Here is a 144,179-nt window from a genome sequence, read left to right as displayed (position 1 = left end):
AAGCCATTTAGGATTGAGATGAGAAGGAATTTCTTCACCCAGAGAGTGGTGAACCTGTGGAATTCTCTACCACAGAAGGCAGTTGAGGCCAATTCATTAAATATATTCAAGAAGGAGTTGGATATATTTCTTAAGGCTAAAGGGATCAAGGGATATGGGGAGAAGGCAGGGACAGGGTACAGAATTTGGATGATCAGCCATGATCTCATTGAATGGCGGAGCAGGCTCGAGGGGCCGAATGGCCTACTCCTGCTCCTATCTTCTATGTTTCTATGTTAACCACTTCCCCATGACATTTAATGGCATCATCATCGCCGAATCCTCCACCATCAACATCCTGGGGGTTGCCATTGACCAGAAACTCAACCGGATAAGTCACATAAATGCCGTAGCTACAAGAGCAGGTCAGAGGTTGTGTATTCTGTTGCACGTGACTCACCTCCTGTCTCACCAAAGCCTCTCCACCACCTACAAGGCATCTCAGGAGTGTGATGGATTACTCTTCTTGCTTCAATTGGTGCAACTGCAACAACACTCAAGAAGCTCAACACCATCCAGGGCAAAGCAGTCCCCTTAATCGGCAGCCCATCCACCACCTCAACCATCCACTCCCTCCACCACTGACGCACCGTGGTTGCAGCGTTTACTACCAATAGGATGCACTGCAGCAGCTTGCCATGGCTTCTTCGACAGCACCTCCCAAACCCGTGACCTTCACCACTTAGAAGGACAAGTGCAGCAGGTGCATGGGAACACAATCACCTCCAGATTCCCCTCCAAGTCACACACCATCCAAACCTGGACATATGTGGCCATTCCTTCATCGTTACTGAGTCAAAATCCTGGATCTCCCTATCTAACAGCATTGTGGAAGTGCCTTCACCACATGGACTGCAGTGGTTCAAGAAGGCTCACCACCACTTTCTTGAGAGCAACTAGGGATGGGCAATAAAAGCTGGCCTTGCCACCGACGCCCATGCCCCAAGAATGAATAAAAGAAAAAAATTAACATCCATGTCTGCAGTGTCTTGACAAATTGAACAATGTTGGATTACTGAAGTACAAGTCCGTCAGTCTTCCAGGCTAGTCTCAATTGGAAAGATTATGCATACAAAGTGTTTCATTCATCATGTTTCAGTGCCATATTTTATGAAACTTCTACAGTTTCTGCACTCCCTTTCCATGTACGTATGTAGTTGAGCCTGGCTGGAACACTGAAACTGGCATTGTCAAATTTTCTTCACTTAGCCCAGTTGCTTGAGGAATTTTAGTGTTTAAAAGGAGTACAGCTTCAATTGTATACAGTCAAGGTAATGTGTGATCATTATTCCAGTAAAACCCTGTTGTATAACTTCCTGAGATCATTTGATCAATTAAACTTGGTTTGAGTTATTATCAGTTGTAATTTGGACATAGTTTTTAGTGAACTATTCAAATTCCAAGTTACATGTTATAGTTACTTTCATGGAGGAATCTTGTATTCCAATAAAAGTTAATTGAAAGGGGTCATGTTTAAAGCAAAAATGGTGTGAATTTGATGTGGAATTATTAATGTTTTTATACTTCCTGTTACAGCATTTTCATAAATCTAATTAAACTTTCTCATGCAGGAAATAGATTGCCTCATTTATTTTGACACTTAATTTGCAATGCATGAAAATGTGTGTACACCTTGGGGTGACTATGATAGAAAATACCAGGAAAAACAAAACAAACTCGAAGGAACTTCAGAAATTGTGCACATTTTGGTTGCCAAAAACCACACTGAATAAATTCCAAAATACACGTTTCCAGCGTGCCATTGATTTTCAATACCCTGTTCAAAACATTTTTTTAAAACAAAAATGTAATTTATTGACTACACATCTAATTTATAATATTACATTTTCTAGATGGCACTCCCTGTGTTTACAGGAAAGTCACATCCAACATTCCCACTCTGTCGGTCCCACGCAGCCCAGGACCGGCTTTTCAAACGTGAAATTTCACGCATGCGCGAACCTTTGAATGGGCCACGCAACCCCTTAAAGGGACCGCGCACCCAAAAAAAATTTGGGGTAACATTGGTCACATCACACTACTTCTGTCATTCTGTCACACCTGGGTGTCATGCTATTTCTCTCATGCTTGGGAGTTAATTTAAAAATGTATGGTATGTATGTTTATCCGTGTATTTGCGTTTGAGTTGTCCAAGTGCTGGGGGTGCTGCTGCTGCTTCTCCCAGCTCTATTCCTCCAGATGGTGCTGCAGCTATGTTGTATTGTATTTTATGTTTATTTTTTCCTTTCCTGCACTGCTTCCTGTAGGTAAATCTTATTTTAAATGTATTTACCTTTTAACTTATATTTGCTGTCTTCCTAACTTCTATTACCTGTCTCCCGGTCCTCATTGTCACAGAGCTCCTCCGCCGTCCCCAGTCCTGCTGCCTTCTCTTCCCACTGCCACCGGGCCTGTTAAAGGGGAAGTTGTTGAACAACGCTTCAGTTAAAGTGGAGTGACACAGCTTTTAAGGTATAATGCTGAGCAAGCAGGATAAGTACATGGGAGAACAGCCAGCCTCCCATCTTCTACCCTCCATAAACTTGGGCTCATCCAAAACTCTGCTGCCCGTATGCTCTGGAATTCCCTCCCTAAACCTCTCTGCTTCTCCATCTCTCTCCTCCTTTAAGACCCTCCTGAAAAACCTACCACTTTGACCAAGCTTTTAGTCACTTGTCCTAATATCTCCTCCTTTGACTTCTGTAGATTTTTGTCTGATTATGTTACAAGAAGTGGCGTGGGATTTTTTTTATGTTAAAGGCTCTATATAAATGCAATTGTTGTTGAGAGGAGGGAAAAATAGAAAGAATCTTAAGTAATTACTGCAAACCACTGTTGGAGACAGGGTTGGATAATTGAAGAACAAACAGCTATTCGCATTTTAAGGAAGTTCTGTGATGTGTTGGGTAAATATTATAACAAATATGTCTATGAGCCCTTTATCTTTCAGTATTTTAGGGCATGTAATAATTTGATCTTGTCCTGAGTCAAGTTTCAGTAAATTTGCTGTGTTGCATTTATCTACTGTGTGACTGTAATGCACGACCCAGACAACCTGTGAACAATGCCGAGGGAAACCTTCTAGTTTTTATTTATTTATTTTTAAAGTTTGTATTTTTCCCTTTTATCATAATTTAAAGTGATCTTGTATTGAGAATTGCTGCATTAAAGATGAGCACTAAGGTTTTAAATATACACAATGGCCCAGAAATTCGGGTCTCCACGGGTGAGTACGCACGGGGCACTCACCCGTAGGCCCGATGGAAGTGCCGGTTTCCTGCATGCACTGCGCGTGCGCGGGAAACTGGCACTTCCGTTCCTCTAAACGAAGGGGTTCAGAGGTTGAACGCGTGCGCAGGAGGGGCTGCACGTGCGCATCGAACTTCGGTCTTTTTTACAGGTTTTCCCGGGAACGTAAGCCTGCAGAATTTAGAAATGTAAAAAGCAGGCATAAGGCCTGCTTTTTACAAGGTAAGTGGTGAATTAATTAAAATTAAAACATTTTTTCCACAGGTTTATTATTTTTAAATACTTTAAAGCAAGGTAAGTTTATTTTTAGCCCCGTTAGAAAATAAAATTATTTTTTTCAAAATTTAAATTATTGTTTAAAATAGTTATTTCATGTAATTGATAGTTTATTTAAAAAATGTGAATTAAAAAAAAAATTATTTGAAGATTTAGTGCTATTTTGGGGCCATAGTATTTATAAGTCTTGGCAGCACTTCCTGTCAGACTTATGAATGGAGCATTCCCTGCTCCGATTGGCTCCACATGGCCCACGTGATCCCAGGGGACGCATCGAACTAACTGCGCCCCTGGGATACGCAAGCACTGCGCGCCGGCAGCTGGACCAGGCCCTGGATCGGAATTCCACGGGGGCCCACAGCTCAACGGCCGCGCGCAAGGTAAGTGCAGGTCGGGGGTTGCACCCGCGGGAAGCCCCCGAACCGAATTTCTGGGCCAATGTTTTGAATTTTAAACGTTAGCTTTAATTGGGAACTCATCAGTGTCAAAATTATTAAAGTACAATATCAGCTTGGGGATAGAATTCATAATCCAAAATTAATTCCCCTAAAAGCATTGAAGTTCCTGGAAATGTAGTTAGGTGCTTATCGAGATTCACCTACATTGTGTTAATTGTCAACAACCCTGTAGGTAATTCATATCGAATTCAGTTTATGTTAACACTGATTGAACTCTTCTGTAGAAATTGTATATTGTCTTAGTGTGCTTATCTGAGCTGGTTATTCCTTTTGCACAGTTATTTTCTGGCCAGCAGCAAATCAGGCATGATCAAATTAAAATGAAGAACAGGGGACTGCATGATGAGTAAGTTATAACACCTCGGTGAATTGGGTTTAAATCTAGCCCAGACAGATGGAACGAAATTCTCCCTTATGTGAGACCTGTTAAGACTCCTAAGCGAAATGAAGCCCGATAGCTTCCAGTTCTATACAGCACAAAACCCAGTGGATGAGAGTTCTCCACAGAAAAGTGCCTTCAAACTCAGCACAATCAACACCATTTTAACCCAGTGATGATGAAGGAACAGCGATACACTTCTATGCCAGGATGGTGTGTGACTTGGAGGGGAACTTGGAGGTGGTGGTGTTCCCATGCGCCTGACACCCGTGTGCTTCCAGGTGGTAGAGTTTGCGGGTTTGGGAGGTGTTGTCAAAATAGCTTTGGCGAATTGCGGCAGTGAATCTTGTAGATGGTACACATTACAGCCACGTTGTGCCGGTGGTGGAGAGACTGGATGTTTAAGGTGGATGGAGTGCCAATCAAACGGACTGCATTGTCTTGGATGGTGTCAAGCTTCTTGAAAGTTGGAGCTGCACTAATCCAGGTAAGTGGAGAGTATTCCATCACACCCCTGACTTGTGCCTTGTAGGTGATGGAAAAGTTTTGGGGAGTCAGGAGGTGAGTCATTTGCTGCAGAATACCCAGCCTCTGTCCTGCTCTTGTAGCCACAGTATTTATGTGGCTGGTCAAGCTAAGTTTCTGATCAATGGAGACCCCCAGGATGTGGATGTTGGTGGAGGATTCGGCGATGATAATCCCGATGAATATGGGATTAGATTAGACAGGGCTTGATGGCCGGCGCGGACACGATGGGCCGAAGGGCCTCTATCCGTGCTGTATTACTCTATGACTCTATGAATGTCATGGGGAGGTGGCTAGACTCTCTCTTGATGGAGAGGATTATTGCCTGGCACTTGTGTGGCGCCAATGTTACTTGCCACTTATTAGCCCAAGCCTGGATGTTATCCAGATCTTGCTGCATGTGGGCACGCACTGTTTAATTATTTGAGAAATTGCGAATACAACAAAACACTACAATCATCAGTGGACATCACTACTTCTGACCTTATGATGAAGGGAAGGTTATTGATGAAGTTGATGAAGCAGTTGAAGATGGTTGGGCATAGGGCACTGCCCTGAGGAACTCCTACAGTGATGTCCTGGGGCTGAGATAATTGGCCTCCAAAAATCACAAACATCTTCCTTTGCTATGTATGACTCCAGCCAGTGGAGAGTTTTCCACCCTGATTCCCATTGACTTCAATTTTACTAGGGCTCCTTGATGTCACACTTGGTCAAATGCTGCCTTGATGGCAAGGGTAGTCACTCTCACCTTACCTCTGGAATTCAGCTCTTTTGTCCATGTTTGGACCAAGGCTATAATGAGGCCTGGAAGCCGAGTGGTCCTGGCAGAACCCAGACTGAGCATTGGGGAGCAGGTTATTGGTGTGAGTGCTGCTTAATAGCGCTGTCAATGACATCTTCCATCACTTTGCTCATGATTGAGAGTAGACTGATTGGGTGGCAATTGGCCGGATTGGATTTGTCCTGCTTTTCATGGACAGGGCATACCTGGGCAGGGCAATTTTCCACTTTGTCAAGTAGATGCCAGTGCTGTAGCTGTACTGGATCAGCTTGGCTAGAGGCGCGGCTAGTTCTGGAGCTCAAGTCTTCAGCACTACAGCTGGGATGTTGTCGGGGCCCATAGCCTTCACTATATGCAGCGCGCTTAGCCATTTCTTGATTGGCTGAAGTCTGGCTTCTGTGATGGTGGGGACCTCAGGAGGAGGCCGAGATGAATCATCCACTCGACACTTTTGGCTGAAGATGGTTGCGGACACTTCAGCCTTGTCCTTTGCACTCATATGCTGGGCTCCACCATCGTTGAGGATAGAGATGTTCGTGGAGCCTCCTTCTGCTGTTAGTTGTTTAATTGTCCTCCACCATTCACGACTGGATGTGGCAGGACTGCTGAGCTTTTTTGATCCTTTGGTTGTGGGATCGCTTGGCTCTATCTATAGCATGCTGCTTTCGTTGTTTAGCAGCATGTAGTCCTGTGTTATAGCTTCACCAGGTGAGCACCTCATTTTTAGGTCCACCTGGTGCTGCTCTTGGCATGCCCATTGAAGCAGGGTTGGTCCCCTTGCTTGATGGTAATGGTAGAGTGAGGGCTATGCCAGGCCATGAGCTTACAGATTGTGGTGGAATATCATTCCGCTGCCGCTGATGGCCCACAGTGCCTCATGGTTGCCCAGTTTTGAATGGCTAGATCTGTTCCGAATCTATCCCATTTAGCACAGTGGTAGTGCCAAGCAATGCAATGGAAGGTCTCCCCAGTTTGAAGACGGGACTTAGTTTCCACAAGGACTGTGCAGTGGCCACTCTGACCAATACTATCATGGACAGATGCATCTGCGGCAGGTTAATTGGTGAGGATAAGGTCAAGTAGGTTTTTGCCTTCGTGTTGGTTCTCTCACCACCTGCCACAAGCCCATTCTAGCAGCTGTGTCCTTCAGGACTTGGGCAGCTCGGTCAGTAGTGGTGCTACCGGGTCACTCTTGGTGATGGACATTGAAGTCCCCCACCCAAAGTATATTCTGTGCCCTTGCTACCCTCAGTGCTTTTTCCAAGTGGTGTTCAGCATGGAGGAGTACTGATTCATCAGCTGAGGGAAGGCGGTAGATGGTAATCAGCAGGAGGACTCCCAGGGCCACTCCCTCCACACTGTATACCTCTGTGCCGCCACCTCTGGTTTTGTCTGTCTTGCCAGTGGGACAGGGCACATTCAGAGATGATGATGGAGCAGTCTGGGACGTTAGCTGATAGGTATGATTCTGTGAGTATGACTATGTCAGGGCATTGCTTGTCTAGTCTATGGGACAGCTCTCCTAATTTTGGTATAAATCGTCAGACATTAGTGAGGAGGACTTTGCAGGGTCAACTGTACCATGTCCGAATCCGATGCCGGATTGTCCATCTGGTTTTATTCTTACTGTAACTTTTTGTAGTGGTTTGATACAACTGTGTGGCTTGTTAGGCCATTTCAGAGGGCAATTAAGAGTCAGCCACATTGCTGTGGGTCTGAAGTCACATATCGATCGGACCGGGTAAGGATGGCAGGTTCCCTTTAGTGAACCAGTTGGGTTTTTACGACAATCCGATAGCTTCATGGTCACCATTATTTTTAGTCCACATTTTTCGAATTAACTGAATTAAAATTCACTGCCATGGTGAGGTTTGAACTTGCGTCTCTGGATTATTAGTGCAGGCCTCTGGATTACTCGTCCGGTAACAACTAGTAAGCTGCCGTACCTCGTTCCGGGGAAATCGACCCGTTGTGCAAATCAAACATAATGGAGCTGATTGGTTGATAGAATATATGCTGTGTATGTTATTTACAGAATATGAGATATGTACAAGATATTTATGGAAAGCTTTCCATTGGAGATTAAATCATTGAAAGATTGCTTCACTGTTTGATTAATTGCCTATCAAGGAAACATAGATTCAGGATTATCAGTGGGAAAACGAAGGGAAGTTGGAATGAATTGTTTTTACACTGTGATATTGGAACATGGAATGCTTTAGCACAAGTGACTGTTGAGGCAGAATCGATAACATCATTTAATAAGGAACTGGAGAAGTACTTGAAAGGAATTTTATAAAAGATGTATAAAATAGTATAAAACTTAGCCGTGGCGCAGTTTGTAGCACTCTCGTCTGTAAGTCAGAAGATTGTGGGTTCAAGTCTCACATCAGTGACTTCAGCACAAAATCCAGGCTGGCATTCCAGTGAAGTACTGAGGGAGTGCTGGACTGTCGGAGGTGCTGTCTTTCAGATGAGACTTTAACAATCTCCCTCCTCAGGTGGATGTAAAAGATCCCATGGCACTATTTTGACTAAGAGCAGTTCTACCCGGTGTACTGGCCAATATTTATCCCTCAACCAACATCACTAAAACAGATTATCTAGTCATCATTAAATTGCTGTTCGTGGGAGTTTGCTGTGTGCAGAATGGCTGCCGCGTTGCCTACATTACAACAGTGACTATACTTCAAAAGTACATCATTGACTGTAAAGCGCTTTGTGAGGTCATGAAAGGCGCTATATAAATATCTAACTTCTAGGGAGAAAAGGCAGGAAAATGTAATCAGATAGCTGTAGTTACAGAACTAGCTGAGGGACAGGCACAATGGTCCGAATAGCTACCTCCTATCCTGTAATTTCTGAATCTATAAGCAGTACAATAAATGATAAAGCAGATGTTATGTGCTCTTCGGAAGGAATAGGCTTGATGGCCCGAATGGTTTTTCCATGCTTTTTTGTGTTTTGTTTACTGGATGGTTTCCAGGTAAATATGCACATTCAAAATGACTTGCTTATAGTAAGGTAATGGTTCCTCTAGACACGACTATCCCAATGCTATCCTCGCCAGGCTCTGCAAAATGACTTGCCTATAGTAAGGTAATGGTTCCTCTAGACACGACTATCCCAATGCTATCCTCGCCAGTCTCCCCAAAATGACTTGCCTGTAGTAAGGTAATGGTTCCTCTAGACACGACTATCCCAATGCTATCCTCGCCAGTCTCCCCAAAATGACTTGCCTATAGTAAGGTAATGGTTCCTCTAGACACGACTATCCCAATGCTATCCTCGCCAGTCTCCCCAAAACGCTGTTCAGGCTAGTTCATTTGGAAAATCTCAAAACTGAGATTGATAGATTTTTGTTAGGCAAGCGTATGAAGGGTTACGGAATCAAGGCGAATCGATGGAGTTACGATACAGATCAGCCAGGATCTAATTGAATGGCAGAACAGGCTCAAGTGAGTGAATGGCCTTCTCCTGTTCTGGTGTTTCCACCTTGCAGCCTCTGTAAATTTGAGCTCATCCAAGACTCTACTGCCCAAGTCCTAACTCATACCGAGTCCTGTTCACCCATCACCCCTCTGTTCGCTGACCTACATTGGCTCCCGGTCCGGCAACGCCTTGATTTTAAAATTCTCATCCTTGTTTTCAAATCCCTCTATGGCCTCACCCCTCCCTATCTCTGGAATCTCCTCCAGCTGTACAACCCTCAGCTCTCTGTGCTCCTCCAATTGTGGCACCTTGCGCATCCCTGATTTTCATCACTCCACTATTGTAGGCTGTGCCTTCAGCTGCCTAGGCCGAAAGCTTTTGAATGCCTTCCCTAAACCTCTCCCCTAAACCTCTCCTCCTCTCTACCTCTCTTTCCTCCTTTAAGATGCTCCTTTAAAACCTACATCTTTGACCAAGCTTTTGGTCATCTGTCCTAATATCTTGTTATGTGGCTCGGTGTCAAATTTTGTTTGATAATGCTCCTGTGAAGTGCCTTGGGACGTTTTACTATGTTAAAGGCACTATAAAAACACAAGTTCTTTTTGTTATATAACCTCTATTCACTGGAATCCTAATGTACCTCAAATCAAGGGGTTTTGTTCCTAATTTCAAACAACATTGCTTTGTGTGTTTAATGCAACAAGATTTACAAACCTGTTATTTTCTGTGCAATATCTTTATTAAAACAAGTAATTCAAATGCTTTGAAGCATCCTTTGTGGTAAAAGCCAACTGTATTGGAGCACATTACAGGACCCTTCATGTTACCATTTTTTTTCATTAATGCAGCATCTGTATTTTTTGATCTTTAAGCTTTATTTTCTCTACTGAATTTGGTATGATTTCATGCAGAATTTGCATATTAATCACAAATGATAAATTAATCAACTTGAATACAAACACTAATACGATAGCAAAATACTGTGGACGCTGGAAATCCGAAATAACAACAGAAAATGCTGGAAAGACTCAGCAGGCCAGGCAACATCCATGGAGAGAGAAACAGAGTTAACGGCCCAGAAATTCGGGTCGGGGGCTTCCCGTGGGTGCAAGCCCCCGACCTGCACTTACCTAGCGCGCCGGCCGTTGAGGCCTGGGCCTGCGTGCATTTCCGGTCTGTGGCCCGCTCCAGCTCCCAGCACGCTGTGCTTGCGTGATCCAGCGGCCTGTTTCTGTGCTGCAGACTCCATGTAATTCTATTGTGATAGATCTAACAATGTGTTTGTATTAAAGGTGTTGCTATGGGTACCCGCATGAGTCCTAGCTATGCCTGTCTTTTCGCGGGATAGAACTTCAAGATCTTAAAACAAACAGTGCTAAGTTATATTGCCAGATACAGGTCAAGCCTGAGGCTGTCATGCTGAAACTAGAACGTGCTCTGCTAGGCCACACATTAAAATTCTGCTTTTAGTTCTAGCCACTGAGGCACAAGGGAGCCATCTGAGCTCTGGAAGGGGGGCAAAGAATGGCAATAAGGCTGATCCCTAATGTCACAGTGTTAGGAGGAATGGTTAGAAAATGTGGACTCTAGCCTTTAAAGAGGGTGTATGAGAGACAACCGTATAAAGGTATGGAAAGCACTAAGTGGAATTGAAAAGGTTAATATTGAGCACTTTCAAATTATACCACAAATCCACAACATTGGAGCCTAGCTACAAAATGGTAAAAGAGGATTGATACTAGGAAGCAATTCTCCACACGAGCACTGATTTAATAAGATGTCAGGTTAGTCTAGTTGGTAGTACTCTTGTCTGAGTCAGAAGGTTCTGTGTTCAAGCCCCACTCCAGACTTGAGCAAATAATAAAGGCTGATACTTAAGGGCCATACTGAGGGAGCGCTGCATTATTGGAGGTGCTGACTTTCAGATGCAACATTAAACTGAGGCCTTGTCTGCCTGCTTGGATGAATTTAAAAAGTGTCTCAGTATGCAGATACACAGATCATTAAAGGTGGCAACACAAGTATACACAGCCATAAGGACGACAACCTGAATTGTTTGTTTTGTACCTAGAGGCACAGATTACAAAAGCAAGTAAATTATGTTGAATATGTATAAGATCATAATTTAGCTGCAGTTGGAGTATTGTGTGCAGTTTTGGGCAATTATAGGAAGGATATAAAACCAATGTAAAAGTTACAGTATAGATTCACTGGAATGTTATTGGGAATGAGCAGATATGGTTACTTGAGAAGTTAAGGCTTTTTTCACCCCACTAAAGCTGAGAAGGTTAAGAAGTGATCTGATAGAGGATTTCCAGATCATGAAGGGCTATGATGCGGTAGATCATAAACATTGTTTCTACTGGTTAGAGAGTTTAAGATAATCCAACAAAGAATTTGGGTGGGGTGGGGAAGGGGGGAGAATGTTCTTTCCACAGAGGATGCTTAGATTGTGGAATATGGAATGCTCTGTCATAAATCATTGTTGAAGCAGAATCCATAAATTCTTTAAAAAGGGAATTAGATAGTTGCTTGAAAACGAGGAGTATTAAAGGGTACGGGGGGTGCGATTAGATTAGGTGGCTCCCCTCTCCTCTACCAAACTCCTGCCCCCTCTGACTCCCTGCCACACCTGCCCCTCACGCAATTTTAATGTTCTTTGATAGATACTGGCAAGGGGACTTGCCATCTCCTCAGCCAATTCCACCAGCATCCTTGGATAGAAATTGTCAGAGTTCTTCATTTAGTTTAAGCATTCTTTAACTTGTTGACTATGCTTTCCATTGTGATGCTAAAGATTTCCAGTTTGTCCTGTCCCATATGCTGTGCCCTCAATTCAGGAATCTCCTCCACCTTTAGTAGTGGTAAAAGTGACCACAAAATAATGATTTAATAATTCTGTCACTTTTCTGTCCTCAGTCGCCACTTCTATACTGCCATTGGTAAATGGTTCAACTTCACTATGCACCTTTCTCTTGATGTTGATGTACCTAAAGAATGTTTTGTTGTTGTCCTTTATATGTTCTGATGTATCCTGCCCATGCTTCATCTTTGTGTCTCCTCTTGGCATTCCTCACCTTGATTCTATAGTCCTCCCTAACCTGTTCCTTCCCTCTACAGTTAGAATATTTTCTTGGAATAAAACAAAGTCCTGAGTAGGCAAAATAAGTATTAATAGTACTTCTCGTGCTTCTTGATAACAGCACCTGTCATATCCCTCATACCTGACATCACCTGTCATATCCTTCAGGTAGGAGCTTTCATATGAAATATGTAAACCATATGCTCCATGCATAGCCATCAGAATTCAAAAAGACCTACAGAATCTGAAGATAGACTTTACTTTTATTCTCTTTGTTGTGGCGAAATAAAATTAATTAAATCCGCACACTAGTCTGTAAACAGTAAAAAAGCCAAGCAGTTTATTTAAAACACAAAACTATTCAACAGTACAATACAAACAGTCCGCGGCGGTATCTAAAGGCTGATCAGGGAGTACAGCTAGAGCTCCTTAGCTCGTTCCTGGCTGTCTCCTCGATTGACTTCAGTTTCTGTTATTTAAGTGTACAAAAGCCGTGGATACCTCATGCACAGCTCATGACATTGTTCTAATTGGCTTAAAGCCCACATGCACAATTCGTTACATTGTTCTAATTGGCTTGAAGCCTGCATGCACAATTGCTGATTGTCACATGATCTTTATGATCTCATCAGTTGTTCCCTACGTGATTTTACTTCCCTAGTTCGTGGCTGGTGCTTCTGTCTCCGCTGTCATCCTGTGTGCAAGCTGCACTGTTAACCCGTTAATTCCACTTCACTCTTATTTTCTTTGAAGAAGAAAGGCAGCTGCTTTAAAGCTAATACCAAACAAAAATACAAGGGAAATGATGCTTTGTAGCTTTAGGACAGTCCATGCCCACATTCACACACATTAGTTAGCCTTTTAACCACAAGGAATCTGCATTTGAATCCAATATCACAATGCTGAAATTAATATAAACAATTCCTAATTCAGAATTTAATGGCTGGGGCTACTTTACTGTGTCCCATCCTGTTAACAAAGTACTTTGCATTCACACTTGCTGCATTAATCCAGTAAATTAAGCAAAGAAAGAACTTGCATTTATGTAATGCCTTATCGTTTCCTCAAGACGTCCCAACGCACTTTACAGCCAATGGATTACTTTTGAATCACGGTTATGTAAACAATCGTGGCAGCCAATTTGCACACAAGATTCTAAAACCAGCCAATGAATAACCAGAGAATCTATGTTTTGTGGTGTTGGCTGAGGGAGTCTATTGGTGACTACACTGGAAGAATTTGCTGTGTTTCTTGAAATAGTAGCATGTGATGTTTTACTTCCACATGAGCAGGCCTTGATTTTCATTTTCATTTGAAAGCTGTCACCGCCAACAATGCAGCACTCGCGCAGTAAGTACTGCACTGAAATGTCAACCGAGGTTATGTGCACAAAACATAATGGGCTTGAACTCAACATTTTCTGATTCAAAGGGGACAGTACGACTAAATGAGCCAAGCTCAGCTTAACTTTTAGCAGGATTGCCAACACAAAATCTGTTTCTATAGAAACCGATAAAGGCCATAAAGTAGAGAAACATTCTGAGGAATTCTGCATTTTTTTTCTTCTTCATATATACAGTTAGGTCAGTGTTGTCCAATAGAAATCACTGATTACCCACAGGTGTGGCTACGGTGGCACCATTTTAGCCACATGCACTAATTTTAAAAGAAAGACTTGCATTTATATAGCGCCTTTCACGACCTCAGGACATCCCAAAGTGCTTTACAGCCAATGAAGTACTTTTTGAAGTGTAGTCACTGTTGTAATGTAGGAAGTGTAGGAAACATTAGTAAAAATAATAATAATAATCAACTTTATTGTCATTGTTAGTGCACAAGTGCAGTACAACGAAATGTAGGCTTGCGGCTCCCGAGAGTGTACATTTAGATTAAGACATTTAAACATTCAACATTCATTTGGCTTGTAATACATTAACATAAACATAATAAAGTGCATTGACAGATGTGCAGGCTTTAGAGTTTATTTGTGGAGTTCAGTAGGATGACAGCCCTGGGAAAGAAGCTGTTCCTAAATCTGGTCGTTTGGGTGCGAATGCATCTGTAGCGTCTCCCAGATGGCAGGGGGGCGAACAGACTGTGGCTGGGGTGGGTAGGGTCTTTGATGGTCCGTGACCTCCGTAAACAGCGTTTCTGGTATATGTGCTCTATGGTCGGTAGCCGGGTGCCGGTAATGCGTTGGGCAGTTTTGACTACCCGCTGCAGGGCTTTCCGGTCATAGTAGCTACAGCTGCCATACCATACTGTGATACAGTTCGTCAGGATGCTCTCTATTGTGCAGTGGTAAAAGTTAGAGAGGATTACACATAATATAAGTAGATGTACTTCCGCATCTTTGCACTCTTTCTCTTTCACCAAAGTTTGGAGTTCTGATATGAATTCATCAGACACAGTACATCTTAGTGCAGCTTCTTGGAGCTGTTCTTCCAATTCGTCAAACTGACCATGTTGACAGCTCTCTTTATATAATGTTGCTGGTGTTTCCCGTGTTGCACAACATTTTAGCAGATATCCAGTAAATGGTAACTAAGGAAGTAAAGCACACCCAACAATCAAAAAACACTTGCACACTCTGCTTTTAGTCTTACCAATTTTATCAATAAATGTCCAGAAAGGTTAAAGTACAAGTGCATACGTTGTGTGGATATGAGTATTGAGATGCCCAATAAGGGTGTCTATTTATTTTTTATTTACTAATCAAAAATGCAGTTAGCTGGATTCCCAATTAACCACATGTGGCTAGTGGATAACATATTGGACAGCACTGAACTAGGAGAACTGTTATTTTCACAACAAAGGTCATCTCCAGATATTGCCCTTAAAATACAATGGCCCAGTAATTCCGTTCCAAACGCGTGAGTACGGTCGGGGTACTCACGCGCCTGGCCGGAGGAAATGCCGGTTTTCAGCATGCACAGCGCATGCGGGGAAAACCGGCATTTCCTGTCCTCTGAACGAAGGGGTTCAGAGGCACAGCGCGTGGAACTGCACAGGCAGCGCGTGCGCAGTGAACTTCGTCGATTTCATTCATGGATTCAGTGAGGTTAAGTCCTTACAACTTACACATGAAAAAAGCATGTGCAAAGTTGCTCCAGAGGCTGCGGAGGAAGATATATTTTATCGTGGAGCTTCTGAAAGGCAATATTTTTGTTTGGGAAAGGGAGGAAAGTTATTTTAAGAAATGCTGAGGTAAGTTTTAAAGTTTAATTATTTTTTTTTTAAACGGGTTTTCAGTACTGTAGGTAGAAGGAGCAATTGTGGCTGTGTGAATTGAATTTGCTGTGTTTATTAAATGCGAAAATGACTTCTAAAATGAGTAATGTAACATTTCCAACATTTTTAAGAAAGAAACTTTTCATCAGTAATATATTCTTTTAAGTAATTATGTATGTGTGTCCGTATATATTCCTTTACATATATGTATGCATGTATATATTCCTTTACTTATGTGTATGAATGTATGTATTTAATTATGATTTTCCAATAAGTTACTTTCTCTGAAAGTCATAATTAAATACATACATTCATACACATAAGTAAAGGAATATATACATACATACATATACGCAAAGGAATATATACAGACATACATACATAATTACTTAGAAACTTTTCATCAGTAATATATTCTTTTAAGTAATTATGTATGTATGTCTGTATATATTCCTTTGCGTATATGTATGTATGTATATATTCCTTTACTTATGTGTATGAATGTCTGTATCTAATTATGACTTTCAGAGAAAGTAACTTAATTGGAAAATCATAATTAAATACATACATTCATACACATAAGTAAAGGAATATATACATGCATACATATACGTAAAGGAATATATACGGACATACATACATAATTACTTAAAAGAATATATTACTGATGAAAAGTTTCTTTCTTAAAAATGTTGGAGTCATTTTCACATTTAATAAACACAGCAAATTCAATTCACATAGCCACAATTGCTCCTTCTACCTACAGTACTGAAAACCCATTTTAAAAAACAAAAATAAACTTTAAAACTTACCTCAGCATTTCTTAAAATAACTTTCCTCCCTTTCCCAAACAAAAATATTGCCTTTCAGAAGCTCCACGATAAAATATATCTTCCTCCGCAGCCTCTGGAGCAACTGTACTCATGCTTTTTTCATGTGTAAGTTGTAAGGACTTAACCTCACTGAAAGCATGAATGAAACCGGCGAATTTTACTGCGCACGCGCTGCCTGTGCAGTTGCACGTGTTCTGCCTCTGAACCCCTTCGTTCAGAGGACAGGAAATGCCGGTTTTCCCCGCATGCGCTGTGCATGCTGAAAACCGGCATTTCCTCCGGCCAGACGCGTGAGTACCCCGACCGTACTCACGCGTTTGGAATGGAATTACTGGGCCAACATTTTACATGTCAAAATGAAAAATTTAACAATTGCACGATTTGCCCCCTCGCATCTGCGACTGAGGGTCCAAGGAGGTGCATTGCGCAAGAGGTCATCGTCGTACGTATCCTCACTGTTCCCTTTCGGGAACTGTATGAAGTGGTCGAAGGATTTCTGGCCACGTTAACGCTCCTTCCATGACCATAACCATCTTCATACCAGCCATTAGGGTGGTTAGTCCTATGGCGTGAGGGTTTTACGGGCTCCCACAACCCATCTGAGGGGGGGGGGCCACCCACACCCGCAAGTATCCCGCTGGATGTCCACCCAGAATTTATAGTTGGAGCTCCGACTCCACTTGCCGGGACTGTCTGGAGCGGGGTTCGAAACCCTACTCCTTCTGGCCCAGCGGCGGGGATGCTTACCGCTACGCAAAAGGCCCACTCTGCGCAAAAGGTGACACCCATACGTTTCCTGCGCCTTTTCCCTCCCCGTGACTGGAGCCCTATGCCGCCACTTGAAAGACCAAGCTATCATCTGTCCTTTTTGTGGCGCCTTGGACTTCTCATTACCAATGATGAGCAGGCGCTGCGCCTCCACCTCGTTGAGGAGATTGCTGAGGTCATCATCAGTTCAATTGTGAGTTCTTTTAATGCCGTGAATTGTGCTCATTCCAGCCATTTCACGTTGCTAATCGGAGTGGGCCTTTGGCGTAGTGGTAGGATCCCCGCCGCTGGGCCAGACGGGGTAGGGTTTCGAACCCCGCTCCAGAGAGTCCCGGCAAGTGGAGTCGGAGCTCCGGCTCTAAATTCTGGGTTGACATCCAGTGGGATATTTGCGTCCGTGGGTGTGGGTGGCCCCCCCTCCTCGTATAGCTTGTGGGAGCCCGTAAAACCCTCCCGCCATAGGACTAACCACCCTAATGGCTGGTACAAAGATGGTTACGGTCACGGAAGGAGCGTTAATCACGGCCATAAATCCTTCCACCACTTCATACAGTTCCCCAAAGGGAACAGTGTGAAGACACGTATGACGACGACGTTGCTAAATAAATAAATGGAATGAAAAAAATTCTTTCAGAGCTTTTAAAAGTCTTTAAATTGCTTTAATTCTGTTTAAAACTACTTCAGATTCTTCAAAATAATGTAAACGTTTTTAAAAGTTTATAAAAGTTACCAAAAGCTTCATAAAAATACCAAAAACCTATTTGAAATGCTGCTCTGCATGTAAAAATGCTTTGCAGTTTGTGAGAAACATTGGGGCCGTGTCCTATTAAACTGAGACCTCAAGGGGCGTGTCTCACTTGCACTGCGCGCTCCAGGCTTCGCGCTGGCTGCACTCCTGGGCGGCGTGACGTCAGACGCTGCCCGGGATTCTCCTCTTTCAAAAAGGAATTCCAGGCGTCCCTGGAGGTGAACGGCAGGCGCGTCAGGTAAGTGCAGATCGGGGGCTTGCACGCGTGGCAAGCCCCCGATCCGAATTTCTTCCCCAATGTGCTATGTGCCTGATGATCTTTTCCACTTGGCTGCGTATCGGTCCTCAACTGGCTACATCCTTCTTCTGTTGCCAGCAGCTGCTTCAACTGTTGTATCAGAAAGAGTTGTTGTCACTAGGCTTATTTAGCACATGGTTACCAATACAGGGGAAGTGGTACTTAAGGCAATACAGTTTAACATTGTGAGATATGCTCATTGTGCAATGCACTTAATCACCTAAAATTGCTCCTGTTCACTACTACCGCTAGTGACAGACCTATAACCACAGTACTTTATCTTAGTGTTGTGCAATTGAAAATATTTTCTCCAGATGCAACCTAAGGGCAACCGAAGGGCAAAATCTTAATTGTACTATTGGCAATAAGAGACCAGAGTACATGCACGTTTCATATACCCCTTAGCAGAGGGGTCAAAACCAGGGGGCACAGATTTAAAGTAATTGGTGGAAGGTTTAGAGGGAATTTGAGGGGAAATTTCTTCACCCAGAGGGTTGTGGGTATCTGGAACTCACTGCCTGAAAGGGTGGTAGAGGCAGAAACCCTAACCACATTTAAAAAGTACTTGGATGTGCACTTGGGATGCTGTAACCTGCAGGGCTATGGACCAAGAGCTGGGAAGTGGGCTTAGGCTGGATAGCTCTTTGTTGGCCGGCACGGACATGATGGGCCGAAATGGCCTCTTTCCGTGCTGTAACTTTCTATGATTCTATGATACCAACTCTAGTGCTTCACTGAAATCCTACTGATACCAATGGAAAGTTTGATTTCCATCATGTACTAGTCAGATTTTTCAGGCTTTTTCTTAATTCTGCTGTTTTTGTTTTGCAAGTTTCAATACGTTTAGGACCCCTTTACTGGGAAACTTGAGAAGGAATTTCTGGAGGCAGTGGCTTCAGTTATTATTACTAAGCTCTTCAAGCAAATGGCAGGTTCTGTTGGCAGCTATTGTCTCAGCCTCTGCACCATGCATGATACAGACGAGCACTGACATCAGTGTTTAAAGTCATTAGATGGTCACTGAGTCTGATGCTGAAGAACCAAGTCAATTCACCTGGGGTTTAGTGTTTATTATCCTGAGCTACCAGTGCTTATTCTATCTTGAAACATGATGAGGAAGCAGGTGAGGAAGAAGGGGAATGTGCCCTCTGAGTAGTCAAGGCAGACGCAGGCAACTATTTTGCAGTACATTTATATTCTTGACTCTAGTAACATTTCCTTTAACTCTCTCCCCAGTTGTGGATCCAGATAGTGAGAGCCCTTCTTTAAGAAATCATTTCCTTATTTTTTCCTTCTGTCCTCTTCTGAAGCCACTGACTTATGTTGGAGTATAGTTCCATGAACACCAACTGTGCTCTAGTATCTTGTCCAAGTAGCCATTCCTGATGTGACCCTAGATAGTAAATGTCAACAGATTATTCAACTATAGGGACATCATAATGAAGCTTTATCCTGTCTTCACTCCACATTCACAACCATGCACTTTTTAGCAAGAGACTCTGGATAATGACCAGGACTGGGGATCGAGGCTAATATTTTTCACTTCTCCAGCCTAAAGGCACTGAGGCCAATTGTATCGTCCCTTATGATGCCCTGGCTGAAATCCCCTAACTCACCACAAACCAGAAATTGAATCTGGACCTTCCTGTTGGTCTGACTTAGTGACTCAGCATTTTTACCAACTGAGCTAATGAGGAACTTAGTTGACCTATGACCTAATGGAGATTCTGCTGTGTCAAGTCTTTTCAAGCTTTCAACTCCCTCTTCCGATGTGGGCTGTTAAAATTATTATTTCTGCCTAGGCTGCTTCAGCGGCAGCAACTCCTGACAGTTTGTACAGGAATACTATGATATCAGAAGGAGGCCCCATTTATACAACCTATTGCTGAATATCCAGTGGTTTTCCATGTTTTTATATAATGTTTAAAAAATCTGGCATGCAAAATGTCTCTGACTTTACCTTCTGAGACTGTGTTGAAATGTTTTGGATTCATGTGGTCGATATATTCAAAGGTACATACACTTTATTCAAGGACTTCTGGTACAAATTATACATAAGCAGACTGCCTAAGAGGGTAGCTCTAGTTCAAGCTTCTCTGGTTAGTCATAGCCAAATTGGTTCAGCTTAAAACAAAATTATGCCTGGATGTTTTAGACACAAGTACCTGAAGTTAGAACAGCAGCTCATGAGTATTTCAGGTTCTCACTTGAATTATCTACAATGCTGTTGAGCATTTCTACTTACAGGGAAGAAGGTAACCCGCAAACAAGCCCAGTCCAATTTACAGCTCTAAACAACAGCTCTAAACAACATATGCAGAGTGTGAATGCTACTTGTGGCACAGGGCCCAAGTCCAGATTATTATCTGAACGACAATAGATTGGTAAAAGGGGAAGTGCAATGAGACCTGGGTATCCTTGTGCACCAGTCGCTGAAGGTGACACATGCAGGTGCAGCAGGCGGTTAAGAAGGCAAATGGTATGTTGGCCTTCATAGCGAGAGGATTCGAGTACAGGAGCAAGGATGTCTTGCTGCAGTTGTACAGGGCCTTGGTGAGACCACACCTTGAGTATTGTGTGCAGTTTTGGTCGCCTTATCTGAGGAAGGATGTTCTTGCCATGGAGAGAGTGCAGCGAAGATTCACCAGACTGATACCTGGGATGGCAGGAATGACGTATGAGGAGAGATTGGGTCGATTAAGCTTATATTCGCTAGAGTTTAGAAGAATGAGAGGGGATCTCATTGAAACTTATAAAATTCTAACAGAACTAGACAGACTAGATGCAGGAAGGATGTTCCCGATGGTGGGGGAGTCCAGAACCAGGGGTCACAGTCTAAGAGTAAGGGGTAAGCCATTTAGGACTGAGATGAGGAGGAATTTCTTCACCCAGAGAGTGGTGAACCTGCGGAATTCTCTACCACACAAGGCAGTTGAGGCCAATTCATTAAATATATTCAAGAAGGAGTTAGATATATTTCTTAAGGCTAAAGGGATCAAGGGGTATGGGGAGAAAGCAGGGACAGGGTACTGAATTTGGATGATCAGCCATGATCTCATTAAATGGTGGAACAGGCTCGAGGGGCCGAATGGCCTACTCCTGCTCCTATCTTCCATGAATCTCAGTGCCCACTCAAGCAGTGCCTGAAAATTTTGGGGGGGTGGGGGCAGTAATTCCTGTGTATCCCTGGAGCCAAGGGGGTCAAACAGAGTAGATAGCAATAAGCCGGGTACAGTGTTTGAAGCATTTTATTTGTCTGTCAGTCAAACTCATCCACAAGTTTCTTCGAAGGGAACAACGTTTTACAATTTTTTCTTGCTCCCACTCCAAATGCTTGTTTTTTTTAATCCAGTTATTTGTGTTTCTTAAATCCTGTTCCCCCTCTCACATTTATTTCTTTATTTTTAAACATTAATGTTCCACACTTTAACTATACCATCACAATTAATACATCCTGCATTAAACCATATAATCCTCCTCATCAAACATATCCTCCAACTTCCCATGAGAAATGTTATGACAGATCAACAATAACAACAGCAACTTGAATTTATATAGCACCTTCAAAATAGTAAAATGTCCCAAAACGTCCAAAAATCCACACAATATAAAGAAAACGTATATGTTTACATTTTATCATACTTATACTGTCTACTCCACTTAATTCAGATTTGTTTTTTGCTAGTAATTTGAATTAAGCAATGTAAATGAAACTGCACATGACATTTTGTGCTTGAAAAAAATTCTAATAAACAGATAGTTTGAATTAAGTTTGAATTAATGGTAGGTGTATTTAATTTTATGTAATTTCACAGTGATAGGGCCATACCAATTTCTTCATTTTTCTTCAACAGCGATGCCTAGTACTTAAAAAAAAAAGATAAATGTTACTATTTTCAAAAAGCAGCAAATGCTTTAACTGTTGGGAGATGTGCCTTGCTGCTCGCCTGGTTCATAACATTGTTGATTCAGAGCTATCCTAGAGGAGCTCTGTTGATTGTAATGAGGTCCACATCTTTGGCCCAACCTGGGAACTGAGCCTAAACCATCACATCCAGGAAGAGCATGCTATCAGCTGAGTGTGCAGGCCAGTTTGAAGTTAAGGCACTAGGGCCTAGAAATTCAGTTGCGTTTGCGCCCAATTAGGGGCGAAAGAGTGGGTTGCGCCGGAAGTTGCGTCGCGCCCGAAATTAGGTGGGCCCTAACATCGGCGTTAGCCGGTAGCCCTGCGCCGGCACCGATGACATCATCGGTGTGCGCAGTGCCCCGGTACCACCCGAAACCACGCCGATCCCCATCTTCAGTAGCGGCCGCCTCTTCCGTGGCGGGCGCTAACAACATCGGGAGACCGGGTCCTTACTGCAGCCTTAGCGGCGCAAATTAAGGTGGAGGTGCGGGGCGGCCGCTTTTTCGGCGGCCGCCTGCCCGCACCTCCTTCCCTGGCCTCCTCCACCCCCCCCCCCCCCGCGGCATTGCCGACTGGTTTCCGTGGAGCCCGGCACTTCTCTGTTGTGCCGGGCTCTTTTGCCGGCACTTGCAATCGGGGCTCCAGCCGCTGCAGGCACCTCCCCCTTAAGAGAAGGGGGAGGCCTGCAGTACAGCAGCCTGCCGCACCGCATCGGGTGGCGCAGCGGGACCGGGAGCGCTGAAATTCACTTTCAGCGCCCCAAGCAGGGCGGACACACCCTGTACCAGCGCCCGGTTCCGCTTTGGGGCGCTGAAAGTGAATATGGGGCGGGCACAACTGGCTCCGCGGCGGGCGCTAAATTTTCGGCGCAAACGTGCTGGCGGGGCTATACCCAATTTCTAGGCCTAGCTGTTTTCAATGGAGCGACTCTAAGCACAAAGAATTGATTCCTGTTACTAACAGTACCAGAGCGGAATATTAGGTGCCTCACCTCTTCTGGCCTTTGTTTGAACCCTCGTTAACTGTACCCTTTCTTAACTTCACCATTTAGGCACCATCTGGTAGAGTGTTTGGCTTGCATACTTCACTCATGTCCTAAGGTAAAATAGCAAAATTACCGCAAGAACATGTCAAACAGTAAGTATGCCTGATCACATGTTTTATGGAGGAGACCGGTAGTTTTACCCCTTTAACTTAAATAATGAGCTCCAGTAAAATCTCACCTGACATATTTCAGAGAGCTTAGTTATAGCCACCTCCTACAAGCGATGAATTGGCACAAATTTTGGATAATGGGTCTTTTTAATTTATTTCTAATCAGAAACTTTTAAAACTTTGAGTTTTTATGAATTAGGGATTTTGCCTAATGTATGAGGATATCTACATGAAGGGAATAATTATAATGAGAGACTAGTTACATTTGGGTTATATTACCTGGAGGTGAATACAGCTAAAGGTGATTTGATCTCAGTGTTTAAAATAATGAAGAGAATCAATAGGTAGAGAGGAAATGATTGACCTTTAATAGGAGAATCCAGAACAAGGGAAAAGAATCTTAAATTTGAGCAAAGATTATTTAAGTGAACCGAGGCCAAACATCAAACAACGGGTTGTGAGAATGTGGAAAACACTGCCACAGAAGACCATAGATGCAAAATTGAGGTTTTTAAAAGTCGAATAGGTACTTGGGAAGTAATGGAATTAAGGGATATGGAGAAAGGGCAAGGAATTGTATTTAAAACGATATGCTGCCATACCTAACAAAATGATAAAGCAGACTTCTGTTCCTGTGTATCTATCATTGCTAATCATGATCATCTTATGCAATTTTTTTATTTCGAAAGCCACAGAGTGTGAAGCTGGGGACATGGACCTGAGTGGCCTGCCAGTAGACGCTGAAGATGATAACAAGGAGGACATTGGGAAACCATCAGATCCACTGATGAGCATGGACATTGTCAGAGACTGCCTGGCAAAAGATCCTATAGACAGAACAGATGATGACATTGGTGAGTCAGTTTGAAATTGGGAATAGGCAACGAGATCTAAATTTGAAAACAAGGATAAATTTGGATGATCAGCCATGATCTCATTAAATGGCGGAGCAGGCTCGAGGGGCCGAATGGCCTACTCCTGCCCCTATCTTCTATGTTTCTACCCTAAAGCCCTCCCCCATTACAGCATCCATTTGGTTATTAAACAGTTCCAGAGTTTTCATCTCCAATACTCTATTTGAAAGATCATTACATGTATTGATCACTCTTGAAGTGAAGAATAACTTCCTGATATCAGACTGAACTGTACTTTTTCTAGTTTGAACCAGTATCCACTTGTCTTACTCACGCAATTTGCTTCAAAGTGGTTTTCTGGAATTAGTTTTTCCATACTGTTAACTATGTTACATACTTCCATAAGTTCATCTCTTAGATGTTTCATTTCCAGATTGAAAGGCCCACATTGCTCCAATCTTTCCTCGTAGCTCAAGTCTCTGACACCAGGAATCGGCCTTGTGGCTGTTGGCTGCATTGCCTCCAATACTTGAATGTCTCTATGTTTCTTGGCAACCAAAATGGACACATTACTCAAGTTGTGGTCTGACCAGAGCATTGTACAGTTGGATCACATCTTCCTCTGACATATTCTTCTATTTCAGCTATGTAATTCAGCATTCTATTGGCTTTGTTGACTGCTGCTCTGCATTGAGTATTGAGGCTATGAAGGCTCCTAGGCCTCTTTCAACCTCATCCGTAACTATTTCAGTACCATTCAAGGAGTGTATGTGATTTATTCATGTGTGAGCTTTGACGGTGAATGGAAAGTGACTATTTTAACATGGGGATATCACAGCCAAGCCTGATCCTGTTTTCATCTGATGTCCACATGTGTGTACTTCCAATATGCCCTTTATGAAATGTGTATCCTCACACGAGCAAATATACAAAAACCAAATGTAAAATGAATTTCCTTAACACAGTTTGTAGTGCAGGTCTATACCAGAATACACACAATCTGGTTTTAAGTTTGGGTTGGGAGCAAAGTGATTAAACTGTGTGTGGTGTGATGTGATGCAATGTGTATATATCAATTTAATTAGTTTGCTGCCAAGTATTTTTCTAGTATATGTTTATTTTCTCCTGTCTGTGTGGTGCATTAATGTCCAGAAAGAGTTAGGCTGCGATTTTACAAACCTCAGCGAGACCGTGGCGGGTGACGTCGGTGGCGGGTCCCGACCCTGCTGCTGGCTCCATCCTGGCCTCTGAAATTAATTTCCCCTGATTGGGCTTGTTAAGCCAGCCCAGCACGTTCCCCGGCCAATTAGAGGAAGCGGGTCTGGTGACTTCATTTGATGACGCGTCATCAGCCGGTTTCCTTAAAGGGACCATGGCCAACTTTATTTTGCCGTTGTGCTGTCAGTGTTCTACAGCATTGAGGTGCTGCAAACACTGACAATCACTGCACAGAGGTGCAGGGCTACACCAAGGCTCTCCCATGACTCCCTCCATATGCTTATGGAGGGAGTCACAGCACGTAGGGAGGTCCTCTTCCCTTCCCATGGGTGGTAGAAACCTCCCCAGGAGATCAACATATTGCAGAGGAGGGCACAAACAGGGACGTGGTCAGGAGGACCTGGGTGCAGTGCCGCATCAATGATCTTATTAGATCACAAAAAGCCACACTCAACCTTATCCTGCTGTGCCTCCCATCACTCCTTACTCACACCAACTTACCTTGCACCTCCACCCATCCCTCTCTACCTACATTATCACATCCCCATCTCACTAGCCACCTCTCACACTCACCCTCATCCTAGTGCAATGATACCAACTAACAACACACAAGGGTAGGCACTTGGGTGTTTTATGCAATGTTCATGTAAAGTTTCTGTTAATGTGGTGTCAAACATTGAAACCTTTATTTTCAACACTTTGTGTTCTTAGACAGATTTGTGTGCTCCTTTGGAAGTGGCTTAGTGAGTTGCAGTGAATGGTGAGACATAACGGTACCCCCTGCAATGGTGATGAGTGTAAAAGGAATGGCTTGGGCATTGTAGGGAGGCTTTATGGTGTTGGTGTGGGGTGGTGCCAACCTGGCGCATCATGTGGCAGCCAGGGTGTACAAGTGTCAAGTGAAGTAAATCTGGCCATGGTGAGGCCATCCCTGGCCTGCCGGGCAGCAGTGTGGTCGGGTGCTGATGCCCTCTGTCCTGTGCAACATCAGATGATTACGGAGAAGGTTGGTGGTGGTGTTGTTGGTGCTGCTGGTGTGCCTGGTGCTGCTGATGTTGGGGCTGATCGTGGTGGGATTCTGAGGACCAAGGTGAGAGGGTATAAAGGGCAACCATGCTGATGGAATACATGGCAGGTGAAGCAGAGATGACAGAAGTGATCTGTCAATGGTGAGAGAGGTAATGAGGTCAGACTGGATGGAGACTTGTGTAAAAACTTGCAGCATAGTGAATCTGTTGTGGAAATGCAGTGAGGAAGAGTTTGTGGCTGAGGGAAGATATCTGTGTAAGGTGGGAGCTTTTACTATACATTTGAATCTCTCAACTCAACAACTGATTCAATGGCCACTGACCTCCTGCCTCAGCTTGACAGACACGGTCCACGACTCATGGACGAGCTGTCAAATGCAGGTGGTGAGCAGATATTCATTCTTAAGTGGCTCTAAACAAGCCACTAATTACCTGAATTGGGTCCCTGGCTGCGAACCCGCCGCTGCGTGTCGGGTCTGCCCAGCGCTGACAGACCCGACATTGGGGAAAGGCGTGTGGCGGCGGGTTCACAGCGGGGTCCTGACCCGTTGAGGAAAAAAACACTTTCCCACCCGAGCCATCACTGATCACGCCCGCTGACCCCCCGCAAAATCCAGCCCTTAGTAATTGGTGAACACAGCCGAAGATGATCTAAGCCTAAATGCTAATTCTATGTCTTGATTTACTGTATGTACTTTTATTTTTCAATTATTTTTTTCATGTCTTTCACAAGTTGAACCAACAGCTAACACCTCTTGCCTTGATAGCTCCACTCTTAGGCCGGAATTTTGCCAGTCCTCAGAGTGCGGGATTGGAGGCGGGACTGCTGTCAACCTGCCTCCAATCAATCTTCCCAAGTGTCGGGTCCCCGATTTGCACATGGACCCGGCACCTAGTGGCGGGAAGAGGATTATAGCCACTTACCTTCCTGTTAACAGGTACTTGATACTTGTTAACAGGCTCTTTTTCAATTTTGCTGCTTCTGCCTCGGGTTCCCCGATGTCCGGACACCACGCCAGGTAAGTGTGGCATGTTGTGAGTGTGCTGTAATGTTTCTGCATTGATGACAGCTGCAGAAGTGTTGTGAAGGATCCAATGGTGCACTGGTGAGTTTCAGAGGTAAGAAAATGTTGGGAAAATCATTTTTAATGCATTTACACTTTTCTGTAGGTAACAAGTTTTGAATTGGCTGTCTAGTCCCACTTCATTGGGAGAACCTCTCTCACCAGTGACAGATCGCTTCTGTAACCCCACTTGCAGCTGCCATCTGTTCTAGCCTATGGAGGGAGTCATTGGCAAGCCTGGGTGCAAGAGCTCACCTTTGTACAGTGATTGTCAGTGTTTGCAGCAGCTCAATGCTGTCAAACACTGAAAAATGAGCTGTCAAAGAAAAATTGTGCATGGTCCCTTTAAGAAAACTGGCAGATGATGCATCATCAAATGACATCATCTGACTGGCTTCCTCTTAATTGGCTGGCAAGCCCGCAGGGTGGGCTTAACAAGGCCAATCGACGTAAAATCATGTCCGTTAGCCGGATACAGTTGGGGGCGGGACTGGAACCCGGAAACCAGCTGACCCGCTCCCAAGCCACATCCATTTGCAAAATCGTGGCCTTAGTCTTTCTTCATATATTGACATTCCTGGCCTCACTGTCTCCCTGACCTCAAATGGAACTTCCACATCCCTTCCATTTTTAAAGCTGCCTCCGAGTAGAGGCTTTCCTCATTCATGGCTAGCGTTGCTTTTCGTCTTGACCTTTCTTCACTTTTTATAAAGCCCATGTCTGTTCAAGACTTGAATACGCTGTATGGAGGCTCTTCTTGTGCCTATCTCGCATTCATTACTAGAACAAAAAAAAAGCCTGTCCTCTGATGGGCATTCCTTCTCTTACATCTAGCTTCTGAACTCCCTTTCTTCATCAGAGCCTCTTCTGTCTTTATTTGATCAACACTATTATAATTTATGCTCCTTTATCGCTTGTTCCTTTTAAAATGGAAAGATGCTGTCGAACACACTTCTCCTGTGTTTCAATCCAGATTAATCGCACCATCTTCTACTTTAACTCATTATTTTCCTCGGAGTTCAAAACTGTGGAACACCTTTAGTCTTTCACTCCACCTACATTCTGTAGGCTTTTAAAACTCGAGCTTGGCATCACCCAGTTGCTACTTCCTGGTTTACTTCATCTTTTTAATTCTTTTTGGCCTTGGTGACCTGCACTATTGATCTTCACCCTTCACTTTTGTTTCTCAGTTTTGGGGGGGAAAGTCCTAGAAATTGTCAGGTCTTTGTACACTTTTTTTAAATGTTCTATTTTTATGCGTCACAACATCACTGCACAGTGAAGTAAGCGATTACCAATGAGAAGAGAAACACTACCCATGAGAATGGATGAGTTGTGTAGTGGGAAATTCCATAATTAGAGATTAGCAACTGTGACTGGGGTCGCAAATGATATGTGTCCTCCCTGGTGCCAGGGTAAGAGATGTCGTGCAACAGGTGGAAACATTTCTAGAAAGGCAGGGAAACCAACCAGAAATTGCCCATCAAAATGATTTAGGGAAGAGTAGGATGGCGATGTCGGACAGATGTAGGATGGAGTTTGAAGAGTTAGGTTCTAGATTAAAGTGTAAGTCGTTGAGAGTGGTAATCTCACGCTTCTTTGCCATCTCACATGCTGAATGAGTAATGGAGGAGCAATTAGATATTAGAAAGATGGTGTAGAGGGGAGGGTTTTAGATTCCTAGGACATTGAGGCAAGTTTGGGGCATGAGGAGGCTTTTTGAGTTAAGATGAGAGTCACCTAAACTGGATGAGTACCAATATTTTTGCAGAAAGGGTAAATGAAACAGTGGGGGAGGATTTAAACGAGTAAGGCAGGCCTAGGACAAACAAAAAAAAAGGAAATTAATAACACTATCAGAAAGGTCAATTAAGAATTTTTTAATATTTATGATGCAAAGAGCATTAAGAATAAAGTAAATAAAAAATAAATGACAGCAGTAGGGTTTAGGGATAGGAGTTAATAAAATTGTGATGATAGAGAAGCCTAAAACAACTCCCATTTATGTAAGTGCCCCCCCTTAATCATCGCGACACGACCAAAATTCAGGCTGGATCTGGCTCACCTGTAACTTGAAAGGGTTCGATTTCATTAGGCCAATGGAATTGTGGGTTCAGGCAAACCAAAGCCCACAAGTGTCTCCCCTGATAAGGGAACACCACTAAAATTCAAGAAGGGGCTGGTCCCACCAAGCTGATTTGTAAAACAAAAATAACAAATTAAATTAGAACAGTAAGGCAGACAGTTGGCTTTTAAGAGTCACCCGAGCACAAACTATAGCTCAAAAATGCACAGGAAAGATTTCTTTTTTAAGTAGGTGAGTGAAGTCATAGGGCTAGATTAGCTTTTCCCCTATGGGATCTGTCCAAGTTTCTTCCCTTAAAATGGGCAATACCAAAAAAAATGAAAGAGTCCCCAATGGCAGAGACTAAAAAAAGAAAATGATTGGTGGGTGGTCATATTTATCAGAATCACACAGAATCACAGAAACCCCACAGTGCAGATAGAGGCCATTTCAGCCCATCGAGCCTGCACCGACACATAACCCACCCGATCCTCATAACCCCTACACCAACACATATCCCACCCTATCCCCGTAACCCCACGTATTTAATCCCCCTAACACTAAGGGTCAATTTATCATAGCCAATCATCCTAACCCGCACATCTTTGGACTGTGGGAGGAAACCGGAGCACCCGGAGGAAACCCACGCAAACACGGGGAGAATGTGCAAACTCCACACAGACAGTCACCCGAGGCCAGATTCGAACCCGGGTCCCTGGCGCTGTGAGGCAACAGTGCTAACCACTATGCCATATTTTGAAAGCATCTGGTTAGTGTGAGGCATTTGGCTAATAAAGCTGATCAGATGCTGGGTTACTTCTGAAGTATATTATGATCAATGATGAGGGCAACTCTGGAGTATGAGGTGCAGTTTTGAACCACTCTATGTCAAAGAAAGACCTGAAATGCTTTCAAAAGGATTCAGTGAAGAATGGTCAGAAGGATTGCAGGCCTCCAGGGACTAAGACATAAGTAAAACTCGAGCACTAACTTATTGTCACTAGCAAAAAGACAGGAGGGATATGAAACAGGTATTCAAAATAACAAAAGGCACAGGTGAGGTGGAAGAAAAAATGCTATTTAACTTGGAGTTAGTGTTGGACTGGAGGACACAAGTACAAAATTCACAACCCTAGAAATTAGCAACAACAAAGAAATTCTCAGATTAGATAGCTTATTTCAGTGCAATTTGCAGATTTAAAAAGGAGCTGAATCGATATTTGTGAAGAAGCAGGATTGACAGTTGTAGAGACAATTAACAAAACTGTCAGGAGAAGTCGGGAAAGAAATTTAGTGCTTCCTTAAACTGGGGATCAACAGGTGATGTGGGAGAGAAGTCCATGATGGAATAATTGTAAATGGACTGTAGATGGAGTGGGCTTGATTGGCTGAAAGTCCTTTTCTTGCTCTAGATTTTCTTATTTCTGCTTTGCCACACTGATATTGAGGGCCTACTTATGTTCTTGTGAATTATAAAGTTCATAACATTGGTGATAGTAGGATATTGTAACATCCATCTGTTGTGTTCTTCCCTAGGGCAGGTCCTAACACATTAGACTCTTGAGCCACTTACTGGAGAAGAGTAGCTAAGGTGGTTTCTCGTTGTGATCTTCATAGTTTTTATCTTCAGAGTTCTTTCCATGTCAGCCGTGGCTAAGTTGATAGCACTTTCACCTTTGAGTCAGACGGTTGTAGGTTCAAGACCCACCCCAGAGATTTGAGCACCAAAATCTAGGCTGACACTCCAGTACAGTACTGAGGTAGTGCTGCACTGTCAGAGGTTCCATATTTCAGATAAGATGTTAAACTGACCCCTCAGGTGGACGTAAAAGATCCCATGGCACTATTTTGAAGAAGCGCTGGGGAATTCTCCCCGGTGTACTGACCAATATTTATCCCTCAATCAACATCAATTAGAAAAAGATGATTTGGTCATTATCACGTTGCTGTTTGTGAGTGCTTGCTGTGTGCAAATTGCTGCCGTGTTTCCTACATTACATCAGTGACTATACTTCATTAGCTGTAAAGCGCTTTGTGACTCCTGAGGTCGTGAAAGGCGTTATATGGCCTTAGAGAGAGTGCAGAAAAGATTTACGAGAATGATTCCAGGGATGAGGGACTTCAGTTACGTGGATAGACAAGAGAAGCTGGGGTTGTTCTCCTTAGAGCAGAGAAGGTTGAGAGGAGATTTGATAGAGGTGTTCAAAATCATGAGTGGTCTACACAGTAGATAGAGAGAAACTGTTCCCATTGGCGGAAGGATCAAGAACTAGAAGACACAGATTTAAGGTGATTGGCAAAAGAACCAAAGGCGACATGAGGAAAAACTTTTTTACGCAGCGAGTGGTTAGGATGTGGAATGCACTGCCTGAAAGGGTGGTGGAGGCAGACTCAATTGTGGCTTTCAAAAGGGAATTGGATAAGTACCTGAAGGAAAAAAATGTGCAGGGCTACAGGGAAAGGGCGGGTGAGTGGGACTAGCTGAAGTGCTCTTGCAGAGAGCTGGCACAGGCTGAATTGCCTCCTTCGGTGTTGTACCTATTCTAGGATTCTATATAAATGCAAGTTTTTCTTTCTCCTAGGTGGGCTGCAACCAAGGCTAAAGAGCCCCACATACACTTTACAATATTGGGGGGGGGTAGTTTGGAGGGCCACCTGCACCCATTGGAAGCTGGGTGTCAATTCAGTATTCAGATCAGTGCTCTGGTCTTCGCTCCCCGTGGCTGGCTGGAGTGGGGCATGAATCCTTCACCTTCTGACTCAGAGGCAGGAATGCTACCATTAAGCCAAAGGCTCACTCCTACTCAGACATACATCCATAATTTATTAAAATTCCTGAGTTAATACTGTCACACCCACAAGTCCATTGAAATCACAGGGCAACCCTGTAACAGTGATGTCTTTTGTTCTTACTCCACAGGTACTGCTGTACCCCCTCTCAGGATGTTTAAAAAAAAAAAATGTATTTGTTTATGGGATATGGGCATCACTGGCAAGGCCAGCATTTATTGCCCATCCATATTTGCCCTTGAGAAGGTGGTGGTGAGCCGCCTTCTTCAACCGCTGCAGTCCGTGTGGTGAAAGTTGTGATTGATCTTCAACCACCACAACCATCTTCCTTTGTGCTAGGCATGACTCCAGCCAGTGGAGCGTTCCGCGCCCCCCCCCCCCCCCGATTCCCACTGACTTCAGTTTTACTAGGGCTCCTTGATGCTACACTCGGTCAAATGCTGCCCTGATGTCAAGTGCAGTCACTCTCACCTGACCTCTGTAATTCAGCTCCTTTGTCCATGTTTGGATAAAGGCTGTAATGAGGTCGGGAACCGAGTGGTCCAGGCGGAACCCAAACTGGGCGTCAGTGAGCAGGTTATTGGTGAGTAAGTGCCGCTTGATAGCACTGTCGACGACACCTTCCATCACTTTGCTGATGATTGAGAGTAGACTGATGGGGCGGTAATTGGCCGGGTTGGATTTGTCCTGCTTTTTGTGGACATGACATACCTGGGCAGTTTTCCACATTGTTGGATAGATGTCAGTGTTGTAGCTGGAACAGCTTGGCTAGAGGCACGGCTAGTTCTGGAGCATAAGTCTTCAGCACATTAGCCGGAAAGTTGTCGGGGCCCATAGTCTTTGCTGTATCCAGTGCGCTCAGCTGTTTCTTGATATCACGTGGAGTGAATCGAATTGGCTGAAGACTGGCTTCTGTGATGGTGGGGCCCTCAGGAGGACGCCGATATGGATCATCCACTCGGCACTTCTGGCTGAAGATGGTTGCAAATGCTTCAGCCATGTCTTTTGCACTCACGTGCTGGGCTCCACCATCATTGAGGATGGGGATATTCATGGAGCCTCCTACTCCCGTTAGTTGTTTAATGGTCCACCATATTCACGACTGGATGTGGCAGGACAGCAGAGCTTTGACCTGATCCGTTGTTTGTGGGATCGCTTAGCCCTGTCTATAGCATTCTGCTTCTGCTTTTTAGCATGCAGTCCTGTGTTGCAGCTTCCCCAGGTTGGCACATCATTTTTAGGTATGCCTGGTGCTGCTCCTGGCATGCTCTTCTGCACTCCTCATTGAACCAGGGTTGGTCCCCTGGCTTGATGGTAATGGTAGAGTGAGGGATATGCCGGGCCATGAGGTTACAAATTGTGGTGGAATACAATTCTGCTGCTGCTGATGGCCCACAGCGCCTCATGGATGCCCAATTTTGAGCTGCTGCTGGATCTGTTCTGAATCTATCCCATTTAGCACGGTGGTAGTGCCACACCAGACGATGGAGGGTGCCCTCCGTGTGAAGACGGGACTTCGTCTCCACAATGGCTGTGCGGTGGTCACTGCTAACAATACTGTCATGGACAGTTGCATCTGCAACAGGTAAGGACGAGGTCAAGTAGTTTTTTCCCTCATGTTGTTTTTCTCACCACCTGTTGTAGGCCCAGACTGGCAGTTATAACCTTCAGGACTCGGTCAGTAGTGGTGCTACTGAGCCACTCTTGGTGATTGTCATTGAAGTCCCCCACCCAGAGTACATTCTGTGCCCTTACTACTCTCTGTGCTTCTTCCAAGTGGCGTTCAACATGGAGGAGTACTGATTCATCAGCTGAGGGAGGGCGGTAAGTGGTAATCAGCTGGAGGTTTCCTTGCCCATGCTTGGCCTGAACCCATGAGACTTCATGGGGTTCGGAGTCAATGTTGAGGACTCCCAGGGCCACTCCTTCCCAACTGTATACCACCCCTGGTGGGTCTGTCCTGCCAGTGGGACAGGACATATCAAGGGATGGTGATGGAGGAGTTTGGGACATTGATTCTGTGATTATGACTATGTCAGGCTGTTGCTTGACTAGTCTGTGGGACAGACTCTCCCAATTTTGGCACAGGCCTGTAAGATTTGCAAAATTTCTGCATTTCCCCGAAGGCTGTTATTAATAAACGGGACCCTGCGTGGACATTTTAAATCAAAAAGGGTACCCAAGATGGCGTCTGTGCCTCGTGGCAGAAAGCCTGTGAGATTTTAAAATGGACTCTGCAACGCAGACAGCTTGTGGATCGAAACCAAAGCTGCAGGCTTCTGTGAAGAGAGACTTTGTATTTTGGAACCAGACAGGAATCTGAATTATGCATTAGACCGAATTGGAGACAAATCTAAATTCAGTTTAGGCCTATAGTTAAGGCCATCAGGCAGTCTACATATATTATCGGAAACAGATTAACAGAGCCATCGAGGCCGGACAGGCCCTTCAAGGAACTTTCAGGACAATACAAGTCAATTATCGGGCCGGTAGATGCGAATACCGGCCATCTAAAAACAGTTAGTATGGATTGCTACCATTATTTAAAATAGCCTGCCAAGATTAAAACAAAGAACTAACCTGATTTGGCACGCAGATAAGGGTTTTCGACGAAGGTATAATTGAAGGACCCCGGGTAGCAATCGGTGTGGTCGGTGGTGTGTTCTTTGTTGGTTGGTGTTCTGGTGCTGCTGCACTTCGGTCCCTCGCCCTCGTGGCTGCCGCTCTTTCCCCATCCCGCGCTTACCCCCTGGCCTTTGCCCATGCCCTTTCACACTCCATCTGGAACTAGCCCCGGCACCGGGTCGGGCGGACACGGACAATTCAGGCCAGGCGAGGCGGGACGCGACGAGGGGAGGAGGGAAGACCACCGGAGGGAAGGCCACCTGAGGAAGACCAGCTGAAGAAGACCAACTGAGGAGATGAACTGAGGGGAGGCTTCGAATTATCGGGCCTTTAGCCTCAGCCGACCTTCGAATATCTGCACACCAACTCAATCTGGCGGCTGGCGGCGAAGAATCATCCCTGCAAGGTAAAGTACCCAAACAGAGACTTTAACTTTGGGGTACTCGAACCTGGACAACACCCTTGCAGCACCTGGAGGCCACGTGACGACGGCAGGCTCCAGAGAGCACCAAGAGCGAACCCCGAACCCAACCGCTGTTTTGAGTCTAACAACCCTTTTGATTGGTGAGCATGAAGTTCTGACCCCTCATAGCTTAATCTAGTTAGGTATAGGGGGTGGGATAAGGATAAGGGGATTGTTAAGATAGTTGTTTTCCCTCGATGTGCCGTGTGTTCCCCATTCCCTGTATAAGTATATAGTTATTCTTCTTTTGTATTTTTGCCTGTAGAAGTGTACACCAGTAATTTTTCCCATAAGATTGTATCAAGTTTTTCCTCTTCAATAAAATCTTGGTTTTTGTTTACATCCAACCACCTATCTCCTCGAGTCTTCTCTGTACTGCCGCCTTGTACCTAAGTCCGGTGTCTAGAACCCAGGGGCGTGGGAGCGATTCGAACCGCTCACAAAACAGTCAGGGGCATAACTGACTGGGCGCACGCGCCAAACAACACCGCCACACGCCACCCCCTACAGATCCCCAGATACTGCTGAGGATTTTGCAGGGTCGATTGGGCTGGGTGTGCCGTTGCCGTGTCTGTAATCCGTGCTGGGTGGTCCATCCAGTTTCATTTTTATTATTGTGTTTCGTAGCAGTTTGTTACAACTCAGTGACTTGCTAGGCCATTTCAGAGGGCAGTTAAGAGTCATCCACATTGTTGTGGGTTTAGAATCACATATAGGCCAGAACAAGTAAGGACGGCAGATTTCCTTCCCTAAAGGACATTAGTGAACAAGATGGGTTTTTACAACAATCCGATTGTTACCATTACTGATACTTGTAATTATTGCAGATTTATTTAATTAACTGAATTTAAATTCCCCAGCTGCTGTGGTGAGATTTGAACTCACGTCTCTGAATCATTAGTCCAGAAGTGTTGTGGATTACTAGCCCAGTGACATTACCACTATGCTACCATTCCCTAGATGTTACAGCAAACACAACTGAAAACATACTATTGCCACTATCTAACCATGAGCACTGCCACAGGAGAAATAAAGAAATGTTACGATTTGTTAATATAAACATATAATCTGTAAATGCATAATATCTTAGTACTCTGCACCAGACATGCCTAATACTGTAACACTTTCTGTGCTCCTTGGCAATTGCTGTGCATAGCCCACCAAGACTATTGTCGAATCCTCAACCAGGTGGAAAAGAATATGCGGAAAGTCGAGAAGGAGGGAGAGATTGTTATACCTGTAGTAAAAGAACACCGAGAGTTGGATCGGACTGGAACCAGGAAAGGCGATAAAGTCATAAAGGTAAGCAGAATGTTTAAATACATCAGAAACTAACACTGGTCTAAAAAAAGTGCTCATGATGCCCATTGTATTTCTCATGTAAAAGTTTATTCTGCAGCTCTAATTAAATGTAGTTTTACTAATGATCTGTTCCGTTGAACTATATTAGGGAACACCTGAGCAGTTAACAATGCACCTGCTGGAAGTGCACTCAGTGGTGGATCCCACATATATAGAAGATTTTCTTTTAACCTGCAGAACCTTCTTATCAAACCCAATGGAAGTTGGGAAGAAATTGCTGGAGTGGTTTAATGACCCAAGTCTCAGGGACAAGGTTAGCTAAAACTTTTAAGATTGGAATAATTCAGTACTTAACAAGCAATTTATTTTAACCAGTAAACTTTGTGGTGATCTTTCCCCTCACCAGCTGTTAATATGACAAGAATCCAATATGTACCTCTGAGTAACTAAATATAGATGCACATAAATTGGAAAGAAAAAGGTTCATTTGTAATTGTGTTCATTGATAGTATACCTTTGGCAGGGAAAAAATCTACACCGCTTCTTATTTGACTTGGAATAAATATTCATTTGTCATGACTTTTATATATATATATAGATAGATAGATAGATAACTTTATCACTCCTGTGCAGTATTCGCGTTGATCAATCACTTGGCAGCCATTTTCAGGAATTATGCAACTGTAGGAGTCTCTGCACTCCTAGCAAAGATACTATAAACTCACTGGTAGTTAACAAACTGAGTTTAATGCACTAAAACTTTAACAAAACAAGAAAATGCAGGAGAAGCTCTAAACAGGTCTATACACTATCACTCCCCACGAGGACTAACTGGAAACGCCCTCTAACCCTGACGTCATGACGTCATCATGTTTCCCGCCGTTGGGAACGTCACATGACCCACGTGATGACGTCATCGCGTCAGATTGCGATTTTGTCGATCTAGCTCTGTTTAACCAGAGCCAACATTAAAAGGCAATAAACATGATTAAAGGCAATTGTACAAGTTACTGTGAGAGTCTCTTAGTGGCTTTGCCACACAACCCTGTTTTTAAATAATGTGCATGTCTCTTGTCATTACTGTAAAAGTTGTAGAGCTATTATTTACTCTGCATTAAAATTTAAAAAAAATAACAAAATAATTTCATCCGTCTACCTTCTGTCCTAAATTAAACTGCAACTTCCTTCATAAGACCCTAACCTCAAACTAAAAGATTTCACTAAACTTCTAAAGATAAATTAAGAGTAGGAATAAATGCTTCTGTAATTGAGGCAATCAAGCTTCATTTGCAATAAAAACAGAAAATTCCCGAAATACTCAGCCAGTCAGGCAGCATCTGTGGAGAGAGAAACAGAATTAATGTTTTAGGTCGATGACCTTTTGTCAGAACTGAAAAAAGTTTTCGAGATATAACAGGTTTTAAGCAAGTGTAGAGACAGGGAAAGGGGGGAGGGGAGGAAAGAACAAAAGGGAAGGTCTGTGATAGGGTGGAAGGCAGGAGAGATTCAAAGACAAAAGGGATGATGGTGCAAGGCAAAAGGAGATGGTAACGGGACAAGTAAAAGAACAAAAGATGGGTCTAGAAGAAGAGTAAATGGGAATAAGAAAATCATCAACAGCTGTTGTCGGAAAAAATGGGGGCAGAGGTTATGGTCTGAAATTGTTGAACTCAATGTTGGCTGTAAAGTGCCTCATCGAAAGACAAGGTGCTCCTCCTTGAGCTTACGTTGAGCTTCAGTGGAACAGTGTAGGAGGCCGAGGACAGAGAAGTCAGAGTGGGAATGGAGCGGAGAGTTAAAGTGACAGGCGACCGGAAGCTCGGGGTCACGCTTGCGGACTGAACACAGGTGTTCCACAAAGCGGTCATTCAATCTGCGTTTGGTCTCCCCAATGTAGAGGAGACTGCATCATGAGCAGTGAATACAGTCTACTAAATTGCAAGAAGTACAAGTAAATCACTGTTTCACCTGGAAGGAGTGTTTGGGGCCCTGGACAGTGGGAAGAGAGGAAGTGAAAGGGCAGGTGTAGCATCTCCAGCACTTGCATGGGAAGGTGCCGTGGGAAGAGGAGGGGCTTTTGGGGGTGATAGAGGAGTGGATCAGGGTGTGGCGGAGGGAGTTGTCCCTTTTGGAATGCTGAAAGGGGAGGGGAGGGGAAGATGTGTTTGGTGGTGGGATCACGCTGGAGGTGGCGGAAATGGTGGAGAATGATGCGTTGAATGTGGAGGCTGGTGGGGTGGAAGGTGAGGACAAGGGGAACCCTATCATGGTTCTGGGAGGGAGGGGAAGGGGTGAGGGCAGAAGTGCGGGAAATGGAACAGACACGGTCGAGGGCCATGTCAAGCGTGGTGGAGGGGAATCCTCGGTTGAGGGAAAAGGAAGACATATCGGATGCACTTGTGTGGAAGATGGCATCGTCAGAACAGAGGCAACGGAGATGAAGAAACTGGGAGAATGGAATCGAGTCCTTACAGGAAGCAGGGTGGGAATCAGTGGGCTTAGAGTGAATATTGGTTGATAGCCTATCCCCAGAAATGGAGACAGAGAAGTCAAGGAAGGGAAGGGAAGCTTCATTTGCACATTCTTAATTCTCTACATTGAAGTTAAGTCAGCATATGTTGCATACATCAAGCATACAATGCCTTTAATGGTGCAAAATACATTTCTCTGAATACTTTCCAGGTTACACGGGTAGTATTGCTGTGGGTAAACAGTCACTTCAATGATTTTGAAGGCAATCCTGCAATGACCGCATTTCTAGAAGAACTTGAAAACAATTTGGAACAAGAGGTTAGTTATCTCATTTAAGGTAGTTAACACCTGATTATTTTTGAAGCCCCCTCTCTTAAGAAACATTAAACAACTATCATCAGAAGTTGAATTTCAGTTTGTAAATGATATTTTTTTATGTTGTGTAGAAAATGGGTCATCAGCTCAGACTGTTGAAAATCGCTTGTACAGTTAAGGCCAAACAACGGCTAATAACTCTAATGAAGCCATCACAAGAAGCCCCTTTGCCATTTATCCTGTTGGGAGGCACTGAGAAAGGTTTTGGGATTTTCCTAGACAGCGTAGAGCCTGGTAGCAAAGCTACTGAAGCTGGGCTGAAACGTGGTGATCAGGTTTGTCTTGCTTTTTCTTTAAATAATTTTTATGGAAAAAAATAATTTCTGCCAACAAATGTATTAAATGTCTGCACAGAATGTCAGCGGCAAAACGTCACACCTCATTGCTGTTGACTGTTGAATAGTCTCTCAGACCTTGTTGTCTGGAGCTCTGAGCTTTTCTGATGCAGAATTAAATATTCCATTGATGAACCAGAATTACTGGAATATGCATCAGTCTATAAGATAACTGTGACAGCCCATTGATACCCAAGCATAATTTTACCACAAGTTTCTGTGCTCCTGCTAACTGTAAGTATGAGATTTGAAAGACGTCATCCCTTGTTATCATTTTCTCCAGGGATGGTGTGGTGAGCTTGTGAAGGAATAAGCCACAAAACCTATTCAGAAAAATACACCATTCGATGAAAGAATTCTGGCCTTATTAAAACATGACAAACTGGGTTTGGAAATCTAGAAACCTTAACTATGGAAAAGCTGTGATAGCATTCTGGCTATAGAGATAAGACAGTTGTTGACACTGAATCAATAACCTTATTGCAACAGAAGGTTAAAGGGTCCTGACAGTCTGAATCTTTGGAAACAAACAATGGTTCACCCTGTACAAGGTGTTCTAATTTACACTTCATAAAGAAGCACAAACATCTGCCTTAGTAAAAATGACATCAAATAAAACGCACCTGCTGTTACACTGTTTTTTATGGTAAACTTACAACACCTAGAGAAGAGACATGATTCTGTATTGCTACCAGCTGAGGTGGCTAAGAATTGCAGAAGTCAGCAGAAAAATGACTAAAGATAATTAGCTTACATCAGCAGAAAACCTTAAAGGAAATACCACTGGAAAAGGGTATAAATATTGAACTCTCAAATGGGATAGTAGACTCGCTGTAAAGGGGCAAAGTGATTCTCGACTTCAGAGGCAGGCTCTGTAAGTCTACAACTCTTTGTACCTTGGGGATCAAAGGTACTGTATTTGATTTTGGTGGATATCCTGAATAAAACGAAGAACTACAAAGCTGTAGCAAAGTTAAGATCTGAGAGTAAGGATCTCTGATAAGATTGTAAAGCTTTCTCTTTTTGGAACTGTTAATGTTGCGATTGATTCACCAACTGTAAATTACATGTCGGTTCTTTAATAAATCTATATATTTTTAGAATTGTCTCATATAATACTTCTGTATCAAACTCGTGAACTCAATCTCTGTACACTCTTTGGTGAGGAGTTACAGAATTCTGGGGGAGTTTTCCGGACCCTCATCATATCTGGAACGTTACAGTCTAGCTAAACTTATTAAAAGTGTCCGGACGGTAACATTTTCAGGTTGTTCCTTTAGGGAGAGATAGTCCGGACCTTTAGACCCAATTAAGCGTCTTTAGGATTTGGCAAGCACAAACTTTAGTTGAAAGTGAATATCCGAGGAATATGCCTGATCCGGGGTATGACTAGTAATTATCCCTTCAAGCTGACCATTCACTTATCAATACAGGAAACTTTTTTTATCCGGCACGGACGGGACCGACGTGGTGCCGGTTCATCAAAAATTCCGGATAACCGAAAGCTATAGTAAAAGATACGGAGCTGAGAACTCCGTATAAAGCAACAAACCCTGTTGCTTCAACAGGTTCAAAACAATGGCCACAAGTTGCAAGTGTCTCTGTAGCTTAGCAACAGCTGCAGCCACACCTTTGCACAGCAACACATGGAGGAAGGCAAGAAATAAAAGTTACCTGAACCTGCTCCTGAATTTTGCCGGTTAACTGACATTTCCGGTTATTTAGGTGCCGGTTAATCGAATGTTTCCTGTATATGTTTCCCTATCAGAAAGGTGTCAGCATCGACTATAGGCTCCTGCGCGCCATGTCAAGTCTTCATTTACTAAAGGTCATTTACAAAAGAATAAATGCCAGGGCAAATGCCCAGGAGGATACAAATGGTTGAAGGTCTGGCAAATTTTGGGACTTTTTGGTTGCTGGCATTGAGAAAGATTGGGAGACCACTGATTTGAAAAAGAAAATCTTTGTTTTATTTATGAAAAGGCCTACTATCTCTTGAGGGTCGAGTTTCATCTGGTCAACTTCCTTTGTGCACCAGTTCACAGTGCTATGGCATAGAAAAAGGCTCCGAGATCTGCAATGCTGGGTCTCTGCCCCTTTTGCATGTGGCGTGCATGGCCAGGCAGTGGGTGGTATAATAATGCCTCCCATGTCTTTTTAAAGCCTTCACACTGGGTGCATGGCACTTCCAAATTTTGCTTATATAAATAGACATCCACAGTTCCTAGGGAACTGAATTGCATAGGAAAATAAGTAGAAAGAGCCAGTAAGAGAATTCATTCAGCAGTTTTTAGACCGTTTCTGGCCTGTTTTATTTTCCTTTTTGGCACTTAGCTTGTCATAAGTCTTTGTGCCATTTATTCTATTTTTGTTTCCCCCAGTACCATTACTGGTACTAATGGAGGAAAACCACTGAAGTGATGCAAAGAAGGAAAGTCTGCACAAACGATGATCTGTGCTCACCCACCTATGCAGCTACATCCTCCAAGATGCAGCAAAAGATTGGCGCAGCCATTAGTGCCAGTCTGGTGCGACTTCAAACTTACCTCTAACACCTTTCAGGCATGCTGCAATATGAACTTTAAAGGATGCTGCTGTGGAGTGGCACAGTAGGCAATCCTTCCTTCCTACCATCTTATGCAGTGCTATTTCCCATTAGCAGCCATTAAACAGAGAGTTGGGTGTTGGCTGCTCTTTCACTTGCCTGCAGATTCCTGCCTGTGTATGGGGTTTCTTTTCCTTTCAATTTTCCCTGTCATTTCTTAATCTTCTGTTGGTTAAGTCTTGGCAAAAGTCTCTTAATGGGTTGAAATCATTTCAAGATCGGATGGCCTCGATTTTACAATTCTCCTCCTTGTTTCCAAATCCCTCCATGGCCGTGCCACTCCCTATCTCTGTAATCTCTTTCAGCCCCACAACCCTCCGAGAGATCTGTGTTCCTCTAATTCTGGCCTCTTGAGCATCCCCGATTTTAACCACTCAACTATTGGTAGCTGTGCCTTCAGCTGCCTAGGCCCTAAACTCTGGAATTCCCTCCCTAAATCTCTCTGGCTCTCTACCACTCTTTCCTCCTTTAAGATGCTCCTTAAAACCTACTTTTTTGACCAAGCTTTTGGTCATCTGCCCTAATATGCTCTTATATGGCTCGGTGTCCAATTTTGTTTTATAACGCTCCTGTGAAGTGCCTTGGGACGTTTTATTATGTGAAAGGCACTATATAAATACAAGTTGGTATTGAGATATTTTTGAGCCTTTCTAAAGCCTTTCAGAATTTTGTCTCCTTATTGTGACATTTACCTTGAATTGTCCTGTTCCTTTAAAATTCATTTGCATGCAGTTTTCTGCTTCCTAGAATGCTCCATGCACCTGCCCAAAATCTGCATTGGAATCTGTGAATAATTATGCAAATGTGGATCTATGAAACTTGAGTGCTATTAGCACAATCCCAGTCTGGCACCATTAGTACCAATTCCTAACCATTTAAAACTGATTTAGATCAGTCGGCCCTATGTCCCTGCACTCATGAAATGAAAGCTGGAAATTCATTGTTGATTTTATCTTCTGTTTCTAGCAGTAGTGGTGTTTAGAATGATATTTTTGTAAGTACAACCATCACAATCACAAAGTGACATCATAAATCAGACTTTCTTGGGTGACAAAATTGAAAAAGCACTAATTGAAGCACGTTGTGTTTGGAAACATACAAGAAGTATTATGAAGAGAATATATCACGTAGCCGACCATTTGATGTAATTCTGTCACCACCTTCATACTGACTTTTTCACCAATCAACTAGAAGAATTTTGTTCCCATAAAGTAACAGCTACAATAAGCTTCACTTGTGAAGTTATTCATTGTATTGCATGGTGAGCTATGACTTGTCCTCTCTTTATGATACATTTTAAGTTAGGGTCAGTCTTTATTACCTTCTTGAGGAGCCAATGGGCCCTATTTTCCGATCGGAGGCTTCCCGCGTGCGGAAGCCTCCGATCTGGAAAAAATCTATGCACTTACCTGAGGGCTCCCGAGGTTTGTATAGTTCCGATGCTGGGCCTCTCGAACTCCAAGTGTGCAGGGCCTACGTATCCCAGGGGTGCATGTGGTTCGCAAGTGTCCCTGGGATCACGTGGGCCATGGGGAGACAATCAAAGAAGGGAATCTCCCTTCATACACTTGACAGATAGACCTGTCAAATATATCAATGGAGATCACCCCAAAAACACTTCAAAACATTAAATACATTTTTTTAAAGCACATTTTTAAAATTAATTGAAATTACAATAAATTAAATATTTTAAACAAATAATTAAAGTTTTTTACAGGGCTAAAAATAAATTTAACTTTTTTAAAAGTATTTTTAAATGATAAATCACTGAAATTAAAAAAAATATATATTTTCATCTCTTATCCTGGTAAAACGAGGCCTTACGCCTGCTTTTACCAGGCGTAAGAATTCTAAAGGTTATCTGCGGGCAGAGGGGCTCCAGAAAACGATTTGCCCGCAGAGGCCCTTCTCCAGGGCAGGCGTCCGATCTGTCGAGAGCAGTCTGCATGCCTGAAACAGGCATTTCCGATGTCCCTACGGGTGGGTATACAGCGTGTACCCACCTGTAGGGATCGGAATGTCTGGGCCAATGTTTTTAGAATTATGCTTTTGGGATTTTCTCGCTGACCTATAACAGTTCTGAAGGAGAAAATGGAACGCAGGAATGGCAATGTTAGCTTGTATGACAGTCTTTTGAAATTTAATTACACATTTGACGCCAATCAAGAGTAAAGGCTATCTTGTTTTTCAGATACTGGAAGTCAATGGACAAAACTTTAAGAATATTCAGCTACCTAAAGCCTTGGAAATTCTTAGGAACAACATTCATTTGTCTATCACTGTGAAAACAAACTTGTTTGGTAGGTTTTTATATACAGCTATAATTTCATAGATGCAATTTACATGAACAGTTTTTTTTAATATACATTATTTTCACAGTAGCTGCATTTCTTAAGACCAGCAAAGATATATGGTTGACTGAAATAATGATGCAGTGGTGTGAAGTGATATTCTGGGCTATTGCAGATATTGTAAATTAAAGAAGTATTTATTTCCTGCCTCGTTTCCTGGTCTCTCTGAGGCTCAGTGGATAACCAGTCCCCTTCAGTTGTTGCTCTAGAAGACCCAGTTAAGATTTTTTTGTCCAATCTTCCTTCCCTGTGGTTTAGCCTGTGTTTGGCTGTTGAATAATTTTAATATTTAGCAACTGTTTATAAATCAGTTGTACCCTGATACCAAAGCTTTGTTTAGTAATGATTGTAGTGCATCCAAAAAGCCTCCGCACAGTCGCACTTCGGTTGCTGTGTTTGCAGTGCATTGATAAGGAACGGCCTCAGGGATTGTTCAGCAATGTCTGGACTGGATGCTGCATTAATGTAGCACATAATCATTCCACTTCTAGGACCAGGATTAAAATCCACGCTGGACTGACGGACTGAGTCGTTACTGCTGAATGTAAGGGGCCTACACAAAATGAATTTAGGCCATCTTGATCCAGTTCCAAGAAGTCTATACCACAGAAAAACCCATCACTCACACCCTGTTGGTTCATCTTTTTGTATTCATTCTCAGGATGTGGGCGTCGCTGGAAAGGCCAGCATTTATTGCCCATCTAATTGTCCTTGAGCCACCTTGAACCGCTGCAGTCCATGTGGTGAAGGTGTTCCCACAGGGCTGTTGAGGAGGGAGTTCCAGGATTTTGATCCAGCGACGATGAAGGAACGATGATATATTTCCAAGTCAGGATGTGACTTGGAAGGGGCGGTGTTCCCATGCGTCTGCTGCCCTTGTCCTTCTAGATGCGAGATGGCACGGGTTTGGGAGCTGCTGTCGAAGAAGCCTTGGCGAGTTGCTGCTGTGCATCTTGTAGATGGTCCACACTGTAGCCTGGTAGTGCTGGTGGTGGGGGGAGTGAATGTTTAACGTGGTGGATGGGGTGCCAATCAAGCAGGCTGCTTTGTCCTGGATGGTGTCGAGCTTCTTGAGTGTTGTTGCCGCTGCACTCACCCAGGCAAGTGGAGAGTATTCCATCAGATTCCTGACTTATGCCTTGTAGGTGGTGGAAAGGCTTTGGGTCGTCACGGGGTGAGTCACTTGCCGCAGAATACCCAGCCTCTGACTCTTATGTTCATTAATAAATAGACATTCTTATTATGAACACAGCGAGCTTTTGCTAGACACTTTTATTGAGCCCATGTGGACTAGGTACAGTATCTGTAGAGGCTTCCATCTTGACTGTTGCCTTGTGGGTAGCCTAGTGCCTCATGGGTAATGTAGTCTTAATATATATACAGCTGGGTAGTGTAGTCTTATACATACAGCTATATACAGTTCTACACAGCTCTACGGCTCCACCTAGTGTCCACTATAGGATGACATGTTATTGATCATTACACTGACCTGCTCCTGTAGCCTCAGTATGTGGATGGTCCAGTTAAGTTTCTTTTCAAGGGGGATCCCCAAGTTGTTGATGGTGGGGGTAATGCCATTGAATGTCACAGGGTAGTGGTTAGACCATCTCTTATTGAAGATGGTCATTGCCTGGCACTTGTGTGGCATGAATGTTACTTGCCACTTATCAGCCCAAGCCTGGATATTGTCCAGGTATTGCTGGATGTGGCCACGGATTGCTTCATTATCTGAGGAATTTCACTCATTATAGAAGGATAATGCATAAGAAGTTGTTGAATGCAGTGAGTGAGACCACCTAACTCATACTCTGTTTTCCATTCAATTATTATATTGTGCTTTGCACCAGAGCACGTGTAATAAATTGAGCTTCAAGTCTCTTCAGCTTCAATGTCAATGATGTGCATTGCACCTGTCAGCTATTGATTGTACTGGCCATATAAATTCTATGGTTCTTGTATGAGTTCCGAATATAGCATTGTACAGATTTCCCCCCTGAAATCTGTGTTGTAGCAGAAACCTCTTTGGTTATAAAATCAAAAAAATCATCAGTGATCAGAAAACTTCTTTGGTTAATTCAATGTTATGCCTTTTACACAGTATTTAAAGAACTTCTGTCCAGACTTGCAGAAGAGAAGAGAAATGGTTCTCCACACTTCCCTAAAATTGGTGACAAGAAAGGCAGCCATTATTCCATTCCACATCTTGCTGAACAGGTGATTGGGTTCGATAAAACAAATACGAAGGCAAAGGCAAACACAGTGGCAGGACGGAACAAATTGAAGAAAAAACTGGACAAGACTCAAATCCGCATTCTTCCGCAAAAACCTTACAAGTAAGTGGATGTTTTTTGCTGTGAATGTCAGTGAAAATGACTGATTCATAAATGTTTTCATAAGCACTGTGTAATTTGCAATAAGTTGAGGCTACATAATGGCAACCGTAAAATACTCTGACTGTTCCACAAGTTAGCAAGACCTGATAATTGATAATTCATGAATGACTAAGGTCTTTCTCTGGTGAAATAAATAGGTTATTAGTAAGGTTGAGATGGTCCAGTGGAATTATTTCCAAATATTGATCTTTCAGCAATATATCAAGGAGTTAATAGAATCATGGAATTTGCAGCACAGAAAGTGACAATTAGACCAATCATGCTAGCTTTTCACTGCAGCTGTCTGTCGATTTCACTGCCCTTTCCCCATATTCTTTTATATTTTCAAAACTTATTCAATTTGCTTTTAAATGACCTTATTGACTCTGCCATAATAGTCACTTGGGGTAAATTATTCCACGTTGTAATAACCCGCTATGTGGCAAAAATGTCTTCTAACTTCCTCCTCTATTGAAATAATCCTATCCTTTCCTTGGCTCTAATATACTTCCTGTAGTGGGGTGTCCAAAACTGCACGCAATGTTCCAACTGTGGGCCTAACCAATCTCTTGTACAAATTTTACATTAGATAATCAGCAAATTCTATATAAAGCTCAATATCCCTTTTGTCTTTTTATCGCCAGTTTCCCCATCGTTGGAGCTCTGTATATCTGCACTCCTCGATCTCTCTGTTCCTTCACTCTGTAAGAGGCTCACTGTTGGGGTATACTTGCTTTCACTTTTATTTCATAGAAATCATAGAAAGTTGCAGCATGGAAGGAGGCCATTTCGGCCCATCGTGTCCGTACTGGCCAACAAAGAGCTATCTAGCCTAACCACACTTCCCAGCTCTTGGTCCATAGCCCTGCAGGTTACAGCATCCCAAGTGCACATCCAAGTATTTTTAAATGTGGTTAGGGTTTCTGCCTCTACCAACCTTTCAGGCAGTGAGTTCCAGACCCCCAAAGCCCTCTGGGTGAAGAAATTTCCCCTTCACCCCCCTCTAAACTTTCCACCAATTACTTTAAATCTGTGCCCCCTGGTTTTTGACCCCTCTGTTAAGGGAAATAGGTCCTTTCTATCCACTTTATCTAGGCCCCTCATAATTTTATACACCTCAATAAGGTCTCCCCTCAGCCTCCTCTGTTCCAAGGGAAACAAACCCAGCCTATCCAGTCTTTCCTCATAGCTAGATTCTCTACTCCCGGCAACATCCTTGTAAATCTCCTTTGTACCCTCTCTAGTGCAATCACATCTTTCCTGAAATGTGGTGACCAGAACTGCACGCCGTACTCTAGCTGAGGCCTAACTAGTGTTTTATACAGTTGAAGCATAACCCCCCTGCTCTTGTATTCTATGTCACAGCTAATAAAGGCAAGCATTCCGTATGCCTTCTTAACCACCTTATCTACCTGGTCTGCTACCTTCAGCGATCTGTGGACATGCACTCCAAGGTCCCTTTGTTCCTCTACACTACTCAGTGTCCTACCATTTAAATGTGTATTCCCTTTCCTTGTTAGCCCTCCCCAAATGCATTACCTCACACTTCTCCGGATTGAATTCCATTTGCCACTGTTCTGCCCACCTGACCAATTTATTGATATCTTCCTGCAGTCTACAGCTTCCTTCTTCAGTATCAACCACACAGCCGATTTTAGTATCATCTGCAAACTTATTAATCATACCCCCTATATTCAAGTCTAGATCATTGACATATACTACAAAAAGCAAGGGATCTAGTACTGAGCCCTGTGGAACCCCACTGGAAACAGCCTTATAGTCACTAAAACACCCATCAGCCATTACCCTCTGCTTCCTGACTCTGAGCCAGTTTTGAATCCAACTTGACACTTTGCCCTGGATCCCATGGGCTTTTAACTTCGTGACCAGTCTGCCATGTGGAACCTTATCAAAAGCCTTGCTAAAGTCCATATACACTACATCAAATGCACTACCCTCATCTACCCTCCTTGTTACCGCCTCAAAAAATTCAATCAAATTTGTCAGACACGACCTTCCCTTAACAAATCCGTGCTGACTATCCTTGATTAATCTGTGTCTTTCTAAATGAAGATTTATCCTTTTAGCAACCTTTTATGTGGCACCTTATCAAGTGCCTTTTGGAAATCCAAATGTACTACAACCACTGATTCCCCTTTATCTACCTTGTTAGTTACATTCTCAAAAAAATTTGTTAAACACAATTTCCCTTTCATAAATCCGTGTTGACTCTGCCTAATCATATTATGATTTTCTAAATGCCTTGTTACTACTTCCTTAATAATGGATTCCAGCATTTTCCTGACGACTGATGTCAGGCTAACTGGCCTGTAGTTCCCTGTTTTCTCTCTTCCTCCTTTCTTGAATAGCAGGGTTATATTTGCTACCTTCCAATCTGCTGGGACTGTTCTAGAGTCAAGGGAATTTTGGAAGATCACAACCAATGCATCCACTATTTCTGCAGCTACCTCTTTAGAACCCTAGGATGTAGGCCATCTGGTCCAGGGGATTTGTCGGCTTTTAGTCCCATTAGTTTCTCAAGTACTTTTCCCCAACAGATATTAGTTTAAGTTCCTCATTCCCATTAGCCCCTTGGTTCCCCACTATTTTTGGTATGCTTTTTGTGTCTTCTACTCTGAAGACAGATACAAAATATTTGTTTAAATTCTCTGCCATTTCTTTATTCTCCATTATAATTTCATCGGTCTCAGTGTCTGAGGGACTAACATTTACTTTTGATACTCTCTTCCTTTTTACATACTTGTAGAAGCTGTTACAATCTGCTTTTATATTTCTTGCTAGTTTACTCTCATAATCTATTTTCTCCCTTTTTATCAATTTTTTGGTCATCCTTTGTTGGTTTCTAAAGCTCTCCCAATCCTCAGGCTTACTACTATTCTTCGCAATATTATAAGCCTCTTCTTATAATCTAATACTATCCTTAACTTCTTCAGTTAGCCACGGATGAAGTACTTTTCCCGTGGAGTTTTTACTTCTCAATGGAATGTATTTTCATTGAGAATGTTGATGTTTAAATGTTTTCCACTGCTTATCTACCTTCATACCTTTTGATCTAATTTTCCAATCTATCTTAGCCAACTCGCCCCTCATACCTATGTAATTGGCTTTATTTAAGTTTAAGACTCTCGTTTCGGACTGAAGTATTTCACTCTCAAACTCAATGTGAAATTCTATGATATTATGATTACTCTTCCCCAGAGGATCCTTTACTTTGAGATTACCAAATAACCCTGTCTCATATGTAGTGTTTCTGTCAGCCAGCTTTTAAGTCCTCCACTCAATGCATAATTTTTGATGGTTATACATCACTTGTAACTGCTGTTTTAATTTCATATTTAAAATATCCTTAACCCTTACAGGATAAGTTATTTTTAGCGCAAAGTGTACTCCAAAATTTTTGATAGTGCATCAAAAAAAGTGTGAAAAATCAAATTTTTCCAGAGGTGGCACGCCCCTAGATTCCCTGCAGAAAATAAATCTTACACCTTCAGCACTTGCAAATGCTTTCCGCAATGTCCAATTTCACCACTGTTGCAAAATACATTTCCATGGAATTATATTTTTTCTGTGCACTAGAAGTGATGAAACTTTTCATCTGCAGCTTAAGTTACAAAAAGCAAGTGTCCCATTGCAATTTCAGTACAATTACTTGTTTTCAGACTTGATTCCCTATAATCAGGGGCTGTTCTTGAATTGTCAGCTTTTCCGAGACAACATCATTTTTTTTGAAACTGATGGCCAGCTTTTGCTGGTTTTCTAGGTTGGCAGAAGTGCAAAGATATCTAATGAGAGGAAAGAAAAATAAATTAATTTGTATGATTCACAACCTCATCACCCATTCCCAGCTAGACTCATACAGCAATTGGTAGGGCCCATGAAGATGAATTTGGTGATTGTTAGAATATCTTAAAATAGTCGAAGTATCCCAGCAAGCTTTGGTTAGCATTTTTAGCTCTCTAGCTAATGTATGACCAAAGACCGTTTGGAAAGTAGACAGAATAATAAACACCCAGGTCAAGAAATGGCCAAGACACCATATACCACAGTAAAGGATAAAGATTGGCCTACATACTTAAAAGTACAATAAACAAAACTTGTGGAACAGAATTGGAGGCCGAAAAGATTAGAAGTGGGGTAAACACCTAAATATGCGGCCTCTGCAAACGTGCACCTACATATTATGTTGTACGTAGGCACAGCCCAAGGTATCCGATAGTATAAGAATAGAACCTGTCTCCCTCCGACCTGCTCCTCCCACCCTCCACGAGCAGAGCATTATCGGGGTGGTCAGGAGCCTGGAGGGCTGGAGCTGGTCGCTTGAGGCCTTAGGAACCAAAATCTGTTGTTCTCTTGGGGTTTGGAGCACTCTCAGGGTCAGTCGGAAGCCACAGCAATGCAGGCAGCCTAGAGAGCCAAACGTGATTACTCCAGGCCTGGGAACCAGTTTATATTATTTGCATGTCACCTTGTCCATTTAATATAATATTGTAGAACAGTTATAGAAAACCTAATACTCTTATTAGTCAATGCAAATAAAGCTTGTTGATTATAAAACTACTCGGGCTAAAAGCTAAGCAGAGTTATTGTTGCTGGACTAACAACCCTTTATTACGACAGTTACTACGGGAAAATCCGCTAACAGTGATCCATTTATATTTTCATGGTGGGTGGCACAATATACCATGAAGGAGAGAAAATGAACATTTTCAAATGGATAAGGCTGCAGCATTTGGTACCATACTAAAGTACTTTGGTGCCATGCTAATACAAAACAAAACTAAGATATATACAAATAATGATGCAGTTTAAAATTTCATAATAGAAATAATTAAATTGCATTTCCTACACCTATAAGCAGAGGTGTTAAATATAACAAATGTTCATAGTATCATCACTAAACTGCTCACAAATTTTCATATAATTCACACTTAAAATTTAACATTTACACTCAACATATTAATTTAATCAGGTGTCATTATTTTGTGAAGGTGACACCCTTGTAAAACTGTATTGGCCTCTGTGTCATTTGAGAACAGTGAGATCACTACTAGAATAGTCCAAGCATTTTCAATGGGAATTTTTGAAAATTTATGCTAACAGGTTGAAAGCAAAGGCAAGTCCCTACATACAGAGACAAGAGGACAAAACATTGTCCTTTAAGCTTATGAAGCTAATCTTGTGAATAATTTGGCTGCTTATATAATAATCACACTAATTAAGAGATTTCAGCACTGAGAAAAGCTGAGCTCACCTAGCAATTATTAGGTTATTATGCTATGGAGATGTTCACATAAAATTCCCTCAAAATACAATCGATCATAGATCCTTTTTCTTAAGTATCATTTACTCATCCTTAATTCCAGGGTGAACAAAAAGCAGATTATTTATGGAAGCACTATGCACAAGTTGCTACTGAACACAATTCTTTATGAATGAAGGCGAACACAACTCATAATGAATTGTACAGGTCTTTGTCACAAGAACAAATATGCAGTATTACATTTATACAATGTGTATGTGACCTTCATTTCAATTTTAAATTTATCTTTTAAAGTCTTGGTCCAGTATTTATTTATTTTTTCTCTTGCATAGTACACATCACCACAAAGCAGTGTTCTCAGATACTACACTATATAAGCATATGATGGTCACTATATGGCGAGGGTGCTTTGCTTCTGAAAGCGACACCACAAAAAAGCTTATTAGATTGGCACAGCTGCGCTTACAGCTAATGTTAGTTGCCATTGAGCTTTAACATTGAGCTTCACTCCTTTCTTAAATATATGGTGGCCTGAGGTGAAGTAGCTCCATGTGAGGTTGTTATCTCATGTCACAGAGTCATAACGGCACATCGAGTCCGTGCCGGCTCTCTGTAGAGCAATCCAGTCAGTCCCATTCCCCCGCTCTATCCCCATAGCCCTGCAAGTTTATTTCCCTCAAGTGCCTATCCAGTCTCCCCTTGAAAACATTGAGGGCTAAAAATTCAGTTGGGCGCCGTTTGGGGCGCCAAGCTCGCCTGGGCGCCGGAATTACCGCTGCGAGCGGAGCCACTTGCGCCATCCCGATATTCAGTTTCTGCGCCCCAAACGGAAGCGGGCCGCTACTCGAGGCTCCCCGCACCCCGCTTGGGGCGCTCACCCTGAATATCGGCGCGCTAAGGGCCGCAGCGCCACACGCTGCGGCACGGCATGCTGCGGTACTGCAGGCCTTCCTCCCACTGTTAAGGGGGAGGTGCCTGCAACAGCGCGATCCCCGATCGCGAGTGCCGGCAAATGAGCCTGGCACCAAGGAGAAGTGCCGGGCTCTCGGGAAACAGCCGGCAATGCCGCGGGGGGGGGAGGTTTAGGAGGCCGGGGACGGAGGTGCTGGCAGGCGGCCGCCGAAAAAGCGGCCGGCCGCACCTCCACCTTAACTAGCGCCACTACCGCCACAGGTAGGCCCTGTGAACCGGTCGCGATTTGCGACCGGCGTTAAAGAGGCGGGCGCGACCAAATATGTTCATCGGGGCGGGAGCGGGGTGCTGCGCACACCGATGACGTCATCGGTGGCGGCGCAGCGCTACAGGCTAACGCCGCCATTAGCGCCCTGCTAAATATCGCGGGAGGTGTGGCCAGTGGCGCTAAAGCCTCTGAGTGGCCTCTTTGGGCGCAAACTGGTGGCGCAGCCCACTGAATTTCTAGGCCTGAGTGTCTCCGCTTCCACTACTTCCGTCGGCAGTGAGTTCCAGATCCTCACTATGTAAAAAAGTTTTCCCTCACGTCCCTCCTGTATCTCTTGCCCAAAACCTTAAATCTGTGTCCCCTAGTCCTTGTAACATCAACTAGTGGGAACAGCCTTTCCCCGTCTAGCCTATCCAAACCCATCATAATCTTGTACACCTCTATCAAATCATCCCTCAATCTCTAATGAAAACAAATCCAGCTTCTCCAACCTGTCCTTGTAGCTAAGATCCCCCATGCCCGGAACCATTCTGGTAAATCTCCTCTTCACCCTCTCAAGGGCTCTTCACATCCTTCCTAAAGGGTGATGACCAGAACTGGATGCAACACTCCAGTTCTGGCCTAACCAGCGCTTTATAAAGGTTCCGCATAACTTCTCTACTTTTGTACTCATTACCTCAATTTATGAAGCCCATATGCTTTGCTAACCACTCTCTCAATATGTCCTGCCACCTTCAGGGTCCTATGCACATTAACTCGCAGGTCCCTCTGTCCCTGCACACTCTTTAAAACTGTGCCATTAAGTGTATATAGCCTCTCCCTGTTCCTTCTGCCAAAATGCATCACCTCACACTTCTCTGTATTAAATTCCATCTGCCACTTGTCTGCCCATTCTGCTAGCCTTTCTATGTCCTGTTGCAGTCGATTGGTATCATCCTCACTGTTTGCCACACCCCCAAGTTTGGTGTCATCGGCAAATTTAGAAATTCTACTCTGTATTCCAATATCCATGTCATTTATATATATCAAAAAAAGCAGTGGCCGCAGCACTGACCCTTTGGGAACACCACTGTCTACCATCCTCCTGTCTGGAAAACAGCCATTTACCACAACTCGCTGTTTTCTGTCCTTAAGCCAATTCCTTATTCAAGCTGCCACTGACCCACCTATTCAATGAGCCTCAATTTTGTTAACCAGCCTTCTATGTGATACCTTGTCAAATGCCTTCCTAAAATCCATGTGGACAACATCCATTGCATTCCCTTCATCAATCCTACCTGTTACTTCATCAAAAAATTTAATTTGATTAGTCAAACATGATCTGCCTTTTACATATCCATGTTGGCTCTCCTTAATTAGCTGAAACCTATCCAAGTGCCCATTATCTTTTCCTTGATTATTGTTTCTAAAACTTTACTCACCACTGATATTAAACTGACTGGCCTGTAGTTACTAGGATTGTCCTTACACCCTTTCTTGAACAATGGTGTCACATTTGCCACTTTCCAATCCTCAGGCACTTCACCCGCATCTAGGGAAGATTTTAACAGGGCTAAAAATAAACTTACCTTTCTTTAAAGTATTTTAAAATGATAAATCTCTGGAAACATTTTTTTACTTTTACTTTCTTCACCTCTTACCTTGTTAAAAGCAGGCCTTGCGCCTGCTTTTCCAGGCGCAGCTGTTTCAGACTTACCTGGACTGAAGCACTGCTGAAAAAAACGGAAGTTGCAGCTGTACGCGCTGCCTATCCGGTGCAGGCGTTTGACCTGTGAAGACCTTTCTCCTTCGAACGGAAGTTCCAGTTTCCAGCGCATGAGCAGTGCATGCGTAAAACTGGCACTTCCGTTGGCCCTACGGGTGAGTACACATTGCGTACACACCCGTAGGGAACGGAATTTCAGGACCAATCATTGTATTTCCTTTGAAGTTCTACATTGATTTGCTTTGGAAAATGTTTCTAACTCTCGTATTTCTTCCAAGTTCAAAATGAATGAAAAATATTTTTAAATGAATGCAGTAGAACTTCAGGGTTTGCCTGTATATTTTGCTTTCTTTATTTTCTCAATTTTCTCCTCCATCTCCCTTCCTTCTTTGAAAGTGTCATCGGTCCTCACATTGGCTATTCTTCTTGTGTCAGCCTAAAGAGTTGCCTGACCTGCTGAGTTTTTCCAGCATTTTCTGTTGTTATTTCGGATTTCCTACATCTGCAGTATTTTGCTATCGTACTAGTGTTTGGTTCACTGCCACACCTCTTCTAGGAATGCCTACCTTGAAGAAGTTCTGCTCTTCTCTTCGACGGGATCTCCGTTTGGCTCTTCAACCTTGTTCATCTTCATTACTTTCAGTTTCCCTTCTCGTGTTTGATCAGGTATCTGCCAAGACTCGGTTTCACAGCCACATCATTTTCCTCAGCAACTGTCTCCGGTTCCGACTTACTCCATGTGGATTCCAACTAAACTTCCACCCTTCGTGCTTTGGATCCACCCAGGATTACAAATATCTCCAAGATATTCATCGTTCCTCGAACTACTGCTCTCGCCGCATCCTGAGATCCACGCTCAACGCCATGCGGCGCCACATGAACACACTCGACTTCTCTCTTCAGCAACACCGGCGCACTCTATCTCAAAGCTGTCCGGGTCCACAGTTCCATTTCATCCTTCGACTCATCCGACGCTTCAACAAAAAACTTTTCTTCTTCCTTTCCGATGTCAAGGATCGCAAGCTTCATCAACTCTTGGACACCAACGCCCCTCCGGAACCTTCTTCCCCTTCACTTTCCTCTGACCCCCCTTCTCCCAATCCCACCCCCTGCCGCGTTTTCACTATCCCCTCTGACCTTCCACTCTCTGACCCTGAACGATCAGTCCTCAGCAAAGGCCTGAGCTTCATCCCCTTACGCCCCCACCTCAATGAATTTTGAGCTCGGCACGATGTTGAGCTCTTTTTCCGCCGCCTTCGTCTCCGTGCCCACTTCACTGGCCAGGAGTCTTCCCCCCGCACAACTGACCCTTTCTCCCGCTTGCAGAATTCCCGTTCTACCTGGACCCCTCCCCCTGGCCTCTTACCCTCTCTAGATCTTTTCATCGCTAACTGCCGCCGTGACATCGGCCGTCTCCATTTCTCTGCTCCCCTCACTCACTCCAACCTACCTCCCTCTGAACTTGCAGCACTCCATTCTCTTAGATCCAACCCTGACATTGTCATTAAACCCGCTGACAAGGGTGGTGCTGTTGTTGTTTGGCGTACTGACCTCTACCTAGCGGAAGCTGAACGCCAACTCTCCGACACCGCCTCCTACCTCCACCTGGACCATGACTCCACTACCGAACATCAAACCACCGTTTCCAAGACTGTCACTGACCTCATCTCCTCTGGAGATCTTCCCCCTGCTGCCACCAACCTCATAGTTCCCCAACCCTGCACAGCCCGCTTCTACCTCCTTCCCAAGATCCACAAACAGGACTGCCCTGGTAGACCCATCGTTTCAGCCTGTTCTTGCCCTACAGAACTTATCTCTTCCTATCTTGACTCTATCTTTTCTCCCCTTGTCCAGTCTCTTCCCACCTACATCCGCGACTCTTCGGACGCCCTCCGCCACTTTAACAGTTTCCAGTTTCCTGGCCCCAACCGCTTCCTTTTCACCATGGACATACAATCCCTCTACACCTCCATCCCCCACCCGGATGGCCTGAGGGCACTCCGCTTCTTCCTTGAACAGAGGCCCGACCAGTCCCCATCCACCACGACCCTCCTCCGCCTGGCTGAACTTGTTCTCACATTGAACAACTTCTCCTTTAACTCCACTCATTTCCTCCAAATCAAAGGTGTTGCTATGGGTACCCGCATGGGTCCTAGCTATGCCTGCCTTTTCGTGGGCTATGTGGAACAATCTTTGTTCCAGTCCTACTCGGGTCCCCTCCCTCAACTCTTTTTCCGATACATTGATGACTGTATCGGTGCCGTTTCCTGCTCTCGCCCCGAACTTGACAATTTCATTCACTTTGCCTCCAATTTCCACCCTTCCCCCACCTTCACATGATCCATCTCGGACTCTTCCCTTCCCTTCCTCGACTTCTCCGTCTCCATCTCTGGGGATAGGTTATCGACCAATATTTACTACAAGCCCACTGACTCCCACAGCTACCTGGACTACACTTCCTCCCACCCCGCTTCCTGTAAGGACTCTATTCCATTCTCCCAGTTTCTCCGCCTCCGCCGTATCTGCTCCGACGACGCCACCTTCCACACCAGTGCTTCAGACATGTCTTCCTTTTTCCGCAACCGAGGATTCCCCTCTACTGTGGTTGACACTGCCCTCGACCGTGTCAGTTCTATCTCCCGCACTTCTGCCCTCACCCCTGCCCCTCCCTCCCGGAACCACGATAGGGTTCCCCTTGTCCTCACCTTTCACCCCACCAGCCTCCACATTCAACGGATCATCCTCCGGCATTTCCGCTACCTCCAAAGTGATCCCACCACCAAACGTATCTTCCCCTCCCCTCCCCTTTCAGCATTCCGCAGGGACCGCTCCCTCCGAGACACCCTAGTCCACTCCTCTATCACCCAAAACAGCCCTTCCTCTTCGCCTGGCACCTTCCCGTGCAAGCGGAGGAGATGTAACACCTGCCCCTATACCTCCCCCCTTCCCACTGTCCAGGGCCCCAAACACCCCTTCCAGGTGAAACAGCGATTTACTTGTACTTCTCGCAATCTAGTATACTGTATTCGCTGCTCACGATGCGGTCTCCTCTACATTGGGGAGACCAAACGCAGATTGGGTGACCACTTTGCAGAACACCTCCGTTCAGTCCGTAAGGGTGACCCCGAGCTTCCGGTCGCCTGTCATTTTAATTCACCGCTCCATTCCCACTCGGACCTCACCGTCCTTGGCCTCTTGTATTGTTCCACGGAAGCTCAACGTAAACTCGAGGAACAGCGCCTCATCTTCCGATTAGGCAGTCTGCAGCCTTCCGGACTCAATATCGAGTTCAACAATTTCAGATCATAAGCTCGGCCCCCATTTCATTTTCTCTTGTAATTGTTCCACTCCTTTTCCACCCCCCCTTTCCTTTTGTTTCTCTCTCACACCTGGCAGCTATCTTTTGCCCTGCCAGTACACTTTACACCTAATCCCAGCCTATTACCATCTCGTCTAGCTTCTAATCTCTTTTACTTCTTTTGTTTCTTTTATTCTTTTGTCCGATCGCAGCCCTGCCTCCGATCTAGTTTCTTTTCTTTCCAGTTTTGAAGAAGGGTCCAACCCGAAACGTCAACTCAAATCTCTCTCCACGGATGTTGCCTGACCTGCTGAGTTTTTCCAGCATTTTCTGTTGTTATTTCGGATTTCCAACATCTGCAGTATTTTGCTATCGTAAAGAGTGTGACAGGTGGTTTATTAGCCGGAACATCATTGTTCTTATCCGGTGTCCACACATCTGCCCATTTCAGCAAGGGTCACTGAAGAGGTCTTGACAGTGGAAAGTCTGGCTGATTGTTTTTCATCTTGCTAGTCTAGGAACACAGAAGCCAGTTGTCACATTTTTCTGGGAAAACTGCATAAATCTAGGAATTAAAACAATACAACTTAACTGTAGATACAAAGGGAGAGATAGACACTGGGACTTAAACAAAGTTGCCATATGTGCTTTAGATTAGAGATTGTGGATGTATCAATGCAGGAAAAACGAATGAATGTGCTGCTACTAATGACTTTGCAAGTATGAATTAAAAGTTGCTGACAGTTTAAAAGAAGTAGAATCAGATATACCTGCCATAAAAAATTTAAACAAACCTCTGGTTCATTTCTAGAGGAATAGAATTCAAAAGTAGGAAAGTTATGTTAAACTTATGTAGAACCTTGGTCAGATCACAATTAGAGTACTGTGCTCAGTTCTGGTCTCCATTTACCAAAAGGGTATAGAGGCACTGAGGAAGGTTCAATAATGATTTCCAAGGATGATACAAGAACTGAGAGGTTATAACTATCAGCAAAGACTGAACCGTCTTGGGACTCTTTTCTCTAGAGAAGGCTGAGAGGTGACCTGATGGGTTTGATTGGGTAGATGTAGAGAAGATGTTTCCACTTGTGGGGGAGTCCAAAACTAGGGGCCAGAAATATAAGATACAGGTACAACACCGGTAATCCGGCACCCAACGGTCCGGCACCTTCAGTGGTCCGGCACGAGGAAGGTCCTGCTGTCACATTACCTCCCTGGGATGGGTCCGGCTCGGGTCCCGGGACCGCCGCCGGGTCAGGATCAGCGCCTGGACTGCGCAGCATCACCGACGGCTCGGCGGAGCGATGGAGCCCAAGCCCGAGCAGCCCGTGGGCGGCGGGGTCGGCGGCGGCACAGGAAGCGCAGCAGCAGGAAGAGGAGGAGCAGGTGGTGGCGGTGTTTGTGGTGACTTTCGACACCTTCAGTGGTTCGGAATTTTCAGTGGTCCGGCACCGGCCTGGTCCCGAGGGTGCCGGATTATCGGTGTTGTACCTGTAATCATCTAAACTTTTGTAAGAAGTCACACAACACCAGGTTATAGTCCAACAGCTTTATTTGAAATCACAAGCTTTCGGAGCGCTGCTCCTTCGTCAGGTGAAGTGGAGAAATGCATAAAGACACAGCTTATATAGTCAGAGAATAATGTCAGATGTTTACAGGTAATCTTTCTGTAAACATCTGACATTATTCTCTGACTATATAAGCTGTGTCTTTATGCATTTCTCTACTTCACCTGACGAAGGAGCAGCGCTCCGAAAGCTTGTGATTTCAAATAAAGCTGTTGGACTATAACCTGGTGTTGTGTGACTTCTTACATTTGTCCACCCCAGTCCAACTCCGGCATCTCCACACCACATCTAAACTTTGTTATTCAGAGGTGATTAGAATGTGGAACTTGCTACCACATGGAGTAGTTGAGCGAATAACATTGATGAATTTAAGGGGAAGCTAGATAAGTACATGAGGAAGAAAGGAATAGAAGGATATGTTGATAGGGTGAGATGAAGTAAGGTGAGAGGAAGCTCGTGTGGAGCATAAACACTGGCTTGGACCTGTTGTGCCAAATGGCCTGTTTCTGTGCTGTAAATACTATGTGATATGTTTTATTTACATTAGATTTGTGGTTTAAGATTTGCAACATTGATCCATTATTTACTTGTGTTTCTATTGCTTCTTACAGTGATATTGGTATTGGTCAGTCCCAGGATGACCGCATAGTAGGGCTGAAGCAGTCTAGAAATATAGCACCTGCACTGCCTGTAAGCAGCACCTCATCGTCCAGTAATTCTAACCTGCTGCAGTCTCATAATTGCATTCTTGATTTTAACACCACACCAGGTGAGTGTTAGTTTAACTCCAAAATGAGATTACTGCTTGTTGTATCAGTTGGACAGATGTTCCATATGCATTCTCTTATGTTATGAGGGGGAAGAAACCTCGTTCTCACTAAATTTATTCTATGTGGTACATAGAAAGTTATTTCAAATCAATGTTTGTGAATTTGAACATAAGAAGTAGGAGCAGGAGTAGGCCATACGGCCCCTCGGGCCTGCTCCGCCATTCAATAGGATCATGGCTGATCCGAATCTAGACTCACGTCCACTTCCCTGCCCTCTCCCCGTAACCCCTAATTCCCTTATCTGCTAGGAAACTGTCTATCTCCATTTTAAATTTATTTAATGTTGCAGCTTCCGCAGCTCTCTGGGGTAGCAAATTCCATAGATTTACTACCCTCTGAGTGAAGAAGTTTCTCCTCATCTCAGTTTTGAAAGGGCAGCCCCTTATTCTTAGATTATGCCCCCTAGTTCTAGTCTCACCCATCAGTGGAAACATCCTCACCGCATCCACCCGATAACAAGCCCCCTCACAATCTTATATGTTTCGATAAGATCGCCTCTCATTCTTCTGAACTCCAATGAGTAGAGTCCCAACCTACTCAACCTTTCCTCATACGTCAGCCCCCTCATCTCCGGAATCAACCGAGTGAACCTTCTCTGAACCGCCTCGAGAGCAAGTATATCTTTTCTTAAATATGGAAACCAAAACTGCACGCAGTATTCCAGGTGTGGCCTCACCAGTACCCTGTATCTTGATCAGTAATCTTTTGTGTGGAACCTTGTCAAATGCCTTTTGGAAGTCCAAATACACTACATCCACTGGTTCCCCTTTATCCACCCTGTATGTTACATTCTCAAAGAATTCGAGCACATTTGTCAAGCATGACTTCCCCTACAGCAAATTCGGCATTGGATTAATATTGCAATTTTTTAATACTCTCTTACAATAAAAAATGGGCTATTATAACTGAATGATAATATGATTAACTCTTATCCGTAGGGGAAAAAAATCCCTGAGAATTTAGAATTTAAACACGAATGGTAAAAGTGAGGCACCACATGAACCCAAACGGCTACTTGAATTATTAATGTAATTATTCTACTTCTTTTGACCTTGCCGACCAGTAAATTATAATTCAATTGGCAAAAAAAGAGATTAATAGCCTTGAGACAAAAAATGTATAAATATTTACTGGTAAGTACATCAGAGATATAGATTTAGAGTAACATGTAAACTTTGGTTTTACTGAATCGTGATGTTGCCGCAGGTTAGAATGTTGTGTTCTCACTTCATTTTTGAGTCCAGTGTAGACTGATGGGGTTAGAATGATCTCTCTTACCTGTATAGGGTTTAAGTGTTTGAACCTGCGCAGGCTATGCTTAGTGGCTGCAAATCGGCAGCACAAAACATTCAAACTGGGCAAGCTCACTAAAATGGAGAAGTATAAGTAGTATCTGAAATAGAAAAACTCACGCTGGTGCAGTAAAGGGTGTTCTCTTGAATAGGGTTACAACATATTTGGGGCTGATTTCTTTTTTGCTATTTGTTGTAAAATCATAATAGCATTTTTTACACTCTTGTTTACAACTTCACAAATAGTGATGTAAGGGGTGGTGTGTATGGTCAGCTTTGCCTCTGACTCGCTGAGCGGTTTGAATCGCTCCCACTCCCTTGGTTCTAGACTTTGGACTTATTTGGGGGTTGTAATGAAATTGCAACAGACAACTGAGTTGGTGAAAAGAACTTGGATTTTAATTTGAGACAGGAAAATATACAATACAATAATCTTATCACTTTAAAAGGGGGAACACTTCGGAATATACGAGGGAGAATGACAATAGACAAAATACTTCACCCCTCCCAATCCCACTACACTAACTAGGTTGGATTCCAGAGGACCAGGGAAATGCTCACCAAACGACTTTCTTGACAGTTGTAGAGGTTCGCGATTTCGGGGTTCTCTTTAGGTGTGGCGGTTGGGGCCTGCCGTACCCCAGACGTGGTGGAAGACTTCACCTGCGTTGGTTTTTCGGTCTTCGCGTGTCCGCTGATGCCGTCGGGTGTGTATTGGATCTATCGGGTAAGTACCCAATTTCCTTTGGTTAGGTATAGGGTTTAGAGTCTTTTTCAACAAATCTTACCCAGGGGTAAGTCAGGATAGCTTGTAGAGTGGAAACAAACTTGCGAATCTTCGGTTTCTTCCAGGTTGGTTTCTTGTTGGTCGCGGTGGCCCAATATTACCTAGTTGTTGGTAATATTGTTAATTGTTGGTTTCTTGGGGCCCTTGGTTGCCGCGATTCCTTTCTCCTTTCCTCAAGCCTCCGATTCTCCGACTGCTGTGATGATGAGGATGAATGTTCGATGATGCTGGATGAACTGTTTTCTGTTTAAAAGCAGGCTTCAATTATACCATTTGAGGCTTTGCTTATCTGCCGCCAAATCTTCTCTGGCCCATTGTTAATTTTGGCGGGCTCGTTAACTTTAATAGTTTTAAATTCTTTACTGAGTTTCGACTTGGTCCCATCTACATTTAATTGATTTTACACTAGTTTCGGGATTGCTTCGAAATCGGTTTAAGTGTGTGAAATGGTTTTGGATGTTTCTCTGAGTGGTTTAAACTGTTGTTCGATTGTCTTCTCCTGCTGGGGCCAGGGTCCCCTTTGTTGATTAGTGGCATGAACTGTATTATTCATATTCTTGATGATTCTGTAATTTTGGCGGGGACTGTCCTTCCGTAGGCCTATTGTCTTTATGTATGAATGACTGAGACGGTCCAGAACATTCCCAGACAATCTGGCCTATGCCAAATACTCAAACTGTTTGTTTTACAGTGCCTCATCCCAACTCCTTTGTCGCAGCCTTCCACAGGCCTGGACATGCCTTTTTAAAATAGCCAAAATCCTGGGGTTTTGACTTTAAGCCCCTTTTGGCCCATTATTCTTTTAAACAGTCCAAAAATCTCTTCTCTTCTTGATTTGGGGGAGTCTGTAGAATTTTGTGAACCTTACAGTGAAGAGAGGAAATCTTCCCCAGTGTTGGAGCAGAACAGAAGAATTTTTACTCTACATCTACCACATGCTATATCTGTAAAGATTGCTGAATGCCTAATTATTTATTCCCTAGTAATCCAATTTCTCACCTTAATGAGCTTCAAAAATCTGTTTAGCTAGCTTTTGAATAACTCACCATCATTTTATGCTTCTAACCTGTTAAATTGAAGAAGAAATAAATGATTAATTTCACGTACTAACGAACTGAATTGCTTGCAGTCCAGGGTGAGAAGTGTTTGATGTGACCTTAATAAACAGCCTTTTACTGGGTGGGATGTTAGCACACAGACTAGACATTCAAGATCTCCATATACAATATCTGTGCTCTAAATGCACCCGCGTCACAACAAAATATAGTCATGTTCTGGAAAGAACCACTTTTCCGTAAAAGTAGATGCATTTGTTGCTTAATGTGCATTTAGTCCAGGAATCCATTCTACAGGTTATCCTACTCGATAAGAACACTCTGCTTATTACAGAAACACAGTGACATCACCATGTATTTCTTCTACTTTTGTAGTGTAACTAGTGACCTGCTATTTTATAATACAGAAATCCTTCATGGAATTTTTTTGTGGAAACAAAACCCTAATTCTAGAGTTTGATCAAGGATGTTAAAAATAACATAGAGTGGTGTAAGTTAGAAGTAATTGAAAATAAAATCACTGTTGATAATGAATGTTTTTAAATCTTGAAACATAAATATAGTCAAGTGTCGCTTATCTGCATATCGAATTACCATGTGTTGAATTATACGCATAGCATCCCCTCCTGACAATCCCATTCCTTGCCAGACCTGTAAATGTCTCACTCCTGGCAAATATGCCTCGTCCTCTTGACGTGATCAATGTACTGTATAGAAAGCAAATGATTTACACTGTTTTGTGTTTTCACTTTTTCTCAATTGAATTTCATGAACACATGAATAACCCTGATAATCACTATTTCTGCCATGCCAACTACTGCTTCTGCTGTTTTTAATCTACCATTTCTTATGTAGCTAACAAGCCCAAACCTCCAAACTGATCCTGTTGCTGCTCCATCCAGCTGATTACTTTGGCTGCCCTGCTGACTCCATTAGTATGTATGGGGGGAGCAGCAATATGACTGAGCAATATTGACGGAGTATGTTTGGGGAGTTTGTCATATATGAAGTAGTAGGTGCCTGTTCTGTTGAAACTGCTAATGGACTGTCATCCATCTTTTAAAAAAAGTTATTCATGGGATGTGGATGTCGCTGGCAAGGCCAGCATTTATTGCCCATCCCTAATTGCCCTTGAGAAGGTGGTGGTGAGCTGCCTTCTTGAACCGCTGCCGTCCGTGCAGTGAAGGTACTCCCACAGTGTTGTTAGGGAGGGAGTTCTGGCGACGATGAAAGAACAACGATATAATTTTAAGTCAGGATGGTGTGTGACTTGGAGGGGAACTCGCAGGTGTGGTGTTCCCATGCGCCTGCTGCCCTTGTCCTTCTAGGTGGAAGAGGCCGCGGGTTTGGGAAGTGCTGTCGAAGAAGCCTTGGGGCAGTTGCTGCAGCATCTTGTAGATGGTACACACTGCAGCCAAGCCTCTTGAGTGTTGTTGCGCTCATTCAGGCAAGTGGAGAGTATTTTATCACACTACTGACTTGTGCCTTGTAGATGGTGGAAAGGCTTTGGGGAATCAGGAGGTGAGACACTCGCTGCAGAATACCTAGCATCTGACTTGCTCTTGTTGTCATGGTATTTATGTGGCTGGTCCAGTTAAGTTTCTGGTCAATGGTGACCCCCAGGATGTTGATGGTGGGGGATTCGGCGATGATAATCCCGTTGAATGTCATGGGGATGTGGCGAGACTCTCTCTTGTTGAAGATGGTCATTGCCTGGCACTTATGTGGCGCGAATGTTACTTGCCACTTATCAGCCCAAGCCTGAATGTTATCTTGGTCTTGCTGCATGTGAGCATGGACTGCTTCATTATCTGAGGAGCTGTGAATGAAAACAGTATGCAATCATCAGCGAACAACCCACTTCTGAGCTCATGCTGGAGGGAAGGTTATTGATAAAGCAGCTGAAGATGGTTGGGCCTAGGACAATGCCCTGAGGAACTCCTGCAGCGATGCCCTTGGGCTGAGATGATTGGCCTCCAACAACCACAATCATCTTCCTTTGTGCTAGATATGACTCTAGCCAGCGGAGCGATTACCCCCTTATTCCCATTGCCTTCAATTTTACTAGGGCTCCTTGATGCCACACTTGGTCAAATGCTGCCTTAATGTCAAGGGCAGTCACTCTCACCGCACCTCTAGAATTCAGCTCTTTTGTCCATGTTTAGACCAAGGCTGTAGTGAGGTCTGGAGCCGAGTGGTCCTGGTGGAACTCAAACTGAGCATCGGTGAGTAAGGTCCGCTTGATAGCACTGTTGAAGACACCTTACATCACTTTGCTGATGATTGAGGGTAGACTGATGGGGCGGTAATTGACCGGGATGGAATTGTCATGTTTATTGTGGACAGGACATACTTGGGCAATTTTTCACTTTGTCAGGTAGATGCCAGTGTTGTAGCTGTACAGGAACAGGATGCAAGTCATGACATATCTGCACATTTACTGAGAGTTGCTGCGCAGTTCTTTTTACCCATCCTAGCCAAAGACAACTGCTACTGGGAAGCATAATACGACTTCTTTAGTAACTCAGGTACTCATGGCTATCTTCCTCTTACTTATTTTCTAATAACCTTTGATTAATATCTATTAAATTCACCTTATTGATATTGTCCATAGCTTACAGAGATGAACAATTTTGGGAGATTACCTGATAACCACATTATTCTCACGTCACAAGGGATGTGAAATAAGCAGAGGAATTGCAGGACTCGATTGGAAAATACTAACACAGACAGATCAGGAAAGGGATCTGGGGTCATATTAGGTTGATCTTTCAAAACATCAAGCCAATATCTGGCTGGTATCAAGAAAGCAAATGGTACGTTAAGTTGCAATGTTCCCTATAAGCTGTGCGGCTGCGCGGCTCTCTGTCGTTCCCGCACTGCCCAGGACTGGCTTTTGCAATGTTAAAGTTCAGACATGCGCGAATCTGTGAATCCTGTGCATCCAAAAAAAAGTTACGGGGAACATTGTTAGGTTGTGTAAATATTTGAATAGAATGTCGATCAAAGGCGGTTATGCTGTCACTATATAGAGTGCGAATCAATTCGCACTTGTGGGAGTATTGTGTGCAGTTCCTGAAGCGTTACTACAGGGAGGATGTAACTGACCTTGAAACGGCGCAGAGTAGAGCTGATTAGGAAATCAGAGATAAAACATCTGTATAAATTTGCAGAACTAGGACTTTTCTTGTTGGCGAGGAGACAACTGAGGATGAATATAGTGAAGGTATTCAAATTAATAAGACTCAGGGATATAGAGGATCAGTTAGGACTGTTTGATTTGGTGCAGGATTGCAGAACAAGAGTGCATTAGTATAAGCTGAAAAAGGGAAGACTCAAGTGAGACGTAAGAAAGCATTACTTAACTGTGAAGATGGTCAGTTTTTGGAATAGCTTACCGCGGGAGGTTGTAGGGACAAGTAGGTTTGATCTCTAAGCTCAAATTGGACAAGCATCTTGAAGAGAAATCCATCATTGATTACAACTGCAAGGACAGCAGGAAAACTGATTAAATGGAGCTATGGAGGAGTGGATCACCTACCCTTTACAGACACTGTCCAATTTCCATTCTGTTGTTTTCAATGGAATGAAAATCAAGCGGGTGCTCCAACGGGTGGGTGATCCATCCTGCCAGATTACCACTGGGGCAGTGAAAGCAAAAAATGTCCGCGTGGCTTTTGCTGGTCTTGAGGTTTTCTGTTTCTGAGAGCCCAGATCCCATATTACTGACAAGTGATTTTCTGTTGTATCCCATTCAATTATTTTCAGGCCAGTTCATTTATTTTACAGTAACTAAAAAACAAAATACTGCAAATGCTGGAAATCTGAAATAAAAACAGAAAATGCTAGAAATATTTAGCAGGACAGGCAGCATCTATGTAGAGAGAAACAAAGTTAACGTTTCAGGTCGATAACCTGAAACAATTCTAGCGACAGGTCATCGACCTGAAATGTTAACTTTGTTTCTCTCTCCACAGGTGTTGCCTGACCTGGTAAGTATTTCCATCATTTTCTGCATTTATTTCACATATTTAGGAAATCATACCATTTGCTGCAGAATGCCTATAAAAGTACAGGTTGGAATGGTCTATTTCAGATCTTTAAGAATAATTACTGTGGTGCAGCAGGCAACTTCGAGCAAAAAGAAGCTTGTACAGTAAATGTATTCTGCAGTTGTGCTGCAAAATTGTTTCGCTTGTAGCGAATTAAGTCATAAATATTCAATTGTTTATAAGCATTTCAATGCATTCTCTGCTTTTATGAAAAAATAGCTCTCAACTGTGATGATTCAAATGACTAACTCAATACAGCTAAGCCTACCTCTCTACTGCTGTGGTGATTGAAGATTTGATTGAATTGATAAAAGGAATACTTAATCAACACCATCTTTAAATACCTTTTAATGCTGGTTACTAGTGCTAGTTTGTGTTGAAACAGCAATGTTTTTGTGTGCACCGAGTCTAGGTTTACACTTCATTGCAGTATTGAGGGAGCTCCGCTGCACTGTCGGAGGTGCCATCTTTCAGATGAGATGTTAAACCTCTCTCAGGTGGACGTAAAAGGTCCTACGGCACTATTCCAAAAGAGATGGGGAGTTCTCCCAGTGTCCCGGTCATATTTACCCCTCATTGAACACCTGACAAACAGACAATCTGATCATTCATTTAATTGTTGTTTGTGGGAGCTTACTGTGCGCTTATTGGGTGCCACGTTTCCTGCATTACAATAGTGACTACACTTCAAAAGTACTTAATTGGCCCTGCCTTCTGTTACCTGGGCCCTAAGCTCTGGAATTCCCTGCCTAAACCTCTCCGCCTCGCTACCTCTCTTTCTTCCTTTAGTACGCTCCATAAAACCTACCTCTTTGACCAAGCTTTTGGTCACCTGCCCTAATTTATCCTTATGTGGCTCAGTGTCAAATTTTTTGTTTAAAATACTCATGTGCAACGCCTCGTAACGTTTTACTACGTTAAAGGTGCTATATAAATACAAGTTATTGTTGTTGTAGTAGTTGTTGTTGTTGTAAAGTGCTTTGGGACATCCTGAGGTTGTGAAAGGTGCTATGTAAATTCCCCTCTTGTTGGGTCTTTATATGACATTGTGATGACTGCATTTGCTGGATTAAAGTTGAGGCTAGAACATTGACCTTGACCACTTGTGTGAGGTCATTAAACTTCTTGCAGCACTGCATCCAGGTCCTCGGGGCTAGACTCCTGGCATTGACCTCCACGGCTATCTGCTCCCACTGCCTTTTCACTGTGTGTCTGTGGCGCCTCCTTGTCCCTTGCGGATACAGGACATCTCTCCTCCTTTCCATCTCCTCCACCAAGGCCCCCAGAGCAGCATCGCGAAATCTGGGTGCCCGTTCTTTCCCATGTTCAGCCGTTAATTCAGTCTTTCCCAGGTCAGAATGTCTTCCACAATGACTTCCAGTACCTGCTCCAGCCACAATGCACCTCCTCTTTAAGTGGTGCAGGCTAGCTTTAAGCAGTGCAGGTTAGCTTTAAGTAGTGCGAGCAATTATCGATTTTGGGTCCCACGCTGATGCATGCAGCCAATCAGCAGCGCGTTTAACGCTGGCTGCACGCAGAAATCGTGTAAATGAGCAGGCAGCATGAAAATGGCATCCTGTCTGCATTACATCCAACAGACATGGGTTAATCGCGCAGCGTGATCCCCGCACACGTTTTTCGGGGCTATCCAATTTAGCACCCAGTGTTCCTTTTCAGACTGTTTTCCTTTGAGTTTGTATAGCATAGCCCATTTAATGATGAATAGAGGCAACCAATTGTGTGGGATTATTCTTGGCATTTAGATTTATGTCCAGCCAGATTGCTTTATAGATTGATGGTTGATAACCCCATATTTCAAACCAATTTGATTTTTAACATAATGCGTGTAATTTGTTCTGAAATTTTACTCAAATTCTATTGTGTGCTCACCGTATTGGCAACAGAGATTTCACACCTTAATGTGTGAAACTACTGCTCTCTTATTAGATACTGCCATACATGTATTCAGGCCCTTTGTGGCAGTAACATCACAGTTACTAGCCAGTTGTAGGAAACTGAAGTGATAGGAACAGCTTTTGTTTCTATACATCAGCCAACAATGAATTTTGAAAATAGTTCTCCGTGTTTTTTGTAAGTTTTACCTCGGGTCATGGAGTGATGTTTTCACATTGGCTCCTTAAGTCACTGAGACATAGAAACGTAGAACATAGAAAAATAGGAGCAGGAGTAGGCCATTCGGCCCTTCAAGCCTGCTCCGCCATTCAATCTGATCATGGCTGATCATCTCAATACCATGTTCCCCCTCTCTCCCCATACCTCTTGATGCCTTTTGTGTCTAGAAATCTATCTATCTCCTTAAATATATTCAGTGACTTGGCCTCCACAGCCTTCTGTGGTAGAGAATTCCACAGGTTCACCACCCTCTGAGACAGCACCATTAATATTATTTGTCTGGGGAACTTTAAAGATGGACATCAGAATATCTTGAGGAGAGAAGCAATTAGCATTGAAGTATCCATTTCACATTTTAATGATCCACCTTTAGCACTAAATAAGAAAATGATTATCCCATGAGTGAACTTAATATACAGTAGGAAACAATGGAATACTGTACTCAGTTTATTTTATTCATGAGAAAGAGCTCACTCAAATTCACAGATCTTGCTCAGTCATAGAATGAAGTAGATGACCCACTGGTTTGAGTTGTGTATAGGAACAATTAATGCAGTGAGCAGAATTAGTTTTAATTGATTTTCTGAATTAATTTACGAAGAATTGTACTGGGTTATATTTTAAAATATAAAGCATAAATCTAAATATTTCTTTTCTTTTCTATTCCGCCAGCTGCAAGTTCTTATAGTGAGTATTGTGGCATATGTGTGTATTAATGTTATTCTGGTCTAAGTAATGCAGTGTTTGCTTTTAGCTCGCAGTGGTTTCTGAAATTGCGCATTTAGTCCTTGTATCTGTTTTCTCTGCTTCAGTTACAAAAAAGCTTTTTGGGGAGTAAAGTTGGGAAGATGCGTCCATAACTCCACATAAGTCAACAGAATTCATGTCATTACATGGGCAGTCGCATTTACACTCCTGGAGTTGTAATATCTAATTGCAGGTCGATACCAATTTATTTGGTACGATTATCAACACCATTAATTGCCAAGTAGGGTTGCTGAATCTTAAATCAAGCTAAACAAAATCAGCCACTTGGTACCCCAGAACAATTTCTCCAGTTGCTTTGTGCTCCCTACAACAAAAAAGGTTCAGATTTATAGAAAGACTTTCTTGTTATAGTTGTCTCAAGCTGCACACTATTGTTATTCCACCTAATCTATATAAAAAGTACATTTTAGAACAATAAAACAGTTCAAGTGTGTTGTTAGCAATGTAACAGAAGCACATAATGGGGTCGATTTTCCTGGAGCCGTCGGGTGGGGTTTCAGGCGTGTGGGGGGGGGGGGAAATCACAAAAATAGGGGGTCACGACCCCCCCGCCTGATTCCCTGACCCGACCAGAAATATTTAGATTTATGCTTTATATTTTAAAATATAACCCAGTACAATTCTTCGTAAATTAATTCAGAAAATCAATTAAAACTAATTCTGCTCACTGCATTAATTGTTCCTATACACAATTCAAACCAGTGGGTCATCGACTTCATTCTATGACTGAGGCGGGACTGGTCGTCGGGAGCCTAATGCCATTTTAAGGGGCCCTTGCTATTTTCAGCCTTATCCCACGCTAAACACGCCTGGTGGGAACCCCGCTGATGAAACCTGGCGTGAACAATGTCGGCTTGCTTACTTTCAGCTGCAGGTCAATCAGGAAAGAAGAGATTTAATCAGACAGCATTTGTAGGTTGCAGGACCTTGTTGTTTCAGGCTTGGGGCAACTTGTTCAAGGCTTAGGCACAGCAGTGGAAGGTTGGAGCCTCACACACTTCTCCAGTGTGAGCTCCTGGGAAGCCCCTCTCGCCACCCTCACTCAGCGCTTCCTCAACTGAGGCACCTACCAGAAGCATGGGAGGCCTTTTTTTCCTTCCCCTCTTGGCATTAGAGGACCTCCAGCCCCAATCGCGAAATGACACAACCCACAACTGCAGAAGTTGCCATCTGAAATTTTATTTACAATAACCAACTGATGGCATTTAAAAAATAAACACAACATTTCACCCAAGTGACTACCCTTGTGATTAGTGGTGCTTTATTTTTCTCTTACGCGTGCTCCTACGTAGTGGATTCCCTGTGGCTTCAGCAGATGTGGAGGCCCCTTGCTCACTTTCCTGCTGCTCCTATCTCGACACCTTTGGCGGGCGTCCTCTGGGGTGGCGAGCCTGTGAGGGTTCACCAGCAGCCTGCTACTCCTGTGGCTGTGCAGGAGTTGAGACGTCTATCTCCGTTGGGTGTGGACTCCGGCGGGGCTCTGACCGAGGGCTCTGCAGTGGCATGGAAGTGTGAGCGCTTGGAGAGGAGCCCCCACTTCCTTGAGGTCTGCCACCAACCTCCCTCTCATGGGTCAGGTCCCCCTCAGTGCCTGCAAGTGGCTTGAGAGCAGCTTGCTGCACATCAGGGGGGCCATGGGGACCCGTTTCTACAATGGCAGCCCTACTCAGAGGGCCTGCCATGAAGGTCTGCTTTCTCTGCTCAATAGCTGACCATCGCTCACCATGTTTTCAACACTCTGGCGACTTAGCTCCTCCATAGCCGTAACCATCCTCTCCTCTACTGTAGCCATCCTTTCCGCGGAGGTTGCCATCCTTTCCGTGGCGATGCGTTCATGCGCCAATGACTCCACAAAGGCTCTGCTCATGTTCGCTATGGACTCCTCCATTCGCTCCACACTCGCAGCGACCCTGGAGACAAAACCTGCCAGACACTCCTGCATCTGTGCATGGAGATCCATCACCTCTTCTCTTGCCGATGGACCCAGAGGCAGAGGGTTGACATGCAGCAGAGCTGAGCTGGCAGAGTCCTGCGCCCTCTGACGAGGACTCTCCACTGCTGTCCCTGTCTCCACCATCTGCTGATGCTCACTTGTGAGCTGTGATACACCAGGTGACAACACTACTCTATCTCGCGAAGGTCCCACCGAGGTGTGAGTGTCTGCGCTGGTGCTGGGTGCACTGAATTCTGCTGACGCTGCGCCCTCAGAGGTCGGAGCTTCCTCTGAGGCGTCTGGCTGCTCAGCCTCTTCCTCCTCCGCAGTGGGGACGGGGGCTTCGGATGGTCCTGTGGGGGAGTAAAGGAAAGAGTTAGAGATGTGATGCCAAGGTTACATGCACATTGGATTTTGCAGATGTTCATAAGTCCAAATGATGTAGCTTCAGAATCATAACAGCGACTCATGCTATGTCAATGAGAGAGATGGAAAACTATTCTGTCACCAGCTTGCGGACCTGCCCCGTCTCTCCTTCCCCAGCTTCCACAGCCACATCAGCCCCGACAATTTCCAGGACTCCGTCCTCCCAGGGGGTCAGGTGGGCTATTGAGGGTGGGCCTCCTCCAGTCCTGGCTCGCTCTCTGTTATTGTGAGCTCTCGTTTCCTGCAATGAGGGAGACAAGTGGAGTTTGAGTGAGAATGAAGGAGTGAGTGTAGAGATTGCATAGCATAGATACTTAGAGGGAGACAAAGATGGTGTGAGGCTGCAAGACCAAGGGCCCTCCCTGTGTGTTGTCAGTTGGGCTCAAAGCATCAGAGTGAGAGGGAGTGTGAGGGCTGCATGGTGGAATAGTTATGTGAACGTTAGCATAGAGAGAGGGGGAATGGGTAAGGGTGCATGGATGTGACTGTGAAGTGGGATGTGGAGGAAGAGAGTGCTAAAGCTGAGTGCTGGTGGGGAAAGGCAATGGGGATCAGTTTGAGGGTGATGGAAACTTCATACTTACTTTTCCTGTACGGTGAAGGTCATGGAATCGCTTCCGACACTGTATCCAGGTTCTTCTGGTGACTCCTAGCGAGTTGACATCTGCTGCCACCTGCATCCATGCAGCCTAGGTCTCAGTGGGAGGCCTCTTCCTCCCTGACCTAGGGAAGAGGACCTCCCTGTGGGCCCTCACCCCATCCAATAATGCCTGCAGTGAAGCCTCATTGAATTTGCTGCCAGCTCGGGGTCTGGCACTGGCCACAGCTGCTGCAGGCTCCTCTGCCATCCTGTGTGGTTCGTATGGAAGCCTGCAGAGGTTGCAATGCTTGCTATAGATTTTAAAAGCACCACGAATGATGACATCATACTGTGGGGCTTTCTGACTGGAAATAGTCAATTAGCAAGGGTTCCCACACGCTGGAAATGAATTGGCCAATTGAGGGAAAATTGCATCAATCTGGCAGACCCATTTACATTCGTGTGGGGACCCTGACATTCGGGGAACCCGACAATTCCCCGCACCTGCGGGAAAATTGACCCCAATATGTTTAGGCAACCCCTCCCTGAGAATATGAAGTGTAAATTTGACTATGAAAAAGTAACACAAACAATATTGCATCTATATTAGTTAATGTTTACTGATATGAAAGGACTTCTGATGAGAAAAACAGAAAATGTTACAAGCACACATCTGGTCAGTTAGTGTCAGAGAAAGAAAGAGAATTCGAATGAAGGGTCTGACTTGGAACGTTGAGCTGTCTTTCTCTTTCTGATGACCTGCATTTTCTACTTTTCTTTCAGGTTTCCAGCATGCACTGTTTTTCTTTTTAACTGAATCTGCCAGTGATGCTCATGAGTTATTTCCCTTTCGAACACATGATTTAAAAGCTGTAAGGTATAATTAGAGATACAGCAGTAATATCATCTCAAGAAAAAACATCATTGCATTTTAAAAGTTGACTACAGCTGATTGTATAGTAAGAAAAATTCAAAAACTACTTGTAAAACATCCCCTAGCTATTACTAAATAATCACTGCTGCCATCTTGACATACTGGTTTCAAGGGAATGTGATGGCCCAGAAATTCGGGTCAGGGGCTTCCCACAGGTGCAAGCCCCCGACCTGCACTTACCTTGCGCGCCGGCAGTTGAGCTGTAGGGCCCCGTGGAATTCCGCTCCGGGGCTTGGCCCAGCTCCCGGCGCGCTGTGCTTGCATGTCCCAGGGGCGTAGTTAGTGCGATGCGTCCCCTGGGATCACGTGAGCCATGGGCAGCCATGAGGAAGGAAAAGCCCATTCATAAGATTGACAGGAAGACCTGTCTAAACTTATGAATACTATGGGCCTCAAAATAGCAGTAAACCTTAAAATAAATTTTTTAAAAATCACACTTTTTCAATAAATTACAAATTACATTAAATAACTATTTTAAACAATAATTTAAATTTTTGAAAAATATAATTTTGTAAAAAAAGGGGCTAAAAATAAACTTACCTTGCTTTAAATTATTTAAAAATAATAAACCTGTGGAAAAAATGTTTTAATTTTAATTAATTGACCACTTACCTTGTAAAAAGCAGGCCTTACGCCTGCTTTTTAAATGTGTAAATCCTACAGGCTTAACCTCGCGTGAAAACCTGCAAAAAAAAACTAAGTTCAAAGCGCACGCGCAGCCTCCCCTGCGCGCGCGTTCGACCTCTGAACCCCTTCGTTCAGAGGATCGGAAGTGCCAGTTTCCCGCGCATGCGCACTTCCATTCGGCTTACGGGTGAGTACCCCATGCGAACTCACCCGTGGAGAGCCGAATTTCTGGGCTGATGTGTTTTTTATACCTATGACTGACATTTAGTCTTGTTTGCTCCATTGTTAGTCTCAAGTGAAAAGGATTGAGTGGGCTCAATCCAGTTTCCTATGGACATTCCTGCACAGCACTCTGCTACTCTGAATTAGGCATTAATTCAACAATTATTTTTTAAAGGATAAAAGAAAGACCCAGTGGTAAATGGAAATCTTATACTAACTTAGTAAAATGGTTGCTTTAAGATGCATTTTGAAGAAAGCTGGTAGAAGAGAAGCTGTGCTTTGCACGTGGCCTACAGTGATTGAGGTTGTAATTTTGGTTGAGAAGTATTGTATATTGAACGGTAATGTTCTCCAGTTTCAGCCAGTAAAGTCGATCAATATTAGTTCGGCACTAAATTTATTCTCTGTAAGTAGCTGCCCATATTTTATTCACTATCCCATCCCGCAGACAAAAATAAAAATGAAAAACATACAGAGATAGTAACAAGAATACTATATTTCAATACTTTTCAAAGAATAATACTTTTCAAAGAATAACTCTTGAGATTATAAGTATGATTGCATAATCTGAGACTTCCAACAGGGAACATTGCTCACAGTGAGTGCATTTCAGGAAATCACGGGCGCACAGTGCATGAGTTCCCAAGATGTGCACCCTGTGAGGAGTGCTGAATCATGGAATTAGTCTGTACGGAATCATGGAATTAGCCCGTTCGTTCTTAGGGCAAATGTCAATCACATTTGTGTCAATCACAGATAAGGCCATCTCTGATCACTTCCTTGTATCGCTCTCCACCCACATACCCCTTTCCCCTCCCAATCCTACTTCCTTCTGTGTCAGCCCCTGGAATAAGCTCTCTCCCAATTCACTTACAACTGCAATTTCAAAATCCCAACTGTCTAGTCTTTGGTCCTCCATTCACCATGACATTTCTGCAGCTACCGATCTGATCAACCATACCCCCAGCACCACCTTTGATGCCCTAATCCCCATTAAAACCATTACTCTCTCTCATCCTGGCCATTCCCCCTGGCATGGCCTGCATCTCCATTCCCTTAAGTCCAAGGGACGCAAACTTGAACAGATATGGCGAACAATTGGGTTAGCAATTCACCGCCAGATCTGGCCGGACCACATAAAGCACTAAAGGGTCCTGCTCTCATCTGCCAAAACTGCTCACTATTCCAGGATCATTCTGGGATTTAAAGATAATCCTGGCTTCTTCTCTCCACTACAAACCATCTTCTTAAACCATTCACCACCAGATCTGGCTGCACCACATAAAGCACTAAAGGGTCCTGCTCTCATCTGCCAAAACTGCTCACTATTCCAGGATCATTCTGGAATTCAAAGATAACCCCGGCTTCTTTTCTCCACGACAAACCATCTTCTTAAACCCCTCTCCCCGTCTCCTCCGCACTCACCTCCAACAAGAAGTGTGAGGAGCTCATGGACTTCTTTGTCACTAAGATTGAGACCATCTGATCAGCTGCCTCTGCCACTTCCCTCTCTTCCACTAGCCCACTGGGCCAAACTTTCTCTAAGGTTCCCCCCTGCACTAGCCCTGAACTCACATCTTTCTCCAGTTTCTCTCCGATCTCCCTTCATGCCCTCTCCGAGCTCATCTTGTCCATGCGACCCACTTAATGCTCCCTCGACCCTATTCCCACTGAACTGCTGACCACCCAACTTCCTTTCCTGGCTCCCATGTTAGCTGATATTGTTAACGGTTCTCTCTCCTCAGGCACTGTCCCCCTCTCCTTCAAATCTGCCGCCATCACCCCTCCCCTCAGAAAACCAACCCTTGACTCGTCCGTCCTTGCAAACTACGCCCCATCTCCAACCTCCCTTTCCTCTCCAAAGTCCTTGAATGTGTTGTCGCCTCCCAAATCCATGCACATCTTTCACGGAACTCCATGTTTGAATCTCTCCAATCAGGTTTCTACCCCTGCCACAACACCGGAGTGGCTCTTATCAACGTCACAACTAACATCCTATGTGACTGTGACAATGGTAAACTACCCCTCCTCATCGTTCACTGCCCATCTGCAGCCTTTGACAAGGTTAACCACACCATCCTGCTCCAACGCCTCTCCACTCGCCTGGTTCCATCCTTATCTATTTAATCGTAGCCAGAGAATCACCTGCAATGGCTTCTCTTCCCGCTCCCGCACCGTTACCTCTGGTGTCGCCCAATGATCTATCCTTGACCCCCTCCTATTTCTCATTTACATGCTGCCCCTTGATGACATCATCCGAAAACACTACGTCAGTTTCCACTTGTACGCTGGCGACACCCAGCTCTACCTCAACAACACCTCTCTCCACCCCTCCACTGTCTCTAAGTTGTCAGACCGCTTCTCCGACATTCAGTACAGTATGAGCAAAAATTTCATCCAATTAAATATTGGGAAGACCGAAGCCATTGTATTCAGTCCCTGCCACAAACTTTGTTCCCTAGCCACTGACTCCATCCCTCTCCCCGACAACTGTCTGAGGCAGAACCAGTTCACAACCTTGTTGTCATATATGACCCCGACATGAGCTTCCGACCACATATCTGCAGCATCACTAAGACCACCTTTTTCCACCTTCGGAACGTCACCTAACTGTGCCCCACCTCAGCTCACCTGCTACTGAAACCCTCATCCATGCCTTTGTTACCTCTAGACTTGACTATTCCAACGCACTCCTTGCCGGCCTCCCACGTTCTACCCTCCGTAAACTTGAGGTCATCCAAAACTCTGCTGCCCATGTCCTGACTCGCACCAAGCCCCGTTCACCCATCACCCCTGTGCTCGCTGACGTACATTGGCTCCTGGTTAAGCAACAACTCGATTTTAAAATTCTTATCCTTGTTTTCAAATCGCTCCATGGCCTCGCCCCTCCCTATGTCTGTAACCTCCTCCAGCCCCGCAAGCCCCCGAGATATCTGCGCTCCTCAAATTCTGGCACCTTGAGCATCCCTGATTTTAATCGCTCAACTATTGGTGGCCGTGCCTTCAGCTGTCAAGGCCCTAAGTTCTGTAATTCCCTCCTTAAACCTCACCGCCTCTCTACCTCTCTTTCCTCCTTGAAGACGCTCCTTAAAACCTACCTCTTTAACCTTATCTGCCCTAACATCTCCTTATCTGGCTCGAAGTCAAGTTTTGGATTTTTAACACTCCTGAGAAGCGCCTTGGGACGTTTTACTATGTTCAAGGTGCTATATAAATACATGTTGTTGAATGTGACTTCATCTCTGCTGCTTGTTATTTTACAAACTTTTTCTGCTTTGTTATCCTTCATCTTCACGAGTGTATATCAAATTTAAATTTAGTGAGAAAATTGCTATTACCTCCTTAAAATTAGATGATTTCTCCAGAGTAATTAAAAATGAGTTTTACTAAATGCAGACCAGAATGTACATGATGCTAAAACTGCAGGAAGGTAGCATAGACAATATGGCTTTTTTTTTAAAGTCTAGTACCAAATTTTAGATGACCAACAAAGGTTACTTTAACAGCCCAGATTTTGAGGTCAACAGCGAAGGAACGGTGCTTGCCGTTCATTACACTTACAGCTGCCCACAGACTTTTCATGGGCTTTTGAGTGGCAACTTACGGTTACTCGAGATCCTTTTCAATATGGTGCCTTCTAGCGGGGATCTGTAGTGCGTGTGAGTAAAGCAAGCAACAGTGTGTCTCTTCATCCAATCAGATTGAAGAATCCTCACCGAGACACGCAGACTAAACCAGGAAGTATAAATGAGAAGATTCAATATAAAATCATGTACAGAAAGTACATTAACGATTTGGAGGAGGGGACCGAGTGTAACACATCAAAGTTTGCAGATGATACTAAGATGGGAGGGAAAGTAGTGAGTGAGGAGGACATAAAAAACCTGCAAGGGGACATAGACAGGCTAAGTAAGTGGGCAGAGATTTGGCAGATGGAATACAATACTGGAAAGTGTGAGGTTATGCACTTTGGCAGGAAAAATCGTAGAGCAAGTTATTATCTTAATGGCAAGAAACTGGAAAGTACTGAAGTACAAAGGGATCTGGGGGTCCTGGTGCACGAAACTCAAAAGGTTAGTATGCAGGTGCAGCAGGTGATTAAGAAGGCCAATGGAATGTTGGCTTTCATTGCTAGGGGGATAGAATATAAAAATAGGGAGGTATTGCTTCAGTTGTACAAGGTATTGGTGAGACCGCACCTGGAATACTGCATACAGTTTTGGTGTCCATACTTAAGAAAGGACATACTTGCTCTCGAGTCAGTACAAAGAAGGTTCACTCGATTAATCCCGGGGATGAGGGGATGGACATATGAGGAGAGGTTGAGTAGATTGGGACTCTACTCATTGGAGTTCAGAAGAATGAGAGGCGATCTTATTGAAACATATAAGATTATGAAGGGGTTGGATCGGGTGGATGCAGAGAGGATGTTCCAGATGATGGGTGGAACTAGAACTAGGGGGCATAGTCTTAGAATAAGGGGCTGCTCTTTCAAAACTGAGATGAGGAGGAACTACTTCACTCAGAGGGTGGTAGGTCCATGGAATATGCTGCCCCAAAAAGCTGTCGAAGCTACATCATTACATAAATTTAAAACAGAAATAGACAGTTTCCTAGAAGAAAAGGGAATTAAGGGTTACGGGGAGCGGGCAGGAATTTGGACATGAGTCTAGGTTCGGATAGGTCATGGCCCTGTGGGTAGCGGAGCGGGCCCAGGGGCCGTGTAGCCTGATCCTGCTCCTGTTTCGTGTGTCTAATTCTGTTAGATTCAGGAGATAGTCCTGTCATAGTGGATTGGCGGTTAGGATCAGATCAGCCATGATCTTATTGAATGGCGGAGCATGCTCGAGGGGCCAATTGGCCTACTCCTGCTCCTATTTCTTATGTTCTTATAAGTGAAACAAAGTGAGGGAAAGAGAGATGGGATTGAGAGAGAAAGATAAAAGAGACAGAAGGAAAAAGTTTTTTTTTTAAATTCTAAAATCTGATGGAATGAGACTCTACACTTGTAAAAGTATGTTTTCAGTGCCAGAGAGGTTGTTCAGCAGTAACTAAGATTTATCATGCTGTTAAAATTTTACTTGCACCTGAATGCACAGGCCCTGACTCTGGCATGTTTAGTGGGTAACTGGTGGGCACATACGGAAACTTCATGCCCTTCATGTATTTTAATGCCGAATCTATCTGTGAGGTACTGGTGTAGTGAAGCTTGTGGAGGAGTGGAGCAAATCGGACAGCAGCTTCTGGATTTCTGCGTTTAATTGCGCATGTGTGGATGCCAGAACTTGCTGTCCGATTTACTCCATCATAGCGGTGAACGCTGATAGTCTTAATGGAAAATCCGGGCCATTATGTATTGGAAATTGGATCTTTAAGAAAATAATTTTATGTAAAGAATGGGTTTACAAAAATAAATTGTTCTGTTGCGAACAAAAAATCGTCTATAACAACATAGTTTTATTTGCAGCAATATAGTCAGATATAGAAGTAGCACCTAAATGATGGATTCGTTATTGAAGGTTATCAGCATCTGACTAGAGTTCAAATGGAATATTCAGCCCCATGACCTCACTGTGCCATTAACTGACAAACTGATGTAGTCTTTGTCCTGTTTGTAACTGCGTACTAATGAACAAAAAGAAAATAATATTGTTGTATAATATAGTGTGGGGCAGGCTTGATAAACCAGCTGGTCTTTTCCTGCCCGTTGATTGCACATGTTTGTATAATAATCTTAATAAAGCGGTCTTTCTTTATGCTTCTCACATATTCAGTTTATTTTGTTTTTCGAACAGAGCTACCAGATCAAGTTTTAAGAGTTTTCAAGGCAGACCAACAAAGTCGCTACATAATGATCAGCAGAGATACCACCGCAAAGGAAGTGGTAATTCAGGCACTTCGAGAATTTGCAATGACTGCTGCTCCTGAATCATACTCGCTATGTGAAGTCTCCGTTACTCCTGAAGGTGTTATCAAGCAAAAACGACTTCCGGATCAACTATCAAAGCTCGCTGACCGAATCCAACTTAGTGGCAGGTAAGGATGACTAAAATGCCAGAATCAATGTTCCTGCAAGGAAACCAATTAAAATAAACTTTTATTTACGTTGGATTTGGATGGGGAAACACCAAGTTTGAAGATATATTTAGAGCATTATCTATAGGTGTAATGCATACAAGCATAGCAGCATGTCAACCTCTGAATCAAATCGGTCACTACTTTGGGTGAATTATTTTTTGTCTCATTTTGTAAAGTGTTCTTTTCCCCCTCCGATTGCTCCCAACCCAATGTTCCCAGTCCTCTTTTCAGGGGCTGGCCACTGGGAGGTGCATAGAGGCACCTGAGTTCATTTACTGCTTGATGTTTTTTTCAGGGCCTGCCCCTCATGGAATTCAAACTCAGTTTGGCAAATCATCAAGAAGAAGGTTGCAGACATCAGGCAAGCTGTTGCTGCCGATGTTGCATAAGAAAATGTATGGCTGCAAATCCAGTTTGAGGATAGCATAGTGGGTGATGTGAGAGATTTCTAAAAAGTTGTGAGAATGTTAGAGCATCATAGGAAGTTCTGTTTCTGCTCGACTATTGATCTGAATGCAGTGCAAAAAAAGTTGGGACGGGGAGGATGACAGTTAATTGCTCGCTGGTATAAAATAAATTGAAAAGAGAAACGATTTACACACCTGGAATAAGTCTGATCAAAGTGTTGTTGCTGTATTGTTTTCCTTTCAGTTAATGTAACGTTGATTATTTTTGCCTCCCTAAGGTACTACCTGAAGAACAACATGGAGACAGGGATACTCTGCTCAGATAAAGATGCTCAGGAATTGCTCCGGAAGAGTCATATCATGCTGCTACAACTAAGCACTATTGAAGTTGCCACCCAGCTCTCCATGAGAAACTTTGAACTATTTTGTAACATTGAACCCACCGAGTACATGGATGACTTGTTCAAACTTAAGTCAGAAACTGAATGTGTCAATCTGAAGAAATTTGAGAACATTATCAATCAGGAAACATTTTGGGTTGCAACAGAGATTCTTCGAGAACCAAACCAACTGAAAAGGATGAAGATAATTAAACACTTTATCAAGATGGCACTGCGCTGCAAGAACTTTAACTCCATGTTTGCAATTATCAGGTAAAAAATATATATACCAGTAAGAGAAACTTTTACTTCTAAAAAATGTTTTTTTTAAATCACGTTTAATTCTTGTATTCACAGAACAGAATCACAGATACCCCACAGTGCAGATAGAGGCCATTTCGGCCCATCGAGCCTGCACCGACACATATCCCACCCGATCCCCGTAACCCTTACACCAACACATATCCCACCCTATCTCCGTAACCCCACGTATTTAGTCCCCCTAACACTAAGGGTCAATTTATCATAGCCAATCAACCTAACCCGCACATCTTTGTAGGAAGGACTAAACTCTGATAATGGTACAAGTTTCTAATCACCTTTTGCTGTAAATAGAATGCAAGTAGTATAAATGTTCGATTTTAGTACACAATCCAACTCTATCATTAAGTTCAGCGAAAATGTACCCCTACCCCAACTACCTTTGGGTTTAGAGCTGTTAACTAAGGCCTAGAAATTCGAGTAGGCCGAAAACGTGCCGGTAACCGCGCAGGCCAAAGCTAATGGCCGCCCGCTGAAAGAACGCAGACAGGTATTTTGGTGCTGCCTGCTAATTGACATGAGCAGAGTGGAGAAGCTGTTGTGCAACGTGCTCTTTCCGGCGCTAACCTCAGCAGGAGGCTGAAGATCGCGTCTGAAGGATCGGTGCGGGGTTTTGACTGCTCCTGGGTTTTGCTATCGAGTCTGCTGATGGTGCTGGAGAGGGATGGTGATGCACCAGCTTGCAGCTAGCAGTGACAATGCACTAGCCTGCATACCACATAGGTGATTCACTCCCTGGTGAGTGGGTCTTATAGCACAGGCTCAGATCTGGAGTGACCGTGACTGGAAACACCACATAAAGACTGTGATACAGATGTCCTTAAATCGTTGCATGAGGCATCAATGGAAATAAATTTTAAAATGGGGAACATGAACTCTTGGTCAGGAGTTTACTGGTGTAAATAGTGCAGAAGAGAGTTCAATTAAATTTTTAACAACAGCAGACTTTTGAGAAACTCTTGGTGAGAATATGCTGTCAAGCTTTTTAAAAGCAGACTTCCAAACTTTGCATCTCATTTTATCAGTTCCTACACTAGAAAAACCCAATGTTTAAAATTTAAGGAAATGCAGCTTTGATTTTTCTTGATATTATTACAATTGTAGTACAGTAGAGTTTATTTTAAAAGTATTTATCTCCGATACTGTTTGACTGACATGGGGGGAGATTTGATGCATCTCATTGGAAGCAATTTTCACTCCAATAGCGCTGCATAGTTAACAGTTACCCAGCAGCAGCTGTTTACTGTGTGGATTGTAGCACACAGCCGCTTTCTCCCGCCTCTACTCGCTGTCAACGTCTTCGCGCACTGGCGTGCTTTGGAGAGGGCTGTAAGAAGAGTGGCAAGCTCCAAAATGAATAGCGTGCGTCAATTCAGTGTTGCACGGCAATTGACGTCACAGTTCCGCTAATTAAAATACTTGCCTGAGCACAGGCAACGGCAGTGCTGCTGACCTGCTGAAAATGGCATCCGCCGTGGGATCCGCCAGAAGTGGGGTGGCCGCCAATTTTTTCAACAAAACAGGCCTTAACGGCCAGCGCTAACACCTGCAATTTCTAGGCTTAAGTATTCAGCCATGTGGCATTGCAATATCTGTCAACAGAGAAGCTTAAGATGGTTGAAATATGGTGAGGTGTCTGGCAATAGGTACTTTGGAGACAAGTTCAACAGCAACAGCACAACAACTTGCATTTATATAGCAGCTTTAATATAGAAAAACATCCCAGGGTATAAAACTGAGCGAAGGCTTCATTGGCTTGAACTGAAAACTGTAACAGTCTCAAAGTAGCACTTAATGAGGTGGGTGTTGAGCTGGAGCACAAGGCCTCTGTAAAGTCTGTGGGTTGTGCAGTTAATAAATACACAGACTTCAGAAGTAACAAACAAACAGGTCTTTACTATTCGAAGGTCCGGGCGAATCTGCCCCAGCAATCCTGCTACAACACTTATATACTGGTGTGGTCACTATCGGTATTACAGTATACAGAAGCCAAACAAATAGTGCCACACCTAAAGTAGTTCCCTTAAAGGTGAACGGTTACATTCAATAGTTCCCTTAAAGATAGACGGGTACATACACTACAGCCTCTTTGTACCGTATTCAGAGCACTAACATTTTTCTCTAAAGCCCTTTTTAGTGTTTTACTGGCATGTATGAATGTTTATTTTCAATTTCACCAGGTACTTTGTGTGATAATTTGTAAACCTTGCAAGGCTTTATTGAATTTAATGGGCAGCAGATTATGAAAGGACAGTGGAATGGTGCAGTTGGCCCAGTAAAGAACCAACTAATACAACTATAAGGATGGAAACAAGAGCAGAAGGGGATTAGGGAGAATGTAAAAATGATGGCGAGAGAGGTAGCAAATGGAAACTGAGCCATGCTTGATATATGACTCAGGCTGAAATTAAACATCTACTACATGCTACCACAACACAAAAGCAAAGCACTGCGGGTGCTGGAAATCTGAAGTAAAAACAGAAAATGTTGGAAATACTCAGCAGGTCAGGCAGCAGCATCAACATCTACCTCTACACATATGTAGGAGAAGCCTGCAGAGAGAGCTGTAAATTTAAAATACCTTCTTTTGTAGTTCACTTTGCCACGCTGGGATCCTTGAACCACAACACAGTGCTGGGAGCACTTGCATAAAAATGAATTTTCATCAAAATTGTATTATGTAGAAGTTGTAACCGAAATCTATCGTTATTCTGTGTGTTGTATTAAAAAAAACGAATCATATGTTAGTGGAAATATCACAGAAGATGGAAAGACGTTGCGGTACTGTAGACTTTAATAGCAGTCCTATATTGGTTTGAAATTACTCTGTTGACAAAAATTTAAATGCATCACTATCCTTTCCAAATGACTCTAATGTGAAGCTTGACCTGATGAGCATCATATTTTCCTTCAAATGATGACTTACTAGAGTAATCTGAAGGAGTTGTAATTCTTCACTTACAAAGCTGTAGTAAACCTTGATTCGGCAAATGTGTTTCTTTCTATTGGAAATGGAACAATGGCAATGATGAGCTTCTAAATGGAGGGACACAAATGTATCCTTTGCTTTTACTATTGTAAGAAAAGGGAATTAGTGTTAAATAGAGCATTTTCAAATGTGAAATGTTACGCCTTTTTATAAGTTTCAAAATTGTATTGAAAAGTAACAAAAGCTGAAAAACATTAAAAAAAACAAGATTTATTGTTAACACTAAAAGTTGTTCAAGTGCATATTGTGCAAAGATTGCAACCCTACTTAAGGATGTTTAGTGTACAAAATTTTAATGAGTTATATAAATAGTAAATCTCTGACATAAGTTAAAATATTTGCTTGGAATATATCTTTTATTATGATTGAAATATTTAGATTATGTAACTAGTTTCAGTTACAAGGAAAAAGTTTGTAAATTGTAGTCCCAGTGCTAGAATATTGTAGGGGCAAAGGATAAGTGGGTTAGACCAGCAAAGGAAGTCTCCTGTGTAGGGTTCTCAAAATTCCCACATTCCCCCAAAATTATGGATCAAGGGACCCTGTTTGGACAAGTTATTAAAAACAGGGTCCCCAAAATGGCTTCTGTAACCTCGTGACCAAAACCGACAGGATTTTTGAAAGCAAGGCCCTGCAGACAGGCAGGCCCCGAAACGAAACTTAAAATGCAGGAATCTGTGAAAAGGACACTCTGGAGCCAGACAGCTAAAGTATACACAGAATATGCATTCATTCGCCTTGAAATAGATCAAGCTAGAATGGGCCTAGAATCGAGGCCATTAGGCTTCTGCATATTTAATCAGTAACAGCTCACAGTAGCCATCAAGTCAGGATGGGGACAATTAAGCTTCATCCATGACAAACAACCAGGACATCGGGGCCATTAGACCTGGAGACAACTGCTCCAGTAGTCGTTAAAATAAATGGCTGTAATCATTTAAACAAGCCCGCCAAAAGTTAGACAAAAGGACTGACCTGATTTGGCGCGCAGATAAGGAGTTGAAGAACGGGTATAATTGTAGGCCCATCAGTGGTGATCGCTCTCTTGCTCTGCCCTCTTATCGTTTGGCTTTTGGCCTGCTGCCGCTCGTTCTCGTACCCTGGCCTCATGGCGGGCTCTCTTCTCGCTCCCCGCGCTGCTCAACAACCAAGGACGCCCATTACACCGGGGCCAAACGTGGGAGAACAAAATCCGATTCGAAATCGCACAGAACACACAGGCCACAAACGGGCAGACGAGACGAGACGAAGAAGAAGGTGAACCGGTAAAGGCAGAGAAGGGCAGCGGAAAGACGCATTGGGGGACAAACGCCCAGTTATAAGCTGGCGTTTGGTGAATAAGTTTGTATTGTGTGTATGGACAGTAAAAACCCCAGTGTAAGAGCCCAGTTTTATGAATAAGCTGGTATTTTAAGCATGGGTAGTGAAATCATCTAGACGGTAAAAACCGCTGACCGACCCCCAACCGCAACGTTACCGCCGACGGCCACCCGGGGAAGAAGAAGAAGAAGACCCATCACGACTCGACGACGATGGTAGCTGAGGAAAAAGGAGGGTGCTACGCATCAACAACTTCAGCGCCGCGCCCTGAGACCACGTGGTGACGGGATACCCCAAAGGACAGCAAGAGCGGACCTCAAAATCAACCCATTTAAAGCAACAGGGTTTGGATTGGTGAGCATGAATTCCTGGCCCCTCATAGCTTAATCTAGTTAGGTATAGGGGGTGGGGTAAGGATAAGGGGATTGTTAATGTAGTTGTTTTCCCTCGATGTGCCGTGTGTTCCCCATTCCCATATAAGTGTAATTGTTTATGCCTGTATTTCATACCAGTAATTTTCATAAGATTGTTTTATTCTGCTTTTAATAAAATGTTGGTTTTCTTGCACCAAACCACTTGTCTACTCGATTTTCTGTATCGCCGCCTGTACCTAAGTCCGGTGTCTGGAACCCAGGGGTGTGGGAGCGATTCGAACCGCTCCAAGGCAGTCCGAGGTGAAGCTGACTGGGTGCACGCCACCCCCTACACTGGCAATCCCCAGTGCTTGCTGAAAATGACAGCGAGCCAAGGACTCCTCATTAACCAGCATTACTGACTTTCGCAATGAATTCGAGGTGGAAATGGAAAGTGGGGTGTAGCGATTGTTACATTTTTTCTGTTCATTGTTAGCAATATTAAAGCTAGAGCTGAATAATACAAACAGAGAATATATTTCTGCTTTAAACTCAGAAAAATGTAAAGTTTATTTGAATCGATCGTGGAAAATATGAAATTCTAATGGTCTAAGTTGTGCTGTGGATCTTATTGTCTTATAAAGATGCTGTGTTTACAAATGAGAAATGTTTCTGCAGGACGTGTTCACCGGTTATGTTGCTAAATGTGTGCTGCACCCTTGCTGAATGGTTTTGGCTACTGATATTGTGAATTGAAACCTACCCACAATCTTCATTTCAACCCATAATGGCAAACATTCAATGGTTCATATAAAAAAGGGGATACACATCATTTCTGTCTAGTGTTTTAGAGATTGAAACATTGCGGTTTAAAAATTTTTTTTAAAGGTGGCTAAATTTTAAGTTAAGTTGGCGGTTTACTTCTTAAAAGACCTGTTTAGATTTTGTTGTAAGTAATACATATTGTAATTTTGTTTTGTCTTCTCTCAAAACCTAGTGGTCTACAACTTGCACCGGTGGCACGACTGCGGAATACTTGGGAAAAACTTCCACGCAAATATGAGAAGTTATTTCAGGATCTTCAGGATTTCTTGGACCCTTCCAGAAATATGGCTGAATACTGCAATGTTCTCAATAACCAGAACCTGCAGTCTCCCATTATTCCTCTCTTCCCTATGATCAAGAAATATCTGACATTCCTGCATGAAGGTAGCTCTATTTAAAAAAAAAAATTGTGACTGTGGTTTCATTTTTGCAGTTTTCTCTACTTTAAATATCAGTACTTTTTTCACACCATGCTCATGATTTGTCAATTATCTTGTTACGGTAGCACATCTTGCATTACCATTTAATTACTTTGTGGGGAATTTTAACCTGAAAAAACTTGGGGCGAGGGGGAAGTTAAAGTGTTAAAAGTCTAAATCCTGACCCCAACCCGCCTCCGACCCGCCCACTTCTGAGTTTAACTGAGGGGTCACGGGCAGTCAACCCACTGCCAGGAGGCGGTTTGGCACTTTAACTATGATAATGAGGTCTGGAAGCCTCATGATTTAAGCTGGTGTGTAGGTTTGACTGTGGTTGGCCGGGAATCCCAGGCCTCAGGACTCCCGGTAGCTGCAGTGAGGCGAGGACCGCCATGACTGTTGCACTGACCCCTATTTATGCCACGCTATTGCGTGTTCAGCAGTAATTTCAATTTCATCTCGGGCCTTAGGTGACTAATATAAATAACTCGAGCTTTATGAATTTATCTGAACCACTCAATTAAATTACTGTGTTGTGATCATTTCTAGTTATATCCTATTCTCCACTAGATGAAGCTATGTCACCATAGGTCAATTTATTTGTTTCCCAATAAAGGTACACTTGTGTATATTGTATCTTGTATACATCGGAATGCTAAAGAAGGGAAATATTGAAAACAAAGTTTTACTCTTGTCATTGAGCTTGTGCAAGCCCATCACTCTTCAAGTATGAGGAAATTATGTAGTCACGATATGACTTGGAATTTATCAATAACAGTCTGTGATATGGGGACTGAAAATAAGAAGAATTTGAGGATCTTTCTTCTATTGGGTGAAGGGGTTCCAGGCCACTACCCTGGCCTGAACCCTACTGATGGGGCCCACATCCACCGATGTGGAAGCCAGTACTCCTCACCTCACTGGGCGTACAACTCTCCACAGATGCACCGGATCCCAACTGAGCCAAAGGTGTAGGTACTGCCGGTGTAGGAATCCCTGCCCCTGGCTTTGTCCCATTGCAGTCAATTGCCTGGTAAGTGTGAAGGAAGGTTTTGCCCCTAACAAGGCCTGGACACTCTGCACTCCACAGAAGAAAATGCCACAAATTCTTATTTTTTTAAGTAAGTGATCAGCCTCCTAACACAGCATATGGCTGCAGTCGGGTGCTTGGGTAACCCCTCCCCCCAGGATGGACAGACACTGGTGCTTCCAGCCATCATCGTGGTCTTTGTTTTCTGGTAGATTCTGCTGGTCTCCTAGCAGAGTTGCAGCAGCAGACTCACAAACCCCCCAAAAGATTTCTGTATTGTTCTTTATCCTTTATAACAGTTAACTTTCAAAGAATACCGAAATATAGACTGAAAGATCAATGACTGTTAAGGTGACTTTTATTTGTCAAGCTGAGAAATGCTGATGGTACTGGAAACTGCACGCCATTGGGCCTAGGTTTTTAAAAAACTAGGTCAACATCCCTGGGCCGCCTAGTTGAGAGGTGATGATAGAACTGAGCTCTGGAGGTTACAAACCCATTAGTTTCTTATGTTTATTTATGATGCCCTGCTTTTGAAATGCATGAATAGTAGAAATGGAAGTGAGCCCAACAAAGCTTTCTGTCCTCAGTGACATTCACTTCTACCATTCTGAGCTGGGTGCAAAACACATGAAAATCATGACTTGAAAGTAGAATTGGTTAATCTTTGCATTCAGCAAGGCAAGGGATGTTAGTGCTGGGAAATGGCTTCTTTCCTGCTTTGTGTATCGTCTCAGCATCAATTAATCCCACATTAGATGCACCACATTCAACTGCACAGTAAAGCTTCCTCTATTTTTTGGTTAACTCAAATCTTTGAAGAGAACTTTCGACTGCACTTCATACATTTTTTCCAGCATTCTCACCAAACATCCTTATGTCCCTTCAGACTGAGCTTTGTTGAGTTGAGGTTGCTAAAGCTCATTTTACATAAGAATGTTATAAAGTTGAAGAAAGCTTTCATCCCGTCAGTCTCGGCTGAGCTCAGACCAAGGTTCCTTAGCTGAAATGACTCTATGCTGGTCCATGCTGCTACCAAATCCACTATCAAAACAATTTTTTAACTTTACATTTTTATAGTGTTTGCAGGCATTTGGATGATGTAAAATCCTGGGAAAGAAATTGAGTTTAAGAAAGTAAAACACAGGAGAATCATAGGTCTCACTACACAGTCTAATCTTTCAGAATGCCATGTATTTATAATTACGGTGTTATTTCCCTTTAACCTTCCATTTTCACTAATTAATTTGCAACGTCTACGTTAGCATAGCTGCTAACCATTAATAGCTCTATCCTGATTTACGGTCGGTGCCGTCCTCCTACCAACATCCCTATTATTGAAAGCAATACTCATCATGCAGCCTCATACTCTGACTCATTCCTTCACTGTTATAAAACTTTGGAATTCCTTATTTCACTCAGTCTTTCCTTCCTCCTACAATTTTCAGACATTTAAAACTCAAGCTTGCTGTCATCCATTCCCTACTTCCTGATTTACCTTTTCAACCTTGATGGGGTCTCAGTCCTTCGCATGGGGTTCTCTGGATGTTAAATAGACATTTTAATGTGTAAAATTGAAATCTGTTTAGCTGTCCTCGTCAGGAATCATTTTATTTTTTCTTCCCTTAGGGAATGACTCCAAAGTGGAAGGTTTGGTGAATTTTGAAAAGCTACGGATGATTGCTAAAGAAATCCGTAATGTTGGCTGTATGGCTTCAGTTAATATCAATCCTGCTTTTATGTTCAGAACAAGGTTAGTGCTATCTGTTCACAGAATAATGGAATCCATAGTGATGTAAATTGAGCCAATGAAAATTATTCATTGTACAGAATTAAATACCTCCTCAGAAAGGCTGGATGTGGATAAAATTGCTTTTTGTTCTTAAAAGAATAAGCACAATTCAGATTGTTTCAATCCAGAAAACACAGCAGCATTGGTGCTCTGAGGACACAAACACCTTGCTTTCCATTGAAGTAACCTGCCTGATACCTAAGTGCTAAGAATTGCATAATCAGCAAAAAAAGTGTAATTATGTTACAGTTATTTAATCATAGTTATTTTGGCGCTGTATGTTTTTGGTGTTTCATCCAGGTGTACAGTGTTTCACAAATTTTTTTGAAATGTCTCTTTCTTCTGCAGTGCAATGCAGGCCTTACATTAGCAGTCTGTAGACGACAATTCAGAAGTGTCTTATATTTTATACTATTGAACAGGAGCTAAATGAATGCATCAAATAGCTCCTATTTGTTACTATAACTGACAAAATTGTGTACAGTCCCGTATTTTGCATATGCACTGTTTTGATTTTCCAAAATCAAAAGTATTAAATCAGTTCAAGTTTGTAAACCCATGATGGTGAGAAATTGAAAGTACTGACCAAAGAACAGCTGTAGTAACTTGAATAACAAAAGCCCTCCCATAGCGTCCTTGCACTCATTTTACTAGTTCCTCTTGGAACTCTCTTTAAAAAAAGATCGTGGTAAAGTACATACATGTGTATCAGCAAGGACTTGCATGCAGCAAGCTAGCATGTGCACCGTTTTCAAAAAAATTAGATTCCGATCCTGGGCCTCCTCCAACTGCCGGCGCGCAGTGCTTGCGTAACCCAGGGGTGCAGTTAGTTCGATGCATCCCCTGGGATCACGTGGGCCATGGAGAACCAATGGTAGCAGGGAATGCCCATTCATAAATTTGACAGGAAGAGCTGTCAAAAGTATAAATACTATAAGCCCCCAAAACATAACTAAAACTTCAAATAATTTTTTTTTTAATCACAGTTTAAAAATCACTATAAATTACATAAAATAACTATTTTAAACAATATTTTAAATTTTTGAAAAATTAATTACAGTTTCTAACGGGGCTAAAAATAAACTTACCTTTCTTTAAAGTATTTAAAAATAATAAACCTGTGGAAAAAATGTTTTAATTTTCATTAATTCACCACTTACCTTGTTAAAAGCAGGCCTTGCGCCTGCTTTTTAAAAGTGTAACTGCTGGAGACTTAGGCCTAGAAATTCAGTTGCTTACGCCACCAGTTTGCGCCCAAAGAGGCCACTCAGAGGCTTTAGCGCCACTGGCCACAAACACCGCGATATTTAGCGGGGCACTAATGGCGGTGTTAGCCTGTAGCGCTGCGCCGCCACCGATGACGTCATCGGTGTGCGCAGCGCCCCGCTACAGCCCCGAACGCCATATTAGGTCGCGCCCGCCTCTTCCGCGCCGGCCACAAATAGCGACCGGTACACAGGGGCCAACCTGTGGCGGTAGTGGAGTGAGTTAAGGTGGAGGTGCGGCCGGCCGCTTTTTCAGCGGCCGCCTGCCCGCACCTCCGTCCCCGGCCTCCTACACCCCCCCCCCCCCCCCCACCCGCGGCATTGCCGGCTGTTTCCCGAGAGCCCGGCACTTCTCCTTGGTGCCGGGCTCATTTGCCGGCACTCGCGAGCGGGGATCGCGCTGTTGCAGCCACCTCCCCCTTAACAGTAGGAGGAAGGCCTGCAGTACCGCTGCGTGCCGTGCCGCAGCGGGTGGTGCTGCGGCATTTTGCGCGCCGATATTCAGTTTCAGCGCCCCAAGCGGGGCGCGGGAAGCCTCGTTTAGCGGCCGGCTTCCATTTGGGGCGCAGAAACTGAATATCCCGATGGCGCAAGTGGCTCCGCGCGCAGTGGTAATTCCGGTGCCCAGGTGAGCTTGGCGCCCCAAACTGAATTTTTAGCCCTTAGACTCCCGGAAAAACCTGAAAAAAACCCCGAAAGTTCCATGCGCACGCGCTGCCTCTCCGGCGCACGTGTTCGACCTCTGAACCCCTTCAGTTAAGGGAACGGAAGTTCTGGTTTCCCACGCATGCGCTGTGCATGGACGAAACTGGCACTTCCGTTGGGCCTACGCGTGAGTACCCAGCGCGTACTCACCCGTGGGGACCCGAATTTCTGGGCCAATATATATGATAAATTGTCAGATTTTTAGCCCTGAAAAACAGTAACTGTTTAAAAAGTCTTTTTAAAGATAGACATTTAAAAAAATTGACAGTCATAATTATGTGGACAATTAAGTATTATAATTACAATATACTTCCCCTTTCCTGCAGCATTAGGGATTGAGTTTGACTTCTGGTTTCATCAGTGGTTCAGCTTAATGTTGGGTTTGTATCTCCCTTGACAGTAGTTGATAGAGATACATTTTAATAAACTTTAGGTACTTATAAATGGAAAATTGGATTTTATTTTTTTAACTTAATTTACTTTTACAGGGAAAATAACCACATATTTATACATAATTTGTTAAATACTTCCACTGTAGTGGAAAAGTTTAATTCTAAATATTTATCTGTATTTATTGGCATCCTGGTAGCTCAGATGGTGGGAGTGATTTTTGAAGTCTCAGCATTCAGTGATTTTTGGGCTAAGCTGCTGATGGATTGCAGTCCCAGTATCTGTTTATCTATCTTATGTAGAGGGAAAAGTTCCATTCTTTGTGAGTGGAAGAGATTGGCTGCTTAAATTGTACCTTCCTTCTGATCATAAAGTGGTGTAGAGAAATATTGAGTTAATTTTGTTTTTAATATTGTCAGGATTTATTATAACTGCTATTTAACATCAGTCCTGCATAAGCTTCAACTCCTGCTCCAACTGTTCTGCCGGAGTAGTAGCTTCTTTTAAACCAGTGGGCAGAGATGCTTATAGTGCTGTAAAGTTTGATTGCCAAGTTGAAGCAGGATAGGGCTATCTGCAGAGTAGTTGCTGGTTTTTATTTCCCTTTCACTCTTCATTCCGTTTCCTTCATTTTTGTCTGTCTGACTTACTGGAATGAGGCAGTGTTATTTTGAGCTTGAACAAGACTGACCTCAATCTGACTTTTGCATGTCCCAGTCATTGACCTTCCATGCTGAAACCAGCGGCATCTCTCTTTCCCCTGCAGCAGGTTGTTGAGCTACGGCAATACAAATGCTGCAATGCTAGACGAGAAACGGGTACGTCGCAGCTTGTTTCTCAATGCAAAGGAACTCTACGAAGATGCAAAGATGGCTCGGAAAGTAAAACAGTACCTTGCAAACCTTAACCTTGACATGGATGAAGAAAGCCTGCAGGCCTTGTCACTGCAGTGTGAGCCAAGTACTAAAAGATGTAAGTCACGGAACTTTTTTATATTCTTTGAGAAAACATTAATTAATTTGCATTGTATCAACAAATGAAGCAACCAGTAGTTCAGATTTCATTAGGCTGTGGGTTAAAGGAAACATTCAATTTCCTTCCAGCTGTGAAAAACAATAAATAACAATTTTGAAATGGTTTATTAAAATACTAGTAGTCTTGACTTTAAATATGATGTTTTGTTACAAAAGAAATAATTTATAATATGGTTCTTCTGTATAATTAAAATGAGATAATCCATTATGAAGTTAGGATTTTAAATTCTTTTTGTGATAGAACATCTGGAGCAATCTATAACATTCTTTCACATGCAGTGTTTTAACTAAAAATAATGCCTGAATGTTTACTTAAAACTTCAACCTTTAAGTATCAATTGAGTGCTCCCGATTCACGACTAATATGCCAATCCCATTCAGCAGGTTGAAGCTGCTGTCATTGCTGTTCAATTTGCAGGTCCAGTGAAATGACAATCACCTTGGGTGAACTGGTTTAAGTATTTAGCACTGAAATATGCACTAATATTACAGTTTAAACACTAGAAAGACTGCAATAAACCAACACTTAATTAAAAACATACTATGTTAAATATTTAATTCTTATTTATGGTATTAATGAGAAGTATTCCCATGGGGACCAATTTTGAAGTAAAACCAAAAAATGTTTTTTGGACGATTTTAAGAGATATGATAAAGCAGTATCTTCCTATAAAAAGCATGATGAGGACTCGGATTTTGCAGTCAGCGGCGAAGGAACAGCACTTGCCGTTCACCTTGCTGACACCTGCCCACAGAGTTTTGACCAGCTTTAGATTGCAGATTTGCTCTAATGCGACGTTTTTTCCAGAGCACCGCCCACTACAGGGGATCTGTGGCATCTGTGAGCAGGTCAAGTAACAGCAAGGCTATTCAACCAATCAGATTGAAGAATCCTCACTGAGACACGCAGGGCTGGATTTTCAATGGGGCCTGGAGGCGTGATTGGAGGCATTGGGGGGGGTTAAAATCGCGAAAACTGGCGGGTGGGACCCCGCCGCCTGGTTCCCAACTCCGAGCAACTTTAAATCAGTGGAAGCCCTTGCGGTTGACAAAAATATCTGGATTGCGATGGGGTGCCTTAAGGGCCACATGTGTGCAGTCAACGACGCCCTGCACCCTTGGAAAGCCTGCCAGATGAGCTATTCCAACCGCACGTGCCGTGACACTTGCTTGATCATTGGTGAAATGGATGTGATTGTGTGCGATGGCAAAGTGGGCATCGGTTACCTGCGTGATGCAAGTGTGTGCGGCCGCTTGGGAGATGCCGCTGATGTCTGCTGCTGATCCCTGGAATGAGCCTGAGGCAAAAAAGTTGAGTGCGGTGGTGACTTTGACGGCCACTGCTAAGGGTTGTCCACTTGGTCCTCTGGCCTGCAGGTCTTTTTGCAGCATTGCACAGATGTCACCCACTACCTCTCGTGAAAGTCGGAGCCGCCTTTGGCACTGCTGCTCAGACATGTTGAGATAGCTGACCCTGTGTCTGTAGACCCTGTTTGGGTGGTATCTCCTGCGCCGACAGGCTTCCATGCGCTGGCCCCTTCTGGCCTGTGCATCTTCAGGTGGGTGAGCAGAAGCTTGGCGCTCCTGTTGTTGGTGCTGCTGTTGTTCCTGGTTCTGCTGGTGCTGCGGCTGGTCTTCGTCCTCATCTAATGTCCAGAAGGGAAGGAAATAAATGGCTCCCATGCTTCTGGTATATGCCTCAGTTGATGAAGCGCTCAGTGAAGGTGGCGAGAGGGGTTTCCCAGGAGGTCACACTGGAGATGGGTGTCAGGCTCCAAACTTCCACAGCTGTGGTTATGCCTTCTAAAAGCTCCCCCAGACCTGAGACTACAAAGTCCTGCCACCTGCAAATGATGGCTGGTCAAATCTCCACTTAAATGGTTGAGCTGCAGCTGATAGTCAGCAATCCAATTGTACTCCCACCAGGTTTTGCTGTCGTGTTTCAGAACAGGCGTGTTTCACGTGGGAAAAAGGTTAAAATCGCAAAGGCCTTTCAAAATGGCATTATAGAGGCAATTTAGTGCTTGGTAAGGGCCTTAACGGCCTATCCCGCATCTTGGAGGCGGGACGGAGACTTGACCATTAGACACGAATTAATGAAAATTGCTTGGAGGCGGGTTTGGCCCGCACGCCAGTTTTTGCAATTTAACCCCCCCCCATACGCCTCCAATCCCGCCTCCACGGCCCAATGAAAATCCTGCCCATAGTGTATAGCATCGGATGTAAGATTACATCGGTGTTCTGGTGTTTTTCTCTTTACCTTTGGATGAAACTTTGCAGGACATTCCTCTGGGGAGTTGCATGGGTTGGGTTGAGTCCACAGTAGTGCAGATTTGACATGGTTTTAGAAAGGAATGGGCGAAATGGGACGTATTACCTTTCCTTGTTCCATGTTTTATCTTCTTGTGAGTATTGATCATTAATGAGGCTGCGATAATCTCATTTACATGTGCAGGTTCAACAACTCCAAGTCAGATCCCTTGACTATTTCAACAAAATGTCCATAATACCTACAGATAGATTTGAAATATGCAAAAATGTGTTAATGAGAAATCCTTTAAAGTTTTTCTTTTCGAAAGGTCCTGAGAGTGATACTTTTCCAAATTGGTGAGGACCAATATAATGACAAGGGTAGAAACTATCTAATGTAATTATCTTCATGGGCTCTGAATATGGTTACACTAACCCTTTTGTTAATTATTTTATTTTTTTGTAAGTATTACAATTAACAAGTAATATAGAGACAGGTTATATTGTAATTGTAGATGCTATACTGCCAAAAGTACATGTTTAAAATCTCAATTTCTGGATTATTTGATAGTTAAATGGTTAAGATAATGCTTACAGAGCAGATTCATTGACTGTCTTGTACTGTAGCTGCATTAATTATGTGGAATTTTGTTTCAGCCATGGAATTTATATAAAAAATTAATAGAAACACATTTGAGTATATTATACATTGCTGATGGTGTTTCAATTGGCAAGCTGTAAACCTAAGGGATCGGGTAACAGATGTCTTAAATCATGGAGAAGTGCGGTCAATATTTCAAATGGGATTATGCAGTAAAATGAAAACGTGTTTCATCTGTATCCATAAAATGTGACTTGCAAAGAGGAGAAAAAAATGAGTTACTTGGATTAGCAATACACATCCACATTAATTCTCGAGCCAACTGGATTTGCAGTTTGGAGAACCATAAAAGAGATTTTATATTGTAAATAAAGCATGATTCATTTTTTCAGTAAATTGTTATATAAAGGCTGAATAGTACACACAAAAAGGCAGAATGCTTACTTCCATGGAACAAATAGGCACAGCGAATGTTTGCAATGGAATCTTTATTTCATGAAAAGGTTATAACCAGACTTGAAAATAACAGAAATGCTGTATTGGGACTAAGTTGGAAAAAATGGCCCTTGGTAAAGTTTTTCTTGTGTCAATAATTTGCAGGCCTCTAGTTCACATTTCCATTGATGTGACTGAAAAATAATGCCCCATAGCATTTGGACACAAATAGCACTTTAAAGCTCTATTTCCTTTAAACCATTAGCATCTACCAGAATATGTGTATCTTGAAAACAGTACAAATCAGTATGGTTAATAAATTCTATTGCTGCACTCATTAATTCAGTAAAATTTGCTCATGAGACCTGGAGGTGGTTGACACATATTATGGTGGCTTCACAAAAGTGCCAGACAGTGAAATATATGACCCAGTATTTGATTTTTAACAGTTAACTACTGATTTCCAATGGTGTTGTTTATGGGTAGTCCAAGGTCTGGCACACAGTTGTAATGTGTAGATTCTTATGTGGAACTGTGTTCAACGTCCTTTTAAGGCCACTGCTCAGACACATCCTCTGAGGAAGTGTTTAGAATAGTCACATCCTCAGATCAATTAAAGGCTAATTATTGGTTGCAGTTGCTTAAAATTGACCGTGTTTGTAAATCCCTGATTCTTGCACTGACGGTAGGCCGTGTTAGGAAAAAAAGAGCAGGATTTGGCTAGCTTTCTTTTGCCTTTTTTAAAATACTTTTGACACTTTTGAAGTGCGACCTTTTAACGATGATACATTCTCACTGGATGTAAGACATCCATGGCAAAGCACACGGGATATTGGACATGAAAACGGGTCGGCTAAAAACCCCACAAAGATCAGCATTGAAAACAGAAAAAGGTGCATAAAATAGAAAAGAAAAATATACCAGCAAAAATATACAATAAGTGCAAGAAATAAATGTAAAATAATTTATTTAAAATAATTTATTCCTTGCACACTATTTTTAGGTATATTTTTGCTGTTTCAAAAAAAATTATTCAATGTTTATGTACTTTGCTGTTTTCTGTGCTGGTCTTTGTGGAGTTTGTTTTGCCCATCCCTTTTCCTGGCTACTTGGCTCTCTGCATGCCATAGAAACAAATTGCATATGATCCATTGCAGACTTGCACAATTGTAAAGACTGCAGTGAAAAAACATTTTGAAACTGCTGTGAAAAGAAAGAAACAATGAAAGGTTGCATGTAAAGTAAGACTAACTCCAGATGTGCCAAGAATAAAATCAGATTTGATTTCTCATCGGTGGTCGCTGGCCGACAGCTGTGTGACCCCCCTTGGCCCACAGCTGCATGACCCACCTTGGCCCACAGCTGCATGACCCACCTTGGCCCACAGCTGCGTGACCCCCCTGGCCCACAGCTGAGTGACCCCCCTTGGCCCACAGCTACATGACACCCCTGGCCCACAGCTGCGTGATCCCCCTTGGCCCACAGCTGCATGACACCCTTGGCCCACAGCTGCGTGATCCCCCTTGGCCCACAGCTGCGTGATCCCCCTTGGCCCACAGCTGCGTGACCCACTTTGCCCACAGCTGCATGACCCACCTTGGCCCACAGCTGCATGACCCCTTGGCCCACAGCTGCGTGACCCCCCTTGACCCACAGCTGCGTCACCCCTTGGCCCACAGCTGCGTGACCCCCCTGGCCCACAGCTGCGTGACCCCCCCTGGCCCACAGCTGCGTGACCCCCCCTTGGCCCACAGCTGTGTGACCCCCCTTGGCCCACAGCTGCGTGACCCCCCTTGGCCCACAGCTGAGTGACCCCCCTTGGCCCACAGCTGCGTGACCCCCCCTTGGCCCACAGCTGCGTGACCGCCCCTGGCCCACAGCTGCGTGACCCCCCCTTGGCCCACAGCTGCGTGAACCCCCACTTGGCCCACAGCTGCGTGACCCCCCCTTGGCCCACAGCTGCGTGACCCCCCTTGGCCCACAGCTGTGTGACCCCCCGGCCCACAGCTGCGTGACCCCCCTGGCCCACAGCTGCGTGACCCCACTGGCCCACAGCTGCGTCATCCTTCTGGGCCACAGCTGCGTGACCCCCCTGGCCCACAGCTGCGTGACCCCCCTTGGCCCACAGCTGCGTGACCCCCCTTGGCCCACAGCTGCGTCATCCCTCTGGCCCACAGCTGCGTGACCCCCCTTGGTCCACAGCTGTGTGACACTCCTGGCCCACACGCATGTTCCCTACAGAGAAAAAAGATGGAGACACAAAGAGAAAAATAAGTAAGGCTAAAACAGCAAATCGAAAAACTTTAAAATCGACCATAATATATGAATATGAAATTTAAGCCAATCAGGTGCAATTGTGACACCCAAGATATGAGGACAGGGGCATGTGCGATATGCACTATTTCTTATATATTTTGATGCAAAATTATGGAGAATAGGTAGTTCACTGGGTTAGAAAACTGTCTTCACTCTGCTCAGGACGTATCTCTGAAGCGAGTACATGGCTGGAATTAAAAGCTCACTCTGGTACAGCTCACTGGGGCTCCAGTTCATTGCACCAGTCTCAATAATGTTTTAAAAAGTAAAACTGAAAACTATATATTTTTTATTCCCCCTCAGCTGGAAGAAAAGATTTTTCAACCTTTTTTGTGTTTATTCCTTTCCACAACTTGTAAAACTAAAGGGCAACTATTGTTTTACAAACTGTCCTTTGCAGCTGTGAGTCTTGTGACCTGCAGCATGATGACACTGTTGCACGAGATGTTACACTTCTGAAACAAAAACAGCAGGGACCAAAAATAAAAATCAAATCAACTAATACCAAAGCATTTGAAACAAAGCTGAATTGCAGCATATTTCATTCCCCCATTCCAAGAAATACATATCTTTATAAGTGACAGCAAGTTAAGTGATTTAAAAATTGTCAGTTGGAATCTTGCTTTTTCAATGAAATCTGTACATATGTAATTTCTTTCTTCATTGGTATCTAGTAGCCAAGAGCAGAGGAGAAAAGAAAGCAGGGAAACTTTCAGATACATCTCCAGTTGCTCCCAGATCAGGGGCACAGCATCAGAAGCAGCAGCAGAAAGTAAATCAGGCCCTCCAGGTCCCAGCTGTATCACTGTATCCATCACACAAGAACGTGCAATTTAAAGACCTCCCTCCATTTGGTAATAACATTTTAAAGAATAATTTGCTGCTCTGCTTTTGAACTAAGCGTTTGCTATTTCCCTTCCACAAAGTGTGCTTGAAAAATAACCTGTCTGCAGAGCCATTTCAGTAAAATATCAAGTGCTTTTGTTCCAAAGACTTGTGAATTTGAATATCTTTTCTTTACAATTGTATATTTGTTCAGCATTATTTTGCTTTGTATGTGTTGAAATGAACAGGGTTACTTTAACTGCATTGCTATTCCAATTTCTGTCCTTCAGGTACCCATTCTCCTCAAGCTTTGAAGAAAATTCTGTCCTTGTCTGACGAAGCAAATTTGGATCGAAATAAAAAGCAGGCAGAAGATACTATATCAAACACATCATCCCAGCTGTCGTCTCCTCCTACATCTCCTCAGACCTCGCCAAGGAAAGGTAGCACCTTGGAAAGAAAATGCACCAGATCCAAAGATGTGCCCTTCCCAACCCTGTGACAAAGCAGTGTATTTGCTAATGTGCTGTGGTACAAATACTGATAGGATTTGAGATTTCCAATCTGCTACAAGCAAATTTTTTCGTCTGCTTAGCCCATATGCCCAAATCTGTCGCATCACTCCCCTCTAGTGGTTATTCATATGTTATGTGCATTACCATGTCAATGGCTAGTTTTAAGCAGCCCGATGCCTATCTTGCTCAAAACAGAAAGGAGCTCTGTTAAGTCCATGAATGATTGAGACACGGACTAGCAGGAGAGAAACAAACAAGTCTTTACTGGTGAAAGGCATAAACGAAACTAACCAACAGAGGCTCTCTAGCGTCTTTTATACAGGGGTGGTCACTGCCGGTATTGCAGTCTGAGACCAGTTATTCTCTTAAAGGTACATACACAACAATTCCTCCCCTTTTAGATAAACAGTACATAACATTCATTTAACACTAATGATAACGAATTACAATCACAATTACTGTTGCTAGATACATTGGTTAAGTTTAAGCAATTATAAGTTCAGTCTTTGAGGAGGCTTCCTGATTCTGTCTGGGTAACGCCTCTTTGGAGTATCAGGTTCTTCTGGCAATGTTGAGTCGGAATCAATGTCGTCGTTTGGTTCATCTGCTTCCAATATTACCGGTTCTGCGGTAGCTGCAATTGGAACGTCGATTTCATTACCAGGTGTATCAGATCGTGGTGTGGAGTTGACGTTGGTCAGCATGGCGTCTTACAATGCTCTCCCCAACGTCCACGGTATACATGAGAGGTCCTTGTCGTGTACAAATCGTTCCTGGCTGCCATTTCTCAGTGCGGTAGTCCCGGGCCAAAACTGGTTGACCTATCTTAAAACTCCTGGTCGGCCTTTCATTCATATTCTGAAACTGCCTGTTCTCCACATCTCTTCGGACGTTTGGCTTAACCAAATCCAAGCGGCATCGTAGTCTTCGATTGAAGAACATCATGGCTGGAGTTTGGTTGGTAACCGCATGTCTCGCATTCCGGTAGGCAAACAAGAAGTTGTCCACCTTGTGTTGTAGGGGTATATCTTCATTACACATTGCCTTGATAGCCTTCTTGAATGTTTGGACAAACCTCTCGGCCAATCCATTAGTTGCTGGATGATATGGGGCAAATGTGTAATGCTTAACACCATTGTTCTTTAAGAACCTCCGGAACTCTTCAGACACAAACTGTGGTCCATTGTCAGAGCAAATCTGTTCAGGCAGCCCATTCCTGGCGAATATGGTTCGTAAAACTGCGATAGCTTTTTCCGTGGTGGTTGAGGACATTTTTATTACCTCTGGCCACTTTGAATGTGCATCCACCGCAATTAAAAACATCGAGTCCATGAAGGGACCAGCAAAATCAATGTGCACCCTTTGCCATGGAGATGAGGGCCACTCCCATGGATGCAGAGGAGCTTGTGGTGGGGCGTTTTGGACCTTCTGGCATCCTGCACAGCTCTTGGTCATCTCTTCGATTTCTCTATCGATTCCCGGCCACCACACAAACGCTCTGGCTAAGCTCTTCATTTTTACCCCACCCAGATGACCCTCATGAAGCTCATTGAGCACTCTATCCGTCAACTTAGGTGGAATTACTACTCTGGATCCACACATCAAGGTTCCTCTGCACACTGACAGCTGTTCTCTTCTTGACGAAAATGCTGGCAGCAGTGGTTCGCCATGTGCTGGCCATCCCTTCACCGTTAAATCATAGACCCGTGATAGTGTCGGGTCATTCCGTGTTTCCTTTTCTATGTTTTCATTCGTCACAGGGAGACATTCGACTATGGTCGAGTGGAATAACTCCATTGGATCCACTGCAAGGTCTTCTTCTTCCACCGTCGGCAACGGTAGACGTGACAATCCATCAGCATTTCCATGCTGTTTAGTTCCCCTGTACTCGATGTCATATTGGTGTGCCCCTAGGAAAAGGGACCATCTCTGCAGCCGTTGTGCTGTCATTATCGGTACGCCCTTCTGAGGGTTGAAAATGGAGACAAGAGGTTGATGATCGGTTAGTAGAGTAAATTTTTGACCGTGCAGATAGTGATTGAACTTCTTCACCCCCCACACTAGGCTGAGGGCCTCTCTGTCAATCTGGGCGTAGTTACGCTCGGCAGAAGTTAACGAGCGTGACACAAAAGCTATCGGCCTCTCCAAACCATCAAGGAATTTATGTGACAGTACCGCCCCAATGCCGTTGGGAGATGCATCACATGCCAGCCTGATTGGCAGTGCTGGGTTGTAGTGAGCCAATACTTCCTTCGAAGTGATTAAGTCCTTACTCTTCTGAAAAGCACGTTTACAATCATCGCTCCATTTCCATGCTACCCCCGTTCGTAGCAGGGCGTTCAGTGGATGCAGAATTGTCGACAAATTCGGCAAAAACTTATGATAGTAATTCACCAACCCGAGGAATGACCTCAGTTGCGACACATTTTCAGGCGCTGGGGCCTTAACAACCGCTTCAATTTTGTCAGGGGACTTATGTAACCCCTCTTCATCAATCACGTGGCCACAATACGATATCTGTTTCTTAAAAAATTCGCACTTGGGGCGGTTGGCTCGCAGCCCATGTTCCCGTAGTCTAGTGAGCACCTGTTCTAGGTTGTTAAGGTGTTCACTGTCATCTTCACCTGTTACAAGGATGTCGTCCAAGTAACACTGAGTCCCCGGAATCCCTTGCAGGACTTGTTCCATCGCTCTTTGCCATATCGCCGGAGCCGATGCTACTCCGAATACCAATCGATGATATTGGTAAAGACCTTTGTGAGTGTTTATCGTGAGATACTTCCTAGAGGACTCTTCAACCTCCATCTGCAAATATGCTTGTGCTAGGTCAATTTTTGTAAAACGCTTCCCTCCAGACAGTGAGGCGAAGATGTCTTCTATCCTTGGAAGAGGATATTGTACTGTGTGAAGGACAGGGTTCACCGTCACCTTGAAATCCCCACAGATGCGAATCTTCCTTGGCTCTCCGGACCTATTGCTTAATGTTTTTTTCATGACAGGAACGATGGGTGTCGCCCACTCGCTCCAGTCGACCTTAGACAACACGCCCGCCTTCTCCAGATTCTCTAGCTCTGCCTCGACGGCTGGACGAATTGCATATGGTACCGGTCTCGCTTTGAAAAACTTGGGAACTGCATTCTCTTCTATTTTTAACGAGGCGGTTACGCCTTTAAGCGTGCCCAGTTCTTGTTGAAATACCTCTTTGGCGTTAGCTAAGATTGTTGACAATCGTCCAGGAGTGACGTCTTCATCTTTTTTACCGTCCACCGTCATTGCATGAATGGAATGCCAATCTAAGTTTATCTTCCTGATCCATTCCCGTCCCAATAACGGTGGTCCACCATTTGGCAGTATGTAGAGATACAATTTCCGTATTTTCTTGCCATTGTATTCGACAGGCACCCTTATTTTTCCTCTGGGGTATACTTTTTGCCCCGTATACGTCGTCAAGACGATGGATGTCTCTCTCAAGGGTATGTGTGAAAATAGCCGCTCATAGTCTCGTCGATTCATGACGGTTAGCGCTGATCCTGTATCCAATTCCATTTTAACTTGGGACCCTGCTATTGTGAGGGTGACCCAAATGGTTCGGTGATCCTCTTTTGCGATTACATTGTGAAGTTTGAGACAGCTTAATCTCCTGTTCTCGGATTCACTATCGCTCATCTGGTCTTCGGAACTACTGTCCGTCATCTTTTGTACTTTCTTGTACGGTTCCTTAGTAGCCTTTTTGTTGTCGCTGGTCTTCTTCCCAGACCTACAAACTCGTGCAATGTGTCCAATCTTCCCGCATTGTCTGCATATTTTGTCTTTGGACCAGCAGTCCTTCTGGTCATGGTTAGTTCTGCCGCAGCGATAACATTTTGCAAATCCCCGTGTCATTTCGTGGGTGCTGTATTCCTGTGGTTTTTGTTGAATTTCTGCAGCTCCCCTGGCTGCTGCTTCATACGATACTGCCACGCTGAAAGCCTTATCTAGCGTCAGCTCTTTTTCTGCGAGTAACTTCTTCTGTGTTCCTTCACTCAGGAGTCCACAGACAAATTTGTCCCGTAGGGTATCTGCCAGTCCTGCTCCGAACTGGCAGTGCTTTGATAGCTTGTGTAGTTCCGTAAGATACTCAGCATTGCTCTCATCTTTGTGCTGAGTTCTCCTGTGGAATTTAAATCTTTCTGCTATCAACAGCGGTGCAGGGTTTAAGTGCTCCTGTAGAACAGCAACAATTTCGTTAAAACTCTTCGCCTTCGGTTTGGCTGGAGTAATCAGATCCCGCAATAGACCGTACGTTCTAGCGCCCATTACGTTTAGCAATATTGATGCCTTTTTCCCCTCCGCTATTTAATTTGCCTCGAAATATACCTCGACTCTTTCCACATACGTGGTCCAGTCCTCTAATGTATTATCAAAAGCAGTGATACAGCCAGTCTTCGGCATCTTGCAAATCTAAAATGGCGCCTCCCGCGCTTTGCCTTCTTCTCTGATTTAACAAAATGGCGCCTCCCGTGCTTTTCCTTCTTCCCCGCTGTTGTTAGCGCTGCTTTCCACGGTTTCTTGCGCGTATTCTTTTTCTTTCATTATTTTCCCGTCGTGGAGCGGGCCCTCTGGGACACTTCCCTCCCTCTTCTGAGGTCCGAACACTGCCCAGCTTCGAAACACCGGCTCCACCCTCTCTCTCTCCTTGCTTCCCGACTCGCTGCCCGGCCCCACTGCAGCCCAGGAAGGATCAGAGCGCTACCTGCCACCAGCCCGATTAGCTGGGAAACCACGGACCGAGGAACCCAGCCTGGGTCTGGAAAGTCGCTCCTGCAAAGCCTTGAACCCGATGATTGACGGTCGACACCCGTTCCTCGAGTTTCAATGGACTCTTTTTTTCTTCCGACCTTCAACGTCGTCGGAGCTGCTGCTGAGTTGCAGGTAAGTTCTTTCTAACTCGTCGCCAGTGCTAAGTCCGTGAATGATTGAGACACGGACTAGCAGGAGAGAAACAAACAGGTCTTTACTGGTGAAAGGCATAAACGAAACTAACCAACAGAGGCTCTCTAGCGCCTTTTATACAGGGGTGGTCACTGCCGGTATTGCAGTCTGAGACCAGTTATTCTCTTAAAGGTACATACACAACAAGCTCCTCATAGTAGCGTATGATGATAAACATGGCTGTACTGACAAATAGCAAAACTGTTTTACAATAACGTTTTACATTAAACACACTATTCTTAATTATTGCAGTATTAAAAATACCATAACATGCATTTACACACATCCAATAATATTATCTCTAATACAGCGGACTCCAGGTGCTTTGTAAATTTAATTCGTTGGAATGGTGTAAATAATTCAGCTGTTTTTTTTGCCTCGTAGAAATAGTTTAAATTGCCACAGATACATTTACTACATGTTGAAAATTTGCACCTCTTCATTTCAAACTGCAACTGACCAGCATGGCACTCAACTCCCATTATAAATTGGGAAAAAGTCCTGTTTCTCCTGTTGCTATTTGTTGGCTCAGGTCTTGTACTGCATAATTACATGACCTTGGGATACCATTAATGTTGAAATATTTTGCCACCATCGCTGCATTGACTAATAGCTGCTTAGCTAACTAATGTAGCACGATAGAATCTAGTGTTTCACCAGTGAGTTAGACGATCTTTTAGTTCAGTCTGTATGTTTCTGTATGGAAGGATTCAATATGTACTTGAATGAAACCATCATCTCATCAGTAACATGGAACACATTATCAATAGGAATTAGACTGAATCTCCACAAGAAAATAATGGAAAGCTGTCCAGTGCTGCTTTCAGGATGTTGAAAAACATTAGATAAACGACTTTTTCCATTTTTAAGAATTCTGACCTCTCCCAAGCTGTACCTCATTCAATAAGCAGTGCTTATATTTTTCACTGTTATGTAATTAAAGATTACTCTTAAACTACAGACTGACTCCAGATATTCACCAGAGTACATTACTGTGAAAATGAGCACTCTCCTTTCAGTAATATTTACTTCATACCTTTTTATGAATATTATATCCTTTTTCATATTTTTCATTTGTTGCTTTTAATACAAGTGTTAAAAATTGGTAGTATACAGATAACATCCAGTATGAGGGCATGTCATTTAACAGTGTAGGCCTTAACCCATGCCAGGATATGGCTGTATCTGATGCCAGTGTTGTAGCTGTACTGGAACAGCTTGGCTAGAAGTGCAGCTAGTTCTGGAGCACAAGTCTTCAGCACGACAGCCGGGATGTTGTCGGGGCCCATAGCCTTTGCTGTATCCAGTGCGCTCAGTCATTTCTTGATATCACGTGGAGTGAATCAAATTGGCTGAAGACTGGCTTCTGTGATGGTGGGGACCTCAGGAGGAGGCCGATATGGATCATCCACTCGGCACTTCTGGCTGAAGATGGTTGCAAATGCTTCAGCCATGTCTTTTGCACTCACATGCTGGGCTCCACCATCATTGAGGATGGGGATATTCATGGAGCCTCCTACTCCCGTTAGTTGTTTAATGGTCCACCATATTCACGACTGGATGTGGCAGGACAGCAGAGCTTTGACCTGATCCGTTGTTTGTGGGATCGCTTAGCCCTGTCTATGGCATTCTGCTTCTGCTTTTTAGCATGCAGTCCTGTGTTGCAGCTTCCCCAGGTTGGCACCTCATTTTTAGGTATGCCTGGTGCTGCTCCTGCACTCCTCATTGAACCAGGGTTGGTCCCCCGGCTTGATGGTAATGGTAGAGTGAGGAATATGCCGGGCCATGAGTTTACAGTTTGTGGTGGAATACAATTCTGCTGCTGCCCCACAGCGCCTGGCTCACAGCTGCGTGACCCCCCCGGCCCACAGCTGCGTGACCCCCCTGGCCCACAGCTGCGTGACCCCCCCTGGCCCACAGCTGCGTCATCCCCCCTTGGCCCACAGCTGCATGACCCCCCTGGCCCACAGCTGCGTCATCCCTCTGGCCCACAGCTGCGTGACCCCCCTTGACCCACAGCTGCGTGACCTCCCTGGCCTACAGCTGCGTCATCCCTCTGGCCCACAGCTGCGTGACCCCCCTTGGCCCACAGCTGCGTGACCCCCCTTGGCCCACAGCTGCGTGACCTCCCTGGCCTACAGCTGCGTGACCCCCCCTTGGCCCACAGTTACGTGACCCCCCCGGCCCACAGCTGTGTGACCCCCTTGGTCCACAGCTGCGTGACCCCCCTTGGCCCACAGCTGCGTGACCCCCCCCTTGGCCCACAGCTGCGTGACCCCCCCTTGGCCCACAGCTGTGTGACCCCCCTTGGCCCACAGCTGCGTGACCCCCCTGGCACACAACTGCGTGACCCCCCTTGGCCCACAGCTGCGTGACCCCCCTTGGCCCACAGCTGTGTGACCCCCCTTGGCCCACAGCTGCGTGACCCCCCTTGGCCCACAGCTGCGTGACCCCCCTTGGCCCACAGCTGTGTGACCCCCCTTGGCCCACAGCTGCGTGACCCCCCTGGCACACAGCTGTGCGACCCCCCCTTGGCCCACAGCTGCGTGACCCCCCTTGGCCCACAGCTGTGTGACCCCCCTTGGCCCACAGCTGCGTGACCCCCCTGGCACACAGCTGTGTGACCCCCCTTGGCCCACAGCTGCGTGACCCCCCCTTGGCCCACAGCTGTGTGACCCCCCTTGGCCCACAGCTGCGTGACCCCCCTTGGCCCACAGCTGCGTGACCCCCCTGGCACACAGCTGTGCGACCCCCCCTTGGCCCACAGCTGCGTGACCCCCCTTGGCCCACAGCTGTGTGACACTCCTGGCCCACACGCATGTTCCCTACAGAGAAAAAAGATGGAAACACAAAGAGAAAAATAAGTAAGGCTAAAACAGTAAATCGAAAAACTATAAAATCGACCATAATATATGAATATGAAATTTAAGCCAATCAGGTGCAATTGTGACACCCAAGATATGAGGACAGGGGCATGTGCGATATGCACTATTTCTTATATATTTTGATGCAAAAGTATGGCGAATAGGTAGTTCACTGGGTTAGAAAACTGTCTTCACTCTGCTCAGGACGTATCTCTGAAGCGAGTACATGGCTGGAATTAAAAGCTCACTCTGGTACAGCTCACTGGGGCTCCAGTTCATTGTACCAGTTCAACAATGTTTTAAAAAGTAAAACTGAAAACTATATATTTTTTATTCCCCCTCAGGTGGAAGAAAAGATTTTTCAACCTTTTTTGTGTTAATTCCTTTCCACAACTTGTAAAACTAAAGGACAACTATTGTTTCACAAACTGTCCTTTGCAGCTGTGAGTCTTGTGACCTGCAGCATGATGACACTGTTGCACGAGATGTTACACTTCTGAAACAAAAACAGCAGGGACCAAAAATAAAAATAAAATCAACTAATACCAAAGCATTTGAAACAAAGCTGAATTGCAGCATGTTTCATTCCCCCATTCCAAGAAATACATATCTTTATAAGTGACAGCAAGTTAAGTGATTTAAAAATTGTCAGTTGGAATCTTGCTTTTTCAATGAAATCTGTACATATGTAATTTCTTTCTTCATTGGTATCTAGTAGCCAAGAGCAGAGGAGAAAAGAAAGCAGGGAAACTTTCAGATACATCTCCAGTTGCTCCCAGATCAGGGGCACAGCATCAGAAGCAGCAGCAGAAAGTAAATCAGGCCCTCCAGGTCCCAGCTGTATCACTGTATCCATCACACAAGAACGTGCAATTTAAAGACCTCCCTCCATTTGGTAATAACATTTTAAAGAATAATTTGCTGCTCTGCTTTTGAACTAAGCGTTTGCTATTTCCCTTCCACAAAGTGTGCTTGAAAAATAACCTGTCTGCAGAGCCATTTCAGTAAAATATCAAGTGATTTTGTTCCAAAGACTTGTGAATTTGAATATCTTTTCTTTACAATTGTATATTTGTTCACCATTATTTTGCTTTGTATGTGTTGAAATGAACAGGGTTACTTTAACTGCATTGCTACTCCAATTTCTGTCCTTCAGGTACCCATTCTCCTCAAGCTTTGAAGAAAATTCTGTCCTTGTCTGACGAAGCAAATTTGGATCGAAATAAAAAGCAAGCAGAAGATACTATATCAAACACATCATCCCAGCTGTCGTCTCCTCCTACATCTCCTCAGACCTCGCCAAGGAAAGGTAGCACCTTGGAAAGAAAATGCACCAGATCCAAAGATGTGCCCTTCCCAACCCTATGACAAAGCAGTGTATTTGCTAATGTGCTGTGGTACAAATACTGATAGGATTTGAGATTTCCAATCTGCTACAAGCAAATTTTTTCGTCTGCTTAGCCCATATGCCCAAATCTGTCGCATCACTCCCCTCTAGTGGTTATTCATATGTTATGTGCATTACCATGTCAATGGAAGAAGTGTGGTGTTTGCTAGTTTTAAGCAGCCCGATGCCTATCTTGCTCAAAACAGAAAGGAGCTCTGTTAAGTCCATGAATGATTGAGACACGGACTAGCAGGAGAGAAACAAACAAGTCTTTACTGGTGAAAGGCATAAACGAAACTAACCAACAGAGGCTCTCTAGCGCCTTTTATACAGGGGTGGTCACTGCCGGTATTGCAGTCTGAGACCAGTTATTCTCTTAAAGGTACATACACAACAATTCCTCCCCTTTTAGATAAACAGTACATAACATTCATTTAACACTAATGATAACGAATTACAATCACAATTACTGTTGCTAGATACATTGGTTAAGTTTAAGCAATTATAAGTTCAGTCTTTGAGGAGGCTTCCTGATTCTGTCTGGGTAACGCCTCTTTGGAGTATCAGGTTCTTCTGGCAATGTTGAGTCGGAATCAATGTCGTCGTTTGGTTCATCTGCTTCCAATATTACCGGTTCTGCGGTAGCTGCAATTGGAACGTCGATTTCATTACCAGGTGTATCAGATCGTGGTGTGGAGTTGACGTTGGTCAGCATGGCGTCTTACAATGCTCTCCCCAACGTCCACGGTATACATGAGAGGTCCTTGTCGTGTACAAATCGTTCCTGGCTGCCATTTCTCAGTGCGCTAGTCCCGGGCCAAAACTGGTTGACCTATCTTAAAACTCCTGGTCGGCCTTTCATTCATATTCTGAAACTGCCTGTTCTCCACATCTCTTCGGACGTTTGGCTTAACCAAATCCAAGCGGCATCGTAGTCTTCGATTGAAGAACATCATGGCTGGAGTTTGGTTGGTAACCGCATGTCTCGCATTCCGGTAGGCAAACAAGAAGTTGTCCACCTTGTGTTGTAGGGGTATATCTTCATTACACATTGCCTTGATAGCCTTCTTGAATGTTTGGACAAACCTCTCGGCCAATCCATTAGTTGCTGGATGATATGGGGCAAATGTGTAATGCTTAACACCATTGTTCTTTAAGAACCTCCGGAACTCTTCAGACACAAACTGTGGTCCATTGTCAGAGCAAATCTGTTCAGGCAGCCCATTCCTGGCGAATATGGTTCGTAAAACTGCGATAGCTTTTTCCGTGGTGGTTGAGGACATTTTTATTACCTCTGGCCACTTTGAATGTGCATCCACCGCAATTAAAAACATCGAGTCCATGAAGGGACCAGCAAAATCAATGTGCACCCTTTGCCATGGAGATGAGGGCCACTCCCATGGATGCAGAGGAGCTTGTGGTGGGGCGTTTTGGACCTTCTGGCATCCTGCACAGCTCTTGGTCATCTCTTCGATTTCTCTATCGATTCCCGGCCACCACACAAACGCTCTGGCTAAGCTCTTCATTTTTACCCCACCCAGATGACCCTCATGAAGCTCATTGAGCACTCTATCCGTCAACTTAGGTGGAATTACTACTCTGGATCCACACATCAAGGTTCCTCTGCACACTGACAGCTGTTCTCTTCTTGACGAAAATGCTGGCAGCAGTGGTTCGCCATGTGCTGGCCATCCCTTCACCGTTAAATCATAGACCCGTGATAGTGTCGGGTCATTCCGTGTTTCCTTTTCTATGTTTTCATTCGTCACAGGGAGACATTCGACTATGGTCGAGTGGAATAACTCCATTGGATCCACTGCAAGGTCTTCTTCTTCCACCGTCGGCAACGGTAGACGTGACAATCCATCAGCATTTCCATGCTGTTTAGTTCCCCTGTACTCGATGTCATATTGGTGTGCCCCTAGGAAAAGGGACCATCTCTGCAGCCGTTGTGCTGTCATTATCGGTACGCCCTTCTGAGGGTTGAAAATGGAGACAAGAGGTTGATGATCGGTTAGTAGAGTAAATTTTTGACCGTGCAGATAGTGATTGAACTTCTTCACCCCCCACACTAGGCTGAGGGCCTCTCTGTCAATCTGGGCGTAGTTACGCTCGGCAGAAGTTAACGAGCGTGACACAAAAGCTATCGGCCTCTCCAAACCATCAAGGAATTTATGTGACAGTACCGCCCCAATGCCGTAGGGAGATGCATCACATGCCAGCCTGATTGGCAGTGCTGGGTTGTAGTGAGCCAATACTTCCTTCGAAGTGATTAAGTCCTTACTCTTCTGAAAAGCACGTTTACAATCATCGCTCCATTTCCATGCTACCCCCGTTCGTAGCAGGGCGTTCAGTGGATGCAGAATTGTCGACAAATTCGGCAAAAACTTATGATAGTAATTCACCAACCCGAGGAATGACCTCAGTTGCGACACATTTTCAGGCGCTGGGGCCTTAACAACCGCTTCAATTTTGTCAGGGGACTTATGTAACCCCTCTTCATCAATCACGTGGCCACAATACGATATCTGTTTCTTAAAAAATTCGCACTTGGGGCGGTTGGCTCGCAGCCCATGTTCCCGTAGTCTAGTGAGCACCTGTTCTAGGTTGTTAAGGTGTTCACTGTCATCTTCACCTGTTACAAGGATGTCGTCCAAGTAACACTGAGTCCCCGGAATCCCTTGCAGGACTTGTTCCATCGCTCTTTGCCATATCGCCGGAGCCGATGCTACTCCGAATACCAATCGATGATATTGGTAAAGACCTTTGTGAGTGTTTATCGTGAGATACTTCCTAGAGGACTCTTCAACCTCCATCTGCAAATATGCTTGTGCTAGGTCAATTTTTGTAAAACGCTTCCCTCCAGACAGTGAGGCGAAGATGTCTTCTATCCTTGGAAGAGGATATTGTACTGTGTGAAGGACAGGGTTCACCGTCACCTTGAAATCCCCACAGATGCGAATCTTCCTTGGCTCTCCGGACCTATTGCTTAACGTTTTTTTCATGACAGGAACGATGGGTGTCGCCCACTCGCTCCAGTCGACCTTAGACAACACGCCCGCCTTCTCCAGATTCTCTAGCTCTGCCTCGACGGCTGGACGAATTGCATATGGTACCGGTCTCGCTTTGAAAAACTTGGGAACTGCATTCTCTTCTATTTTTAACGAGGCGGTTACGCCTTTAAGCGTGCCCAGTTCTTGTTGAAATACCTCTTTGGCGTTAGCTAAGATTGTTGACAATCGTCCAGGAGTGACGTCTTCATCTTTTTTACCGTCCACCGTCATTGCATGAATGGAATGCCAATCTAAGTTTATCTTCCTGATCCATTCCCGTCCCAATAACGGTGGTCCACCATTTGGCAGTATGTAGAGATACAATTTCCGTATTTTCTTGCCATTGTATTCGACAGGCACCCTTATTTTTCCTCTGGGGTATACTTTTTGCCCCGTATACGTCGTCAAGACGATGGATGTCTCTCTCAAGGGTATGTGTGAAAATAGCCGCTCATAGTCTCGTCGATTCATGACGGTTAGCGCTGATCCTGTATCCAATTCCATTTTAACTTGGGACCCTGCTATTGTGAGGGTGACCCAAATGGTTCGGTGATCCTCTTTTGCGATTACATTGTGAAGTTTGAGACAGCTTAATCTCCTGTTCTCGGATTCACTATCGCTCATCTGGTCTTCGGAACTACTGTCCGTCATCTTTTGTACTTTCTTGTACGGTTCCTTAGTAGCCTTTTTGTTGTCGCTGGTCTTCTTCCCAGACCTACAAACTCGTGCAATGTGTCCAATCTTCCCGCATTGTCTGCATATTTTGTCTTTGGACCAGCAGTCCTTCTGGTCATGGTTAGTTCTGCCGCAGCGATAACATTTTGCAAATCCCCGTGTCATTTCGTGGGTGCTGTATTCCTGTGGTTTTTGTTGAATTTCTGCAGCTCCCCTGGCTGCTGCTTCATACGATACTGCCACGCTGAAAGCCTTATCTAGCGTCAGCTCTTTTTCTGCGAGTAACTTCTTCTGTGTTCCTTCACTCAGGAGTCCACAGACAAATTTGTCCCGTAGGGTATCTGCCAGTCCTGCTCCGAACTGGCAGTGCTTTGATAGCTTGTGTAGTTCCGTAAGATACTCAGCATTGCTCTCATCTTTGTGCTGAGTTCTCCTGTGGAATTTAAATCTTTCTGCTATCAACAGCGGTGCAGGGTTTAAGTGCTCCTGTAGAACAGCAACAATTTCGTTAAAACTCTTCGCCTTCGGTTTGGCTGGAGTAATCAGATCCCGCAATAGACCGTACGTTCTAGCGCCCATTACGTTTAGCAATATTGATGCCTTTTTCCCCTCCGCTATTTAATTTGCCTCGAAATATACCTCGACTCTTTCCACATACGTGGTCCAGTCCTCTAATGTATTATCAAAAGCAGTGATACAGCCAGTCTTCGGCATCTTGCAAATCTAAAATGGCGCCTCCCGCGCTTTGCCTTCTTCTCTGATTTAACAAAATGGCGCCTCCCGTGCTTTTCCTTCTTCCCCGCTGTTGTTAGCGCTGCTTTCCACGGTTTCTTGCGCGTATTCTTTTTCTTTCATTATTTTCCCGTCGTGGAGCGGGCCCTCTGGGACACTTCCCTCCCTCTTCTGAGGTCCGAACACTGCCCAGCTTCGAAACACCGGCTCCACCCTCTCTCTCTCCTTGCTTCCCGACTCGCTGCCCGGCCCCACTGCAGCCCAGGAAGGATCAGAGCGCTACCTGCCACCAGCCCGATTAGCTGGGAAACCACGGACCGAGGAACCCAGCCTGGGTCTGGAAAGTCGCTCCTGCAAAGCCTTGAACCCGATGATTGACGGTCGACACCCGTTCCTCGAGTTTCAATGGACTCTTTTTTTTTCTTCCGACCTTCAACGTCGTCGGAGCTGCTGCTGAGTTGCAGGTAAGTTCTTTCTAACTCGTCGCCAGTGCTAAGTCCGTGAATGATTGAGACACGGACTAGCAGGAGAGAAACAAACAGGTCTTTACTGGTGAAAGGCATAAACGAAACTAACCAACAGAGGCTCTCTAGCGCCTTTTATACAGGGGTGGTCACTGCCGGTATTGCAGTCTGAGACCAGTTATTCTCTTAAAGGTACATACACAACAAGCTCCTCATAGTAGCGTATGATGATAAACATGGCTGTACTGACAAATAGCAAAACTGTTTTACAATAACGTTTTACATTAAACACACTATTATTCTTAATTATTGCAGTATTAAAAATACCATAACATGCATTTACACACATCCAATAATATTATCTCTAATACAGCGGACTCCAGGTGCTTTGTAAATTTAATTCGTTGGAATGGTGTAAATAATTCAGCTGTTTTTTTTGCCTCGTAGAAATAGTTTAAATTGCCACAGATACATTTACTACATGTTGAAAATTTGCACCTCTTCATTTCAAACTGCAACTGACCAGCATGGCACTCAACTCCCATTATAAATTGGGAAAAAGTCCTGTTTCTCCTGTTGCTATTTGTTGGCTCAGGTCTTGTACTGCATAATTACATGACCTTGGGATACCATTAATGTTGAAATATTTTGCCACCATCGCTGCATTGACTAATAGCTGCTTAGCTAACTAATGTAGCACGATAGAATCTAGTGTTTCACCAGTGAGTTAGACGATCTTTTAGTTCAGTCTGTATGTTTCTGTATGGAAGGATTCAATATGTACTTGAATGAAACCATCATCTCACCAGTAACATGGAACACATTATCAATAGGAATTAGACTGAATCTCCACAAGAAAATAATGGAAAGCTGTCCAGTGCTGCTTTCAGGATGTTGAAAAACATTAGATAAACGACTTTTTCCATTTTTAAGAATTCTGACCTCTCCCAAGCTGTACCTCATTCAATAAGCAGTGCTTATATTTTTCACTGTTATATAATTAAAGATTACTCTTAAACTACAGACTGACTCCAGATATTCACCAGAGTACATTACTGTGAAAATGAGCACTCTCCTTTCAGTAATGTTTACTTCATACCTTTTTATGAATATTATATCCTTTTTCATATTTTTCATTTGTTGCTTTTAATACAAGTGTTAAAAATTGGTAGTATACAGATAACATCCAGTATGAGGGCATGTCATTTAACAGTGTAGGCCTTAACCCATGCCAGGATATGGCTGTATCTGATGCCAGTGTTGTAGCTGTACTGGAACAGCTTGGCTAGAAGTGCAGCTAGTTCTGGAGCACAAGTCTTCAGCACAACAGCCGGGATGTTGTCGGGGCCCATAGCCTTTGCTGTATCCAGTGCGCTCAGTCATTTCTTGATATCACGTGGAGTGAATCAAATTGGCTGAAGACTGGCTTCTGTGATGGTGGGGACCTCAGGAGGAGGCCGATATGGATCATCCACTCGGCACTTCTGGCTGAAGATGGTTGCAAATGCTTCAGCCATGTCTTTTGCACTCACATGCTGGGCTCCACCATCATTGAGGATGGGGATATTCATGGAGCCTCCTACTCCCGTTAGTTGTTTAATGGTCCACCATATTCACGACTGGATGTGGCAGGACAGCAGAGCTTTGACCTGATCCGTTGTTTGTGGGATCGCTTAGCCCTGTCTATGGCATTCTGCTTCTGCTTTTTGGCATGCAGTCCTGTGTTGCAGCCTCCCCAGGTTGGCACCTCATTTTTAGGTATGCCTGGTGCTGCTCCTGCACTCCTCATTGAACCAGGGTTGGTCCCCCGGCTTGATGGTAATGGTAGAGTGAGGAATATGCCGGGCCATGAGTTTACAGTTTGTGGTGGAATACAATTCTGCTGCTGCCCCACAGCGCCTGGCTCACAGCTGCGTGACCCCCCCGGCCCACAGCTGCGTGACCCCCCCGGCCCACAGCTGCGTGACCCCCCCGGCCCACAGCTGCGTGACCCCCCCTGGCCCACAGCTGCGTCATCCCCCCTTGGCCCACAGCTGCATGACCCCCCTGGCCCACAGCTGCGTCATCCCTCTGGCCCACAGCTGCGTGACCCCCCTTGACCCACAGCTGCGTGACCTCCCTGGCCTACAGCTGCGTCATCCCCCCTTGGCCCACAGCTGCATGACCCCCCTGGCCCACAGCTGCGTCATCCCTCTGGCCCACAGCTGCGTGACCCCCCTTGACCCACAGCTGCGTGACCCCCCTGGCCCACAGCTGCGTCATCCCCCCTTGGCCCACAGCTGCATGACCCCCCTGGCCCACAGCTGCGTCATCCCTCTGGCCCACAGCTGCGTGACCCCCCTTGGCCCACAGCTGCGTGACCCCCCTTGGCCCACAGCTGCGTGACCTCCCTGGCCTACAGCTGCGTCATCCCTCTGGCCCACAGCTGTGTGACCCCCTCTGGCCCACAGCTGCGTGACCCCCCTTGACCCACAGCTGCGTGACCTCCCTGGCCTACAGCTGCGTCATCCCTCTGGCCCACAGCTGCGTGACCCCCCTTGGCCCACAGCTGCGTGACCCCCCTTGGCCCACAGCTGCGTGACCTCCCTGGCCTACAGCTGCGTGGCCCCCCTTGGTCCACAGCTGCGTGACCCCCCCTTGGCCCACAGTTACGTGACCCCCCCGGCCCACAGCTGTGTGACCCCCTTGGTCCACAGCTGCGTGACCCCCCCTTGGCCCACAGCTGTGTGACCCCCTCTGGCCCACAGCTGCGTGACCCCCCTTGACCCACAGCTGCGTGACCTCCCTGGCCTACAGCTGCGTCATCCCTCTGGCCCACAGCTGCGTGACCCCCCTTGGCCCACAGCTGCGTGACCCCCCCTTGGCCCACAGCTGTGTGACCTCCCTGGCCTACAGCTGCGTGACCCCCCTTGGCCCACAGCTGCGTGACCCCCCTTGGCCCACAGCTGCGTGACCCCCCTTGGCCCACAGCTGCGTGACCCCCCCTTGGCCCACAGCTGCGTGACCCCCCCTTGGCCCACAGCTGTGTGACCCCCCTTGGCCCACAGCTGCGTGACCCCCCTGGCACACAGCTGTGTGACCCCCCTTGGCCCACAGCTGCGTGACCCCCCTTGGCCCACAGCTGCGTGACCCCCCTTGGCCCACAGCTGCGTGACCCCCCTTGGCCCACAGCTGCGTGACCCTCCTGGCACACAGCTGTGCGACCCCCCATTGGCCCACAGCTGCGTGACCCCCCTTGGCCCACAGCTGTGTGACACTCCTGGCCCACACGCATGTTCCCTACAGAGAAAAAAGATGGAGACACAAAGAGAAAAATAAGTAAGGCTAAAACAGTAAATCGAAAAACTATAAAATCGACCATAATATATGAATATGAAATTTAAGCCAATCAGGTGCAATTGTGACACCCAAGATATGAGGACAGGGGCATGTGCGATATGCACTATTTCTTATATATTTTGATGCAAAAGTATGGCGAATAGGTAGTTCACTGGGTTAGAAAACTGTCTTCACTCTGCTCAGGACGTATCTCTGAAGCGAGTACATGGCTGGAATTAAAAGCTCACTCTGGTACAGCTCACTGGGGCTCCAGTTCATTGCACCAGTTCAACAATGTTTTAAAAAGTAAAACTGAAAACTATATATTTTTTATTCCCCCTCAGGTGGAAGAAAAGATTTTTCAACCTTTTTTGTGTTAATTCCTTTCCACAACTTGTAAAACTAAAGGACAACTATTGTTTCACAAACTGTCCTTTGCAGCTGTGAGTCTTGTGACCTGCAGCATGATGACACTGTTGCACGAGATGTTACACTTCTGAAACAAAAACAGCAGGGACCAAAAATAAAAATAAAATCAACTAATACCAAAGCATTTGAAACAAAGCTGAATTGCAGCATGTTTCATTCCCCCATTCCAAGAAATACATATCTTTATAAGTGACAGCAAGTTAAGTGATTTAAAAATTGTCAGTTGGAATCTTGCTTTTTCAATGAAATCTGTACATATGTAATTTTTTTCTTCATTGGTATCTAGTAGCCAAGAGCAGAGGAGAAAAGAAAGCAGGGAAACTTTCAGATACATCTCCAGTTGCTCCCAGATCAGGGGCACAGCATCAGAAGCAGCAGCAGAAAGTAAATCAGGCCCTCCAGGTCCCAGCTGTATCACTGTATCCATCACACAAGAACGTGCAATTTAAAGACCTCCCTCCATTTGGTAATAACATTTTAAAGAATAATTTGCTGCTCTGCTTTTGAACTAAGCGTTTGCTATTTCCCTTCCACAAAGTGTGCTTGAAAAATAACCTGTCTGCAGAGCCATTTCAGTAAAATATCAAGTGATTTTGTTCCAAAGACTTGTGAATTTGAATATCTTTTCTTTACAATTGTATATTTGTTCAGCATTATTTTGCTTTGTATGTGTTGAAATGAACAGGGTTACTTTAACTGCATTGCTACTCCAATTTCTGTCCTTCAGGTACCCATTCTCCTCAAGCTTTGAAGAAAATTCTGTCCTTGTCTGAAGAAGCAAATTTGGATCGAAATAAAAAGCAAGCAGAAGATACAATATCAAACACATCATCCCAGCTGTCGTCTCCTCCTACATCTCCTCAGACCTCGCCAAGGAAAGGTAGCATCTTAGAAAGAAAATGCACCAGACCCAAAGATGTGCCCTTCCCAAACCTATGAAAAAGCAGTGTATTTGCTAATGTGCTGTGGTACAAATACTGATAGTATTTGAGATTTCCAATCTGCTACAAGCAAATATTTTTGTCTGCTTAGCCCATATGCCCAAATCTGTCGCATCACTCCCCTCTAGTGGTTATTCATATGAAATTTGGGTCCCCACGGATGAGTACGGGCTGGGTACTCACGCGTAGGGTCAACAGAAGTGCCGGTTTCGTGCATGCACTGCGCATTCGCGGGAAACCAGTGTAATGATATCAGCAAATAGTGATGGTATTTGCCTGTTTGATTATGATGCCTTACTAGCATATTTGCCTGTGTGATTACTTATGCCTTACCAGCAGAGGGCATGTGAGAGAGAAGCAGTTTAGTTTTAGTTTCGTTTTAGATTGATCTCTAAGATGGTGTCTCCTGTAATGCTGTTAAGATAGTTAAACAAACTTTAGATTAAAATAGAATCTCTTTCATCAATGTGTCGTCATTGAACCCACAAAGAAATCAATACAACCAGAACTTCCATTCCCTTGAAAGAAGGGGTTCACAGATCGAACGCATGCACCGGAGAGGCAGCACGTATGGCTGGAACTTAGAGTCATAGGCCTAGAAATTAGCTATAGCCCCGCCAGCTCGCTGGCGGCCAGAATTTACCGCTGGGCGCGGAGCCACTCGCGCCCAGCCGATATTCAGTTTCAGCGCCCAAAGTCGAGGACGGCCGCTGTTCAAGGGTGTGGCCGCCCCTGCTTGGGGCGCTGAAACTGAATATCGGCGCGCTAGTGGCCGCAGCGCCACCCGCAGCGGAGCGGCAGGCTGCGGTACTGCAGGCCTTCCTCCCTCTCTTAAGGGGGAGGTGCCTGCAGCAGCCGGAGTCCCGATCGCGAGTGCCGGCAAAAGAGCCCGGCACAACGGAGAAGTGCCGGGCTCCCGGAAACCAGCCGGCAATGCCGCGGGGGGGGGGTGGAGGAGGCCGGGGAAGGAGGTGCGGGCAGGCGGCCGCCGAAAAAGCGGCCGGCCGCACCTTCACCTTAAAGCGCCCCACTAAGGCTGCTGTACGAACCCGGTCTCCGAATGTTATTAGCGGCTGCCACGGAAGAGGCGGCCGCTACTGAAGATGGGGATCGGGCCAGTGTCGGGGCGGAACCGGGGCGCTGCGCACACCGATGACGTCATCGGTGGCGGCGCAGCGCTAACGGCTACCGCCGCAATTAGCGCGTCAATGAAGTTCGCCCGAAGTTTGCAGACTGGCGCAGAAGCCCTCTTTGGGCGGTAACTGGGCGCAAAGCCCACTGAATTTCTAGGCCAAAGAGTCATAGAGTTATACAGCACAGAAAGAGGCCCTTCGGCCCATCGTGTCTGCGCCGTCCATCAATCCCTGTCCAGTCTAATCCCATTTTCCAGCATTTGGTCCGTAGCCTTGTATGCAATGGCATTTCAAGTGCTCATCCAAACGCTTCTTGAATGTTATGAGGGTTCCTGCCTCTACCACCCTTTCAGGCAGTGAGTTCCAGATTCCAACCACCCTCTGGGTGAAAAAGTTCCTCCTCAAATCCCCTCTAAACCTCCTGCCCCTTACCTTGAATCTATGCCCCCTTGTTATTGACCCCCCTACTAAGGGGAAAAGTTCCTCTTTATCTACCCTATCTATGCCCCTCATCATTTTGTACACCTCAATCAGGTCCCCCTCAGCCTTCTTTGCTCCAAGGAAAACAACCCCAGCCTGTTTAGTCTTTCTTCATAGCTGAGGCGCTCCATCCCAGGTAACATCCTGGTGAATCTTCTCTGCACCCTCTCCAAAGCAATCACATCCTTCCTATAGTGAGGCGACCAGAACTGCACACAGTACTCCAGCTGTGGCCTCACCAGCGTTTTGTACAGCTCCATCATAACCTCCCTGCTCTTATATTCTATGCCTCGGCTAATGAAGGCAAGTATCCCATATGCCTTTTTAACCACCTTATCTACCTGTTCCGCTGCCTTCAGGGATCTATGTACATGTACACCAAGGTCCCTCTGACCCTCTGTACTTCCTAGGGTCCTACCACTCATTGTGTATTCCCTTGCCTTATTTGTCCGTCCAAAATGCATCACCTCGCACTTTTCAGGGTTAAATTCCATTTGCCACTTTTCCGCCCATCTGACCAACCCGTTTATATCGTCCTGTAGTCTGAGGCTTTCCTCCTCGCAATTTACCACCCCACCAATTTTCGTGTCATCTGCGAACTTACTGATCATACCTTTTACATTCTCATCCAAATCATTTATGTAGATCACAAACAGCAAGGGACCCAGCACCGATCCCTGAGGTACCCCACTGGACACAGGCTTCCAGTCACAAAAGCAACCTTCGACCATCACCCTCTGCCTCCTGCCACTCAGCCAGTTTAGGATCCAACGCGCCAAGGCACCCTGGATCCCATGGGCTCTTACCTTCTTGACCAGTCTCCTATGCGGGACTTTGTCAAAAGCTTTACTGAAATCCATGTAAACCACATCCACAGCATTTCCCTCATCCACACACCTAGTCACCCCCTCGAAAAATTCAATCAGATTGGTCAGACATGATTTACCCTTGACAAAGCCATGCTGACTATCCCCGATTAATCCTTGCCTCTCCAAGTGGAGACTAATTTTGACCCTCAGAATTTTTTCCAATAATTTCCCTACCACAGATGTTAGGCTCACCGGCCTGTAATTCCCTGGTTTATCCCTGCTACCCTTCTTGAATAATGGTACTACGTTAGCTGTTCTCCAGTCCTCTGGCACATCCCCTGTGGCCAGAGAGGTTCTGAAAATTTGTGTCAGAGCCCCTGCAATCTCCTCCTTTGCCTCACACAACAGCCTGGGATACATCTCGTCCGGGCCTGGGGATTTATCCACTTTTTGGCCTGCTAAAACCGCTAGTACCTCCTCCCTCTCGATGCTAACATGTTCAAGTATGTCACAGTCCCCTTGCCCGATTTCTATGTCTATATCGTCTTTCTCCATAGTGAACACAGATGCAAAACATTCATTTAAAACCCCGCCTACATCATCTGGCTCTACACACAGATTGCCACTTTGGTCCCTAATGGGCCCTACCCTTTCCCTGGTTATCCTCTTGCCCTTAATATACTTATAAAACATCTTAGGATTTTCCTTTATTTTGCTCGCCAGTGTTATTTCATGGCCCCTCCTCGCCCTCCTAATTTCTTTTTTAAGTATGCCCCTGCACTTTTTATACTCCTCTAGGGCTTCCTCCGTCTTTAGTCTTTTGTAACTGCCAAAAGTCCCCCTTTTTTTTCCTAATGCATTTTTGTATATCCCTTGTCATCCAAGGTTCCCTTTGCTTGTTGGTCCCACCCTTGACCTTTACAGGAACATGTTGGCGTTGTACTCTCTCTATTTCCCTTCTGAAAGTCTCCCACTGCTTTGATGTGGATTTTCCTATAAGTAGCTGCTCCCAGTCCACTTTGGCCAGATCCTGCCTTATCATATTAAAATCGGCCTTCCCCCAATTTAGAACCCTTATTTCTGGGCCGTCTTTGTCTTTTTCCATGACCACCTTAAATCTCACTGAATTATGGTCACTGTCGCCAAAATGCTCTCCTACTGACACTTCCACCACTTGCCCGGCTACATTCCCTAGAATTAGGTCCAGTACCGCCCCCTCTCTTGTAGGACTTTCTACATGTTGGCTCAAAAAGCTCTCCTGGATGCACTTTAAGAATTCTGCACCCTCTAAGCCTTTCACACTCTGACTATCCCAATTAATATTGGGGAAGTTGAAATCCCCCACTATTATTACCCTATTATTTTCGCACTTCTCTGAGATTTGCCTACATATCTGTTCCTCTATCTCCCCCTGACTGTTTGGGGGCCTATAGTACACTCCCAGCAAAGTGCTTGCCCCCTTTTTGTTTTTAAGTTCTACCCATATGGCCTCATTAGAGGAACCCGCTAATATATCATCCCTCCTTACAGCAGTAATTGATTCCTTAATTAATATTGCAACGTCCCCTCCCCTTTTACACCCCCCTCTGTCTCGCCTGAAGATTCTATACCCCGGAATATTGAGCTGCCAGTCCTGACCCTCCCTCAACCATGTCTCCGTGACAGCAACAATATCGTACTCCCATGTGTTCAACAACAACTTCAGTTCATCCACCTTATTTGCAAGACTCCTTGCATTAAAATAAATGCCTTCCAGCCTTGCCATATTCCCTTTTGCCTTCACATATTTGCTCTGCCTTCCCAGCTGACTTGTTTTTTCCTCCGTATTTGGCTGTAAATCACCCCCTACTATAGTTCCACTCTGTATCCCATCCCCCTGCCAAGTTAGTTTAAACCCCCCCCAGCAGTTCCCCGCAAGGATATTGGTCCCCCTCTGGTTCAGGTGTAAACCGTCCGACTTGTACAAGTCCCACCTTTCCCAGAAGCAGACCCAGTGATCCAGGAAACTAAAGCCCTCCCTCCTGCACCATCCCTTTAGCCACGCATTCATCTGTTCTATCTTCCTATTCCTATACTCACTAGCACGTGGCACCGGGAGTAATCCAGAGATTACAACCTTTGAGGTCCTGCTCTTTAATCTTCCACCTAGCTCCCTAAATTCTTGCTGCAGGACCTCATCCCTCTTTTTACCTATGTCGTTGGTACCAATGTGGACCACGACCTCTGGCTGTTCACCCTCCCCCTCCAGAATGCCCTGCAGCCGCTCAGTGACATCCTTGACCCTGGCATCAGGGAGGCAACAAACCATCCTGGATTCACGTCTATGGCCACAGAAACGCCTATCTGTTCCCCTTACTATAGAACCCCTACCACTATTGCTCTCCCACTCTTTTTCCTCCCTTCCTGGGCAGCAGGAGCACCCCCAGTGCCAGGAAGTTGGCTGCTGCTGCCTTCCCCTGGTGAGTCATCCCCCTCAACAGTGTCCAAATCGGTATACCTGTTTCTTCTTTCTTCTTTTTTACAGGTTTCTCCAGGAGGGTAAGTCTCCAGCAGCTACGCTTTTAAAAAGCAGTCGCAAGGCCTGCTTTTAACAAGGTAAGTGGTGTATTAAGTAAAATTAAAACATTTTTTCCACAGGTTTTTTATTTTTAAATACTTTAAAGAAAGGTAAGTTTGTTTTTAGCCCCGTTAAAAAGTGTAATTAATTTTTTCAAAAATTTAAATTACTGTTTAAAATAGTTATTTTATGTAATTTATAGTTATTTTTAAAATGTGATTTAAAAAAAAAATGTATTTGAAGTTTTAGTTATGTTTTGGGGCCGATCTCTAATTCATAGATTTGACAAGTCTTCCTGTCAAATCTATGAATAGAGATTCCCTGCTACGATTGGCTCTCCATGGCCCACATGATCCCAGGGGACACTTCGAACTAACTGCGCCCCTGGGATACACAAGCACTGCGCGCCGGCAGTTGAAGGAGGCCCAGGATCGGAATCCGATGCGGGCCCACAGCACAACGGCTGACGCGCTAGGTAAGTGCAGGTCGGGAGCTTGCACCCGCGGAAAGCCTCCAACCCAAATTTCTGGCCCATTATGTGCATTACCATGTCAATGGAAGAAGTGTGGTGTTTGCTAGTTTTAAGCAGCCCAATGTCTATCTTGCTTGAAACAGAAAGGAGCTCCTCAGAGTATGATGATAAACATGGCTGTACTGACAAATAGCAAAACTAGGTCCTTTGCAGTCAGAATCAGGGGAATTTATAATGGGGAACAAAGACATGGCAGACCAATTAAGTACATACTTTGGTTCTGTCTTCACAAAGGAGGGCACAAATAAACTCCCAGAGATGTCGGGAAACATAGGGTCTAATGAGAGGGAGGAACTGAATGAAATCAGTATTTGTAGGGAAATGGTGTTAGGGAAATTGACGGGATTGAAGGCCAATAAATCCCCAGGGCCTGATAATCTACATCCTAGGGTACTTAAGGAAGTGGCCCTAGAAATAGTAGATGCATTGCTGGTCATCTTCCAAAATTCTATGGACTCTGGAACAGTTCCCATGGATTGGAAGGTAGCTAATGTAACTCCACTATTTAAAAACGGTGGGAGAGAAAAAAGGGGAATTACAGACTGGTAAGCCTGACATCGGTAGTGGGGAAAATGCTAGAGTCCATTATAAAAGATGTAATAGCAGAGCACTTGGAAAACAATGACAGGATCGGACAAAGTCAACATGGATTTACAAAAGGTAAATCATGCTTGACTAATCTACTGGAATTTTTTGAGGATGTAACTGCTAGGATAGATAAGGGAGAACCAGTGGATGTGGTGTATTTGGACTTTCAGAAGGCTTTCGATAAGGTCCCGCATAAGAGACTAGCATGCAAAGTTAAAGCACATGGGATTGGGGGTAAGGTACTGACTTGGATAGAAAACTGGTTGGCAGACAGGAAGCAAAGAGTTGGAATAAACGGGTCTTTTTCCGAGTGGAAGGCAGTGACTAGTGGGGTACCGCAGGGATCGGTGCTAGGACCCCAGTTATTCACAATATATATTAATGATCTAGACAAGGGAACTAGATGTAATATCTCCAAGTTTGCAGACGACACAAAGCTGGATGGGCGTGTGTGCTGTGAGGAGGATGCAGAGAAACTCCAGTATGATTTGGACAGGTTGGGCGATTGGGCAGATGCATGGCAGATGTAGTATAATGTGGATAAATGCGAGGTTATCCACTTTGGTGGCAAAAACAGGAAGGCAGATTATTATCTGAACAGCAATAGATTGGGAAAAGGGGAAGTGCAATGAGACCTGGGTGTCCTTGTGCAGCAATCGCTGAAGGTAAGCATGCAGGTGCAGCAGGCGGTTAAGAAGGCAAATGGTATGCTGGCCTTCATAGCGAGGGGATTCGAGTACAGGAGCAAGGATGTCTTGCTGCAGTTGTTCAGGGCCTTGGTGAGACCACACCTTGGGCTAGAAATTCGGTATCGCCCCATTTGGGACGCTAGTCCTGGCAAAGCGCAAAGTTTAGCGCCAGGCGCAATTTAGTGCCACCTAGAGCGATATTGGGTTGCAGCACCCCTGAAGGTGATTGCGGCGCTAAATCAAGCGCTGCACGAGACTCCTAAGGCGCTAACCCGGCGGCGCAACCCAATTTCGCGGCGGCGGGGCGTAGCGCAGGTGCTGTCAATAATCACTTTCCCTGAGACACACTGGCGCCGGCCAGCTCTTAAAGGGGCTGGTCAATTGGCATCAGCAGACACACTCACTGCCTTGTAGGCCTTCAAATTGGTGGGAGCCTACCTGTGGCGCACCAGCCTAGCATGACATGGAAAGGGTGAGGCAGAGGGCGGAACGCCTCACTGATGGGGCATTGGATGCTTTGGTTGGCGCAGTGGAATCAAGGCCAAGGAAGATGGTCGGAATGTGATGTATGTTTTAGACAGTCTCCCGGGTGTGAGAGGCAGTTATGTGTCAGTGTATTAGTTTTGCTTTCTGTTGCCACAGCTTTCTCATGTTTGAAGGAACCACATTTTGTGTAATGAAGCACTTTCTTCATTTACAATGGCCATGTCTGCAATTTACATGCATCTTGCCCTTCACAGGCTTGGGGGTATCAGACCGGTTCCATTCCTGTTCTTGGAATGGCAGCAAGCATTCCGTGAGAGGGGCCTAGAAGCTACTTCTGATCAGCCTCTGACGCGCAGCCTGAGAAGAGCCGCTCGCGTAGAAGTTCAGGCCAGCAGGCATCTTCTCAGCCACCGACAGAGATGTCCTGCACCTTATCTGAGGCTGCAGATCTGGCTGAAGCAGCTGGCACAGCTCAGTCACCACCTCCTTTCTAAATCACAGCCTTCTGACACACTGCTCCTCCGACATGTTCATGTAGGAAAACTGCTGTTGGAAAACCCTGCCAGCGTAAGGTCTGCTGTGGCGACGTCTGTTGGCCCTCCTCCGTCTGGCCATGCCCGTCCCCCTCTCCCAGCGTCTCAGTGTGCTTTCCAGATGATTCAGCAGCAGGACGTTCCCCTCCAATGCAGCCCCCATAATAAGTGCCCACAGGAAGGTTCCCCGTTGGTAAGGCTCACCAACAGCAAGTTGATGGTCAGAAGGCTGAAGTTCGTCTGCCTGCGCTGGCTCAGTGGTCAAATGGCTCGCAGTGTGCAGCTCAGCAACTCTTTGTAGCTCTTGAGGAAGTTGTGCTCCAAAAATGGCTGCCGGTTTTGAACCACACCAGTCCCCTTTAAATAACGCTCCTCCAGCCCAAGAGCGACTTGGTAAGGTTCCAGGTAAGCTGTCACTATTAGCGCCAGACGCTACGGAGGGGGGCGCCACTGAATTTCCGGTCCGGGGCGCCCAAAATGCATTGCACACTCAAATGACGTCATAATCTGCCTGCGCCCATGAGCGGGCGCTAAGATTTAGCGCCGGCGCTAAATGCATGCTCAATATGGGGCTTGGCGCCCTGCGCCCGCCCGGAAATTGGTTAGCGCCCCACTTTTCGGCCTCTTTAGGCGCTAATCGGTGGCGCTACCAACCGAATTTCTAGCCCCTTGAGTATTGTGTGCAGTTTTGGTCGCCTTATCTGAGGAAGGATGTTCTTGCCATGGAGGGAGTGCAGCGAAGATTCACCAGACTGATACCTGGGATGGCAGGAATGACATATGAAGAGAGATTGGGTCGATTAGGCTTATATTCGCTTGAGTTTAGAAGAATGAGAGGGGATCTCATTGAAACTTATAAAATTCTAACAGGACTAGACAGACTAGATGCAGGAAGGCTGTTCCCGATGGCCGGGGAGTCCAGAACCAGGGGTCACAGTCTAAGGATAAGGGGTAAGCCATTTAGGACAGAGATGAGGAGGAATTTCTTCACCCAGGGAGCAGTGAACCTGTGGAATTCTCTACCACAGAAGACAGTTGAGGCCAATTCATTAAATATATTCAAGAAGGAGTTAGAAATATTTCTTAAGGCTAAGGGGATCAAGGGATACGGGGAGAAAGCAGGACAGGGTACTGAATTTGGATGATCAGCCATGGTCACATTGAATGCCGGAGCAGGCTCGAGGGGCTGAATGGCCTACTCCTGCCCCTATCTTCTATGTTTCTATATTTTACCATAACTTTTTACATTAAACACACTATTATTCTTAATTATTGCAGTATTAAACATACCATAACATCCATTTACACACATCCAATAATATTATCTCTAATACAGCTGACTCCAGGTGCTTTGTAAATTTAATTTATTGGAATGGTGTAAATAATTCAGCTGTTTTTTTTGCCTCGTAGAAATAGTTTAAATTGCCACAGATACATTTACCTCATGTTGAAAATTTGCACCTCTTCATTTCAAACTGCAACTGACCAGCATGGCACTCAACTCCCATTGTAAATTGGGAAAAAGTCCTGTTTCTCCTGTTGCTATTTGTTGGCTCAGGTCTTGTACTGCATAATTACATGACCTTGGGATACCATTAATGTTGAAATATTTTGCCACCATCGCTGCATTGACTAATAGCTGCTTAGCTAACTAATGTAGCACGATAGAATCTAGTGTTTCACCAGTGAGTTAGACGATCTTTTAGTTCAGTCTGTATGTTTCTGTATGGAAGGATTCAATATGTACTTGAATGAAACCATCATCTCATCAGTAACATGGAACACATTATCAATAGGAATTAGACTGAATCTCCACAAGAACACAATGGAAAGCTGTCCAGTGCTGCTTTCAGGATGTTGAAAAATTAGATAAACGACTTTTTCCATTTTTAAGAATTCTGACCTCTCCCAAGCTGTACCTCATTCAATAAGCAGTGCTTATATTTTTCACTGTTATATAATTAAAGATTACTCTTAAACTACAGACTGACTCCAGATATTCACCAGAGTACATGACTGTGAAAATGAGCACTCTCCTTTCAGTAATGTTTTTATGAATATATCCTTTTTCATATTTTTCATTTGTTACTTTTAATACAAGTGTTAAAAATTGGTAGTATACAGATAACGTCCAGTATGAGGGCATGTCATTTAACAGTGTAGGCCTTAACCCATGCCAGGATATGGCAGTATCTGATGCACTGTGAATTTGTTGGTTAGAGTACATGGCATAGTTATTGTGTAAAAGTGTGGAATGGTTGCCTTTGTATGTACAGTACCGGTATTTCATGTCGTAGACAATCTTGTAGCTATTATTTTTAATGGGTGGGAGAAAAATTGGGCTTTCTGCTAACTAATTATTTCTGGTTAAAAGTCCCGAAGAACTTCCTCTGAATTAGTCAGACTAACTTCACCACTGAAAAAGTTGTCTGGATAAATGAGAGCCTGCTTCTGTTCAAGGGAGATACAGCAAGCGTCAGATTTGGTTTCTAAATTGGTTTTCTCATCCTGTTTGTCAGGTGCCAGTAAGCTGAGATCTCATTGGCTCCAGACAGTCGGACCTATCAGGCTCTTCATCCTCTCTTGGAAGTGAAAACAGGAACAAGAATAACAATGCCCCATGGACCTATGGGATAAGTGGGGTTGCTGTGCAAAGCCAGATTGGCGAGGGGATTCAGCAACCTTTTACTGTATTCAACTGAAACATGACAGAACAGGAATCTAATTAGCCAAGATAAGTATGACTAGATGACAGTATAATACATAAGAAAATAAGAAATAGGAGCAGGAATAGGACACTTGGCATTTCAACTGTCTTACCCTTTAATTTATTTTTCCAGTCCACTTTAGCCAGTTAGTCACAGAGTGATAGAGTTTTACAGCACAGAAAGAGGCCCTTCGGCCCATCGTGTCTGCGCTGGGCATCAAGCCCTGTCTGTTCTAATCCCATTTTCCAGCACTTGGTCCGTAGCCTTGTATGCTATGGCATTTCAAGTGCTCATCTAAATGCTTCTTGAGTGTTGTGAGGGTTCCTGCCTCTACCACCCTTTCAGGCAGTGAGTTCCAGATTCCAACCATCCAGGGTGAAAACATTTTTCTTCAAATCCCCTCTGAACCTCCTGCCCCTTACCTTGAAACTATGTCCCCTGGTTATTGACCCGTCTACTAAGGAGAAAAGTTATTTTCTATCTACCCTATCTATGCCCCTCATAATTTTGTACACCTCAATCAGGTCCCCCTCAGCCTTATCTGCTCTAAGGAAAACAATCCAGTCTCTCTTCATAGCTGAAACGCTCCAGCCCAGGTAACACCCTGGTGAATCTCCTCCGAACCCTCTCTAATGCAATCGCATCCTTCCTGCAGTGTGGTGACCAGAACTGCACACAGTATTCCAGCTGTGGCCTAAAAGCTCCAGCATAACCTCCCTGCTCTTATATTCTATGCCTCGGCTAATGAAGGCAAGTATCCCATATGCCTTCTTAACCACCTTATCTACCTGTCCTGCTGCCTTCAGGGATTTATGTACATGCACACCAAGGTCCCTCTGATCCTCTGTCCTTCCTAAGGTCCTACCATTCATTGCGTATTCCCTTGCCTTGTTAGTCCTCCCAAAATGCATCACCGGACAGTTTTCAGGGTTAAATTCCATTTTAACATTGAAACAGATGTTTCAGGACCATCAGTTTTTTACACCCTCTGCCTCAGTTCGGGTATCAGTTTTCCTTGTGGCCTTATTGCCTTTGTATACCCTTCTCATATAGTGTCCGTCACTGCCCCATTAATGGTTTCTTCTTTTAATTCAGGATATATGATAATACCCGTTTATATGTGTCTCTTCTTGTGGGGTAAAGCAGAAGTCAATATCCGTGATGGCACAGGAGGTGAGGGCGGGAAATTCGGTTGACTTGTGCCTCCTGCAAAGCAACTAGCGCCTGCGTGCGGCGCCACCAACGCCCCCCGCGAAATTCAGCAGGAGGTTTGCGGCGGTGATGACCGTTAGCGCGGCGCTGCGCTGCCGGCAATGACGTCATCGCCTTGCGCAACGCCCCACTTACGCCCTGGCCGCGCTCTTCGATAGCGCCCCCTGACTTACCACCGGACATTATGTCCGACAGGGTCAGGGGGGCCTACCTGCTGCTGGGGCAGCACAAGTTAAAAGGGAGGTGCCAGGCAGCCATTTTTGTTGCTTGCCGTCTGACAGCACCTGCCCCCGCTGCTGTCCCCAGCCTTCTATGTAGCCCCCCCGCAGGGTGCCGGCTGCATTCCGTGAGTCCGGCACTTCTCTTGAGCGCCGGGCTCTTTTGCCGGCATTCCAATCCCTGGTTGCCCAGCTGGGCCCCGGGTCGCGCTGCACTAGGCCCCCCCCCTTTAATAAAGGGAGGAAGTCCTGCAGTACTGCTGCACGTAGCGCTGTGATATTCACCCGCAGCGCCCCAAGAGGGAGGCGGGGCGCTTCCAGTAGCACCCCGCCCCCCTCTTGGGGCACTACCAGTGAATTTCGGGCGCAGGGGTGCTAATTTTTTCGGGGCGTGACCCAATTTTTCCCCCTCGGTGTCTGTAGATGTGTTTGGACCTGAATGGCATTGTTTTTGTTCGGTGGAGATCCTTTATTCGGGTGGCTTCCTCCAGTATACTGATTTTATAACAGTCCAGGTTTAATGAATAAGTTAATTAGTGCGATGGATATGAAGCAATACTTTAATACTAATGAAATTCAGATTATTTCTCTTCCCCAGCTCTTCCATGTACATAACTGGTATTAAAATTTGGCTCCTGTCTAATTCGAATCTTTCTATTTCCCAGGTTTTGCTTTGGCACCAAGTCCTCCTGCGGATAATTTTTCAGCCTCTGGTCACAGTGAAATTTCCTCCCACTCCAGCATTGTCAGCAATTCCTCCTTCGACTCAGGATCTGTCAGCCTCCATGATGACCGGCGACAGCGACATTGTGTCAGTGTTGGAGATTCACATTTAGGCTTGGGTATAGAAAGAAGACTGGAAAGGCGATCAGCAGTTGACCCAGATCAATCCTGTATCAGGTTGGAGCAAGTTTTTGTTGTTTTTCAAACACTTAGCTATGGTTTGAAGTGCTGCAATGATAAAAAGTTTGCTATTCTAGTGTTTGCTGCATTCGAGTCTAAGGTGACGGCTAATTCTGCGTCATTTAGTTTCCAACTAGCTCATTAAGTAGGTGGTTTGCTGGAGGTGAAAACATGCACTCTGTCCTGTACTTGTAGCCTTTAGCCAAGCATATGAGGAACATTGCCACTGCAAACAGTGGCAGCTTCTGCAGAACAACTCACTGGCTATTATCTTAATTATGAGGGGTAGGAGCCAACTTTGGCATTCACTGTTATAAACGGTAGCGTAGTGGTAGTGTCAGTAGTAATCCGGAGGCCTGGACTAATGACGTGAGTTCAAATCCCACCATGGCAGCTCGGGAATTTAACTTCAGTTAATTTAAAAAATCTGGAATAAAAAGCTAGTATCAGTAATGGTGACCATGAAACTATCAGATTGTTGTAAAAACCCATCTGGTTCACTAATGTCCTTGAAGGAAATCTGCCGTCCTTACCTGCTCTGGCCGATATGCGACTCCAGACCCACAGCAATGTGGATGACTCTTAACTGCCCTCTGAAATGGCCGAGCAAGCCACTCAGTTGTAACAAACCGCTACGGAACACAATAATAATTCTTTCTCTCCCTCCCCCCCCCCCCACCCAATAATTTGACTGAAGATCAGGAAATCAGTGATTTGGGAATTGTGATGTGAACACATGCCTGCACTCCATGGTGCTGATGCTCCGATAGTAATTTAAATTTAAGGAGTCCAATCGGGAGCAATGTGATCATTATACTTTTTTCCTTTAATGAATATTGTAACGGTTGAGCTAACTTTCAATCTGTGGAATATCATTTAAATGTGAGACTGTAATTTTCATTATTTTTTCCCAACATTTAAATCAGTGCTTTCTCTTATTTAGTTCCCAGACATCAACAAGCACAGAGGGCAGAGGAAGTCTGTCTGCAGGAGCGGCAGTACTGTCTTCACCGAGTATGGAGGAGTTAACCCAGGACCAGGGAGATCGAACTTCTCTTGATGCAGCAGACAGTGGGCGAGGAAGTTGGACTTCTTGTTCAAGCGGATCTCATGATAATATCCAAACAATTCAGCACCAGAAAAGCTGGGAGATGCTCAGTAGTTTGGGGAATCTTCATTATGAGAGCTCTGCTGAAGGAACAGGACTAACAAACATGTGGGCTACAGGTGTCGAGAATTCCAAAGATTCACGACCCTCTGAGAGAAGAAATTCCTCATCTCCGTTTTAACTGCTTTCTCAACCTGCCCTGCCACCTTCAACGATTTGTGCACGTATACCCCCAGGTCTCTCTCTTCATACACCCCCTTTGGGATTGTACCCTTTAGTTTAGATTGCCTCTCCTCGGTCTTCCTACCAAAATATCACTTCGCACTTTTCTGCGTTAAATTTCATTTGCCACGTGTCCGCCCATTTCACCAGCCTAGCTATGTCTTCTTGAAGTCTATCACTAGCCTCCTCACTGTTCGCTATACTTCCAAGTTTTGTCAATAACCAGTGGTCATAGATTTAAAATCATTGGCAAAAGATTTTGACAGGACATGAGAAATGTTTTCACTCCGGGTGTTGTCGGGATCAGTAACGCTCCACCTGAAAAGATGGTGGAAGCTGATTCCATAACTAATTTGAAAAGGGAGTTGGACAGGTACTTGAGAATGGGGAACTTACAGGGTTCTGGATATAAAGCAGGGGTGTGGGACTAAACACGGCTGACCTTTCAAAGAGCCAGTATAGGCACGATGTGCCAAATGGCGGCCTCCTGTGAGGCAAGTTTCTGTGATACTATGAAACCAGAGAACTGAGCGGAGTGGATAATGTAGATCAAGCAGGTTATTCATTTAACTTGTGAGCATATAACTAGGCCACGCTATCCTCCTTCCCCTCCCCGTATCCAGGAAAATATCCTGATCCTATCAGCTGTCAACACTTAAGTGCTAACAAAATTCTAAACTCTTTAAGATCCTGACTGTATTTACCCTGTACTGTGCCATACTTGCAACTACTATGTAATGCAGCCTGTAATAAGCCAAAGTCAAGAAAGTGTATGAACTTTACTGAATTTAGTTTTTCAAAACTTTAAAAGTAGCCTTAAATAAGACTTTAAACAGAAAGGATTTTCCCTGCACAGTTGTAGATTTGTATCAGTATATCAGTTAACATTAAAAAAAACTGGCGAATTATCTGGTTAGGAATGGAATTAAGGGCTCCAAGTACAGATTGAGATGATCAAATGTTCTGTGGATCATTTTGACCATGTGAAAAAAGACTAGTAATCTAATATGGGATGTAAGATTAGGTAAGTAGTTAGAAATATTATGGGGGTGGTGGGGTGGGATTAAATGGGTAGGATAAGGTATGTGACACAATGAATTGTACATCGACTGTAGAGGAATTGGACTTGGTGGGTTGAATAGCCATTTTTGTCCCATAGTCTCTTGTTTTTGTTTTGTGTGTCTCCAGTTCTCCATTGTGTCTTCTAAGATTTTTCCAAATAAAAGGATGTGATCTTAAAATCTGAGTCTGTATCACCAGATCATTTAAAGATTTTAAAATGTTAAGATTAAATAAAATAGTGAGCCAGTGCCAAGTAATTGAAAAGATATGGAAATGGGCTGCCAGAAACCAGATTGTGACAACCGATGTCCAGTAATTTTGTTCTGAAATAATGGCAAACTTACTTAGAAAATTAATAACTTAGTGGCCCAGAATTAGCTGTCAGCAGCAAATGACCAGTGCCAGCTGTTCATTACACTTACAACTGCCCACAGGCTTTCTATGGCATTCAATGGTGGTCGGGGGCGGGTGGCGAGGTCCGATGGTGGGGGTGGGGGGCTGCTGGGGAAGGTCCAATGGAGGTCGGGGGCGGGTGGCGAGGTCCGATGGTGGGGGGGCTGCTGGGGAAGGTCCAATGGTGGTCGGGGGCGGGTGGCGAGGTCCGATGGTGAGGGGTGGGGGAGCTGCTGGGGAATGTCCAATGGTGGTCGGGGGCGGGTGGTGAGGTCCGATGGTGGGGGTACGGGGTGGGGGGCTGCTGGGGAATGTCCAATGGTGGTCGAGGGCGGGTGGCGAGGTCCGATGGTGGGGGTGCGGGGTGGGGGGCTGCTGGGGAATGTCCAATGGTGGTCGGGGGTGGGTGGCGAGGTCCGATGGTGGGGGTGGGGGGTGGGGGGGCTGCAGGGGAATGTCCAACGGTGGTCGGGGGTGGGTGGCAAGGTCCGATGGTGGGGGTGGGGGGACTGCTGGGGAAGGTCCAATGGTGGTCGGGGGTGGATGGCGAGGTCCGATGGTGGGGGTGGGGGGTGGGGGGGCAGCTGGGGAATGTCCAATGGTGGTCGGGGGCGGGTGGCGAGGTCCGATGGTGGGGGTTGGGGGGTGGGGGAGCAGCTGGGGAATGTCCAATGGTGGTCGGCGACGGGTGGCGAGGTCCGATGGTGGGGGCGGGGGTGGGGGAGCTGCTGGGGAATGTCCAATGGTGGTCGGGGGCGGGTGGCGAGGTCCGATGGTGGGGGTGGGGGAGCAGCTGGGGAATGTCCAATGGTGGTCGGGGGCGGGTGGCGAGGTCCAATGGTGGGGGCGGGGGCTGGGGGAGCTTCTGGGGAATGTCCAATGGTGGTCGGGGGCAGGTGGCGAGGTCCGATGGTGGTGGTGGGGGGGCTGCTGGGGAAGGTCCAATGGTGGTCGGGGGTGGGTGGCGAGGTCCGATGGTGGGGGTGGGGGATGGGGGGACTGCTGGGGAATGTCCAATGGTGGTCGGGGGCGGGTGGCGAGGTCCGATGGTGGGGGTGGGGGAGCTGCTGGGGAAGCTCCAATGGTGTTCGGGGGTGGGTGGCAAGGTCCGATGGTGGGCGTGGGGGGGGCAGCTGGGGAAGGTCCAATGGTGGTTGGGGGCGGGTGGCGAGGTCCGATGGTGGGGGTGGGGGGGCTGCTGGGGAAGATCCAATGGTGGTCGGGGGCGGGTGGCGAGGTCCGATGGTGGGGGTGGGGGGGAAGCTGGGGAATGTCCAATGGTGGTTGGGGGCGGGTGGCGAGGTCCGATGGTGGGGGTGGGGGGGCTGCTGGGGAATGTCCAATGGTGGTCGGGGGGGGGTGGGTGGCGAGGTCCGATGGTGGGGGTGGGGCGGCTGCTGGGGAAGATCCAATGGTGGTCGGGGGCGGGTGGCGAGGTCCAATGGTCGGGGTGGAGGGTGGGGGGCTGCTGGGGAATGTCCAATGGTGGTCGGGGGCGGGTGGCGAGGTCCGATGGTGGGGGTGGTGGGTGGGGGAGCTGCTGGGGAAGGTCCAATGGTGGTCGGGGGCGGGTGGCGAGGTCCGATGGTGGTCGTGGGGGGTCGGGGAGCTGCTGGGGAATGTCCAATGGTGGTTGGGTGTGGGTGGCGAGGTCCGATGGTGGGGGCGGGGTGTGGGGAGAGCTGCTGGGGAATGTCCAATGGTGGTTGGGGCGGGTGGCGAGGTCCGATGGTGGGGGCGGGGGAGCTGCTGGGGAATGTCCAATGGTGGTTGGGGGCGGGTGGCGAGGTCCGATGGTGGGGGTGGGGGGTGGAGGAGCAGCTGGGGAATGTCCAATGGTGGTCGGGGGCGGGTGGCGAGGTCCGATGGTGGGGGCGGGGGCTGGGGGAGCTTCTGGGGAATGTCCAATGGTGGTCGGGGGCAGGTGGCGAGGTCCGATGGTGGTGGTGGGGGGGCTGCTGGGGAAGGTCCAATGGTGGTCGGGGGCAGGTGGCGAGGTCCGATGGTAGGGGGTGGAGGAGCAGCTGGGGAATGTCCAATGGTGGTCGGGGGCGGGTGGCGAGGTCCGATGGTGGGGGCGGGGGCTGGGGGAGCTTCTGGGGAATGTCCAATGGTGGTCGGGGGCAGGTGGCGAGGTCCGATGGTGGTGGTGGGGGGGCTGCTGGGGAAGGTCCAATGGTGGTCGGGGGCAGGTGGCGAGGTCCGATGGTAGGGGGTGGAGGAGCAGCTGGGGAATGTCCAATGGTGGTCGGGGGCAGGTGGCGAGGTCCGATGGTGGGGGCGGGGGCTGCGGGAGCTTCTGGGGAATGGCCAATGGTGGTCGGGGGCAGGTGGCGAGGTCCGATGGTGGTGGTGGGGGGGCTGCTGGGGAAGGTCCAATGGTGGTCGGGAGTGGGTGGCGAGGTCCGATGGTGGGGGTGGGGGTGGGGGAGCTGCTGGGGAAGGTCCAATGGTGGTCGGGGGCGGGTGGCGAGGTCCGATGGTGGGGGTGGGGGTGGGGGAGCTGCTGGGGAAGGTCCAATGGTGGTTGGGGGGGGGTGGCGAGGTCCGATGGTGGGGGTGGTGGGTGGGGGAGCTGCTGGGGAAGGTCCAATGGTGGTCGGGGGCGGATGGCGAGGTCCGATGTCGGGGGTGGGGGGGCTGCTGGGGAAGGTCCAATGGTGGTCGGGGGCGGGTGGCGAGGTCCGATGGTGGTCGTGGGGGGTGGGGGAGCTGCTGGGGAATGTCCAATGGTGGTCGGGGGTGGGTGGCGAGGTCCGATGGTGGGGGCGGGGGGTGGGGGAGCTGCCGGGGAATGTCCAAAGGTGGTCGGCGGCGGGTGGCGAGGTCCGATGGTGGGGGTGGGGGTCGGGGGAGCTGCTGGGGAATGTCCAATGGTGGTCGGTGGCGAGGTCCGATGGTGGTCGTGGGGGGTGGGGGTGCTGCTGGAGAAGGTCCAATGGTGGTCGGGGGCGGGTGGTGAGGTCCGATGGTGGGGGTGGGGGTGGGGCGAGCTGCTGGGGAATGTCAATGGTGGTCGGGGCGGGTGGCGAGGTCTGATGGTGGTCATGGGGGGGCTGCTGGGGAAGGTCCAATGGTGGTCGGGGGCGGGTGGCAAGGTCTGATGGTGGGGGTGGGGGGGTTGCTGGAGAAGGTCCAATGCTGTTTGGGTGGTGGTGGGGGGCGAGGTCCGATGGTGGGGGCGGGGGGCGGGGGAGCTTCTGGGGAATGTCCAATGGTGGTCGGGGGCGGGTGGCGAGGTCCGATGGTGGTTGTGGGGGGCGGGGGTTGGGGGGGGGCTGCTGGGGAAGGTCCAATGGTGGTCGGGGGCGGGTGGCGAGGTCCGATGGTGCGGGTGGGGGGTGGGGGGGCTGCTGGAGAATGTCCAATGGTGGTTGGGTGGTGGTGGAGGGCGTTGAATGGTGGCCAGTTGTAGGGGTTTACCGGGTAGCTTGTTGGACCTGTAGGAAGCACTCCTGCTCCTCCTGGCCCACAAACAGTGCTGTAAAGGCACTTACCTCATGGATTCAGCCCTTCTCGCCTCCTTTCATCTGCCAGGTTTCCCGAAGCCTGGGAAACCTGGCTGACACGAGTTTAAAAATAGGATGACTGTTATAAAGAGGCTGCGGGCCTTCATTTTAATATTTAAATTACCAACCCACCTCCTGGGAGTGGATTGGTCGCGCGCCCCTCGTCCCGCCTCCGCTAAAACTGGAAGTGGGTGAGTTGTGTTCCTTTTCACAATTTTTGAATTTTAACCTCTGACCTGACCCCAAACGCCAAACCCACCCCCCCCCCGCCCCCGCCAACCTGTTTTTGGGAATTAAGGTTCAGCCTACAGAGTCTGAACTAGGAAGTGTAAGTTAGAATAGTTAATTCAGTGCCAAATCATTTACAGAAATTAAATAAAGAGAGGGAAAGAAAATTGGGATTAAGAGAGATAAAAGAGACAGAAAGAAAAAGTTTTTAAAAATTATTTGAGGTTTTTAATTTTTTTAAATCTCCAAAAGTAATTAAAATCTGAAGGGATGAAACTCCACACTTGTAAAAGTTAGTTTTCATTGGCAGAGGTTGTTTGGCAGTAATTAAGACTTGTCATGCAGTTACTGGCAAGTTTAGTGGGTATCTATCAGGTAGGTACCGCAACTTCACTCCTTTCCATGTGTTTCAGTACTGAGTATCTCAATGAGATACCAGTATAGCGCAGCTTCTGGAGGAGCAGGGCAACTCGGATGGCAACTTCCTGATTTTAGCGTTTAACTGCATGTGTGCAGTCACTGGAAGTTGCTGTCCAATTTACTCAAGAACGTGAGCGCTGTGATAGCCTTACTATTTACCGCAAAATCCAGGCCATTAAAAACATTAATTAGGGATGTGAAGGTATAAGCCATATTCAGAAAAAATACCCCATTCTATGAAAGAATTCTGGCCTTTGTAACATGACAAACTGGGATTGAAAATCTAAAAACCTAACAATGGAAAAGCTGTGAACAGCATTCAGGCTATTGAGGTAAGATAAGTTGTTGACACTGAATCAATAGCCTTGTTGAAACAGAAGGTTAAAGGTTCCTGAAGTCTGCAGCTTTGGAAAGAACACAATGGTACACCCTGTAAAGGTGTCTTAAACCAACACTTCAGAAAGAAACACAGAAAATTAAGAAACATATGCCTTCATAAAAATGACATCAAATGAAACGCTGGAGACACGAGTCTGTGTTACAACCAACTGAGGTAACTAAGAAGACAATGGTGCACCTGGTTGAGGTATTTTTAATTTACACATCGTAAAAAGACACAAACAGAAGACTTTGGTAAGAATGACATCAAATAGATACACCTGCTCCACACCGTTTTTTATGATAAGCTTCAAACACCTAAAGTTAGAGACACAATTCTTAATGCTACCAGCTGAACTGACCGTAAGAATAGCAGGGGTCAGCAGAAAAATGACTAGAGATAATGAGTTTACATCAGCAGAAAACTTCAAAGGAAATACCACTGCAAAAGGGTATAAAAATTGAACTTTCAAATGGGATGATAGATTCGCTGTAAAGGGGCAAAGCGATTGTCGGCTTCAGAGCTAGCTCTGTAAGTCTTCAACTCTTTGTATCTCGGGGATCAAGGTATTGTATTTGATTTTGGTGGATATCCTGGAATAAACTAAGAACTGTAACAATGTAGCGAAGTTAAGATTTGAGAATAAGGATCTATGATAATTGAATTGTAAGCTTTTTGTATTTGGAACTGTTAATGTTGCGATTGAAACACCTACTGTACTTACATGTTGGTTCTTTAATAAATCTATATATTTTTAGAATTGTCTCACATAATACTTCTGTATCAAACTCAATCTCTGTACACTCCTTGGTGAGGAGTTGCAGAATTCTGAGGGAGTTTTCTGGACGCTCATAATATCCGGAACATTACAGCCTAGCTAAACTTAGTAAAAAAGTGCTATCTGGAGGACGGTAACATCTTCAGGTTGTTTGTTTCCTTTAGGGAGAGATAGTCTGGACCTTTAGACCCAATTAAGCGTCTTTAGGATTCAGCTACTTCAAACTTTAGTTGAAAATGAATGTCTGGTGAATACGCCTGATCCGGGGTAGCCCTAAAGGGGCTAGGACTAGTAATTATCCCTTCAGGGAAAGTGCAGTTTTAAAGAGAAAAATAAGTCAGTCATAAACATTTTATACCTGTCCCTAGGCCCACTCTTTCTTGACATTTCTAATAATAATTCAGAATTAGAATTGGCAGTATTACTTGGAGACGGAAGTGTTTACCTAATGACCATAAAAAATCACCAAAACACGTAGGGGGAGAAATTCGGTTGGTAGCGCCACCGTTTAGCGTCTAAAGAGGCCGAGAAATGGGGCGCTAGCCAATTTCCGGACGGGCGCAGCAAACCCAGTGCCTCTCCCCATATTGAGCTGACATTTAGCGCCGGCGCTAAATCTTAGCACCCGCTCACGGGCGCAGGCAGATTATGACGTCATTTGAGTGTGCAACGCCTTTTGGGCACCCCGGACCAGAAATTCAGTGGTGCCCCCCTCCGTAGCGCTTGGCGCTAATAAGGACAGCTTACCTGGAACGTTCCCCAGTCGCTCTCGGGCTGGAGGGGTGTTATTTAAAAGGGACTGGTGTGGTTTAAAAGCGGCAGCCATTTTTGGAGCACAACTTGCTCGAGAGTTACAAAGAGTCGCTGAGCTGCACACTGAGAGCCATTTGACCACTGAACCAGCGCAGGCAGGGGAACTTCAGCCTTCTGAACATCACCTTGCTGTTGGTGAGCATTTACAACGGGAAAACTTCCTGTGGGCACTTATTATGGGGGCTGCATTGGAGGGGAACGTCCTGCTGCTGTATCATCCGCAAAGGGCACTGAGACGCAGGGAGAGAGGAGCAGGCATGGCCAGACAGAGGAGGGCCAACAGACATCGCCACACCAGACCGTACGCTGGCAGGGTTTTCTGACAGCAGTTTTCCTACATGAACATGTCAGAGGAGCAGTGTATCAGAAGGCTGCGCTTTAAAAAGGAGGTGGTGACTGAGCTGTGCCACCTGCTTCAGACAGATCTGCAGCCTCAGATAAGGTGCAGGATATCTCTGTCGGTGGCTGTGAAGATGACTGTTGCCCTGAACTTCTACGCGAGCGGCTCTTTTCAGGCTGCAACTGGGGACATAGCCAGCATCTCGCAGTTTGCGGTGCATTGCTGCATCCGTCAAGTGACTGATGCCCTGTTTAAAAGGAGGCGGCAGTACATCTCCTTCCCAATGGCCCCGGACAAGCAGCGGGAGCACGCAGAGGGCTTCGCAGCAATAGCGGACTTCCCCATGGTGCAGGGTGCCATTGACTGCACGCATGTGGCTTTGCGGGTGCCTGTTTTCAATCCGGAGGAGTTCCGTAACCACAAGGGGTTCCATTCCTTGAATGTGCAGCTGGTCTGTGACCACCGACAGCTGATCCTCGCAGTGAATGTGCAGTTCCCAGGCAGAAGCCACGACGCCTTCATCCTGCGCCAGACTTCTATTGCAGACCTTTTTGAGGCCCTGGTTCACCCAGAAGGCTGGCTTCTCGGGGACAAGGGCTATCCTCTGTGCCCATGGCTGATGACCCCGCTCCGGTCACCCAGCACCCCTGCTGAAGAACGCTACAATGCGAGCCATCAGGCGACGAGGAACATTGGGAAGCACACAATCGGCGTGCTGAAGCAGCGGTTCCGCTGTCTGGACCATTCCGGAGGAGCACTGCAGTACTCGCCTGAACGAGTCTCGCACTTCGTGGTTGTTTGTTGCATGCTGCATAACCTGGCTATCCTACCTACCCAGCCATTGCCACCAGACATTGGAGCACCAGCGGAGGAGGAGGACCAAGATGGGAGGGAGGTACTAACTGGAAGGGCCGTGCGCAGAGGCTGATCAGAAGTCGCTTCTAGGCCCCTCTCACGGAATGCTTGTTGCCATTTCTGTTGTGTATGTACCTTTAAGAGAATAACTGGTCTCAGACTGCAGTACCGGCAGTGACCACCCCTGTATAAAAGGCGCTAGAGAGCCTCTGTTGGTTAGATTCGTTTATGCCTTCCACCAGTAAAGATCGTTTTGTTTTCTTTCCTGCTAGTCCGTGTCTCAATCATTCACGGACTTAACACTGGCGACGAGTAAGAAACGTACTTACCTGCAACTCGGCAGCAGCTCCGACGACATTGTTGAAGGTCGGAAGAAAAAAAAATAG

At 45.1% G+C, this 144,179-nt stretch overlaps 1 protein-coding gene across 2 annotated transcripts; it reads left to right on the top strand.

Annotated features, from left to right (window-relative positions):
* Positions 1 to 22,937: 22,937 nt before the first annotated feature.
* On the top strand, positions 22,938 to 136,262 carry LOC147110218 (rap guanine nucleotide exchange factor 2-like). Of its 2 annotated transcripts, XM_086004126.1 has the most exons (20): positions 22,938 to 24,018; positions 36,428 to 36,573; positions 36,722 to 36,886; positions 39,256 to 39,363; positions 39,492 to 39,695; positions 44,552 to 44,660; positions 46,810 to 47,044; positions 60,727 to 60,884; positions 81,550 to 81,790; positions 82,518 to 82,892; positions 88,600 to 88,811; positions 91,506 to 91,629; positions 94,798 to 95,000; positions 101,339 to 101,436; positions 105,494 to 105,502; positions 108,488 to 108,499; positions 110,644 to 110,734; positions 120,625 to 120,777; positions 133,449 to 133,683; positions 134,630 to 136,262. In XM_086004126.1, exons 1-20 carry the CDS (start codon positions 23,775 to 23,777, stop codon positions 134,973 to 134,975), a joined length of 3,468 nt encoding a protein of 1,155 aa, XP_085860252.1. In that variant the 5' UTR covers positions 22,938 to 23,774; the 3' UTR covers positions 134,976 to 136,262. The 2 variants fall into 2 exon arrangements, 1 of the variants encoding a protein (XP_085860252.1); XR_015080403.1 differs by lacking the exons at positions 105,494 to 105,502; positions 108,488 to 108,499; positions 120,625 to 120,777; positions 133,449 to 133,683; positions 134,630 to 136,262 and having other exon boundaries at positions 94,795 to 95,000; positions 101,339 to 101,932; positions 110,555 to 110,851.
* Positions 136,263 to 144,179: the final 7,917 nt, after the last annotated feature.

Source organism: Somniosus microcephalus, chromosome 12, assembly GCF_052327205.1.
Source record: "Somniosus microcephalus isolate GS21.2 chromosome 12, FLI_Smic_1.0, whole genome shotgun sequence".
NCBI classification, from domain to species: Eukaryota; Metazoa; Chordata; class Chondrichthyes; order Squaliformes; family Somniosidae; genus Somniosus; species Somniosus microcephalus.
Note: the sequence above shows the minus strand (reverse complement) of the source record. Positions and strands in the feature narration are given on the sequence as shown.

Bases quoted from the DNA above. Each gene is read 5' to 3' on its own strand.
- LOC147110218 (XM_086004126.1), top strand. From the start codon at position 23,775: ATGATAAAGCAGACTTCTGTTCCTGTGTATCTATCATTGCTAATCATG. The intron at 44,661-46,809 runs GTAGGTTTTTAT...CCTTTTACACAG, and splicing joins TGTGAAAACAAACTTGTTTG to TATTTAAAGAACTTCTGTCC. The intron at 81,791-82,517 runs GTAAGGATGACT...TGCCTCCCTAAG, and splicing joins CGAATCCAACTTAGTGGCAG to GTACTACCTGAAGAACAACA.